The sequence below is a fragment of the Leptodactylus fuscus genome, chromosome 5 (genome assembly GCF_031893055.1).
Source record: "Leptodactylus fuscus isolate aLepFus1 chromosome 5, aLepFus1.hap2, whole genome shotgun sequence".
Taxonomy (NCBI): domain Eukaryota; kingdom Metazoa; phylum Chordata; class Amphibia; order Anura; family Leptodactylidae; genus Leptodactylus; species Leptodactylus fuscus.
Genome location: NC_134269.1, coordinates 38,106,009 through 38,250,187, shown reverse-complemented (window position 1 = coordinate 38,250,187; position 144,179 = coordinate 38,106,009). Strand labels below are relative to the sequence as shown.

Below are 144,179 nucleotides of genomic sequence, written 5' to 3'. Positions count from 1 at the left end.
ACTGCACTCTGGGACTCTGCGCATCCTATAATACCATTATCTGCTCCATCATTGCATCAAGTAGTAATTCCAAACCACGTATGAATGGCCTTATAGGTATATACATGTACAGTTCAGGTTTCTGCGTACAGTTTGTGAGGCTAAAACCAGGTGTTGCTCACAACATTATAAATGATGGGTGCTACTTTTTTTGGCTGCAAAAACCTGAGTGTGTAAATGCACCCTAACAGAAACTAGAAAAAGTTGTGCATATTATTCCAAAAACATCACAATCTTCTGTTAGTCATACACATTACATGGAGACAAAACAATCTATAGAGTGAGGGTGTACCTATAACTGACCGTATTAGTGAGAGCTTGTACCATGGAGTACCAACGTACTCGATCATGGAGCATCCTGCCCCTATCCTATTAGTCAGCTAGTGCGTGTCCATGCTGTGGCAGTGCGAGGAGTGGCTATTCCTACTCTCTAGGCCGTGATTGGACATGTAGGCAAGTGACGCTGGGTAATACTGGGTGACGTCGTGTGGGGTGACTCTTATCAGCTCCTGGAATTCTGTTATTGCTGATCTGGAAGATATGAGAATTTCCCTCTAATGAGTCTATGTACACAGAAATACTGGCTGCCTATCTATCTGCTTATACAGCCTCCAGTGTATTAATATCGCTCTGTAATCCAGCGTCTGATAGTAGGTGACATATCAGCGAACATGTGCAAAGGGCGCCCGAGTTTAAGCATTGTTATGTAGCTGAGGGCTGCAGGAAATCTTCCTTGTAAGTTGAGCAATCTGGAAAAGATGGTCTGACCCGATGCAAAATATGTAGTGGGGACACTGACATGGAGGCCTCAGGCACCTGAACTTACAACATAATCTTAGCCCAGTGATAATAAAGATGGTTTTTTTCCAATGGGATCCACATAAAGGACTCTATCCTTCATGACCTTTTGCCAAGTGATTCCCTGTGCCCAGTGGCTTCACTATATAGCTCCCAATTTATAAAGAATGGAAAAAGGGACAGATTTAGATGTGCAGCGGCATATTTTTTGTCAAGCCGCTCATCTAAAGCGCCCAAACCCACTCAAAGTGTTTCGGACAAAGCAAATGTGTAAAACACTTGTTGCAGTGGCGTAACTAGGAACGGCGGGGCCCCGTGGCGAACTTTTGACATGCCCCCATCCAACCGACACAGACGACCTCAATCGACCCCCTCCTACGCATTCCTGCGTGTTCTATTATCCCCTATAGTGGCCCCTGCACATAGTATTATCCCCCCATAGTGGCCTCTGTACACAATATTGTACCCCAATAGTGGCCCCTGCACACAGTATTATGCCCCAATAGTGTCCCCTGCACACAGTGTTATTCCCCATTGTGGCACCTGCACATAGTATTATCCCCCATAGTGTCCCCTGCACACAGTATTATCCCCCATAGTGTCCCCTGCACATACTATTATCTATATATATAGAATATTATATATCTATATAATAGAATGCGCAGGAATGCGTAGGAGGGGGTCGGTTGAGGTCTTTGACTTCAGTCGGGAGGGGGGGCATGTCAAAGGTTTGCCACAGGGCCCCGCCATTCCTAGTTACGCCACTGAATCCTAGGATTTATATTGTATATTGTTGCTTTGTTGTTGTGCAAGTCTCTGTGCCTGCCCCTCCTGGGCGCTGATTTACATTGCCATTTTCGTTCTGTGACATACCTTGGACTTGCCGTTATTCTGCATTATTGTGTTATTGTTGTTTTGTTTTACTTCTTTGAAAAATTAATAAAAATTTGTTTACACCTAAAAGATAATCCTAAACACATGTGACAACCATAGATGAAGAGAAACTATCATTTTTACCCATTACTTCCCCTCTCTGCTGTGTACAGCCGATATGAGAAAACGTATCACCAAAAATTATCTATTTTTTAAATCAAGTTCCAAAAAAACGTATTTTTTTTTAAAGATTTTTAATTTTTCATGTTGCTGTGTTTCAAAAAAAAAAAAAAAATTTGTCCAATTTTCACTTTGTCCGCTAAAGTCTGCTTTACACTTGCTAATTCTGTAGCGTTCTCGTTGCATCAGTAATGGACAGAATCACAATAGAAGTTCACACCTCTACAGATAACATCCATAGGGACCCGACCAATACAACCCTGTATAATAACATATTCATTTTACTGAATCCCCTACTACTTTTTGCTGTTTGTCATTATCCTTTACCCCAGAGATCAGCAACCTGGCACTCCAGTTGTGAAACTACACTTCCCAGCATGCACGCTTACTCGGCTGTTGTCAGGACTCCCACAGATATGATTAGAACATGCTGGGAGTTGTAGTTTTAAGACAGCTGGATTGTCAAAAGTTGCTGATCCCTGGCAGATAAGATGATAGATTTATACCCATTAACTCCTTCCTCTCCAACCAAAATCAGAACCAACCAATGTGAATACAAAAAAACCTACAAAGTAATTAAACCTCAATGCAGGAAAAGAAAGAATATATCGCTATTAAATGATATCAAGCTATTTTCCTGACTGACGGCGCTGGTCTCAAGGTCAGATACCCGATAAGTACATAATGATTATTGTAGCCGAGTGTAGATATACACAGTAATTACTCAGATGATAAAGTCTAATGGCGTACAATTTACTATAATCTTCAAGGACACTGTACTATTGGGCTGGTGCATCCAATCGCGTCACGTATAGCGCAGTGCACACGTAAATCAATTACATTATGGAATGACCAGGGCTCGACATCCTATCTGTTCCTAACTGTTTAAGGCCGAGGCCATGTATGGCAGATTTTGATGCGGTATTTTGAGCCAAAGCCAGGAGTGGATTCAGCAGAAGGTAGAAATATAAGAATTTCCTAGATATGTCCTATTCCTTTTGTAGCCATTCCTGGCTTTGGATCAAAAAACTGCATTAACGTTACAAACACACAGCTTTTCTGCCATGTGCGGCCTCAGCCTCAGAAAACTGACTGTTTCAACAACCCTAGGAAGGGAATTTGAGTTACTATGGAGAGTCTTCACCAAACCGAAGAGTAGAAAGTACAAAGAGCATCACTTACTCTCTGGACAGTCCAAAGATTCCAATGGGTCTTGTGTAATGCTTCATATCCCCTAGTATGCCTCACAACTCAAGAATAATGTGCACAGTAGCCTATCCTGTTTATTATTATTTTTCGTTTTTGCTTTCATATGTTAATACTTTTTACTCTTTAGTTCTTATCTAAGTGAATAGATGACACATTATAACTGCAAACCATTTTGTTCATATTTTCAGATTTTACAATACACAGTGATGTCACAGTACAGAGATAATACACACAGTGATGTCACAGTACAGGGATAATATACACAGTGATGTCACAGTACAGGGATAATACACACAGTGATGTCACAGTACAGGGATAATACACACAGTGATGTCACAGTACAGGGATAATACACACAGTGATGTCACAGTACAGGTATAATACACACAGTGATGTCATAATACAGAGATAATACACACAGTGATGTCATAATACAGAGATAATACACACAGTGATGTCACAGTACAGGGATAATATACACAGTGATGTCACAGTACAGGGATAATATACACAGTGATGTCACAGTACAGAGATAATACACACAGTGATGTCACAGTACAGGGATAATATACACAGTGATGTCACAGTACAGGGATAATACACACAGTGATGTCATAATACAGAGATAATACACACAGTGATGTCACAGTACAGGGATAATACACACAGTGATGTCACAGTACAGGGATAATACACACAGTGATGTCACAGTACAGGAATAATACACACAGTGATGTCACAGTACAGAGATAATACACACAGTGATGTCATAATACAGAGATAATACACACAGTGATGTCACAGTACAGGGATAATATACACAGTGATGTCACAGTACAGGGATAATATACACAGTGATGTCACAGTACAGAGATAATACACACAGTGATGTCACAGTACAGGGATAATATACACAGTGATGTCACAGTACAGTGATAATACACACAGTGATGTCACAGTACAGGGATAATACACACAGTGATGTCACAGTACAGGGATAATACACACAGTGATGTCACAGTTCAGGGATAATACACACAGTGATGTCACAGTACAGGGATAATATACACAGTGATGTCACAATACAGGGATAATACACACAGTGATGTCACAGTTCAGGGATAATACACACAGTGATGTCACAGTACAGGGATAATACACACAGTGATGTCACAGTACAGAGATAATACACACAGTGATGTCACAGTACAGGGATAATACACACAGTGATGCCACAGTGCAGGGATAATACACACAGTGATGTCACAGTACAGGGATAATACACACAGTGATGTCACAGTACAGGGATAATATACACAGTGATGTCACAGTACAGAGATAATACACACAGTGATGTCACAGTACAGGGATAATATACACAGTGATGTCACAGTACAGGGATAATATACACAGTGATGTCACAGTACAGAGATAATACACACAGTGATGTCACAGTACAGGGATAATATACACAGTGATGTCACAGTACAGGGATAATAAACACAGCAATGTCACAGTACAGAGATAATACACACAGTGATGTCACAGTACAGAGATAATACACACAGTGATGTCATAATACAGAGATAATACACACAGTGATGTCACAGTACAGGGATAATATACACAGTGATGTCACAGTACAGGGATAATATACACAGTGATGTCACAGTACAGAGATAATACACACAGTGATGTCACAGTACAGGGATAATATACACAGTGATGTCACAGTACAGTGATAATACACACAGTGATGTCACAGTACAGGGATAATACACACAGTGATGTCACAGTACAGGGATAATACACACAGTGATGTCACAGTTCAGGGATAATACACACAGTGATGTCACAGTACAGGGATAATACACACAGTGATGTCACAGTACAGAGATAATACACACAGTGATGTCACAGTACAGGGATAATATACACAGTGATGTCACAGTACAGAGATAATACACACAGTGATGTCACAGTACAGGGATAATATACACAGTGATGTCACAGTACAGGGATAATATACACAGTGATGTCACAGTACAGAGATAATACACACAGTGATGTCACAGTACAGGGATAATATACACAGTGATGTCACAGTACAGAGATAATACACACAGTGATGTCACAGTACAGGGATAATACACACAGTGATGTCACAGTACAGTGATAATACACACAGTGATGTCACAGTACAGGGATAATACAGACAGTGATGTCACAGTACAGGATAATACACACAGTGATGTCACAGTACAGTGATAATACACACAGTGATGTCACAGTACAGGGATAATACAGACAGTGATGTCACAGTACAGTGATAATACACACAGTGATGTCACAGTACAGGGATAATACAGACAGTGATGTCACAGTACAGGATAATACACACAGTGATGTCACAGTACAGGGATAATATACACAGTGATGTCACAGTACAGGGATAATATACACAGTGATGTCACAGTACAGAGATAATACACACAGTGATGTCACAGTACAGGGATAATATACACAGTGATGTCACAGTACAGGGATAATACACACAGTGATGTCACAGTACAGAGATAATACACACAGTGATGTCACAGTACAGGGATAATATACACAGTGATGTCACAGTACAGAGATAATACACACAGTGATGTCACAGTACAGAGATAATATACACAGTGATGTCACAGTACAGGGATAATACACACAGTGATGTCACAGTACAGGGATAATACACACAGTGATGTCACAGTACAGAGATAATACACACAGTGATGTCATAATACAGAGATAATACACACAGTGATGTCACAGTACAGGGATAATACACACAGTGATGTCACAGTACAGAGATAATACACACAGTGATGTCACAATACAGAGATAATACACACAGTGATGTCATAATACAGAGATAATACACACAGTGATGTCACAGTACAGGGATAATACACACAGTGATGTCACAGTACATGGATAATACACACAGTGATGTCACAGTACAGGGATAATACACACAGTGATGTCACAGTACAGGGATAATACACACAGTGATGTCACAGTACAGAGATAATACACACAGTGATGTCACAGTACAGGGATAATACACACAGTGATGTCACAGTACCGGGATAATACACACAGTGATGTCATAATACAAAGATAATATACACAGTGATGTCACAGTACAGGGATAATACACACAGTGATGTCATAGTACAGGAATAATACACACAGTGATGTCACAGTACAGGGATAATACACACAGTGATGTCATAATACAAAGATAATATACACAGTGATGTCACAGTACAGGGATAATACACACAGTGATGTCACAGTACAGGGATAATACACACAGTGATGTCACAGTACAGAGATAATAAACACAGTGATGTCATAATACAGAGATAATACACACAGTGATGTCACAGTACAGGGATAATACACACAGTGATGTCACAGTACAGAGATAATACACACAGTGATGTCATAATACAGAGATAATATACACAGTGATGTCACAGTACAGGGATAATACACACAGTGATGTCATAGTACAGGAATAATACACACAGTGATGTCACAGTACAGAGATAATACACACAGTGATGTCATAATACAGAGATAATACACACAGTGATGTCACAGTACAGGAATAATACACACAGTGATGTCACAGTACAGAGATAATACACACAGTGATGTCATAATACAGAGATAATACACACAGTGATGTCACAGTACAGGGATAATATACACAGTGATGTCACAGTACAGGGATAATACACACAGTGATGTCATAATACAGAGATAATACACACAGTGATGTTACAGTACAGAGATAATACACACAGTGATGTCACAGTACAGGGATAATACAGACAGTGATGTCACAGTACAGGATAATACACACAGTTATGTCACAGTACAGAGATAATACACACAGTGATGTCACAGTACAGGGATAATATACACACAGTGATGTCACAGTACAGAGATAATACACACAGTGATGTCACAGTACAGGGATAATATACACAGTGATGTCACAGTACTGAGATAATACACACAGTGATGTCACAGTACAGGGATAATGTACACAGTGATGTCACAGTACAGTGATAATACACACAGTGATGTCACAGTACAGGGATAATACAGACAGTGATGTCACAGTACAGGATAATACACACAGTGATGTCACAGTACAGGGATAATATACACAGTGATGTCACAGTACAGGGATAATATACACAGTGATGTCACAGTACAGAGATAATACACACAGTGATGTCACAGTACAGAGATAATATACACAGTGATGTCACAGTACAGTGATAATGTACACAGTGATGTCACAGTACAGGGATAATATACATAGTGATGTCACAGTACAGTGATAATGTACACAGTGATGTCACAGTACAGAGTGGAAACCTATGTGCAGGTGTGAACCAGGCTATAGCTGTTTGCTGACAGCTTTGTAAAGTGCATGGCCAGTTTACGAGATGAGGAGGCAAGACAACAGGGTATATGGTGGTCTCTACTCCTATAAATGATGTGGGAGAAGTATTGGGCTGGATAAAAAAGGCTTTGAAACCTGTTGGACTATTGTGACTTTTACTATAGCGCTTCTCGACCATAGGAAACCTGTCACATGGGATATGCTGTGCAATATGAAGGCAGCATGTTATAGAGCAGGAGGAGCTGAGCAGACTGATATATAGCACTGTGGGGAAAGATTCAGGATAACCTGTCATTGAAATTTCTACTTTTTCTATACTGAGAAGTCCAGGAGGCGGAGCTATCAGTGATTGACTGCTATCTCTGTATGCACAGTCATAGAGGGGAGGAGCAATTACTAATAGCTCCGCCCACTGGACTTCCCAGCATAGGAAGAGCAGAGATTTCAATGGATAAATGACAGGTTATACTGAATCATTCCCAACAAACCTATATATCAATCTACTTAGCTCTTCCTGCTCTATAACATGATATCTGCAGACTGAAAAATATTTTTGATGTCTTGGGTTCCTTTAATTACACCCCTGGAATTAGGGCAAATACTCTTGTGCTCCTTTATCATTTAGACTTCTTCACATAGTCACTTGGCCACCTCCATGTATGTTATCTAGGCACCGTACACAGTCTTGACGCTTATGTTTCTCATTATCATTTATGGTTTTAGCATTGGGATAAAGTTCTGCTGGTATCTTCTCTGTTATTCTCAGTAAATCTATATTGAGATCGCAGCACTTAGTGGTCAATGTCAAGACTAAGCTGATAATGTGGATGAGACAACAGCTGTATGCTCACAGCAGAAGTATGGGGTACTACAAACATATACCCAAATATTCACATCACCATGCTCAGAGCAATGCTTAGATATCAACCTTATTACTAGATGTTATGTAAAGCTGTCAATGAAATGGACCTGGGTCAAGACACTGCGGACGCTGTGCCCAACTTTCCCTGTGCCTGACTCTTTATAAAACTGTATACTATGTCTAGAATGACTTGTAAGGACTTGTAAGTCTCCATACTGCCTATGTAGGCACACACTCTCCCTGATGTGTACGATTATCCCCTGACCCTGGTTTATAGTCTCTCACTCTGCCAAATCAGTATCCCTGCGCTATGCTGAGGAGGCCCAATAGGCCAAAACAGCGCTGTCCATAGCTGGGAATCTGTTCCTTTTGGAATAGAAATACTAATTGGGCAATTAAATCCGCATCATGATAGTAGGCTTTTTAACTGAGTCGTTCCTGATGTTAAGGATGCTGTCCTCTAGAGTGCGGCATACAGAGGCACTGTTCTCCTAATTCCATCCTGGAGAATAGATTTGCATATTTTTTACCCATAATCCCCAGCGGAGCAGGAATGACTTGTAAGTCTCCGTACGCCTATGTAGGCACACACTCTCCCTGATGTGTACGATTATCCCCTGACCCTAGAATAATACAGCTCATTCTAGTGAGGGAGTCTGTTGGGATTTCTTGTTGACTGTGGTTGTGGCACCAGATATCTGCTAACAGGTTGCTTTTAACGTTGGTGGGAAAACAAAAAAGAAATCTAAGGAAAGCCCCAGACCTTTGGACCACATTACTGTCCTGCCAATGAATTACATCATAGAGAATGGTCACCAGCCCACATAAATAAATATATTTTTTTTAAAAACCAGCACAATTTTCTAAAAAATAAATTAAAAAAATAAAAAGCTAATTATTAATAGCCAGGTATTTGTCAAGGGGAGAAGAACAACAAAATGGCAGACGCAGAAAGTGCATTCAGAAAATATTCAGATACAGGCAAACGCGGTGGTTCAGTGGTTAGCACTGCAGCTTTGCAGCGCTGGAGTCCTGGGTTTGAATCCTGACAGGAAAAACATCTGCAAGGAGTTTGTATGTTTTCCCAGGGTTTGCATGGATTTCCTCCCATTCTACAAAGACATAAAGACAGGAAAAAAAATCGATCTAAAACTCTGCTTATTTTGTACTTAAGTGTCCAGTGGGTGGTCTTACACATCTCTTTGTGCATGGTCACCCAGAGACTGCTGTCAGTCACTGAGTAGGACCGCCCATTGGACTCATAAGGAACAAATTGCAGAGATCAATAAATGCTGAATCCTTTCCCATGAAACTATATATCAGTGCAGTGTTCTCAGCTCCTCCTGCTCTATATCAAGTTGTCCGAACCTCAGACATCATGTTCAGTTTAACAGATCCCTTTAACCGTGGTCATCGGTGGAAATATATCACTGACTTTATACCTGAAGTGAAAAAGGACATGTCAAAAAATTGAGGTATTGCTCCCAACACATCACTTTTCTAGAAAGTTGGCCTGTCTGGGGCTGGGTAAGTGGCAGATCCATAATAGTCCATGCCAGAAACTTGTATAAATGATGGCGCTGACCTTCTCCACCACCCAGCTAGAATAACACGTGCATTACTGATCATCATTAGACTAATAGGACTACATTAGACTTTGCTTTTTTATCTCTTTCTCTCAGTATAACGCCTCTGCCAATATGCTAGCAATTATTAATAAGAATAGCTCATTTATAATGGAGCCATTAGCACAGGCGTGTCCACGTGATGAGAACAGCCATTTGTATTTCATGGCACGTTATCTAAATAATGTCGTGATCCTGGCGAAACGAATCAGCACTGGCAGAGAACGTCTTACCGTCAGACAAGTGGCTATGAAAGAACATCAAGTCTCTGCCAAAACTTAGCATTACAGGCATATTATGGGAATATTTTCTTCCTTATGTTACAATTCAAACCTTATTATTGACTTCTGAGCATTGTAAAAAATCAAATATGACCAGAAAAAAGAAAAAAGATTATACAAAATATTGGTTGCTCATGCAGAGAAATCGTCCAGTACTCTATTGCACCATAAAGGTATTTGTGTTAATTTGAGTGTCCCATCTGTGCCAGTTCTGTCCCCTGTATACGGTCTAGCAGAACAGACCAGCTGATAAGTGTGGGTTCCAGGTGTCAGAATCCCACCGACTTGATCCTGAGGATATGTCATCAGTATCAATAACAGCCAGGGGACTAGACAACCCCTTTAACAAGTACAGTGAGACAGTAGTATCTGTGCCAACATCATTAACAGGTAAAGACAGTGGCAGTATGTGCCAATATCATTAACAGGGAATGACAGTACTATCTGTGCTTACAGCAATAACAATTAGCAACACTGAACCTGTACTATATGTGCCTATATCATTAATAAGTAGAGGCTGTAAACCAGTAATATCTGTGCCGACATCATTAACAGGTAAAGACAGTGACAGTATGTGCCTATATCATTAACAGGGAGTGACAGTACTATCTGTGCTTACATCAACAGAGACAGTGAACCTGTACTATATGTGCCTATATCATTAATAAGTAGAGACTGTGAACCAGTAGTATCTGTGCCGACATCATTAACAGGTAAAGACAGTGACAGTATGTGCCTATATCATTAACAGGGAATGACAGTACTATCTGTGCTTACATCAATAACAATTAGCAACACTGAACCTGTACTATATGTGCCTATATCATTAATAAGTAGAGGCTGTAAACCAGTAATATCTGTGCCGACATCATTAACAGGTAAAGACAGTGACAGTATGTGCCTATATCATTAACAGGGAGTGACAGTACTATCTGTGCTTACATCAACAGAGACAGTGAACCTGTACTATATGTGCCTATATCATTAATAAGTAGAGGAGGTAAACCAGTAGTATCTGTGCCGACATCATTAACAGGTAAAGACAGTGACAGTATGTGCCTATATCATTAACAGGGAGTGACACTACTATCTGTGCTTACATCAATAACAAGTAGAAACTGTGAACCTGTACTATATGTGCCTATATCATTAACAGGCTGACACAGTACTATCTGTGCTTACATCAATAGAAACAGTGTACCTGTACTATATGTGCCTATATCATTAATAAGTAGAGGAGGTAAACCAGTAGTATCTGTGCCGACATCATTAACAGGTAAAGACAGTGACAGCATGTGCCTATATCATTAACAGGGAGTGACAGTACTATCTGTGCTTACATAAATAGAGACAGTGAACCTGTACTATATGTGCTATATCATTCATAACTGGTTCCATGGTATAATGGTTAGCACTCTACACTCTAGATCCAGTGATTTGAGTACAAATCTCAGTGGGACCTGTAATATTTTACTGAATTTCCCCATGGTGGGACTATTAAAGGATTATCTTATAAGTAGAGACTGTAAAACAGCAATATCTGTGCCAACATCATTTACAGATAGAGATGTGGAGACAGTAGTATCTGAGCCTACATTATTAACAGGTAGAGACAGCAAGACTGTAGTAGCTGTGCCTAAAGTTCTGTGCATAAATTAATATTTTGTGTGACCACCATAGAGGTCCTTTATTACTGGGACTGGCTTTACTATTATAATGATGTATTTGGCAAGGCCCATAGTACAGGTAACTATGGGAGAGGACGGAAGACGCAGAGCTACCCAGGGTCGGAACCAGCACAGATTCCCATGGTTTGTCCATAGAACCCAGGAAAAGTGAGTATAGAAACCAACGCTGGAGAACCCCTTTAAAGTGCAATACCAATATGGCAGCTCAGATGGTCCTCACTTTTTTGGCTTATTTGCATCAAAAGTTAGTGATATTTTGCATTTTTACAATTCTTGGTTCATTTTTGAGAAGTTGGTGGGAAATAAGCTGTAGCCAATCTGGGAATCTGATGCATTTAAAAGAAATATATATATATATATATATATATATATATATATATATATATATATATATATTACTTGTTTATTAAAACTGGATACTAAAATATAGGACTTTTTATTTTCTTATTCTAGATTTTTGGATTCTATTATCTATACATGAACATGAGGGTTGCCATCTTTACTCTCGCTTATCCTCTGCTCTCTTCACAGCAGAAGAAGCTTGTGCAGCAGTAGTCTAGACCTGACTCATTGAGGTCTGGGAGAGTATTCTAGACATTCTGTGCAGGGAGAGGAGTAGATAAGATGTGACATTATTTATTGTCTGGAGTGGATGCACTGATGGTTCAGTGGCATTGTATATAGTGGTATTATCTTCTATTGTAAGGTTGACTTGCCTGAGATGTAAGTGAGGTTAATGCTGCAAAGAAAACTCCTACAGAATTGGAAAGTGTCAGTCTACTATTAGGCCAGGGAAATGTGAAATGTAAAATGTAAAAAAATATGTATTAGGATTAAAATATATATGTGTATATATATATATATATATATATATATATATATATATATATATATATATATATATATATATCACAAAAACCTTTCCAGTGATTTTCTGATGACACATTCCCTTTACGTTGTAAAATTTGCTCTAGTGTCAGTCTAGTACAGGGATGGTGTAAGAAGTGGAGTATCATCTCAGGACAAAAGGTAAACTTAAGGAGTTTTCATTAAAAAGTTGAAATATTTTCAGGTTCTTGTTGGGCCGTCTGTTCTATGACTGTATAAGCCATAGTGTTATATCAGCTTTTCTTCTGCTAATAATCACATTACGGCTGCAGCACATTTTACATTCATCTCTCAGGCTGTGAGAATGTACAATAAGGAGCAGTAGTGTGCCCCCTCCTCTATCCACTATTACTGACACTGTTCTGCCATTCTACTAGGAGTAACTGTACAATAACAAACAAATAGTTGAGAAAAGTCCAAATGACCATAATATAAAAGATCCAGGAACACTGGACTACAAATAAAGCCAGGTCCTATTCCTGTCTGGTTTTGCAGCCATGCTTCAGTGGCCCCTCATTCATTGAATAAATGGGGCTGCGAAAGAATGGTAGGTCTGTTGGAGACACATGGATGATATCTGTGTGCCACACGTACACCAGCCACACTGTTAAATCAAACAGTGGCAGATGGCAGCCTGTATACGGTCACTTGCAACGGGCCTAAGATATAAGATTTGCAGAATGTTCAGCCCTTTGCACTGAGTGGTTTACAGATATGTGTGGAGTCTTTGAGGAGAATCAGCCCATCCCTTCTGCATTCTGTGAAAACATCTTGCTTATTTAGTGTATTTATGGACAAATCTTGGCTAGCAACAGGAAGTGAATTGTACATTAGCTAGAAGGGAGTCATCTAATGGCAGGAACTTTAGAGAGGTTTTTCAGGCAGAAAGCAACCACATTTCTAATTTAAGGATATAATATTCTTATGCAAAATCACATGCTCTATGAAATGAGACTGTTTATGAAAGTTTAAAAATGCACCAAATTTCCGAAATATGCGACATTTGATAAATTTGGCATGAAATATGGCAATACAGACTCCAGAAAAGCTGTGTATAGAAAAGTCTTAAGTATTCGTCAATGAAATTGTTAAAAACCCACCTGATGTATGTGTTCTATATACTGTATATAGGTAACTAATATAATCATCTTAGATCTTATATCTTATCTGCAGCCTTGACATCAAGCCTCTCTGGGATCTGATGTTTACATCAGCACGCATTCTCTGATAAGACTGATAGGTTCCTAGTGCTAGTTCGGGTGGTTGGGAGTTGCTGTTCATTGGTGCCTCAGATCATCGGATAAGATAAATAAAGTCCAAGTAGATAATTCTAGGTGATCGTGACCTAGCAGGTTTTATTTATATTTTAACCCTTAAACAAAAATCTAAAACACTGCCAATTTTTTTTTTTCCTAAAAGTCGCCATATTCTGACACCCATAACTTTTTTTTTAATATTTCGGTGTATAGGGACGCATAGGACTTCATATTTTTTTGCGGGTCAGGTTTACTTTATAGTTATACTATATTTTGGGGAATGTTTATTGCTTTGATGACATTTTATTCAAATTTAAACAGTGGTTCGGCAAATTAGTTTTTTCCCCTGCTACGGCGTTCATTATAAGGAAAAAATATTTTTATAAGTTTGTAGACAGATTGTTTTAAGACACATGTAGTGCTGTAACTAAAGTCTTGTGGGCCTGGGTGCAAACTTTTGTCGAGCCCCCTATCCCCACCCTAGAGTGAATTCTTTATAGTAGCGGTTATTTCCCCCCCTAGGCTTATACTCGAGACAATAAGTTTTCCCAGTTTTTTGTGGTAAAATTAGGGGCCTCGGCTTATATTCAGGTCGGCTTATACTCGAGTATATACGGTATAGCTCGTCTTTTGCAGCTACTATGTTTTATACTGCACGGCCAGCCGCAGGGTGCCATTTAGAAGGCGATCCATCCTACTGACTAGTTGTCCTCCATCCCTTCTCTGAACTTTGATCTGGCTATAAAAGATGCATGAAGCCTTTAAGAGGTTAAAATTTGATAAAAATATATTTTTGAAGGAAGTGTCCCCTTTAAGAAAGAACCCAGTGATAAGGTCAGTAAAAGCTGCAAAATAACCAGTGGCCATCAAGATAAATCTCTTATTAGACCATAAACGTGGTGTGATTTGATGTACCATGTGGTTATTATAATGAGAGGACAAACAATAATGCGCCGCATAGCAGTCAAGGTCCATCATTTGCAAATGTAAGGTCAGGCTGACACCACAAAGAAAATCTCGTGTCTTGTAATTTGTGTTCTGGATCTGATACGGCCCCCGATGCTTCATTACTTTATGGCCGTTCTGTGCTAGAGAACTATAAAAGTATAAAAGCTATCATGTCATAATACACACGGATTCCTCAAATGCATCAATCTATTCTGGTATCTCTATCAGAGCATAGTTGGGTACATCTGCCTTTCAGGAGTCTGGAAAAGCTTGGTGCCAAAGACTGAGTCACATTTACTTTTTATGCTTTTCTATTGTAATAGATTTGATGGACGGCGATTTTCAGGGGCAGAAACGAAAATGTATAATTATTGCGCAAGTGTATAGAGTTATAGACTGACTCAAAAAACAATAATGAAACCTGCAAGAAAAAAAGCTGCGTTTCCGCAACGTGGGGCCTCAGCCTAAACCTGCAAGTTATATGATGGATGTACATACGGTGTCATTTTACAATGTGGATTAGCATATCTGCAGCAGTAAAACCTGTTGCACGTTGATCGAGTGTTGAAAACAAAGTTCACACATTGTGAAATCCACATCTAATATCAGAATTTGTGTCATCAATAAATTTTATTAACAAATGTTGGCTCCTTTGTGTGAAATCCTGCATTTTCCACGCTTTCCCTTACCTCTCTATTAAAAGCTATCCCTTCTCCTCATTGTGTGAAATGGGGAGAAAATAAGGGTCACTTCAAACGGTGATAGCTCAGGCACTATAAAACGTAGAAACTTGGTTTTGGTGTCATATGAAAGAAAATAACTCACCTTTCCTATAATACTAAGGATGCAGCTCTTCTGTATGATTTACAGAGAGATCACTGGTTGAAAACACAGTCGGGATTGAGATGTTGATATGCAGCTTCTTTCATATGACACCAAAACCAAGTTTCTATGTTTTATAATGCCTAAAATATAGAAGTGTTTGAAGTGACCCTCCCCCACTCACATTTTCCACAGCCCATACACTGTACACAATGAGAAGCAGAGGACAGCTCTCAATAGAGAAGCAAGGGAAAGAGTGAAAAATTCAGGATTTCACAGAAAGGAGTCATAATGTGTTAATAAAGAATATCACAATTTATTAAGGACACAAATAATGCCAGGAAATCAAAAGTTCTCCAAAAGTTTACACTTTAAAGGGATCCTATCATTTAAACGCAATTTTTTCTGCCTATCATGTAGGAATAGCCTTAAGAAAGGCTAATTTCTCCTACCTTTAGATGTCTTCTCCGCGCCGCCGTTCCGTAGAAATCCTGTTTTTCGCTGGTATGCAAATGAGTTCTCTCGCAGCACTGGGGTGTCCCCAATGCTGCGAGAGAACTTTAGTGTCGCCTCCATATTCTTCAGGAACAGATCTTCTTCCTGGGGTTGGCTTCAAACTTCTAGGACTCGGGCAGCCAACTCCGCATGCCTGCCAGCCACAAGAAAACAGCCGCTTACAATACTGTGTAAGTGGCCATTTTCTTATTGCCAGCAGGCATGCACAGTCGGCTTTGCCCTAGGCCTAGAAGTTTGAAGCCAACCCCAGGAAGAAGATGCAAAGACACGTTCCTGAAAAAGATGGAGGAGGCGCTGGAAAGTTCTCTCGCAGAATTGGGGACGCCCCCAGTGCTGCAAGAGAACTCATTTGTATACCAGCGAAAACCAGGATTGCTACGGAATGGCAGCGCGGAGAAGAAATCTAAAGGTAGGAGAAGAATAGCCTTTCTTAAGGCTATTCCTACATGATAGACAGAAAAAATTGAGTTTAAATGATAGGATCCCTTTAGACCTATGTACACAAGGTTGATGCATCAACTGCGCTATCAGTCACTGACTACAGAGAAACTAAAACGTAAGATCCTGCAGAGTTGCAGTAAGTTTTTCCTTTTTCGGTTTTATTATGCACGTGGCAGATTTGTCTCAGAGATTTCCACTGGATGGGGCATACAAACATCCCTGGGTGTATAAATGATATTTGTGGTAACTAATCTGCCACGTGTGCTATACTCTAACCCGATAAACTGCACAACTCCTTCCTTGTGAGGACTTGAGGACATCTTGGATTAGGACCAATAGACTATATTAGTGAATAGTACACCTGCTGTCGTCTTTATCAGGAAAGGACTGATGTATTTGGCAAGGCAGGCCAAGGACAGCAGAATATAATCTTATCTCTTGGAATCATCCCCATTGCCAGCGGGATAGTACAAGGTGAGAAAGCAAGACTTTAAGCCAGGAGACCAAGATGATCTTAGAAGATAGGACATGGAATAGATAAACAGACCTCCATCTTATCATTACTACCAAGATACCAAGTCTCCAGCCCTAGAAATGGGCAAAGTGTGTCAGAGATCCCGGGAATCACGCGCTTATACCATATTGTCGTCTGGACAGTGTTATATCTATTCCAGTGGTGGCTTGTAAGGCTTCTCTAAGCGCTTTCTTATATTTAACCGCTTCATGACCAGACCCATTCGAGTTTTTTAATTCATGCACTTTTGAAAGATATAACAATTTGTTATTAAAATAATTTGGGGACATTGTCCAGTTTATTCTTGTATGGTTGTTTTTTTTTTAATTATCTCTGTAAATTTCCATTATAACTTATGCTAGAAAACTGGTGTCAGATACAATGGTCTCTTCCCCGCTCTTTCAAAATCTGCAGGTAGCAAACGTGCGCCACAATATCATCCAGAAAACTGGCATAAAGGGACTGATGAATTCCCATAATAGTTCCTCCCATAAGGTCCTAACAGACCTGAGCTTCAGAGAGTCGGATGAGACTCATCTCTAAGAAAGTATAAAGGTTTGCTTTTTAAATACAGATATAGATGGTGTCACTACAGGTCTATATGGGACACTAAACCCCCGGGTCTATAAGGTTCTCAGGGTGGCTTAGTGTTCCATATCGATTTCACGGGTTCCCTTTATACAACCACTGGAAATATAATGATATTACTAATGGGGTAACTCCGCACATCACCTCTACCAGTGATACTATACAATGAGGCGCATATATATGAATTTATTTACATACATTTTGCATAAAAGGTTCTTTACAGAGTGACAACTGAAATCTTCTCAGGTCAGAGAACACAGGGAGGACACCTGCCAGCTCACCGAAGTCCATCAAAACCTCCATAATGGAAAAAGCTCAGGGTCCCATTACAGGAGACTCACTAAGAAGTCCTTTTGAGCACATCCAGCACATTGCTGACGTTACACCATTGCTCAGGATTCGGCTTTCTTCTTGGTGCCCGTTCTCTTTTTGCCTTTTGCGTATTTGAAAGTACGCAGCGGGTTCTGTGTCTTCCGGGCCTGTAAAAGAAGAAGAAAATAGATGGTACTTTATAGAAAATGTAAAACACAAGTCATCTCTGCAGGTTGTAGCCTTAACAACAGGACAGATTGATTTTAGGGAACACCCCATGTAATCCTCATACTTTGTGTGATGCCTGGTAGAGATGAGCGAACACTGTTCGTATCAGCCGATCCGAACAGCACGCACCTATAGAATTGAATGGAAGCACCTGTGACGCTGACTTTGCCGGCGGCCGGCCGGCGTCACAGGTGCTTCCATTCATTTCTATGGGTGCGTGCTGTTCGGATCGGCTGATCCAAACAGTGTTCGCTCATCTCTAACGCCTGGTGCAATACGGACTTAATCACCACCAAAGAGAGAATCCGATAGGGCACAAAGTATCAGTGCTATCCGGAGTGCTCCTTTAAATTAGGTAGTATAGACAATAACATAGAAGTGATATAGTGGGAGTATTTACACCCAGTATACGGATGAATCAACACACACCGCACTTGAGATACTGTTACTCCCAGTCATATGTGCTGCAGATCTGGACTGTCCGTGAAAACTTTCAAGTTACAATGTCCCCAAAACACCAGTGTATGTTGAAAATACTGAAGTCTATTGAAGCCATTGAAATTTAGGAGATTGTTGTATAAAGTCTGCAGCGCCACCTAGTGGTTCAACAATAACATTTTTCAAAAAGCATGGGGGGGGGGGGGGGGGAGTTTATCATGACTAGAATGCCAGGTTTCTGTATGTGATGTAAATGAGGTAACTGCTGCAAAGAAAACTCCCTATAAAGTTAGAAGTGTCTGTCTATTAGGCAAAATAAATAAAAATCAAATATTTTTAACACAAAAATTTGGTTTATAAACAGGCCATTTTCTGGTGATAGATTCTCTAGACCTTGAAAGCATATTGCTATGGTATGCCATCAATGTCTGATCAGAGGGGGTTGGACTACTGTTACCGCTATCAACACAATACAGCAATGGTGGCAAAAAAAAAAAAGGGCCCCTTCAGCTTTTAGTGGATCTGTTCAGCTTCGCTTTTATCATAGGCCATGTTTTAGGCCTATGACTATAGTAAACACACCAAGCTGGCACCAAGTGATTTCCTAGTAAGGGCCCGTTCACATGGTGGAAAGCTTTTCCATCGTGTGAGTTCTCCGTGCGGCTAGTCACAACAAGATGCCGATGCATCGCGCTCCTGATTAGGCCCAGATGAATGGATCTAATCAGGAGGGAGTCTCGAGACGCGGAATCTGCGGGAAGATATAAGGGAGGGTCACCCATTGAAATAAATGGGAGTCATTTTTGCAGGTGGATTTTGAGGCATATTCCGCGTCAAAATCTGCCTGCAGAAAACTCTGTGAACATACTGTAATGCTGCCACGATGGTTAGATTTCTATGCTTTTTATGGCCTATACATTACTTACCGGTAATTCACCCAGCCGCTATACATGGGATGGAGCTCTCTGCTTCCGGCCTTGTATAGTGTATAGGATGGCTGATTAATTCGTGGGCTTAAACACCCAATAACCCCTTTAAGATTTTCTTAACTAAATGTTAACCTATCTTGGGATAGGCGGTCAATAAAAGATTAGCAGGGGTTCAATACCAAGGTTCCCAAGTGATCAGCTTTTTGTAGAGGCTGCTGCACTCATCTGCACTGTACATCTATATAGCGGCTGTGCTTAGTATTGTAACTTAGCCTCTTCACTAGGAAAGGACTGAGCTGTGAACAGGCCATGTGACCAATGAACGCGCCATGACATGGCAGTGTGCTGCCGTTTCAGCCATCGGTCCTTAGTTTGGGACCCCCATGAATCTTCAATAGGTCACCAAATTAAAGGTCCTAAGATACTAAGGCCATATCGCCAGGAGCGAGTGGAGGCCGAGCATAGTAACCATTTATGATTCATGTACATGGAGTGTCCATTGCAGAGCTCTCACCTTTGTGGCGGGTGCTTTGGAGGGACCTGGGTGAATCCTTTTCCTCTTCTTTCTCTTTAGTAAAGGATTTGCAATAGAGCGCAATGAAGGAGGAACTGTAACAAGAAGAAAGAGCAAAGAGTCACCAAAGCCGCTGAGAAGAGGAAGATTACCACTAGACAAAGGCAAAATTAAAGATGGCCATAAATGCAACATTAATGAAGCATAAATGGCCACGGTTCATTTACATGTGCAGATTTTTTCCCCAGTGTGTGGATCAGATTTGTTATAGTCTCCTCCATTTTGCTATATATTAATCCGATTTTACCTGATCAATTCCATGGTAGAATCTAAAGCATATCTGTCCTGTGTTCAAAAGACCATAACAGAAGGGAACGCTACAGATAAGTTACGATCCCTACTACTATACATAGGTGTAGGTGAATACCAGACAAGCAGTAGCTAGCTCACCCTGAATTCTTCATCTGTATTCTCAAAAATCCTTCCATGTTCTGGCATCAGAAAGTAAAACCACAAACAGATGGCAAACACCTCAATACTAAACTGACTGTCGACCACATACAATGGTATTCATTGTCCGCGGCTACTGTTATGGCTGCTGCCAAGCAACACATTTTATGGCCACTTGTCAGTTTTATTGAAATACACAGCAATTGTCTATAGATTACATTCTCTGCATGTGTTAATACCACACAACTTGTGGAAACTTTGCAAATGTCCTCATCTACTCATGCATTTAACCTCTAGTCTTCATGTCAAAGTGCCCATATTTAGGAAAATAAGCATTGGTAGGCCTTATAGCAATACCCACAACTTCTTGCTTCAGAATGGAGCACTGACATCACTAGTTGTGCTTATCTATTGCACCCACATTGATCATGCTAATCTGCCACTTCCCCTATAATGTCACTAAATGGAAGAGATTGTAAAACTTGTTGTTGCTAAAATTGCCATGGTCACAGCCAGGATTGTGGTCACAGCTTAGAGAAGCACTACAGCATAAGGGGCAACACGGTGGCTCAGTGGTTAGCACTGCAGCCTTGCAGCGCTAGAGTCCTAGGTTCAAATCCTGCAAAGGTCAACATCTGCAAGGAGTTGTATGTTCTCCCTGTGTTTGCGTGGGTTTCCTCCAGGTACTCCGGTTTCCTCCCACACATCAAAGACATACTGATAGGGAATGTAGATTGTGAGCCCTATATGGGACAGTGACTGACAATATCTGTAAAGCGCTGCGGAATATGATGGCGCTATATAAGTAAGCATAATAAATAAATAATAAGCATAAAATAAGTTATAGTGGAACAGGAGAGTGACAGGGGTCTGACAAGATATTTGTGATGTGGCCTCTATAAAGGGATGTGGCTTATCTGTTGCAAACGTTGGCAAGTAGGCCTCAGTTTATTTGCCAGTAGATAACTGACCCTGCACATACTTAGATAGTCAGGAACATTTTTTAGATGAGGTTTCACTATTGCAGGGTGAAGGGGTTTGTCATGACGGAGAAGATTGAAATCTCTTGGGTTGTCTTCAAAGTAGGTCTGTAGGGAGAAAAGGGTTAAAAAAAAAAATAGATTAGGAAAGTTAAATATTACACGTCTCTCATATCTACAATATTGCAGAGAAGAATACAAGTTCCTGGGTTATGGGTGTCCGTTATGAAAGCTCTTGAAAAACGGAAGTGGAGCCAAGTAGGTCTCTGCAATTTTCTGCCCATAAGCAATATTTAAAGGCGTTATCCAGCTTATTAAAGTCGATGACATATAAGATCCGCAGTTTTACTGTGGCTAGCACAAGCTGCATTGCTCTCTTGTACTAACGGCCATGGATAGAACTACAAAAGTTGCCCCTTAAAACTTGAACGGGACAAGAGCTGCAGTACTCAGTGCGGCCACTAGTAAAAGTAAAGCCAATGAGCGCCACAGAGTGGGGAGACAGCTTTACAGAGGGTGTCCCAGCAGTCAGACCCCTGCCAGTCTATAATCGACATCCTATCCTATGGATAATAGAGCTTTAGAAAGCTGGATAATCAGCAATTTTTAAAGCAACCAATTTCTGGGAAATTTTGGTGACAACCAATAAGGAGACCATTACTGACATCTAACCACTGTAATGCAGCATTCTCCACGAATTTTGCATTTACTGCTCTCGACAGAGAAACAATGTCCTTACCATTTGTCATGCGGCCTCTATAAAATTGAATAACCCTAAGAGATGGATTTTTGACAAGCTGTCCAAAGGAGTTATAGTCACCTTTATAGCGTTGTCACCACCCACAAGGGAAAAAAAATGGCAGCTTCAAGGCCAAAAGTTCAAGCAGATCCACACACAGCATAGGATATAGAGTCAGTCAAATGTGCAGAATTTCACATATAAACCAATCATTATTGTCAAAGGTTAAAACATCCCACTAGACCCAGGCGGATTGTACTCCCCTGATAAGACACGTGTGCGGTGCCAGCTGCTGCGGAACATTGCAGGGGACAGCCAGAGGTCAGGTTAATTGAGGTGACGGCCTGATGCAGTGTCATGTCATGAGTCAGACAGGACAAAGCTGAGAATTACAGGAAGAATCAGCTGCACCGTGTGAGACGTGTAAGGTTTTCCAAGAAAACCACATATATGGATAATTAAAGGGTATAATTACTTTCTTATAAGAAATACATAGAGATGAGAATTGCTAAAGGGGTATTGCCATCTTAGGTTAAAGGGATTCTATCATTGGATACCTTTTTTTTTTTCTTATTAACACGTAGGAATGGCCTTAAGAAAGGCTATTCTTCTCCTACCTTTAGATGTCTTCTCCGCGCTGCCGTTCGGTAGAAATCCCATTTTTTTTCGGTATGCAAATGAGTTCTCTCGCAGCACTGGAGGCGTCCCCAATGCTTCGAGAGAACTCTCTAGTGACTCCTCCATCTTCTTCTGGAACGGCCTCTCCATGCATTTTTTTCCGTCTTTGGTTTCAAACTTTTAGGCCTTGGGCAGAGACGACTGCGCATGTCTGGGCCACAAGAAAATGGCCGCTTACACCAACTTACAGTGTAAGCAGCCATATTCTTGTGGCCCGGGCATGCGCAGTTGGCTCTGCCCAAGGCCTAAAAGATTGAAACTCAGGACGGAAGAAGACGCGAGGAGAGGCCGTTCCAGAAGAAGATGGAGGAGTCACTAGAGAGTTCTCTCGAAGCATTGGGGACGCCTCCAGTGCTGCGAGAGAACTCATTTGCATACCAAAGAAAACCGGGATTTCTACTGAACAGTGGCGCTGAAAAGACATCTAAAGGTAGGAAAAGAATAGCCTTTCTTAAGGCTATTCCTCCGTGTCATCGAGAAAAAAACAAAAAGGTATCCAATGATAGAATCCCTTTAAGACCACATGTGGCAGAAACGCGGAGGTTGGCCACTGAAGAAATGTCAGTCAAACATTCCCCTGCACGCGGAGGCAGCAATACAGATGGATACGACCTCCCTGTTGTTGCTGGTTTTCACATGCTTGGGCTATATTCTCACTGTTGGGTATGGAGTTATTAGACGTATATTTGATTGAGTTTGAATATTTACTACCTTATTATTTTGTATATACTAATTTATTAGCATTTTTCTATATATACTCAGACATGGTTATCAGTTTATTGGATTATGTATAATCACTTCCACACAAAATTGGGATTGGTGTCTGTGTACTGTCAGGGGGTGGTATCAGGCAGGATCAGACAAGGGATGTGATACTGATCTCTAACAATGTTTCTGAATCACATCCCCTGCCTGACACCGTCCACCTGACATTACAGAGCCTAAATGGCACATCAGGCATCAAGTAGACCTTTGCTTGTTGCTCAGGAATGGTGGGGGCTACAGAGAAAATTCCAACTGTGCTGGAATCCGTAGAGCTGCACCCAACACAAGCTAAGAGCTCCAAGACTGGCATACTATACACAGCACCAGATGCAGATAGCGCCAGTCCCTGTGTAGTGGGTGGATAAAGTTACTGACCACTACACAAGGCACAGAGCAAACTGCTTCATTCTCTGTGCTGTGTTTAGTATGGGCACCAGTAGTGGTCCTGTACAGCTGATTGATGCCACCCCCACCAGGTATCAGATATTTATGGCCTGTCCCAAGAACAGACCATAACATCCATATTCATGGACAACCCCTTTAAACTCTCATTCCCATCCACTGTTGAGTTATTTGGAATCACAGTGCAGACTGTGTTGTGCCTACATGCTTCATATCAATGGGCACATGGGCAGCAAATGGGATGGCTAGAGGCGGTAAGATGTATCAGTATGGCCATAGTTTTTTGCCATTGGCTGAGTCTCACCTTAAGTTTCTCAGAGTTGAGCAGTTCTTCCTTTATCTCCTTCAGACGCGCTTCTTTGATGGATTGCTTAGTTACAGATCTCATTGCATCCTGTGGGATAGTAAACAGATCCTGCGTTTAGAATATGTGACAAGGAAAGCTCCAATATAAGATCGTAGTAGGTAGACTATAGAAGACGACAAAAACCCATAGAAATAAACTTCTTACTTATACAAATGTATCTTCATGTGAAGGAGACGTCACATTCAATAATCCAGTCAGAATTAACCCCTGATGCAAAGGGACCCAATGCAGGCAACTCACATCCCTCTTTGAAGCACTCAAATGCACAAGAGGTTTGTTTTATTTACACTCAACATACCCTACAGCGATAGCGAAATCCTTCCACCTCTTCCATTCGGAATCTGTAGGGGCGCAGCACACACTCCTCAGAGCTTCCTGTAAGATAAGCAAAGTAGTAAACTACAAGTACGCAGATCAGAAACAGCACAGCGTGAAAAACTACTGAGAAACAACACTGAAAATTTATGGCTTGTGCCCTGTCCTACATCCATCAAAACAGATTAATAAAATGAAAATTCTCCTATACTTTTCAATGTCTCGGTCTGTGACTTTCATAGTGATAACATCTGTGTGCTGTCTGTCACTTCACTGACCCATATAATTTAACAGGGCGTCCACTGTTCACAAAACAGACCAAAAATATCTCCATTCTATTATCATGGACTGTTGTTAACAGCAAATGTGTGAACAAGCCTTTCGAGACAAAGGTACTGAAATTAATTTATCTCCTGAAGGGACAAAGTCATCTCTAAGGACAACACCAGGCCGCTATCCTGCAAGTCAATGTCCAACACATTAAAGGGCCCTGAATCATGAACAGGGATATCAGCCAAAATAGAAACACCCATCTATTGGCAGCCATTGCACTTCTTGTCAGTATAAAGTAGGGCACTGAGACGCTAAGAGAGATGCCTCTGATACAGATCTGGGGCTGTAGTTGTTCCCTTTGTGGAGGGTTGGCTTGAGTAGTAATATACAGGTAACATAATAGCAATTGTAACAGAGCCAAGTACCTCCACCTAGAGCCTCTTCAATGTCTTTTAGCAGGGAAACTTCTGTATGTGCAACAAATGTTAGGGCCACACCTGGGTTATTGGCACGTGCCGTCCTGGAATGAAATGGTTAATAAGACAGTCAGTAAATAAGCAAATAAAGCACAATTGCAGGAATTGTAGAGAACTAGCATCAGAACAGAGCACTACATTATACATACCTTCCAGCACGGTGGATATAAGAGTCCACAGACAAGGGGAAATCAAAGTTTAACACCGTAGAAACGTTCTGAAAGTCTATTCCCCGAGAGACGCCATACTCGCTGTCCTGGCCTCTGAAACAACAAATGAGCATAGAAGCAATTGGAACAAGGAATGACAAACCTAATATACAAAGGGGGTTATAAAAGAAAACTTGCTTTAGCCTCCGCAACCCCCATTGCAGAAATAGCACCTCTCTATGGGCCATATCTTGAACTGCACCTCAGCAGATTTTACTTGGATTGTGCATAGACAAGGGCAGGTTTATTTTCTTATGACCTCCACTCAAGTTAATAGATTTGTAAAAGGGTGAATAAAAGGAAACGGAGGTTTAAATACTGTAACAACCATTAAGGATGGGTCACCCGAAAAGACAATATAGACTGAGGTCAGTGGGAGGAATTTACTAACCAATCTATACCAGTTTTCTAGAAGAGATGGGAGTAAATGTGGCACATCTTTGGTCGTTTCTTGTACCAAAGATGCGCCCTGATCCCCCCATTTATAAAAGAGGATGGAGCAGGGCAGAGACCAAGGTGATTGGGGACAGACAAATGTACTATAACTCATACAGTTCCTGTCATTGCAGCGCACTTGAGTGTGCCTGAATTAAGAGGCCACAGGATGTTTTAAAAGAGGTACATCGTACACCAGCCAGGGACATAATACCAGTTTTAATAAATACCCCCCCCCCAGTGCGTTTAGACATGTAAAATAATTTACAGGACTTAGGTTAGGCCTTGTTCATATAAAGCTTATTGCTTCATGCATTTTTTTTTTTAAGGAATACAGTTGTATGGAACAGTATAGTCTGCTGCATTGTTACATATCTTTTTCTCTGCATGATTATGCTGATAGACTCCCTTTAACTTGTAAAGGTTAGAAGGCTTCACATATGGAACAGGCAGAGATAGGATATATTAGTGGTCCCAGCCATCCAAGTAGACCACAAGATCATGGACAACCGAGACACTAGAAGTTCAGCAGGGTTATATGTCAACTAGATGAATGTCAGAGCATCTGTAGAAGCTAAAAGATAACATTAGCGTCATGTCTTACTTCTCCGATTTGCCGCCCTTTTTCTTGCCAGCCTGTTTCTTTCCTTTCACACTTGGTTCAGATAACGCGCGTTCATCCGATGCAATAATATAATCATAGAAGCCCCTGTTAAACTGTGCAATGATGTGACACCTGCAGAATGAAAAGACAAGGTCTCATTGGATCATATATCACAAGGCAACTCCAATTCTGTTACTTTCACTGATTCTATTTACAAAGGTGATTATAGGATTTCAGATTGTTATGAATAATTGGTTCTTATCTACTTTTATTACAGAGAAGACATGATGTTATAAAGTTGCATATGTAAAGTTGATGTTGGGAAAGGGTTAAAAAAACAACAACAAAAGACTAAGCATGTGTGACCATTTTGCCTCCCTAAGGTTCATTATAACAAGGCAATGACTGGCTGAATGAGCATTTGTTGGAGTGCTCAATCTCCATTACTATTCCCCATGAACTCAGGGCAATGATAAGCAACAATCAAGCAAATCCTTGTCTGCTGGGCGGCCGAATGTTTTATGCAGCATATAAGATATGCAATGGGTGGCAGAGTAAGCAGAGGACATGGTAATGACAAGTAACTAAATGACCAACAATTGTATGTGCCCGTCATTAAAGATTATTGTCCTTTATAAAGGGCTTCTAGTGAGGGTCAATCGGTGCTCATTCCGATTAACAACCTGTGTAAAGGGGTAGTTACCAATTACCATAAGCTCTAAAAGATATTGCTTTGCTTGTGGCCACCACAGCCCAAAAAGAAAAGGAATATCTGCCAAACTGTACTTTGATATGCAGCAAGAACATGAAAACCTGAGTCTTTGCAGACAGCCTAAAGTTGTTCATGTCAGGTAACTCCTTAACCTGCTTAGAGCTGTATGACATATAAAGCAGTGCCACTCTTGTCCACAGGTTGTGGCTGGGATTGCAGCTAGGTGCCAGTCAAAGGAATAAAACTGACCCGCAATACTAGACACAACCTATGGACATCAGCTAGTATTGTGGACTTACCGGGAATGCACTGGCAGCTCAGAGTTCAGCACACAGGAGGGGATACTGAACTGCTCCAGGAAGAGCTTGAGCCGATAGCTCCTCTCCACGTCATTTACAAATATGATGGTTTTTCCCCGGATGAGGGTCAGTTTAAGGAGTGTATAAAGCAGAAGAAACTTGTCCTCCTCCTCGCACTGGATGTGATACTGAGTGAGCTGAGAGCTGTCCGGTAACTGAGACTCCTCCAATTTTAAAGTCACCTAAGGAAGAAGAAACATTTGCTATCAAAAAGGTCCCTCATTTAGCAAGCATGTACATAAAAACCATGTAATACTTTATATCCCCTGTAGTGGCGTTACAGGGAAGTGAAACGCTTGTTGTCATATTGCCAAACAGATTAAAACTGATCACAAAGGGTCTTCAGCAATGGACACCCTCTCAGTAGTCTTTCTTCAGGAGATCCTCCAGACAAAACAACTCCTTCAACAATGCAAGGTTATTTTTAAGAGTCTCACCGGATTGTGCAGCACAAGCTCCTTCAAGGTCTGGACATCCTCGTTGAATGTGGCGGACATGAGGTATGACTGGTAGATATTTGGAAGTTGGCTACAAAACATTACAAGAAATAATGTAAAAAAATAATTAAAAATTAGACAGAGAACAAGCATCGATGTAGTATATGTAGGTTTTGCTTTCTTACTGGTGTCACCCATTGGGAAGTCAATGTGTGACCCTTCAAACAGATCTTGTGACATAAGTATGAAATAAACCTAAGATCATCTGCAGACGGCTGTCTCAGAATGACAGCTCTTCATCAGTGTAGAACAGCGCCCTGGGCTGGCTAGGTGAAGCCTTTGCAGGGATTTGGGGATTACTGTTCCTTCTTAGGAATAGCGCCATGTAGGTGTAGGGAATAGCATAGACCACGCAATGCTCCTCTGAGAACAGGTATCTACTCACCATAGCAGGCTTTTCAGATCTTCTTCAAAGCCAAAAGAGAAGATCAGGTCGGCCTCATCCACCACCAAAACCTGGAGGCTCTCTCTTAAGGACAGAGTCTTCTGGTTCATGTGAATCAATACTCGAGAGGGTGTACCAACCACAATATCTGGCTTCTCCATCAGGATTGGTCTAAAGGAGACACATATGGTTAACAAAACAAGACGACCAACTTTGTGATGGCAAACCGTAATTCCAAGCCTACAACCTTACCTCTGAGCAGAAATATCTGCCTGGCCGGAGATGTCTGCAACTCTAATATCTCGTGCACAGTAGGCTGTCAGCTGTCGGATCATTTGCTGAACCTGATGGCCAAGTTCCTTTGTAGGTACAAGGATCAAAACCCGAACGGCCTGTTCAGAGACAGTCTGTGTACAGAAAGTGGGGTAAGTTCACTGCTGAATAATGTTTTATTGTGATACCAAATTTAGGGAGCAGATATTTTCTACCAGCAACAGTCTACATACCATTTTGGACTGCAGAAGGTTCTGTAATATGGGTATGGAGTAGGCTGCAGTTTTACCCGATCCAGTCCTCGCTCGTGCCAGTAAGTCTTTGCCATCCATGCCCAGTGGAATGGCCTTTTCTTGAATCAAAGTTGGCTTTTCCCATCCTAAATCTGCCACGGCCTTTAAGAGAGTACATTGTACTGAGAACAGAAACACTGGAACTACAAGGTAACACACAGCCACTAACTGAAATAATTCCAGAGCATACAGTCTTATATGAATTTCACATCTGCGCTGGAGGACCCAAACAATCATACTGCTGAAACAGCGGTTACAAATGGACACTGGCGGACCCCTTGACTATAATGGGATCTTCCAGTTGTCCGCTGTTTTCAAACTGAAAGTGGCGCATATGTGAACCCAGCTTTGTGGTGTTCCTATGTTATTCCTCTTGGAATTGTATGACAAACTGACAACTATGTGTGAGCATTCCCCTTGTCATTTGGGGCATAACCTCACACAGTAATACAGAGGTCAATCATTACTGATACACATTATTATCAAGCTGGGATTAGTAGTTATTCTAACAGATATCATCAGGCAGCCACACTCAGGAACCAAATACCCAACGCCCAATGAGTGCAACGGACTTTAACAGTAATAAAAGCGATGAACCCATTCTACAAAAATAAAAGACATACTGATAGGAAAAAAATACGTACATTGTGATCTCTATATGGGGCTCACAATCTACATTAAAAAAAAAAAGCGATGAACCCAAACAGAATCTCCTCCATCTCTGTCCGTTCTCATTGGCTCCAATGTAAACAGAAGAAAAAGTCTTGTCTGAAAATTAAAAAACAAAAAAAATGCTTCCTTTTTTTTGTTTGTTTTTTTTAAACATGTGTGAATACAGATGGACACCAGACAGAGGGAGCTCATTCTGCAATTAATGTCTGCTGATCTCTCACACTTTGAGATGAAGAACAATTTTTTATTTCAATTTTTTTGGTATCCCATTGATCAGTTTATTTTTTTTTATTCTACAAAGTTGGGCAAATCTTAATTTTCTAGTGGGTAGTTAATGTAGTTATTTAAATTTTTAACAAATGTTATGGCTCAACATATGCAATGCTACATACACAAATGTGATGTGAACAGAGCTTTAGCACCATGTGTGACTGCTCCACAGCGAGACCACTAGCTCACTAACTTCTTGGACATCTCAAGAAACTTGTTACATTTGAGGCCAACAGGTGGTTTCAGAAGCCACAGTCAATAGTGGTACATAGTCACACGTATCCAAAGCTCTTGCAGGGTGGTCGCATCTCCAGGCAATAAATGCTGCGGGTTATGAAGAAGGACCTGCAGCAATAACCTGGGCATCAGGCCATAAATTATTCTATATGGAAGGTCATACAGTGTATATTGATGTGTATGTATATTATACAATTCTGGATGAGCAAACAAATTTTTTGGAACCGGAATTGTCTGAAACACAGTCCTATCCTGGGGCTGGGGTCTCCTCTGACCCTAGTGTATAAGGTACACTCACCAAGCCTTAGCATCTACCGGTACCTCAGTGACCTGTCTGATGTCACGCACCCTGGGGTCCTCGCTGTAATTGGGCCTCATCGGTGACTCCGGAGAGCGTGACAACAGCCAGTGTCTTGAAGAGGCCTCTAAGAGACCCCTGACCCCATCAAGATACCCAGAAGAGGAGAGGCGCGGTAAGTTTACATTTACTTGCCTCCGTATAATAATTGCACTTCCAGTTCTATTAATAATAACGAATAAACTCGGTCCGAACTTCACAAACATTTGTCACAAGGTTCGCCCATCTCTACATACAGGCAATGCTAATACCAATGCTACTAAACTAAACCCCCCAACACCCCCTGTCATAACTAGAGGGCATGATGGGAGTCAGACTCCACTGAACAACTACTATGCCATGCTCAGTGCCTGCTGGGATTAGTAGTTCCTCTTATAGTGATCAACAGGCTGCCACATGTTTTATAGGAACTTATACCATACAGCCCCACACTCCAGCCCACTATAGTTACATGAGAGTAAGCTCACCTTTAACAGCCGGTGATCCAGCCCCAGCTCATGGAAGCGCACCGTAGCCATACCCACGTGTGTAACGGGGAGGACTGATACCACAGAGACGAGTCTGCCGACTAGCTAGAGCGCCGCCTCACACCATAGAGTGCGTTGTTTCCACAGGAAACCATAGAGTTTTACCAGCTAGTGGCGTATCAGCCGTTCCACGCTACTGCAGCGCCATCGTGTGGTGGATGTATATATGTACGTTCTCTCACATTACATTCAGTATGCAGGAGCCAAGTCTGCTGAAGAAACTTGAAGTCATAAATGTGTGAAATGTAGAAATATACTATAAGTAACTAACAATATATAATCATTTAGTACTAATGTATTGTAATGTGTATATTATGTCTGTTTGTAGAAAATGTTGCCTTGTTAAAGGGATTCTACCATTAAAAACCTTTTTTTTCTAGTTGACACGTCGGAATAGCCTTTCCCTGTCGTCCTCAACAGCGGCACAATGTGGGGTATTTCTGCCCCTGTGTGCTGGTAGGACAGGCGGATATTTAATTAGCCAATCAAATGCGTGGCAGGCCCTATAAGAGGGCACAAGAACCTCCCCTCTGCGTGTTTTTTTCTGTCCTGTGTGGACAGAGGACAGGTGGGAGGACTTGTGTCCTCTTTGAGAAGCTCAGCAGGATCACTCACCTCCTGAGCGGTTGTTTTCTTCTTGTCACCTTCTGTGCCCTGCGGGGAGAAGGTGCTTGTTAGCCATGTGTGGCTACCCCCCTCTATCCCCCCTGCCCCCCCTCTCCTCCGCTTCCCCTGCTCCTTGTGACTTACCTGACATTTTGGTGAGAGTCCGGGGACTCCGCATGCCGCCTCTGGTGGCCGCGCGGACTGCCGGCGGGTGGAACCACACTGTTGTGTATCCTGTTCCCCGCCGGCCGCTGTAAGCGCGCACTTCCGGTTTCGCCGGAAGTATCATAGCGCCATGGCAACGGCCTGGCGCTGGCGGCCGCTCACTCAGGGAAGATTCAGGCCTTATTAAAGGCCGGAAAAGACGGGGAGATGTGGGGGTAAGTGCCCGTGTTAAGGGCCTCTTGGTGGGGGGGGAATGTATATCTTTGCAGACCCCTGATTACAGGGTTAGTTGTCTGGGCAGGTTGCCTCACCTGCTTTGATTGTGGCTCCGCCCACTTCCAGCCGGCCAGAATTAAGAGGCTGGCTGGCCTGGTGTCAGAGACCTTCCTGCAGTATCTGCTGAAGGCGTGCGATTGTGGTGTTCATTGATCTTGAACTCTTTTCCAGTTTGCAAACTTTATTGGGAACCGGCTGTGATGGCCGAGTGGTTAAGGTTTTGGACTCGAAATCCAATGGGGTCTCCCCGCACAGGTTCAGATCCTGTTCACAGCGCCAGCCCGGCTAGCTCAGTCGGTAGAGCATGAGACTCTTAATCTCAAGGTCGTGGGTTCGAGTCGCACGTTGGGCGCCAAGTCACCTCTCTGTCCGGTCTACAGGACCTGGTAAGATTTACCCTTTTTTTAAAAAAGCTGGTATGATGTCATGGTGACAGTGTTGCATGGTCTATTATCTCTCTCTGTAGGATATGTCATCCTCTACTACCCCTCCTGGGGATGGTAGGAGGAAAACCTCTTCCAAGAGGAAACATCTTTCCTGCTTCGATTGCGACACACCGCTCCCTGATGGTAGGTAGCGGCTTGAAAGGTTGTGCCCTGCGGGGTACTACTGGTCCTATAACTTGCCTATTTTCAGGCTATGAGTGGGCCCGTTGTCGCGGGTGCAGAGGTCCTCCACCTGTGGAGCCCTCTCCCAGAGATATGATGGCATGGGTCAAGGAGATGGTGAGTTTGGGCATCGCTTGGGTAAATAGTTTTTCCCTTGCTTGTACTCTCCTTTTTGTTTTGCAGGATGATTCCCTCAAAGGGATCCATTGCACCTTGTCTCAGCTCACCAGGAGACCATGCTCTGAGCTCCGTTCCTCGTCTCTCCCCCCCCCCCCCTTGTAACACCTGCGGGTGGCAGAGGATGATTCCTCCGAGGACAACTCAGTTATTCCAGCAGAACTGCGTTCCATTATGAACAAACGGGCAGGCTGCTGAAGTCCATCCGGTCTACAGTGGGCCGAGATGTTGACGGGGAAGCCTCCACGTCTGCCTCTGGGGGACATATTGCCTTCCATGCGGACGCCACGCTGACCGACCTTATGGTGCAGCAGTGGAAACAGCCAGAGAAAGGACATTCACTTTCCAGGATCTTCAAGTGGGATTCCTGGGGGCCTCCCCCGAAGGTGGATTTGGCCGTAGCAAAGCTGTCCCGCAGAACCTGGTGCCCTTGGAAGATGGTTCAAATCTTCAGGACCCTCTGGATCGTAGGGCGGACTCCGTTCTGAAGAAGGTCTACTCAGCTTCCTCCGCGCAAGCCTCTGTGGCCATAGCCTCCTCTATGGTTGGTGACTTTTTCCGCAACCGCTTAGCCGCCTTGGAGCGGGATATAGACTTGGGCATAGACAGAGATGAGATTCTGGCCTCTATGAAAAGAGTTCATAGGGCTGCAGCTTATTTGGCGGAATCCTCCTGCCATCAATTTAAAATCTCTGCCAAATCCATGGCGTTGTCTACTGCGGCCCGTAGACCCCTTTGGCTAAAGCCTTGGCGGGCAGATTTTGCGTCTAAAGCAGCACTCTGTGCTCTCCCCTTTGAGCCGGGAAGGGTGTCTGGCCAAAGCTTAGACGCCATTATGGAGGGATTAGCTGAAGGTAGGGGAAGGTCCCTACCTCAAGCATCCAGGGGCAGACGTGCTCCCCCTAGAGGCAGAGGTTCTTCCTCTAATTATAGACGCCCTTCCCAACAACGGCGTTTTAGATATCGCCCTAGGGGAGCTGGTCGTGGCGCTTCCAAGGAGGACACCAAGAGGAAGCCTGAGTTTTGACGTGGGGCAGCTCCCTGTGGCCCCCCTTCCTGTGGGAGGACGTCTTTCCTCCTTTTCCAGAGCATGGTTCACCCATATCCAAGACCCATGGGTGTTGAAGATCATACAACATGGGTATCACATCGACTTTCATCTTCCACCTCCAGATCGGTTCGTTTCCACCCGAACTCTTCCACCTTCTCAGCAGGCCAGTCTAGAAGCCTTGGTTGCCGAATATGTTACCAAGGGCGCCCTGGAGAAGGTACCAGCCTCAGACCTCGGTCTGGGAGTCTACTCCCCCGTCTTTCTGGTCCCCAAGTTCACCGGGGGCTGGAGGATGATAATAGATCTGAGGTACCTCAATCGGTTTATCAGGAAGAGGTCATTTCGAATGGAAACCGTGGATTCCGTGGCTGTGTTTCTTCAGCCAGGAGAGGTGATGGTTACCCTCGATTTGAAGGACGCCTATCTACATGTCCCCATTGCTCATTTCCACAGGAAGTTCCTCAGGATTGCCGTCGCTATGGCCGGCCACAGGGAGCACTATCAATTCACAGCTCTGCCATTCGGCATCACATCCGCCCCACTGGTATTCACCAAGGTGATTTCTCCGGTCGCCGCGGCCCTCAGACTTCAGGGTCTTTTCATCGTCCCTTATCTAGACGACTGGCTACTGAAAGCTCAGTCTCCTGCTGCTCTCCTCCAGCAGCTCAACCTTGCCATCAACTTCCTACAGGAGTTAGGATTATCAATTGGGAGAAGTCCGAAATCGTTCCATCCACCTGAAGAAAATTCCTCGGATTTATAGTGGATTCAGAAGCGATGCAGATCTTCCTCTCCAGTCCAAGGAAGGAAAGAATCCAAGCCAGTGCACGATTCCTATTGCGCACTCGGCAGGTAACCATCCGGACCGCCATGAGAGTCCTGGGCCTGATGTCATCCTCGGCCAGGGCGGTGCCTTGGACTTTATGGCATTTGCGTCCCCTGCAGATGGAAGTGTTGAGAACCTGGAACAGGTCTCCACGGGGATTGCACAAGAAGATCTGCCTTTCTCCCGCTACCCGTCTTTCCCTCAGATGGTGGATACACCTGAAAGACGGAAGGTCCACGGCCCCGACAGTGTGGACCCTGTTGACAACAGATGCATCCCAGTGGGGATGGGGAGCCCATTGTCAAGACAAAACTGTACAAGGACGATGGAGATGTCCGGTGCTGGGGTCATCCAATCTCAAGGAACTCAGAGCAGTGTACCTGGCCCTAGTACACTTTGCCCCAGAATTGAAAGGCAAGTCTGTCAAAAACCGGTCAGACAATATGACGGTGGTAGTCTATATAAACAAACAAGGGGGCACCAGGTCACCAACCTTGCTGAGAGAGACGAATCTCATATTTGCCTAGGCGGAGAAGAATCTGGTCCAGTTATCCGCTGTTCATATAAAGGGCTCCCTGAACATAGTAGCGGATCAGCTGAGTCAGGGTATTACCGTATCAGGAGAATGGTCTCTCAATCCAGACGTATTTCAACAGATCGTCCAGAGATGGGGTCTCCCGGAGGTCGATCTTATGGCTACCCGACTCAACGCCAAGGTGGGGACCTTCTGCTCTCTGTACCAGGAGGACAATCCCTTGGCGGTGGATGCCCTGTCCATCCCATGGAGGTTCAGGCTGTTTTACATATTCCCTCCAATTCCAATCATACCGAAGGTATTGATAAAAATAAGACAGGACCAAGCCTCGGGAATAGCCATAATCCCGTTCTGGCCAAAAAGGGCTTGGTTTGCTCAGCTCATACAAATGAGTCAGGGCATATATTGGAGGCTTCCCCCACTCCCAGACCTGGTAACCCAAGGAGAGCTGAGATGCCAGGATCTGAGGAGACTCAACCTGACAGCCTGGAGGTTGACCAGTCCCTATTGAGAAATAGAGGACTGTCACAAGCCGTCTTGAAGACCCTATCCAGCGCCAGAGCAGATTCGACTAACAGGAACTACCGTCGAATAGGTAACATCTTTAATGCCTGGTGTCTGCAGCATCAAGTGGACTCCACCGATCCCCCTACGGAGGTGATCCTGGACTTCCTTCAAGACGGACTAGACAGAGGTCTTGCTGCGGCCACACTCAAGGTACACGTAGCGGCCCTGTCCGCCTATCTGGGGAGGCGTTTGTCTCAGGATCCTTTAGTGAGCACCTTTATTAAAGGGGCAACTAGGCTGAGACCGGTGGTAAACACCCCTGTCCACCAATGGGACCTTATTCCGGTCCTGAACGCCCTATGTGGCCAGCCATTTGAACCTCTGGAAGAGGTCTCCCTCAAGTCGCTAACCGGCAAAATGGCGCTGCTATTGGCAGTCACACCTGCCAAACGCGTTAGTGAACTACAAGCTTTGTCCGCTGAGGAGCCATATACCACCTTTTTCTCTGACCATGTACAGCTTAGGTTCCTCCCTGGGTTTCGTCCCAAGGTGCCATCTGCTGTAAACAGGAACCAACTGATTTCCCTTCCAGTATTTTTTTCCGTTCCCTTCTTCTGCTGAAGAAGAAAGATGGCACAAGCTGGATGTGGTTAGATGCCTGCAGATCTACTTGCAGCGCACTCGCCCCTTTAGGTGGACTGAAAACCTGTTGGTCAGCTACACGGGGAAAAACAAGGGCGCCAAAGCCGCCAAAGCTACAATATCACGGTGGGTTACCGAGACTATTAGAGTCGCCTATACCGCCCAAGGGCTGTCGGCTCCATCTTTCCTTCATGCCCATTCAACCAGGGCAGTGTCCACTTCACGGGCAGAAAGAAGTGCTTTGTCTGTGGACCAAATATATGCAGCTGCCTCTTGGGCATCTGAATCCACCTTCATTCGGCATTACCGCCTGAAGGACCAAGTGGCAGATTCCACTGCCTTTGCCCAGACCAGTTTAAGTTCGGTCATGGGTTTGTCCCACCCATCTTGGGGACCTGCTTGCTATATCCCCACATTGTGCCGCTGTTGAGGACGACAGGGAACGAGTGATTATGAAGATAATCTTGTTTCCCTTAGTCCTAACAGCGGCACAAGATTTCCCACCCTGGGAATCATATCTTATGTATAAAACTGTATATAAATGTAATGGAGGTACTTTTGTATTTACACGCAGAGGGGAGGTTCTTGTGCCCTCTTATAGGGCCTGCCACGCATTTGATTGGCTAATTAAATATCCGCCTGTCCTACCAGCACACAGGGGCAGAAATACCCCACATTGTGCCGCTGTTAGGACTAAGGGAAACAAGATTATCTTCATAATCACTCGTAAGAAAGGCCACTCTTCTCCTACCTTTAGATGTCTTCTCCACGCCACCGTTCGGTTAAAAATCAGTTTTCCGTCAGTATGCAAATGAGTTCTCTCGCAGCACTGGGGGGCGGTCCTCAGCGCTCAAACAGCACTGGGGGCATCCCCAATGCTGCCAGAGAACTCTCTCCAGCGCCACCTCCATCTTAGTCAGCAACAGCCTCTTCATCTTCTTCTTCCGGCGATGAGGGTTACACATGTACAGTCGGCTCTGCCATCAGGCCGCAGGCAGAGCCGAGTGCACATGCTGGCGGCCATTTTTTTGGTGGCCGCTTACGCAAGCATGCGCAATACGCTCTGTACTCCATAAAAATACAGGAGCGTACTGGGTATGCTCACGTTAGTGGCCACAAAAAAAATGGCCGCCGGCATGTGCCTGCAATCCGATGGCAGAGCTGACTGTGACCCCAGCCGGAAGAAGAAGATGAAGAGGCCGTTGCTGATGAAGATGGAGGCGGCGCTGGAGAGAGTTCTCTCGTAGCATTGGGGACGCCCCCAGTGGCGCGAGAGAACTCATTTACATACCGACGAAAAACGGATTTTTAACCTAATGGCGACCTGGAGAAGACATCTAAAGGTCGGAGAAGAGTAGCCTTTCTTAAGGCTATTCCGACGTGTCAACTAGAAAAAAAGTTTTAAATGGTAGAATCCCTTTAAGTTAATATTATAGTAAAAATGTATCAGAATTATTTCAATACTAGCTTTTACCCGCGACTTCGTCTGCGGTGATTTGAGAATTGGGCGGACACAGACGTGTGAAACTGTAAAAGTGCTTGAAAAAGTTTGGTGGGCTAGCAAATGTGATGTGTTGTATTGTGTATGTAGTGATACAGACAATGTGATGTGTTGTATTGTGTATGTCGTGATACAGACAATGTGATGTGTTGTATTGTGTATGTAGTGATACAGACAATGTGATGTGTTGTATTGTGTATGTCGTGATACAGACAATGTGATGTGTTGTATTGTGTATGTCGTGATACAGACAATGTGATGTGTTGTATTGTGTATGTCGTGATACAGACAATGTGATGTGTTGTATTGTGTATGTCGTGATACAGACAATGTGATGTGTTGTATTGTGTATGTCGTGATACAGACAATGTGATGTGTTGTATTGTGTATGTCGTGATACAGACAATGTGATGTGTTGTATTGTGTATGTCGTGATACAGACAATGTGATGTGTTATATTGTGTATGTAGTGATACAGACAATGTGATGTGTTATATTGTGTATGTAGTGATACAGACAATGTGATGTGTTATATTGTGTATGTAGTGATGCACACAATGTGATGTTATATTGTGCATGTAGTGATGCAGACAATGTGATGTGTTATATTGTGTATGTAGTGATACACACAATGTGATGTTATATTGCATACCTCCCAACTTTTGAAGAACCGAAAGAGGGGCAAAATGTGCTGCGCGCGTAGCGCGCCGCGGCAAATTTAGCCCCACCCACTTTTGTGTTGACTCCGCCCACTCGTTAATTTTTCATGTGCCCGCACACAGTATAATCCTCCTACAGTCACCCGTAAATTATATGTCCCCCCTCTATCTCTCCCCCAGTTTCATATACACCCTTCATCTGCCCCCAGATTCATGTCCTCTCCATCTCTGCCCCCAGATTCATGTCCTCTCCATCTCTGCCCCCAGATTCATGTCCCCTCCATCTCTGCCCCCAGATTCATGTCCTCTCCATCTCTGCCCCTAGATTCATGTCCCCCCATCTATGCCCTCAGATTCATGTCCCTCCATCTCTGCCCCCAGATTCATGTCCCCCCATCTATGCCCTCAGATTCATGTCCCCCCATCTCTGCCCCCAGATTCCTGTTCCTCCATCTGTGCCCCCAGATTCCTGTCCCTCCATCTGTGCCCCCAGATTCATGTCCTCTCCATCTCTGCCCCCAGATTCATGTCCTCTCCATCTCTGCCCCCAGATTCATGTCCCCTCCATCTCTGCCCCCAGATTCATGTCCCCTCCATCTCTGCCCCCAGATTCATGTCCTCTCCATCTCTGCCCCCAGATTCATGTCCCCCCATCTATGCCCTCAGATTCATGTCCCCCCATCTCTGCCCCCAGATTCATGTCCCACATCTCTGCCCCCAGATTCCTGTCCCTCCATCTGTGCCCCCAGATTCATGTCCTCTCCATCTCTGCCCCCAGATTCATGTCCTCTCCATCTCTGCCCCCAGATTCATGTCCACTCCATCTCTGCCCCCAGATTCATGTCCCCTCCATCTCTGCCCCCAGATTCATGTCCTCTCCATCTCTGCCCCCAGATTCATGTCCCCCCATCTATGCCCCCAGATTCATGTCCCACATCTCTGCCCCCAGATTCCTGTCCCTCCATCTGTGCCCCCAGATTCATGTCCTCTCCATCTCTGCCCCCAGATTCATGTCCTCTCCATCTCTGCCCCCAGATTCATGTCCACTCCATCTCTGCCCCCAGATTCATGTCCCCTCCATCTCTGCCCCCAGATTCATGTCCTCTCCATCTCTGCCCCCAGATTCATGTCCCCCCATCTATGCCCTCAGATTCATGTCCCCCCATCTCTGCCCCCAGATTCATGTCCCACATCTCTGCCCCCAGATTCCTGTCCCTCCATCTGTGCCCCCAGATTCATGTCCTCTCCATCTCTGCCCCCAGATTCATGTCCCCTCCATCTCTGCCCCCAGATTCATGTCCCCTCCATCTCTGCCCCCAGATTCATGTCCTCTCCATCTCTGCCCCCAGATTCATGTCCCCCCATCTATGCCCTCAGATTCATGTCCCCCCATCTCTGCCCCCAGATTCATGTCCCACATCTCTGCCCCCAGATTCCTGTCCCTCCATCTCTGCCCCCAGATTCATGTCCCCCATCTCTGCCCCCAGATTCATGTCCCTCCATCTCTGCCCCCAGATTCATGTCCCCACATCTCTGCCCCCAGATTCCTGTCCCACATCTCTGCCCCCAGATTCCTGTCCCTCCATCTCTGCCCCCAGATTCATGTCCCCACATCTCTGCCCCCAGATTCATGTCCCTCCATCTCTGCCCCCAAATTCATGTCCTCTCCATCTCTGCCCCCAGATTCATGTCCCCCATCTCTGCCCCCAGATTCATGTCCCCCATCTCTGCCCTCAGATTCATGTCCTCTCCATCTCTGCCCCCAGATTCATGTCCCCCATCTCTGCCCCAATGTCATGCCGTCCTCTCCTTCATCTGCCCCCAGATTCACGTTCCACCTCCACATTAAACTTACCTTCTCCTCCGCTCCCTCGCCGCCTCTCTCGCTGACACATGCGGCTGAAGGAAGGAGCTGACACAGGTCAGCTCCTCGCTTCGCCGCTGCCCGCCTCTCTCCCTGACACACGCGGCTGAAGCTGCTCGCGTGCTCGCTTCGCCGCTGCGTCTCTCTCTCTCGCTGACACATGCGGCTGAAGCGAGGAGCTGACCTGTGTCAGCTCCTCGCTTCGCTGCTGCCGCCGGCTCCTGGCGTGTACATCGCGTCTACAAGCCAGGAGCCGGCGGCAGCAGCGAAGCGAGGAGCTGACACAGGTCAGCTCCTCGCTTCAGCCGCATGTGTCAGCAAGAGAGAGACGCAGCGGCGAAGCGAGCACGCGAGCAGCTTCAGCCGCGTGTGTCAGGGAGAGAGGTGGGCAGCGGCGAAGCGAGGAGCTGACCTGTGTCAGCTCCTTCCTTCAGCCGCATGTGTGTTCAACTCAGATGTGCGTCCTCTGGACGCAGATCTGAGTTGAAATCGGGACATACCTCCCTCCAACCGGGACCACGGGACATGTCACCCAAATCGGGACTGTCCCGCGGAAATCGGGACGGTTGGGAGGTATGATATTGTGTATGTAGTGATACAGACAATGTGATGTGTTATATTGTGTATGTAGTGATACACACAATGTGATCTGTTATATTGTGATGTGAGTGAGTAGAGTGAGGGCTACTCCTGAGGTGACAGTAAGGAGTGTGCAGGCAGGTTGAGGCAGGAAATGCCAGGCAGTGTGTGTGAGTCTATAGCTGGGGCTAGGAGTCCTGCTTTTGTGAGTCTCCTGCTAGGAAGCCATGTTGTTTAGTGGCACCAAAAGTAGCCTGTGACTCAATCCTAAGGGAAAGCTATGTTTGTGGAAAATTGCACGCAAATCCGTCCAGGCGTTTTAGCGTGATTGAGGAACAAACTCCCAAACTCACAAACATCCAAACACACAAACTTTCACACTTATAATATTAGTAGGATAATAATTTGCCCAGAATCTGAAAAGCATTTGCCTCATATGTTTAGAATGGATTTGGGATAAGTTGCAGAACCTCAAGAAGACTATCTTCTTGCTGTCTGTACACACTACTGGCTTCTCACACCAGCATATTGCCAGCCAGACCTCCCTGTCCTTGGCCATTGCCTCAAGTCAGCACCTGAGACTGCTCAGCCACCTTGAGGGACCAGCTACCTAAATTGTGTCCCCTCCCTATGGCAGTGAGCTTGGTGCCCATCCAATGCCCTTACTGCCGTGGGGGCCAACAGTTCTCCTCAAAGACAGCCTAGCACTCCAATTCCACCAAGAAAAAGTAGGGCTCCTCTCTTACCCCCTACTTTTCCACCCCACAAACATTCCCTTCTATTTGCAGACGCCTAACTTACTACTCCTCTTGCTAAGACCCTACAACTCCCTTGTCCCATACTAGAGCCTCTAAAACCTCTCTCACCACCATCTTGGGAAATAGCAAAGGCTCATCACTGTACCATAAAACACCAACAGCAAATCTACCTCTCTGTGCCAAAGAGCTCACCAGAAACCACACCAAAGTCCCAAACATTTCGTGGGGGTTCAGCTGTGGATTCCACCCCAAGTTAGGTCATGGTACTTCTTATTTCAGTGAGGTGAAACAGCAAGAACTGTAAAAAAAAAGTGCGATGTTTCCAAGTGAAATAAATGGGAGATGGATTTGGAAAACACCTCAAGATCAGCATTAAAAAAAAACGAAGTACTTAGTGGTAGAAATGGCTGGCTTTCTTTGAATCCAGCGCTGGAGTCCTGGGTTCGAATCCCGCCAGGAAAAACATCTGCAAGGAGTTTGTATGTTCTCCCTGTGTTTGTGTGAATTTCCTCCCATTCTATAAAGACATACTGATAGGGGAAAATGTACATTGTGATCCCTATATGGGGCTCACTATCTACATTTAAGAAAGAAAATGGCTGGCTTTCACCACAGATTTTCAACCATACTAGACAAGGTTTGCTGGCATTTTTCTGGGAGAACAACACATTGGGCAGCCATGCCCCTTCCTGGCTCGTTGAAGGATGGAAGCACGAAGAATGTGTCGGCCATGCCCTTTTTGTGTGACAGACACATACCGTGTCCGTGTCACACAGAGAACAGCCCAGGCCTGGCAGATTTGCCAGATCTTCTGGGAGGTCTCTCCTTATCATGTGGCCCCAGCCTACAGATGGACTCAAAATCCATTTGTTTAACTCGTAAAACAGACATTGGAGCAAGCAAATTTATTAGGAGGGGCATGTAGTATTTAACTTACTTTATCTGTGTATTAATGTGAAGGTTATAATCATGTAATGTATGAAAAACATTGTTATCCTTAAAAGCTGAATGCTAGATATAGTTGCTTATACTTGAAACTGGTATACTGTTATATGATAAGATGGCACCTGTATCCAAGATGGGTGCAAGAAAAACAAATGCTTGGCTTGCTGCTAGAAGACAGCGCCCCAAGGTTACCACGCAGGACCGGGAGTAGCTGGCCATACATGGCACTGCTTAAACTTTTTCTGTTTGATTGGGTTGTGCCATACCAATCAGGTATGAATATGAAACTTACATTGTTGTTATATCACTTCCGTTCTCCACTATTTAACCCCCGTTGTCTTAAATAAAAGTGTCTCAGTGCACACTCTCTTCACTAAGAGAGGAGTTAATACCAACATTTTGTGTCTGGTATCAATGCCTCGTCACTAGCCCATAGCTCATATCAATTAGGACAATGACAGTTACCCAGGATCATTAGTCAATTAGTCATAAACAAGGCTTTGACCTTATCATTAATAGTAATAAATGCCCCTTTAATACCTCCTGAAACCTCCAGTGCTCAATTTCTCCCAGCCATGCAGCCCGTTACTGGCCTCAGCAGTACACCACTGAGTCCCATTTATAGGCTGCAGTAGCCATACGGTGTCACTGGTGCTGCGTTGCAGCAAAAAAACAGTGGGGAGCAGCAGAGTCTGAGCTCCAGAGTAGAAGGAAATTCAGCAGGCAAATATTGCCCTGTATGATTTGCTCTGACACCCACCAACCACCCTCCCCACGCATTTTTTTTTTCTGCCCTTTAAGGCTGGTCTTACACGACCGTAGTTTTGCACCGCAAATGGTCCGTAATTGCGGGTTCAAAATTGCAGACTATTTACGGTCCCATAATTTTCTATGAGGCCTCTTACACGATCGTAGATTTTGTCAGTGGTGTGGTGCGCCGCAACCGTGGTCCGGACAGTATACCGCATGTCCATAATGGCCGTGCTTTTACGGCACAGCACGGCACGGCACGAAAGGTCCAATAGAAGTCTATGGGCGCGTGCATTTTTGCGGATATACACTGAAAATATATCAGTGTATATCCGCAATTGCGGATATCAACATGTGTGTTTTGTGGTGTGTTTTGTTTTTTGCGGATCCGCATAATACTGATACACGTACGAAGAACGTTGCGGATGCACTTTGCAGATCTCTGCGGAATTAATTTTTAAAGTGAAATTTGTGTTGCAGATCCGCAAATTGCGGACCGCAAAAACCACTACAGTCGTGTAAGACCAGCCTAAGCCTGGGAACCCATGTGGCATAAATGCTGCGGTAAAAACGCAGTGTTTTAAAGTCACTGCAGAGTGGATAGGACGCTAGCGAAACCCATCCACACATTGCAGAAAAATACTCACTTTTCACAGCATATCGCTTATACCTACGGAAATGCTGATGGTTTCCCTATAGATATAATGGAAGTAGAAAGTCCACAGATGGTGCCTGTTGCAGCCTGCTATCTGGGGCCTTAGCCTAAAGGGGTTTTCTATGAGAACAACGCTGACAAACACTAGGGTCTAGGGTGTTGGACTAAACCCCCTCCATTTGATACCGATGATCTTAAAGGTGTCATCCAGTCTCTAAGATTGTTGGCCTATTTGAAGACTTGGGACTACAATAACAGGCACAGCCACGACCAAATGGACAGAGCTGTGTCTGATAAACACTGAAGGGGATGCAACAATTACTGCAGTGCTGCGGGGCCCAATTATCAATTGCTAGCCAGACCCCGACTGATCTGATATAGATGGGATGGATTATTATAGGGACAAGCTGTCAATATCAAAGTCTCGTAAAATCCTTTTAAATTATATGTTCGTCCCCGTGCTGTTTGCTCCTGCCCTATAAAAACAAAAAACCTACACCAATAGGTAAATTGACTTCCTATAAAATTTTCCAAGTGGATTGTGTACAGCGCTATAGAATAGGGTGCCACTATATAATTAACAGGCAATAAGCTCTTTCTACACAGACTAGGCATGCACTCCTACTGACTGTTTCCATTCCACACTCCGTGGGCCTCATACTACTTCCACACTGTTGATGACACAACGCTCCCATAGACATGGAAATATTATCTTTTATTACAATTCAGAATAGTCACAACTGAAACTTTATTCCTTTTAATCCCCAAGTTATAAAATAAAATATATTAAAGACATCATCTTGGAAGATGAGACAAACAGGACAAGTATGGGGGCGAAGTGTTAGTGCCGATCAGTGCTCTGAAGCTGCAGCAGTAGGGATTACACTTGCTAGGGATTACAATTTTTTTACAAACCCCCATGGAGATGCGTAGAACAGTCACAGAAATTTCTGTACAAAATCTATACAGTGCATATGTGTCTACCTAGTGGTAAACCCTAAATTTTGCGCAGGTATTTACTTTTCCTTCACTTCAAATGCATGAATCCATGATATCCAGTAGTAACATTATTCATAAACATGGTATACACTCCTCTAGGGGGCAGCATCCTGACAACAGTGACGTTTTTGAGTTAAGTTTGCCTCATATTACGAGTGGGCGGAGTCACATCCTTTAGAAGCGTATGGGGACATCTACTATCTGACCAGACATGTCCCTTCTCTGCAGCCATGACTCCTGAAAATCGGAACTCTTCTTGTTTCTAGCCCGAAACATCATACAGCAGTGCTATCCAATATCTATATATTTTTGTCTGCCGGTTATCAATGCTGACTCTCCCATTATAACGTATAAATCAGTCTAAAGGAACCCATCCAAACCTGCTGATATTACTGGGACTGGGATACTTATGTATAAGGGGCCTCATGACCTGAAGAATGATCCAGGTTGATAGATAAGTAGTCCGACAGTGACTTACTCCTCCTCTCACTATTCAGAACACATGCACACTTGGCCAAGCTGAGCATGCATGTGTAGGGGAGATTGCAAGGAATAGCTGAACAAGCATTCCACCAACATTTGTCATTTACACAGTCAGTACTATTGTGTCTAGACGGTCAGCATGGTGTGATAAATGGCGTACGTCACTAGGTCTTAAGGGAACTTGTCCTAGCAAAGATTCACTTCAACATTCAAAGCTTCATCCTACACTTATAGAATGGATGAAGACTGCAGAAGGTGGCGCGCACCTCATACACACAGCTATATAAGGTGCATTACCCACTGCCAATTTTGTACCAGGCCAGTGTAGAAAGACTAATAAAAGCTGGCACTCGATTGTCATAGTACATACCCTATACTTACATACACCCAGTAACAAGTCTTCAATGAAAACTTTTTCTATATGCAGACATTGCAAGTCTATATTAAGGGGGTTGTCCCGAAATAAATACTTATCCACCCACAAGATAGGTGTGGGTCTCATTGATCACCTTTCTATTCCTGGTATATGGGACCGACAGGGCGTGCCTAGGCAACCATCTCTCCATTCAAATAAGGGACATGGACCTCCATTTTGAGGATCAGGGACACCCCCAACCACCCAACGCGTGGGTAGGTACTGATTCTGAGACGACCGCTAAAATGGGGCATAAATTTACCACCCCCTGCCATATACAGTAAGCTGCAATATATCAACAGATATACAGTTCTATATCAAGCTGTCTATTAGAGTCTACATCTTTAGCAGCCATTAATCCATGTGTGTATTCAGGGGTCATCACCCAGCTTTACCAGACTCCTAATAACTAATCTAGTTATAATCTATTAATCTAGTTAGGATAACTTATCAATATCAAACCGGTGGGGGGTCTGACATCCACTGCGTCAATGCAGTTTCTTCACTTCTTGTGTCCTACGTTATACAGTGATTGTGTTTGGTATTGCAACTCAGTCCCATTCATTTGAATGGGACTGAGCGGCATCCAGACCACGTGACGTCACAGACCTGCAAAGTGAAAGCAGAGCTCATATGAGCGCCACAACCACATCAAAAACCTCTCCCAAATCTATCCAAAGGATAGGTCCTGAAGACTCCTTTAAGAAACTTTGACCCACAGACCTGCAATTCAAGAGTCTGGAAAAGCTACATGACCGCTGATTAGGAAGCCCTAATGGCGTCCATATTGGTTATTACCTAGCTCTTTCAAAAACAGATATCTACTTAGTGTTTTCCAACAACTTGAGGGAAGAGGACAATGCAGGGGCATATACTTACCTAAAAGGTGTTCATTTTGGAAGATGTTTTTCCAGTCTTATAAGCCAATGTTCTAGAAAATTAAAGTGATTTCCTCACAAACTACAGTGATCTTCTATTCACAGGATGGGGATAGACTTGTCTGATCGATGGAGATCCACCCCAGTGATCACAAGAACAGCGGTCCCAGACCCCCATGTGTAACCATGCGTACGTCATTCACACGGAGAACTGGGCAATCCCTATCCTTGTGATCATAGATGGTCTTACAGGCCTGACTCCCAACCATCGGACACTTAGAACCCATTCCTATAAGAATAAGAGCTATTATTGAGGAAAAACCCTTTAAGTACCTCATAAATTTAAGATATGGAACCTCACAATTTTATGGCTCCATTCACTTTACTGCAAAAACAGAAAATATATCAGGTTTGTTTACCAAAAAAATGCCATACCCATCCCAAAATGTAATGGCTGCCAGCAGATACGTTATCCAGAGATGACAGCAGGCAGGACCTGAGTGATTGTAGTGTGAACCCACCAAACTTATAGAAAGGCAAGGCCTAGGTGTGTTGGGCAGGAGGGCAGAAAGGGAACATAAAGTGGCAACCATTTGTTTTTGTCCATATGTGTGGGGTATACAGTATAGAGAGCTGGGCTTGGAGGTAGACGTTTCACACTAGTTTCTTGGCCTCGAAGAAGCTCTTAAGGTGTCTCATTTGCCATATGCCTGTGAGGATAAGGATAAGAGTCTGAGCGATGGACCACCACAGGACACGCTGGTTTGTGCTCTCGCTGGTTAGTCGGAATCGTTCCTCCCGATACTGCAACACAAATAAATGAATCAGTAAAAATGTTATATATAATATAATACTTATATATACCACACACACTCATAGTGTGATCATGACCATCCAATCTAAGACCCAGAATTTTTTTTATTTATTTTTTTCAAACTAATTTTTATTGAGTTTTACAGAATTTTAACTACAAACAGCATTATCTTTTAATACACTATAATAGAAGAGAATACTCCCTTTACTTTCAGCAATTTACTACAAATGTTTATCAAGGGGACAAGACAGAAGATCCAGTGATGATTGTGGGATTGAGGTAAATGGGCACCAGCGTATTTAACTCCATTCAGATTTCAGCACCTAGACTGTTCGGACAATCAGATTAACTCCCAATTTCTACATTTTCAAACACATACTAAAGACACATCTTATCAGACAGGCCTATCACAATTTCTAACGTAAACCCTTCCGTACTATAATTAGAATCCCCAAAATGTAACCCTCCTCTGTCCCCGCTCCCACATTACCCCACATGATATGAGGCCTTAATAAGTTTGTATAATGTCAGTATCCTCTATTACAAAAGTGTCTGACCACTGTATAAGCAATGCCGCCCCTCCTACCTCTTGTGTCACCCCCTCTACCTCATAGATTGTAAGCTCTTGCGAGCAGGGCCCTCAGTCCCATTGTGTGAAATGACGTTCTTTGTTATGTATCTTTCTGTCTGTATTTGAACCCTACAAATTGTACAGCGCTGCGGAATATGTTGGCGCTATAGAAATAAAATTTATTATTATTCTCCTTTCAGTATATTCCTTATATAGCGTCAATATAGGGTATCGCATTCTACATTCCCTATCAGTAAATCTTTCAAATGTGTGGGTAGAAAAAGGAGTGCTCGGAGGAAACTCACACAAACACAGGGAGAACATACAACCATGTCCTTGTGACTGAGCCACTCTACTGTCCATTAGTGACACAGAGAACTGTTTTTGAAGGGATTGTCCCATCAGATTAAAAACTCCTTTCCTTATGCTTCACAGAAAAGGGTCCCTCGCTCAGGATCTCTGTCTGTAACCTATACCAAAATGCAACCTTTTATATGGCCAGAGAGTACGTCCCCAGGGCTGACAGCAGATCACCAGAGTTAAAGAAACTGGACAGATTTAAAGGGATTCTACCATTAAAATCAAAGTTTTTGTCGATCACACGTAGGAATAGCCTTAAGGCTAAGGCCCCACAGGCCGTAATCGTAGCTCTAAAGTGCTGAGGGAAGAACCGCTGCGTGAACGCATTGCAGTTCTTCCTGCAGCGCTTTGAAGAGAAAGTTCACAGAGTTTTCATCCGCGAACTTTCTCTTACCATTATATCTACAGGAAAGCCGCCAGCGTTTCCGTAGATATAATTGACATGCTGCGATTTTCAAAACCGCAATGGTTTTGGAAATTGCAGCGTGTCCGCGCTGTGATTTCTTCCGCAAAGTGGGGATGGGATTCGCATGAATCCCATCCACTTTGCAAGTACTGTATAATGTCGCGATTTTTCCCGCAGCGTTTCCGGCCCATGGGGCCCCGGCCTTAGGAAGACTATTCTTTTCCTACCTTTAGATGTTTTCTTCGCGCCACTGTTCGGTACAAATCCCGGTTTTCGTCAGTAAGTAAGCGGCCATTTTCTTGTGGCCTCTGGGCATGCACAGTCAGCTCTGCCTGAGGCCTAGAAGTTTGACCCCCAGTGCCAGAAGAAGACGCACAGAGAGGCCATTCCAGATGAAGATGGAGGCGTTGCTGGAGATTTCTCTTGCAGCATTGGGGACCACCCTCAGTGCTGCGAGAGAACTTGTTTGAATGCCGAAGAAAACCTGCGTTTGTACAAAACGGCGGCACGGAGAAGACATCTAAAGGTAGGAGAAGAATAGCCTTAATTAAGGCTATTCCTACATGTGATCGAGAAAAAAATTTGATTTTAATGGTAGAATCCCTTTAAAGGGGTATTCCAGTCTAAAACATTTACCTCCTGCCCAGTGGATATGTAATAAATGTTAAAGGGCATTTCCGGACCCCAGACAAAGACTAGTACAGGTCAGGGTTTTTCATACTCATCTCTACTTTGCCCTGCTGTCCCAGCAACAGCATCTTGGTTCTTGGCCCAGGTTTTTGTTTCCAGGGGTCCGGCAATGACATCAATTGCCCTTGATGTGATCACTGCAGGCAATAACTGGCCTCAGTGGCCACATGGGCTAGTGTAGAGTGCCAGAACTGAAGATCAGCACAGAGATCTGCTACTGGGCAAGACAGATGAATGGGTCTTCTTTTTATATTTTAACCTGTTCCCTGCCCGCTGCTAACTTGGAGGTAGACAGCTGAACTCATCTGATTTTATTGTGCATGCACGACTGCTGCTCCCTTCAGCCTCCTCGATGCAGCACTTATGTGATTGGGGGAGGATGTGGGAACTAACTATGCTATTCTAGCAACCAATGTGCGATCTATTAGATTGTGATAAACACAGGTATTATTCATAGACTACTGTACAAGTAATGGAGTTAAGTAGAAAGCTCCTCATCTTACCCTCTGATAGTTCTGTTCCTTCTGGATTTGTTCCACCTGATCCAAGAGCTGTCTGACTCGAAGCTGTAATTCTGTTAGCTTGTCCTTCGCTGCAATCTCTGGGTAGTTGTTGGTGTGTTCTCCAATCTGGATGTCCAAATGAACTCTCTAAAAACAGGAAGCAAGTCAAGTTTTACCCAGGTCAGATACCCAAGGAGCTGTACCATCAAATTACCAATAAAATAAAAAAAAAAGTTCCGCACAGAAATATCACAATTACCTACAGGTTCAGAATATGGGTCCGGGCAATTCATTCTAGTGAGGCTTTGTTAGCCATACAGAATCTGCTGTATCCTCAGTGAATGAAGAAGGGATATCATTTAGGCTGGGCATAGACTTTCTGCTTCTCAGAGAAAACAAAACTCAGAAAAGCAGCATTTATAACAGTAAGAAGAGAGAGGAGAGAGGAAAAAGCATTAGATACAGTAAGCCCCTCACCACTCCATGCTGCTCCCATCCCCACCAAGGACAGCTATAAGAATGACAGTTCAGTACAGAGCTGCACTGAGTGGTGAGGGGCTTATCCGCACTCTGCTTGGAGTCTGTACCAGGACATCTAACTTTTAGGAAGCCTTCACACGGAGTTACTGTGTTTACTGATATTAAAAACACGTTCAGAATGAGCGCATAAAAAGCAGCTCCCATTGACTTGAATGGGAGCCGGCATACGTGCGCTCCCCATTGAAATCAATGGGAGGATTCTTTCCCTAATACTTTTAATGTGATACGCGCGTAATACATTGAAAGCAATAGGGTAAAAAGCCTCCCATTGATTTCAATGGGGAGCGCACGTATGCTGGCTCCCATTCAAGTCAATGGGAGCTGCTTTTTACGCGCTCATTCTGAACATGTTTTTACGATCAGAATAAGCACAGCGTTACATCGTGTGAAGGCTCCCTTACTGTTATAACTGCTGCTGATCATGTTCGGCTTTCTCTCCAAGAAGCAAAAAGTCTATGCTAGAATCCAGAAGCAAGTATTCAATTCCCCTGCACCACCGCCACAGGATAGCTGCAGAATTACATAATACCTACTGAACCCAATAAATTGTCTGAACTAGCTCCAATTTTAAAGGAGTTTTTCATGATGAGACAACCCCTTTAAAAATGAAGCTTTCAGACAGAGATTCCCTCTTTGTTGGCAATTACATCTGCATAATAATAATAATTTTATGAAGAGTGTGGGCTCACCAGCTTGCCTCCAGCAAAAAGAGACATTCTAGTAGAATTGGAGTGCAGACAGATCTGGTGCTCTCCGGGGGTGTGAGACGTAAAGATAAATCTGCCTTCTGAGCCGTACTGCCTGGAGAGGATGACCTAAAGAGACAGGAAAAACAAGAGTCGCTAATGTTAAAAGGGTTGAAAAGGATTAGAAAAACATGGCTGCTGTCTTCCAGAAACCCAGAATTGCAGATCAGCGCCTCTGAAGTGAATTGGGCAGATCAGCAATACCACACACAACCTGTGGACAGGACAAGGTACTGGGATTAGGTTATAGCTCAATTTTGTGCTGACTCTTTTAAGACTCCTTTAATGCAAATTGCATGGTGTAACTGGCAGAACCAGAGTCAATTGGGATTGTCAGACACCGCTCGATCTGGCACTTCATTATTTTCCATTTCCTACTTCTCTGATTTTCCAGAAAACCAGAAATGAATCCAGCCTACAAGATGGTGGAAAAAACAGTCTCGCTTTACCTTGCTATCTGGGTCTTTCACCTCAACATGCATGCCCAGACCTGGTGTAGAGGGCAGGAAAGATTCGGCTTGTTTGTCCCATAGCTGAGTCTTGTAGTTTCCTGAAATTAAAAAAACAAAAATAACCCCACGGCCTTATACATGACCAAATCAACTGCAAGTAAATCAGACTTCACAAGGTATCCTACATTAGAATGGCATGGGACAGTTCACACAGACATGTTTGGTTCCAAACATTTGGGAGTATATAGCCTTCTGCGTGTAAGGATTTTAAACAGATAAGAGGATTACACCTTCTCTTTAATACTTTCTCACTCCTGATTTAGTTAAAGGAAACTCTTAGAAAAACAGCACAATGTGAACAAGGACTTTTAGATTTTGATTGTCTGTGTCTACATCTGTTTGCAGCAGATTCTGTTGCAGAAAAAAAGTCTTATGGAAGAAACAGGGGTAGAGTTTGGGGATCCCCCCCCCATTCATGGCCACATTTTGTAGCACATTCCAAACAGTAGAGACTTATGATTATTTTGATCTCCCTAATACACAGGGATGATATGCACACAGTGATGTCACATTGCAGGGACGATGCACACCGTGATGCCACAACAATTCAATAGTGCACTGCAGTGATGACACCGCACAGGGATCAGGCGCCCAGTGATGTCACCGCACAGGGATCAGGCGCCCAGTGATGTCACCGCACAGGGATCAGGCGCCCAATGATGTCACCGCACAGGGATCACGCGCCCAGTGATGTCACCGCACAGGGATCAGGCGCCCAGTGATGACACCGCACAGGGATCAGGCGCCCAGTGATGTCACCGCACAGGGATCACGCGCCCAGTGATGTCACCGCACAGGGATCAGGCGCCCAGTGATGTCACCGCACAGGGATCAGGCGCCCAGTGATGTCACCGCACAGGGATCAGGCACCCAGTGATGTCACCGCACAGGGATCAGGCGCCCAGTGATGTCACCGCACAGGGATCAGGCGCCCAGTGATGTCACCGCACAGGGATCAGGCGCCCAGTGATGTCACCGCACAGGGATCAGGCGCCCAGTGATGACACCGCACAGGGATCAGGCGCCCAGTGATGACACCGCACAGGGATCAGGCGCCCAGTGATGACACCGCACAGGGATCAGGCGCCCAGTGATGACACCGCACAGGGATCAGGCGCCCAGTGATGACACCGCACAGGGATCAGGCGCCCAGTGATGACACCGCGCAGGGATCAGGCGCCCAGTGATGACACCGCGCAGGGATCAGGCGCCCAGTGATGACACCGCGCAGGGATCAGGCGCCCAGTGATGTCACCGCACAGGGATCAGGCGCCCAGTGATGTCACCGCGCAGGGATCAGGCGCCCAGTGATGTCACCGCGCAGGGATCAGGCGCCCAGTGATGTCACCGCGCAGGGATCAGGCGCCCAGTGATGTCACCGCGCAGGGATCAGGCGCCCAGTGATGTCACCGCGCAGGGATCAGGCGCCCAGTGATGTCACCGCGCAGGGATCAGGCGCCCAGTGATGTCACCGCGCAGGGATCAGGCGCCCAGTGATGTCACCGCGCAGGGATCAGGCGCCCAGTGATGACACCGCGCAGGGATCAGGCGCCTAGTGATGTCACCGCGCAGGGATCAGGCGCCCAGTGATGTCACCGCGCAGGGATCAGGCGCCCAGTGATGTCACCGCGCAGGGATCAGGCGCCCAGTGATGTCACCGCACAGGGATCAGGCGCCCAGTGATGTCACCGCGCAGGGATCAGGCACCCAGTGATGTCACCGCGCAGGGATCAGGCGCCCAGTGATGTCACCGCGCAGGGATCAGGCGCCCAGTGATGTCACCGCGCAGGGATCAGGCGCCCAGTGATGTCACCGCGCAGGGATCAGGCGCCCAGTGATGTCACCGCGCAGGGATCAGGCGCCCAGTGATGTCACCGCGCAGGGATCAGGCGCCCAGTGATGTCACCGCGCAGGGATCAGGCGCCCAGTGATGTCACCGCGCAGGGATCAGGCGCCCAGTGATGTCACCGCGCAGGGATCATCCATACTATAAGGCTGCAATCATTTATCCCCATTCCTAGGTATCACTGACTGCTCCCTATATATCTATTATTCTGCCTATTTCTCTCTGTTATCTGCCAGGTGTATCTGGGATTAGATTTAGGTGTTGCCATTTTTGTCATGCACTAACTACTTTATACCACAAGCCCCGTACTGACAATCCCCTATAGATGATATACCCGACACATTATTATAGGTGTGCTGCCCCTTTAATTTCAAGCCAAACAACTTTTTAACCCCGTTTCCACGGAAACAACATCCCAAACACACGGCGCGTCACCCAATGCTGTTACTTTACGATATTCAGGTTGCCATAGCAACATAGTGACTCATTAACCCTGTGTGCCCCAGCGCGGAGCTGCACCTGCCGCTCTCACCTATCACCATGGTCTCATCCGGGATCTCCTCAATGAAGCAGCGCTTCTCCGTCTCCCCGATGTGAAAATACAGGCCCCGGGACAGGCCGAGGTGCAGCAACAGCACAAGCAGGGCAAGTGGTCCGTGTCTGAGGGAGCCACAGCCCGGGGCGAGGGGAGACATGACTGACAGGACAGCTAGTACACAGGTGTGCGCTCACAGCGGGCTCCTGCGTGTCACGCCTCCATCCGGAAAGTAATAGTGATTACTGATTGGCTCCATGCTGCCCAGAGGCGGGGCTAAACCGTACTCAGAGCGAGGCTTGGCCCGGAAAACTGCAACGTCACCACTGGCTAGAAGAGTACGTCATCCTACAGCGGCCATATTGGTATCCTGGTGGCCGTGACGTCACTGGCAGCAGCCATTGTTTATTATTGGGCATTTTGGTTGTAATTATAAAAAATACAATAATTGTTATACAAAGTCTAATGTCACAACTGTCCTCAGGGCTTCTTTCATTAATTTTGCTGCTGAAAATGCTGACACTTGAAGCTGCTGGGCCCCAGTGCAGAATCTGTAATGGGGCCTCTAGGTACCTTGCGCCTTTTACAATAGTGGAATAGTATATTTGGCTAAGAGCCCCTCATGGGGTGTTCTTTTTCTCCTGCCTGAATGTAGGAGTCACTAATGGTGGACAGTGCTCTCATTCACGTCAATGGGAGCACCAGACATAGCTGAAGTACAGCACCTGGCTATCTCTGGCATTCTTGAGATCAATGGGAATCTCAGCGATCAGGCCCCAGTCGATCAGTTATTTATCCTCTATCCTAATGTTTCGCAAAGTGTGCTCCACGGAGCGCGAACCATCTGCAGGTGCTCCACGATATGGCGATAATAAATGGTTAACAAGAAAAAATACCGCATATACTCGAGTATAAGCCACATTTTTCAGCCCAGTTTTTGTGCTGAAAAAGCCCCCTTCGGCTTATACTCGATTTTATACAATTTTTTTTTTTTTTTAGGAGGGGGGTCTATGACCAGCCACAATATTAATGTATAGAATGTCCCATAAAATAGTGCAAAAAAAAAAAAAAGTTGTAAATCCCTCCTTTCCCTAGAATACATACAAAACTAGAAAATGACTGTGACACACTTACACATTATGCAAACCAGGACCAATCCACCCAATTCAATATCCAGAATAGGGGGTAAAGAAATAGATCCGCGCTTACCCTCAGAAGATCTTTATTCAAGCCTTAAAACACAGTACACAACGCGTTTCGGAACTCAGTCGTCCCTTTTTCAAGTGTCCATTTAGTCAGAGCTGACTAAATGGACACTTGAAAAAGGGACGACTGAGTTCCGAAACGCGTTGTGTACTGTGTTTTAAGGCTTGAATAAAGATCTTCTGAGGGTAAGCGCGGATCTATTTCTTTACCCCCTATTCTGGATATTGAATTGGGTGGATTGGTCCTGGTTTGCAAAATATTACGTTTTTATACGGTGATCCTGCTGCTACTGGATCCCTCTCTACATTGTCTTTTGTATGGTAATATCTACACCATATCAAAGGTGATTACTGATTTGTCTCTTTGCTTTGAGCTTTTAGCTTTAAGGGATAATGCACTAGGTGCCGCGCGGTGCTTCTCTATTTTTTCTAGACACATACACATTAGGTATCCCTGTGTTTGACAGTGCCTGGTCTACTGAATATAGAGGATCTGCAGTGCTCCTGTTCCATCGGGAAGGGGTTAATAGTAGCACTGCAGATACCCTATATTCAGCCAGGCTGAATTCCAAGTGGGGGGAAGAAAAAACAGTCCTAAAGCTCAGGGAAGAGGCAGACAGACAACCAAAACACCCCCTCCCCTTCCCCAGCACCGAGATACTACTGCACCCAAAAACTCCGACCATTTTATTTTTTGAAATTTTCCAGTGGCTGCTGCATTTCCCCCCCCTCTCGGCTTATACTCGAGTCAATAAGTTTTCCCAGTTTTTTGTGGTAAAATTAGGGGTCTCGGCTTATATTCGGGTCGGCTTATACTCGAGTATATATGATAGATAAATGTGAAGGGTTTCAAAATTAAAATACTGATTCACATGCACTCTTAATATTCTACCGGCACGGCACTACGGTCCGTTTGGCGAATATACAAAGCCGGCAGAGTAACTATTCACGGTTGGACGGCACTTCCAAACTGGTCTCAGACCGCCCTTTTCAGCTTAATATGCCGGTTTCGTATATTCACCGAACAAACTGTACCTACAGACGGAAGTGCTTTAGTCATCTTTCACACTCGTATTGTGCAGTCACTCGATCCTTGCTGTGTCAGTTTAGTTGGCGCAGTATTTGTAGCTATTTGCCATGTGTTATTCGAAAAACATTCCTAATTTGGTTGTTCATCAATGGATTGCTGGTTGAAGACTGGATCCTTCAGACAAGCAGTTAATACCACTGACACAGACCCTCTAGTAGGAGCAGCGGCTTCAACATCCAACAGGTATGTTCAAATAGTATGTTAAAAAGTTAAAATATGGATGTTGTGATTATCCAGAAGCAGATTTGGGTGATACGACTTTTCAATTGCAGTGTTGAAGAAATTACTGATGTTGAAATAATTCGACAGGCTGAAGAGTTTGTGGAAGAGTTAGTGACGCCAAATGTGCCAGAAGTGTTCATCGAACTACCTAGTACAAGTTCTTCTTCTGTGAATATCAGATCCACAGGAAAAAGATCAGTAAATGGAAATGCCAGGATTCCTACTTGGAAATTGGATTCGCTGAGACCAGTGACAACAAACCAACAGTTAAGTTCCTTATTTTTTAACTGCGAATGAAAAAGAAAAAATTTTGAATAAAGTGAACAGAAAATGTAATATCTAATATCAATTCGTTAGAAATCCCCACCCCCATTAATATAAATCGTTATCTTTGGCACCTATGTAGGTTTTAGGTAAAATATGTTAAAGGGGCTCTATCAGTGAAATTATGTTGATAGAGCCCCACATATGCGTGAATAGCCTTTAAAAAGTCTATTCAGGCACCGCTAATGTTATATTATACTACCCCCACCCCCGTTTTAAAATAAAACCCTAAAAAAGAATATGTTAAACTTATCTATCGTGCACGGTGGGCGGGCATTCAGGTCCGACGTCATCTTCAGCCACGCCTCCTCTTCCAGCGATGTCTTCGGGTCCTGTCTTCCTCCGGCGCTCACGAACTGCCATTGATAAAAAATGGCGCAGGTGCATGCGCAGTAGCATGCTTCTACTACTACTGCTGCTACTGTGCATACACGCGTGCCACAAAACTTTGTTTCCACTATTATTACGGCTGTTGCTACTACAATATGACTGAATGTTAATGTATTGAATAACATAATGATAATATAAAGCAGCTATAGATACATACCAATAAGAAAAGTCCTCTTATGTAGGATTGGGATACATGGCGATTTTGGCTGCAACTCCCATCACAGGTCCAAAGTTACTTAATGTAAGTGAAAGGAGTTGCATAGTGGCTTCTAGTTGCAAAGAGATTATACACTGCTGGATTTTTTTGCGACTAGAAGACATAACATCCTCAGAGTCGCAGTTAGTTACGTAAGTAAAGGAGCCGCAGGGTGACACAGTGATCTTTGGTGAGAGTCGTGGGCATAGTTGCCATGTAGTGCAGTGCCATTATTTTTTTAATCTTTGATTTTTTTAACTGGACACAAAGTCCGGCATGTCCAACTTTATGTCCGGCTAAAAAAAAAACGTTTTCCCCGCGGACAGGCAGAAGATGCACACAGGCGGTCACCTTTTCAAACCCATTCAAGTGAATGGGTTTGAAAACTGACCGCTGGGTTTCCATCTCCTGTCCAGTTTTGCGGGCAGAAGACGGAAACTGGCCGGATTGGCTAAACCGGAGACAAAGGTGCAGATGTGAACCTGCCCTCATCCTGAGTCTGGTGAGACAATATTGCTCCTGTTTTGTTTGTGTGGCTGGAAGTAAGCCACACGTATATTCAAGTTATCTGTTCTGTTTAGCTAGTGGCTCAGACGAGCAGGTATTTATTTTGTTTTTGCCTGAAAAAGAGGACCTTTCATGCATTTGGGTACAGGAAGTTCTATATACCGCTGGAAAGCCGACTGCGCTGAATTCAGCGCACTGTCGGCTTTCCCGATCTGTGCCCTGGGTGAAGAGCTAGCGGTGCCAGTACCGTAGCTCTTCATCGTCAGAAGGGCATTTCTGACACTCTGTCAGGAACGTCCTTCTGCACAGCAGCGCCTATAGCGATTTACTGTGTGAGCGGGAAGGAACACCTCCTCCCCTCCTGATAGTACTTTTCCATAGTACTGGGGGGGTGGGGGGGCGTTCCTCTCCGCTCACACAGCACAGCGCTATAGGTGCTGCTGTGCAGAAGGACGTTCCTGACAGACAGGGATAATACACACAGTGATGTCACAGTACAGAGATAATACACACAGTGATGTCATAGTACAGGGATAATACACACAGTGATGTCACAGTACAGGGATAATACGCACAGTGATGTCACAGTACAGGGATAATACGCACAGTGATGTCACAGTACAGGGATAATACACACAGTGATGTCACAGTACAGGGATAATACACACAGTGATGTCACAGTACAGAGATAATACACACAGTGATGTCACAGTACAAGGATAATAAACACAAAGATGTCACAGTACAGGGATTATACGCACAGTGATGTCACAGTACAGGGATTATACGCACAGTGATGTCACAGTACAGGGATAATACTCACAGTGATGTCACAGTACAGGGATAATACACACAGTGATGTCACAGTACAGAGATAATACACACAGTGATGTCACAGTACAGGGATAATACGCACAGTGATGTCACAGTACAGGGATAATACGCACAGTGATGTCACAGTACAGGGATAATACGCACAGTGATGTCACAGTACAGGGATAATACGCACAGTGATGTCACAGTACAGGGATAATACACACAGTGATGTCACAGTACAGGGATAATACACACAGTGATGTCACAGTACAGGGATAATATACACAGTGATGTCACAGTACAGGGATAATACACACAGAGATGTCACAGTGCAGGATAATACACACAGTGATGTCACAGTACAGGGATAATACTCACAGTGATGTCACAGTACAGGGATAATACACACAGTGATGTCACAGTACAGGGATAATACGCACAGTGATGTCACAGTACAGGGATAATACGCACAGTGATGTCACAGTACAGAGATAATACGCACAGTGATGTCACAGTACAGAGATAATACACACAGTGATGTCACAGTAAAGGGATAATACACACAGTGATGTCACAGTACAGGGATAATACACACAGTGATGTCACAGTACAGGGATAATACACACAATGATGTCACAGTACAGGGATAATACACACAGTGATGTCACAGTACAGGGATAATACACACAGTGATGTCACAGTACAGGGATAATACACACAGTGATGTCACAGTACAGGGATAATACACACAGTGATGTCACAGTCCAGGGATAATACACACAATGATGTCACAGTACAGAGATAATACACACAGTGATGTCACAGTACAGGGATAATACACACAGTGATGTCACAGTACAGGGATAATACACACAGTGATGTCACAGTACAGGGATAATACACACAGTGATGTCACAGTACAGGGATAATACACACAGTGATGTCACAGTACAGGGATAATACACACAGTGATGTCACAGTACAGAGATAATACACAAAGTGATGTCACAGTACAGGGATAATACACACAGTGATGTCACAGTACAGGGATAATACACACAGTGATGTCACAGTACAGGGATAATACACACAGTGATGTCACAGTACAGGGATAATACACACAGTGATGTCACAGTACAGGGATAATACACACAGTGATGTCACAGTACAGGGATAATACACACAGTGATGTCACAGTACAGGGATAATACGCACAGTGATGTCACAGTACAGGGATAATACGCACAGTGATGTCACAGTACAGGGATAATACACACAGTGATGTCACAGTACAGGGATAATACACACAGTGATGTCACAGTACAGGGATATTACGCACAGTGATGTCACAGTACAGGGATTATACGCACAGTGATGTCACAGTACAGGGATAATACACACAGTGATGTCACAGTACAGGGATAATACACACAGTGATGTCACAGTACAGGGATAATACACACAATGATGTCACAGTACAGGGATAATACACACAGTGATGTCACAGTACAGGGATAATACACACAGTGATGTCACAGTACAGGGATAATACACACAGTGATGTCACAGTACAGGGATAATACACACAGTGATGTCACAGTACAGGGATAATACACACAGTGATGTCACAGTACAGAGATAATACACACAGTGATGTCACAGTACAGGGATAATACGCACAGTGATGTCACAGTACAGGGATAATACGCACAGTGATGTCACAGTACAGGGATAATACGCACAGTGATGTCACAGTACAGGGATAATACACACAGTGATGTCACAGTATAGGGATAATACACACAGTGATGTCACAGTACAGGGATAATATACACAGTGATGTCACAGTACAGGGATAATACACACAGAGATGTCACAGTGCAGGATAATACACACAGTGATGTCACAGTACAGGGATAATACTCACAGTGATGTCACAGTACAGGGATAATACACACAGTGATGTCACAGTACAGGGATAATACGCACAGTGATGTCACAGTACAGGGATAATACGCACAGTGATGTCACAGTACAGAGATAATACGCACAGTGATGTCACAGTACAGAGATAATACACACAGTGATGTCACAGTAAAGGGATAATACACACAGTGATGTCACAGTACAGGGATAATACACACAGTGATGTCACAGTACAGGGATAATACACACAATGATGTCACAGTACAGGGATAATACACACAGTGATGTCACAGTACAGGGATAATACACACAGTGATGTCACAGTACAGGGATAATACACACAGTGATGTCACAGTCCAGGGATAATACACACAATGATGTCACAGTACAGAGATAATACACACAGTGATGTCACAGTACAGGGATAATACACACAGTGATGTCACAGTACAGAGATAATACACACAGTGATGTCACAGTACAGGGATAATACACACAGTGATGTCACAGTACAGGGATAATACACACAGTGATGTCACAGTACAGGGATAATATACACAGTGATGTCACAGTACAGGGATAATACGCACAGTGATGTCACAGTACAGGGATAATACGCACAGTGATGTCACAGTACAGGGATAATACACACAGTGATGTCACAGTACAGGGATAATACACACAGTGATGTCACAGTACAGGGATATTACGCACAGTGATGTCACAGTACAGGGATTATACGCACAGTGATGTCACAGTACAGGGATAATACACACAGTGATGTCACAGTACAGGGATAATACACACAGTGATGTCACAGTACAGGGATAATACACACAATGATGTCACAGTACAGGGATAATACACACAGTGATGTCACAGTACAGGGATAATACACACAGTGATGTCACAGTACAGGGATAATACACACAGTGATGTCACAGTACAGGGATAATACACACAGTGATGTCACAGTACAGGAGATAATGCTCACTATGACATCACATTTAAAGGGGCTCTATCAGCAAAATTATGCTAATAGAACACCACATATGCGTGTATAGCCTTTAAAAAGGCTATTCAGGCACCGTAAATGTTATATTAAATCCCGGTCCCGTTTTTAAATAAAATCATTAAAACATATTTGCAAATCTTACCGAACGTGCACCATAGGCGGGGATAAATGATGCGACGTCAGCTTCGGGCACGCCTGCCTCTTCTGTCTTCTTGTAGTAACGCCCTCTGGTTCCATGTCTTCTTCCGGCTTCTTCTCTTCAAATCCCACGACTGCGTTGTAGCGCTTATCTCCGGAGGAAAGCGCTACTACTCAGGCGAGGGATTTGAAGAGAAGAAGCCGGAAGACACGGAACCAGAGGGCGTTACTACAAGAAGACAGAAGAGGCAGGTGTGCCCGAAGCTGATGTCGCATCGTTTATCCCCGCCCATGGTGCACGTTCGGTAAGATTTGCAAATATGTTTTAATGCTTTTATTTAAAAACGGGACTGGGGGTTAATATAACATTAAGGGCCAGTTCACATGTGAACCGTCCGCGCGGGTTTTGACACAGAGAGACGCGGCGAGCCGCGTGTCTCTCTGGTCAAAACCCACCTGCCGTGACCATCGTGGTCGCGGCTTTCCCCTCCTATGTCGGCTCAAATGAATGAGCCAACACAGGAGGGTGCTGCCGCTAGGCGGAAGCTGTGGTCCAGCGCGCCACGGTTTCCGCCTGAAGATAGGACATGTCGCTTCTTTTCTCCGCTAGCAGCAGCCCGCCGCTAGCGGAAAAAACAACCCCGGCGGTCTGCATAGACCACCATTGTAAAGGGGCAGATTTTGAAGTGAAATCCGCTGTCAAAATCCACCCCTTTGCCCACGTGTGAACGAGCCCTTACAAGCCCCTTTTAAAGGCTATTCACGCATATGTGGGGCTCTATTAGCATAATTTTGCTGATAGAGCCCCTTTAATACAACTACCTGTCTCTCTCTCTCCCCCTCACCCCTCTCTTCTAAGTGCTCCCAGTTTTCCTTAAATATCGGGATTTTTTTTCCCATAAATTCTTTATTTAGAACAAACCAAAATATACAAACAACAAAACAAGACCCTCAAAACAAAAGTAGAAACAGAACCAAATGTATCAACTAACAACATTACAGGCCAAATCAGTATACACATTGCAAGTAAAAACCACATTCAACCAGATGAAGATGAAGAAAGAAAAAAAACAAGCAAACTGGAGGGGAGGTCGTACAGGGGTCAATAAGCAACCATGGCTCCAAACGTGGGAACAATGTCACCAGCACAGCCTCAACCCACCAGATCTCGGTAGGATCGAGTACACTGGAAGAGAATCCATGGCGTCCAAATCTCCATAAAGGTGTCACGCACGTTCCTCAGGGACGCAGTAAGGTCTTCCATACACTGGATGTCATCCACCTTACAGACCCAGTGTCAGAGAGAAGGCGGGCGAGACGATTCCAGGCGAGCGCCGGAATATAAGCCCTAGCGGTGTTGATCATGTATCGCAGGGCAAATCTGTGAGGGAGGTCTGAGAGGTGGAGCATGAAGAGGGCCGGCGTACAGGGTACAGGAATCTGAAGGATCTGAACAATCAATTTATGAACGCCATCCCAAAAGTCTCTCAGCGCAGAGCAGCTCCAGAAAATGTGCAAAAGTGTCCCCTCCTCCGTGCCACAGTGCCAGCAGACTGGAGAGGAGGGCAGGAAGAACCTGTGCAATTTAGATGGTACATGGTACCACCTAGTGACGATCTTATAATTTGCCTCCTGGTATTTGCAAGCAATCAAACTCTTGTGGGAAAACTACAAAATTCTAGCACACTGCAAGTCTGAAAGAGATAGATTCAAGTCCGCCTCCCATTTGGATAGGACAATATCGGGATAAGTTATTGTTAGGAGGGTCAAGGAATTGTGTGTATGTGTGAGTTTATGTAGAAGATCCATATTGGGTGATGGAATTTAGGCTGTCTGAGAAGGAGAATTGTTATTCTGACATGGACAAAGAGCTTCTAAGATTACACACTGAGATAAATCAGCTTAAAGACAGGATTGCATCTACTGATCCAGTGATTGCAAAGTTAAATGATGAACTTGCAGATAGGTCTCCATTGATATCTAACATGCAAAACATCATTAACCATTTTTCACAAATGGTACCAGCCTTCTCTTCTCTGAAGTGAAGGCCAGAAACCAAAGAAATTTTGCCCTCTGAAGGGCAAAAAGGGGGGAATAGAGTGAGTGATAGATCAAATGTCCCAAATTTTGATCTTACTCAGAAACCTAAATGCAAAAGGTTGCTTTCTGATATGTTAAAAACATGCAAAAACAAGATTGTCAAGAGTGTATCTCTAGCAAAGGAACAGTGTAGAAGATCTAGAGAGAACCATTCATACACTGTTGACAGTCCAAAGCCAAACATAAAATGTATTAGGTGTTTTGCATGTGCAAGCTTTGGCCATATTGCTAAGTAGTGCAAGTTTCTGAGTACTGAAATACAGAGGAAACATTGCTCTGCAGTGGCGTAACTACCGCCATAGCAGTGGAGGCGGCTGCCACAGGGCCCGGGACATTGGGGGCCCGGTGACAGCCGCTACCGCTGCTATCATTATACTCGGGGGTCTTTGCAGACCCCCGACTATAATGACCGGCGGACCGGGAGAGGTAAGGGAACATAAAAAACATGTTACTTACCTCTCCACGATCCTGCCTGACGTCCTTTCCGACGTCTCTGACGTCACATGAACCCGGCCTGCGTCCCGGGTCATGTGACGTCAGACGTCATTAAACAAGGACGGCAGAGGAAAGGCAGCGGAGAAGACCGCGTAGGAGCCGGGGGACAGGTAAGTAGCAGTAGTTTTTTATGTTTTTCTCCCCCCTGGGTCTCCGATTATTATACTCTGGGGTCTGAAAAGACCCCATAGTATAATAATTGTTTATGGGTGTCCACTATGGTGGATAATACTGAGTGCAGGGGCCACTATGGGGGATAATACTGTGTGCAGGGGCCACTATGGGGGATAATACTGTGTGCAGGGGCCACTATGGTGGATAATACTGTGTGCAGGGGCCACTATGGGGGATAATACTGTGTGCAGGGGCCACTATGGGGGATAATACTGTGTGCAGGGGCCCCTATGGGGGATAATATTGTGTGCAGGGCCACTATGGGGTATAATACTGTGTGCAGGGGCCACTATGAGGGATAATACTGTGTGCAGGGGCCACTATGGGACATAATACTGAGTGCAGGGGCCACTATGGGGCATAATACTGTGTGCAGGGGCCACTATGAGGGATAATACTGTGTTAAGGGGCCACTATGGGGCATAATACTGTGTTAAGGGGCCACTATGGGACATAATACTGTGTGCAGGGGCCCCTATGGGGGATAATACTGTGTGTAGGGGCCACTATGGTGGATAATAGTGTGTGCAGGGGCCACTATGGGGCATAATACTGTGTGGAGGGGCCATTATGAGGCATAATAGAACGCGCAGAAATGCGTAGGAGGGGTCGGTCGAGGTCTTCGGCGCCGGTATCGGGGGGGGGGGGGGGCCATGTCAAAAGTTTGCCACGGGGCCCCGCCATTCCTAGTTACGCCACTGTTGCTCTGTTAAATTTGTTAAATGTGGTACTTTTGGGCATATTGCAAGGAATTGGCACTGCACCAGTATCTTTAAAGTGTCTAACAATTTTGGAACAGAGGTTGGGCCTTCAGCATATGGTGGATTTGGTCACATAAAATATGGCCATAAAAGGTTATCTTCCCAGTCTCATTTGTGCCACCATGTGCTGAGGAGTCAAAAAGACCATGTCAAAAAGACAATGTTGCTGTATAAGCCCCACATATGCGTGAATAGCCTTTATAAAGGCCATTCAGGCACCGCTAATCTTATTTTAAACCCCCAGCCCGTTTTAAAATAAAACTATAAAAACATATATGTAAATCATACCTGAACGCGCACCGACGTCATCTTCTGGCACGCCTACCTCTTCTTTCTTCTTCTTTCGGGGACGCCCTCCGGTCCTGGCTCTTCCCCGGCTTCATCTTTATCTTCCGGCGGTTCAAATACGATTTGTTGAAATCTGGCGCGTGCGTGTTACTGCGCACACTCCGGCGGCACGGCCATTGAGAAAAATGGCGCCAGCGTGTGTGCAGTAGCTCTGGAGGGAGCGCTACTGCACACGCGCCGGATTTGAACCACCGGAAGAAGATAAAAATGAAGCCAGGGAAGAGCCAGGACCGGACGGCGTTGCCAAAAGAAGAGGTAGGCGTGCCAGAAGATGACATTGTATCGTGCACAACCGCCCCCATGCATGCAAAGGTATGATTTACATATATGTTTTTATAGTTTTATTTTAGAACGGGACGGGGGTTTTAAAATAAGATTAGCGGTGCCTGAATAGCCTTTATAAAGGCTATTCACACATATGTGGGGCTCATACAGCAAAATTTTGCTGATAGAGCCCCTTTAAGGTGGATATATCATCCCCCACACCTGGATAGAACTGGTATGCCCACCACATCTCACATTGTTGTGAGATTCCTGTACTCACCCAGGAGGGATGAATACGGGTGCGGACGGGGGTCATATAACCCCCAGTAACAATAAGGCTTGCTTTACTAGTTCTTTTATGTACCAGAAGAAGAAAGACCAGATGTTGTGTTGGGAGGTGGGATAGAATACACTGTGAACTGATCACTATCTAATGCTTTCATGTATGAGAGCAAAGACTTGGGGAGGTGCCTGGGGGCAAACCATAAAAGTCAGGATAAAAAGGTCAACTTTCCTTATCTGGGAATATACAAAGAATAAACATCACAGCACAGGCACATAGAAAAAGGTCATTGTGTAAACTATGACATCACAGCCTATAAAGTAATTATAATGATGTCACTTGCAGGCATCATGGTGTCCCAGTAGAGGAGCCGCAAAATAGCGTCGCGTATATGGTCCCGGCTCCCATTGAAATCAATGGGAGCGTATACGGCCCGCAAAAGTACCCGCGGCGTCTACGTGCCAAATTACGAGCCAAAAGACATCGTGTGAACCCAGCCATAAGCTTTTAGCTCTGCTAAGGAGATTTACTAGCCGTAAACCATTCTGTCTTTTTCCTCCTATAACCCTCTAAAATATATTTTTTATATTTATATTTTTTTTTTTTGTATTTTGGATGCATTTAACACCCTACTAGAAATAAAGGGCACTATTACATGGTAGAAGTTCATACCAGAAAGGGAGCTATTGATACTAAGTGGCTCCCTGCCCTGTTAGGGCCCCTTCACACGGCGTAAGCGCGCCGCTCATTTAGACATGTATACACGTGTCCGAGCACGGTGCTTCAAAACAGAGCCCATTGATTTCAATGGGAAGCGCGCATATATGCCGATATAGCACTTACGCCGTGTGAAGGGGCCCTTAGACTGAGTAGAGGTCCTCAATGGCGGGCCCTATATTATAACATCCATATCCCCTAAGAGAAGGGGTTGTCCTAGTGAGACAACAATATTTGTGCTCTCTAGGGATTATTCCTACGTGCTGTGTGCTCTGGTTGGCTCTGTCTTTTGTATGAATGAGTAGCAGCGCTCTTTGACCCTGTGTGGCTGGCACTTAACACGTGTTTATTGCACGACCTCTGGCTAACTGTCATTTTGAACCTTTTGTTCTCATAGATCGTCTCTTATCTATCAAGGACACACAAGTATTACATATGGTAAATGTCCATATGAAAAATCCTACAGCAAAAGTCTACAGTAATGCAAAAATTCTCAGTATTTTACTAAATGTATTGTATAGAACAGTTCACCAGTATTTCCAGGGATACATGGGACACAGTACAATATGCAACTTCAACCAACAACCAGCCCTTTCCAAAGTTATGGACCAATAGATACAGTACTGGAGGAGCGATACTGTGCAGTGTCCATATATACAGTACTGGAGAAGTGAGAAGTGATACTGTGCAGTGCCTATACATACAGTACAGGGAAAGTGATACTGTGCAGTGCCCATATATACAGTACAGGAGAAGTGATACTGTGCAGTGTATATATATATATATATATATATATATATATATATATATATATTACAGGAGAAGTGATGCTGTGCAGTGTCCATATATACAGTACAGAAGTGATGCTGTGCAGTGTGCATATATACAGTACAGAAGTGATGCTGTGCAGTGTGCATATATACAGTACAGGAGAAGTGATACTGTGCAGTGCCCAAATCCTGGACAACCCTTTTAAGATAAATAACTCATAAAGCTCACAGTATAATGTCCCATAGTGGCCCCCATACAGTATATATGTTCACATAACATAATATCCAATATTGGCCCTTCCACACAGTATAATGTCCGACAGTGTCCTCAATACAGTGTAATGTTCCATGACAGCCCCTCCATATAACATAATATCCAATATTTGACCCTCCACACAGTATTATGTCCCACAGTAGCCCCTCCACAAAATATAGTATCCCATAGTGGCCCTTCCACACAATGCAATGACCCTAGTGGCACCTATGTTGTTCATTAAACATTTTTTCCTAAGAATTGGGATCAGGATTATGCTGGCATGACCACTGAGGCCAGTGGCGTAACTAGGAATGGCGGGGCCCCGTGGCAAACTTTTGACATGCCCTCCCCCCCCCCCCCCCCGAAGACCTCGGCCGACCCCCTTCTACGCATTCCTACGCGTTCTATTATGCCCCATAGTGGCCCCTGCACACAGTATTATCCCCCATAGTGGCCCCTGCACACACGATTATCCCCCATAGTGGCCCCTGCACACAGTATTATCCCCCATAGTGGCCCCTGCACACAGTATTATCCCACATAGTGGCCCCTGCACACAGTATTATCCCCCATAGTGACCCCTGCACACAGTATTATCCCCCATAGTGGCCCCTGCACACAGTATTATCCCACATAGTGGCCCCTGCACACAGTATTAGGGTGCATTCACACAATGTATTTTGGCTCGTAATCTGGCACGTCTACGCCGCGGGAGCTTTTGCGGGCCGTATACGCTCCCATTGATTTCAATGGGAGCCGGGATCGTACACGCGGCGCTATTTTGCAGCCGTGATTTTACGGCCGCAAAATAGCGCTGCATATACGATCCCGGTTCCCATTGAAATCAATGGGAGGGTATACGGCCCGCAAAAGCTCCCGCGGCTTAGACATGCCAGATTACGAGCCAAAATATATTGTGTGAATGCACCCTTATCCCCCATAGTGGCCCCTGCACACAGTATTATCCCACATAGTGGCCCCTGCACACAGTATTATCCCCCATAGTGGCCCCTGCACACAGTATTATAGCCCATAGTGGACACCCATAAACAATTATTATACTCTGGGGTCTTTTCAGACCCCAGAGTATAATAATCGGAGACCCGGGGGAGTAAAAACATAAAAAAACACTGTTTCTTACCTGTCCCCCGGCCCTACGCTGTCTTCTCTGCTGCCGTTCTTCTGCTATGATTTCGGATGTCACATGACCCGGGACGCAGGCCTGGTTCATGTGACGTCAGAAAGGACGTCAGGAAGGAGGCCTGGCAGGATCGTGGAGAGGTAAGTAACAGTGTTTTTTATATTTCTTACCTCTCCCAGTCTGCCAATCATTATACTCAGGGGTCCGAAAAGACCCCCGAGTATAATGATAGCAGCGGTAGTGGCTGTCACTGGGCCCCTAATGTCCCGGGCCCTGTGGCAGCTGCCTCCGCTGCTATGGCGGTAGTTATACCACTGACTGAGGTCCAATTACACTCCTCAGCTGTCTATGACGTCATTCAAAAGTCCCAAAGATCCCTGACGGAGCCGAATAGTGGTGAGTAACACTGTTAGTTTAAAGAGGACCTTTCACCATATCCGGGCACAGGCAGTTCTATATACTGCCAGAAAGCTGACAGTGCGCTGAATTCAGCGCACTGTCGGCTTTCCCGATCTGTGCCCGGTGTGAAGAGCTTACGGCCCGGTACCGTAGCTCTTCTATGGTCAGAAGGGCGTTTCTGACCATTAGCCAGAGACGTCCTTCTGCCTCGCGGCGCCAATCGCGCTGTGCTGTGGAGCCGGGAGGAACGCTCCCTCCCTCTGCTCACACAGCTTGTCCGTAGACTAGCATTATCAGGAGAGGGAGGGGGCGTTCCTCCCGGCTCCACAGCACAGCGCGATAGGCGCCGCGAGGCAGAAGGACGTCTCTGGCTAATGGTCAGAAACGCCCTTCTGACTGTAAAGCGCTACGGTACCGGGACCGATAGCGCTTTACACTGGGCACGGATCGGGAAAGCCGACAGTGCGCTGAATTCAGCGCACTGTCAGCTTTCTGGCAGTATATAACACTGCCTGTGCCCAGATATGGTGAAAGGTCCTCTTTAATCACCTCCCCTGGGCCTCTGCTCCTTATACTTTGGGGTGTAAAGAGACCCCAGAGTATAATAATAGCAAGTCCGTTTTGGATGTGGTCGAAATGAAACTGCTGGGTAAATCTTGCGAGGTTTGTTCAACAAATACTCTAGATGTAAGCGGCCGAAATGCAAGAGGTTAAGCGCCGGCCGCTAACATTATTATTTATTTATTTATTATGCTTACTTGTATAGCGCCATCATATTCTGCAGCGCTTTACAGATATTGTCAGTCACTGTCTCATACAGGGCTCACAATCTACATTCCCTATCAGTATGTCTTTGGTGTGTGGAAGGAAACCAGAGTACCCGGAGGAAACCCACACAAACACAGGGAGAACATACAAACTCCTTGCAGATGTTGCCATTGGCAGGATTTGAACCTAGGACCTAACATGCATTTTAATGTATTCGCCTAACACTACTTCTTATCGATCCTCAATGCTGCCCGTGGCCGCCGTATCTTCTCCCTTCAACCTCAAGGTTCCGTCCAGACACTATTCAGCATCCACGACATGATATAGGATGCACGGGGTCCCCTGGAGGGCTGAAGGAGAAGCAGAGCCAGCCTTTGGCAGGTGAGGCTATAAGTAAGCAAATACTGGCCATTACCTGCTTGAGTAATTCAGCAAGTAAAAGCGTATTAAAAAAAAAAAAGCAGCAGGGGCCCAACCAGGAAAACCTTTAAAGGGATACTATTATTAAAATGCTATTTTTTCTGACTAACTCGTAAGAATAGCCTTAAGAAAGGCTATTCTTCTTCTACCTTTAGATGTCTTCTCTGCGCTTCCATTCGGTAGAAATCCCGGTTTTCTTCGGTATGCAAATGAGTTCTCTCGCAGCACTGGGGGCGGTCCCCAGCACTCAATCAGCTCTGGGGACATCCCCAATGCTGCAAGAGAAATCTCCAGCGCTGCGTCCATCTTTGTCTGGAAAGGCCTCTCCCCGCGTCTTCATCCGGTGCTGGGGTCAAATTCTACACATGCGCAATCGGCTCTACCATCGGGTCTCAGCAGAGCCGACTGCACATGCCCGTGGCCATTTTTTTGTGGCCCGCTTACACTCTGTACTCCGTTGAACTACAGGAGCGTACAGCGCATGCGCAGTACGCTTTCTTAAGCGGCCACCAAAAAAAAGGCAGTGGACATGTGCAGTCAGAAAATGTGCAGTCCTATGTGTTAGTCAGAAAAAATAGCATTTTAATGATAGGATCCCTTTAAATAATGTGTTAATACCCTGCCCTATGTGTTATGAAACTGGTGAAAATTATTCTGGTAGCCTAAACAATAAGAAAGGGCCAATAAACCACCATGTGCAGGGAAATGCTAGAAAAGTGGCTGGCCATTAAAGGGTTAACGTTACATCACTGGTCAGCAGCCAATGGGATCGCATGACATGAATCTGAAAAAAAACAACTGTCAGTTGTCCTCAGTATATTACAGGACAACGCCGAGTGAAGACGCCGGTAAGATCTGACATCCCATCATCTGATAGGACTGACACTAAATTATTTCCCATGAGGCCTCATTCACATTATCAGGATTTCAGCACTTTAAATATGGCACATGAGATAAGTCAAATCTTCCAAAATGACAGTTGCAGCCACCACTAGGGGGAGCTAGATCTAATGTATTTCTACAGGTCTCTTTCTCTTTCCAATGAACAGTTTGGGATTTAGTGAGCTCCCCTAGTGGCTGGTGCAGTAAACCACAATGTAAACACTTAGTGCTTGTCTGGGGGCCACTGGGGAGCCGGATACTATTTGGGGGAAAGTAAGGGAGCATGGTGATGGTAAAAGAAGAATTTTCATATGTGCTGTGTGGGGTGGTTGGGTGGGAAGCATAGGGCAGCATAGCTTTGAGGACGTGTTCACATGGTGCAATTTTACAACTGAAACAAATAAACAACTTATAACGTATAAATTCAAGGACTGCTGTAATAGCTTCATAAAAATGATTGTCTTTTGGTAAAATAGTGTTTGGTAGGGGTGCCCAAAGAAATGGGGTTTTTTTTTTACAGGGTGCCCCAAGTCTAAGAAGGTAGGAAAACACTGGTTTAGACATTGAACAGATACAACAGTTTGCAGTACGCTGTTATGCTCCCCCTAGTGGTGGCTGCAGGCGGCTAGAATTTATAGTTTTATTCTGTGGCATTTCAGGGGATTTGGACCTCTGTGTGGGATAAACTGTCTGACTGTTATAAAGCTATATTGAAAAATTAAAGAGGTAACACCCCTAGGATAGTATATCAGTGTCTATATCACAGGGGACGAAATCTGGATGTACACTCACTATAAGGACATGGGGAAAGCTGAAGTGTTTGAGTCTTTATCACATCTGTGAATGTTTTTGGGTTTACAGATATTGCTACGTATTCTACAGTTATGGACCGCAGAGCTATGCAGGTCAGTATCTTTATTATATCCTGATCTCTTGTCCTATTGTCCTCTGCTGCGTCCCTGATAAGTGACACTTACTGTATTCTCTTCTCCATAGCACATCTACCGCCGCCAGGAGAGCCAGTATGGACTGACACCCTTCTTAAGTGAGTATTTTTAGCCCCATAATCTCATTGATAATACAGAATTTTTTGTTCATTTATATGCTTTGTATGCCCATCCTATACTCCAGCATCTGATACTCTAGCACTTAGTAGGTTACATTAATAAGGGATTGATGGTAGTAACATAAAGGTCACTGTATAGCTTATGACTGATCCCATTATCTGGTTTTGTTCTCTCTTTAGCTCATCTCATTTGATTCGGGGTCCTCGGACTGATCGCCTTTTCCCGGGGTCAAGAAGGAATTTTCCCCCTGTGACACGAATTGGCCGACTGTGTCCAGAGGTTTTCGCCTTCTTCTGGATCAACAGCTTTAGGATTAGGGATCTAGTTATAGTTATAGCAATGTATTCATATATTTATTAGTAATAACTAATACATAATTTTATTAATAATCTAAATAATAATAATAATAATTAGGTTAATAGGTAATATATTTAGCATATTCTTAATAGATTTCAGCAGGTTTGATCCGGGGTCTTCGGACTGATCGCCTTTTCCCGGGGTCAAGAAGCAATTTTCCCCCTGTGACACGAATTGGCCGAATGTGTCCAGGGGTTTTCACCTTCTTCTGGATCAACAGCTATAGGAATAGGGATCTAGTTTAGCGTTATAGTTGAATTAGGAATAGGGATATAGGTAAAAGGTATTTCCAAAATTAATTGTTAGAAATAATTACTTATTATTATAATTATGCCTCGTCTCCTTTATTTCTCTAGTAACAACACTTTGGCATTCAGATATCCACATATATGTAATGTAATAATCCTCAGTCTCTAGGGGCAGCATATTATGGGGGCAAGTCCTTATAGTTTATGGGTCTGCTGTATACAGTATATGAGGGTCTCGCTACTCCCCACCTTCCTGCAGTGATGGATGGGATGTTCTGTATGTAGATATATGGTCGCCAGCCATCAATCACCCCTAAGAGGGGCAGGAAAGCAGAGAAGGGAGTGTTCTCCTCATGTATATACCAGACTCATAAACTAGTGGTACTCATTCATCACTTCTATCCATTGACCACCACAATATATTTGTGACATTTTGGCTAATAGGAGATTGGGCTTGTCCCCATACTGTGCTGTGTAAGGCAGTATAGGCCTAGACCCGCTTTCAAGTTCCTAATAAAACCCTTTAGTCCACAATTCTGCACTCACTTCATCATATATGTATCTAGTGGCCAGAGCTGTGTTCTTTTCATACAGAGCTCCATATATCCTACATAGTTATACAGGGACATGATACAATTCTGGTACCTGCAGCCATGTCATGATGGAAACAGCTGAACTCTGAACTCAGCCGTCTCCATCAATCCTAGACAATGACTGGAGCTGCAGGACACCAGCTGGACCGCATCCGAAATTCACAGCCCACTCTATAGGTTCAGTACCTCTGTTGTAATGATTCTTGGGGTCCCTGCCATAATGTGTGTCTGGAGTGTTCACAGCGGAACATAGCCTGGATTAAAATTCATATGGACATTACATGGCGGTTTTATATGAAATATGCATATTGCCTAAAATGGAAAAAAGATTTAGGGGTAACTCTGGAATAATGGCCGATTACCCACTGCTACCTCACAACTCCCCCACCTGGGTCATGCGCATTCCTGAACACAGTATTATTCCCCATAGTTGCCCCTGCACACAGTATTATGTCCCATAGTGTCCCCTGCACACAGTATTATGCCCCATAGTGGCCCCTGCACACAGTATTATGTCCCATAGTGGCCCCTGCACACAGTATTATGTCCCATAGTGGCCCCTGCACACAGTATTATGCCCCATAGTGGCCCCTGCACACAGTATTATGTCCCATAGTGGCCCCTGCACACATTATTATGTCCCATAGTGGCCCCTGCACACAGTATTATGTCCCATAGTGGCCCCTGCACACAGTATTATGTCCCATAGTGGCCCCTGCACACAGTATTATGTCCCATAGTGGCCCCTGCACACAGTATTATGTCCCATAGTGGCCCCTGCACACAGTATTATGTCCCATAGTGGCCCCTGCACACAGTATTATGTCCCATAGTGGCCCCTGCACACAGTATTATGTCCCATAGTGGCCCCTGCACAGTATTATGTCCCATAGTGGCCCCTGCACACAGTATTATGTCCCATAGTGGCTCCTGCACACAGTATTATGTCCTATAGTGTCCCCTGCACACAGTATTATGTCCCATAGTGGCTCCTGCACACAGTATTATGCCCCATAGTGGCCCCTGCACACAGTATTATGCCCCATAGTGGCCCCTGCACACAGTATTATGTCCCATAGTGGCTCCTGCACACAGTATTATGCCCTATAGTGTCCCCTGCACACAGTATTATGTCCCATAGTGGCTCCTGCACACAGTATTATGCCCTACAGTGTCCCCTGCACACAGTATTATGCCCCATAGTGGCCCCTACATACAGTATTATGCCCCATAGTGGCCCCTGCACACAGTATTATTCCCCATAGTGTCCCCTGCACACAGTATTATGCCCATAGTGGCCCCTGCACACAGTATTATGTCCCATAGTGGCCCCTGCACACAGTATTATGTCCCATAGTGGCCCCTGCACACAGTATTATGTCCCATAGTGGCCCCTGCACACAGTATTATGTCCCATAGTGGCCCCTGCACACAGTATTATGTCCCATAGTGGCCCCTGCACACAGTATTATGCCCCATAGTGGCCCCTGCACACAGTATTATGCCCCATAGTGGCCCCTGCACACAGTATTATGTCCCATAGTGGCTCCTGCACACAGTATTATGCCCTATAGTGTCCCCTGCACACAGTATTATGTCCCATAGTGGCTCCTGCACACAGTATTATGCCCTACAGTGTCCCCTGCACACAGTATTATGCCCCATAGTGGCCCCTACATACAGTATTATGCCCCATAGTGGCCCCTGCACACAGTATTATTCCCCATAGTGTCCCCTGCACACAGTATTATGCCCATAGTGGCCCCTGCACACAGTATTATGTCCCATAGTGGCCCCTGCACACAGTATTATGCCCCATAGTGGCCCCTGCACACAGTATTATGTCCCATAGTGGCTCCTGCACACAGTATTATGCCCTATAGTGTCCCCTGCACACAGTATTATGTCCCATAGTGGCTCAAGCACACAGTATTATGCCCTACAGTGTCCCCTGCACACAGTATTATGCCCCATAGTGGCCCCTGCACACAGTATTATGTCCCATAGTGGCCCCTGCACACAGTATTATGCCCCATAGTGGCCCCTGCACACAGTATTATGCTCCATAGTGGTCCCTGCACACAGTATTATGTCCCATAGTGGCCCCTGCACACAGTATTATGCCCCATAGTGGCCCCTGCACACAGTATTATGCTCCATAGTGGCCCCTGCACACAGTATTATGTCCCATAGTGGCTCCTGCACACAGTATTGTGCCCTATAGTGTCCCCTGCACACAGTATTATGTCCCATAGTGGCTCCTGCACACAGTATTATGCCCTACAGTGTCCCCTGCACACAGTATTATGCCCCATAGTGGCCCTTACATACAGTATTATGCCCCATAGTGGCCCCTGCACACAGTATTATTCCCCATAGTGTCCCCTGCACACAGTATTATGCCCATAGTGGCCCCTGCACACAGTATTATGTCCCATAGTGGCCCCTGCACACAGTATTATACCCCACAGTGGCCCCTGCACACAGTATTATGCCCTACAGTGTCCCCTGCACACAGTATTATGCCCCATAGTGGCCCCTACATACAGTATTATGCCCCATAGTGGCCCCTGCACACAGTATTATTCCCCATAGTGTCCCCTGCACACAGTATTATGCCCATAGTGGCCCCTGCACACAGTATTATGTCCCATAGTGGCCCCTGCACACAGTATTATACCCCATAGTGGCTCCTGCACACAGTATTATGCCCCATAGTGGCCCCTACATACAGTATTATGCCCCATAGTGGCCCCTGCACACAGTATTATTCCCCATAGTGTCCCCTGCACACAGTATTATGCCCCATAGTGGCCCCTGCACACAGTATTATGCCCCATAGTGTCCCCTGCACACAGTACTATGCCCCATAGTGGCCCCTTGCACACAGTATTATGCCCCATAGTGGCCCCTACACACAGTATTATGTCCCATAGTGTCCCCTGCACACAGTACTATGCCCCATAGTGTCCCCTGCACACAGTACTATGCCCCATAGTGGCCTCTTGCACACAGTATTATGCCCCATAGTGGCCCCTACACACAGTATTATGTCCCATAGTGTCCCCTGCACACAGTACTATGCCCCATAGTGGCCCCTGCACACAGTATTATGCCCCATAGTGGCCCCTTGCACACAGTATTATGCCCCATAGTGTCCCCTGCACACAGTACTATGCCCCATAGTGGCCCCTTGCACACAGTATTATGCCCCATAGTGGCCCCTTGCACACAGTATTATGCCCCATAGTGGCCCCTGCACACAGTATTATGTCCCATAGTGGCTCCTGCACATAGTAATATACCCATAGTGGCCATTGCACACAGTATCGTGAATTTATGCCCCATTATGGCCACCCATGAACAATTATTATACTCTGGGGTCTTTTCAGTCCCCATCGGAGACCCAGGACAAGGGGAAGATACAAAAAAAATGTTGGCTTATGTGACAGTATTTAGTCCTGGTATAGCAGTCAGCGGGTGATGTGACAGTATTTAATCCTAGTATAGCGGTCTTATTTGATAACTATATATATATATATAAATATTTTTTAATGTATAGAGAAGGGCATGTGCCTTGTTGCTTTAGCACCTGATCTTTAAAGATAAGGCACAGAAGCAACTCGTTTGCCTAGGCAAAAAAACAAATTTACAAACAACCACTTAAAAAACATTAAGAACATCCCTGTAAGTACCAGCAATGCGGCACATTGAATTAAAAGAATGTGACTATGTTGTATGTACAAGTGGGGCCCCACTTTTAATTTTGCCCAGGGCCCCACTTTGTCTAAAACCGGCCCTGCCAATAGGCAACCAAGCATCATAAGAAAGGATAATTGTAAGAGGATGCAGATTACATAATAATATTTTCATGTATTTTCTATGGGCCCCAGTACGGGGTGATCACTAGAGTGGTGGTCCCAAGCACTATAGTGGTAGTCCATGGAGCAAACAAGTTGTATGCAGGACGTTCAGACTCATCCTCATGGACTCTTTACTTTTACCAGGGCTCAGCAATTAAATGTACTTTGAAGAGCTGACAGAAAACTCAAGTAGCTATCAATCATGGTGAGGAGAAGGAAGGAGTGAGGAACACAGACTAATGTCACAGCATGACCACTGCAGCTAGATAGCAGAGGTGGTCTGTAACTGAGGCAGCAAGCTGTGAATACTGAGGAGTCATAATGAGCAGTGTCTGAGAACTGGAGTAAAAAGAATAAAGCAATGTATTGGGTAAAACACATAAGATAAGTTAAGTTCCAATATGATCCTGGAAATGGGAGGAGAGCGCAAGAAATACTTAGATGGGAAAACCCCTTTAAGTATTGCTAACTAGACCTTTAGGAAATGGCAGTAATATCAAACATGCTTAAAGAGGACCTTTCACCACCTGGGGCACATGCGGTGTAATACACTGCTAGAAAGCCGACAGTACGCGGAATTCAGCGCACTACTGGGTTTCAAGTTCTGTGCCCCCGGTTCTGACAGTCAGTCAGGAGCGCCCTTACTCACGGTAGCGTCTATAGCGCTGTACTGTGAGAGGGGGCGTTGCTTACCACCTAGCGATGACGCGTTCCTCCCTGCTCTCACAGTACAGTGCAATAGACGCTACTGTGAGAAAGGGCTTTCCTGACTATCAGAAACGCCCTTCTGACCTTCAGGGTCCACTAGTGTCAACAAGTAACAATTTATTTTACGCGGACAGGGTTTTCACATGCAGACCCGAAGGACGGAAACCAAATGCTAGAGTGAACCTATCCTCATACAGAATACTACATATAGAACAGCCTGCCCAGCAAGTCACTGCATATATTTCAACTTTTCATGAAAACGCAGGTATCCTTTAAAATGATATACAAAATTTGCTTAAAATGGGCTTATAGACCCAAAATAGATGTAGATACAAAACCATTTATAACACAGTGCAATCTTTGCTACACAGGATATCAAAAGGTTAATGCAGGTCCTGCCATTGTGATGAGAAGGTTAACAGGTTATTCAGAGATGTCCCAAATATACAAGGCAGTATAGACTGACACTAGAGACCTTCTCATCGTACTGCTATTACTTTACCTAGGTTTTTGATAACAACTCAGCAGTCATCATGACGTTCATGGCGTGTCACCCATAGGGGGTGTGAGCAAAGATGTCCAATCATAAGATAATGGCGATGTCTCTGCTCTGCATAATGTGAACTCAGCACATTGGCTGCTTCTAGTGCTGAAGTCCCTATTTACCCAAGGGATTGGGATCCTGCTTTAAACAATGTATGTCCTTTATCAACAAACCTGAAGTATTTGTCCGCCATGGTGTGAAGCCAGCGTCATGACATATTCTTCTACAAATCCAAATGTTCTAACCATATTTACCTGAGATGATGATGAAAGAAATACTAGGATTGAAAAAAAAACATTTATCTTCAGTCATCATCAGCGTCATGAAGTTTGTCTCGGGCCAAGCAGGTACCTTGAAAATAAAGTACTGGGTAAATATAGCCATCGCCCTTCAGTGTCCCTGACACCAAAAAATAAGGGCACACAAGTATCCAGTCTATTCACATTATACAATAGTGGGAACATAAAACAAGATACAACACAACAAATGTGTCCCAGATTCTCGCCTCTATGTAGGTAAACGACATGGTTGATGGATCCTGAAAATGGAGAGCAGGTCGCGGACCTGGGAAACATTTTTAAAGATGACTATGAGCCTTCACACGGAGTAAACGCGCGTGTATTTTTGCAAAATACACGTGTAAAAATACACGTGTAAAAATACGCCTGTAAAATATCATTGAAATCAATGGGAGTCTTATTTTTACATGTGTATTTTGCAAAAATACACACGCGTTTACTCTGTGTGAAGGCTCCCTAAGGGTGCATTCACACTACTGATACGCTGACTGATTCTGAACGTTAAAACACGGTCAGAATCAGCTCGTATAAAGCAGATCCCATTCATTTCAATGGGAGCTGGCATACGAGCGCTCCGCATTGAAATGAATGGGCTGCTTTTTACTGTACGAGCGCTCACATTGAAGTGAATGGGAAGCACCGGCGTGTACGGCTCAGATTGAGCCGAGTGCCGGGCCCCTTCACACGGCGAGCCGTACACGTGAGTGTTTCCCATTCACTTCAATGGGAGCGCTCGTAGAGTAAAAAGCAGCCCATTCATTTCAATGGGGAGCGCTCGTATGCTGGCTCCCATTGAAATGAATGGGATCTGCTTTATACACGCTGATTCTGAACGTGTTTTAATGTTCAGAATCAGGCAGCGTGTCAGTAGTGTGAATGCACCCTTAGACTTTATTTTTTGGGTTTATTTTATTTGCAGCCTCTAGGTTGCTGCATTTAAGATAACAAGCTGAACCCCTGCGTGTCATAGGTGGTCAAAGGAAAAAGGAATGTTTGCATTTAAAATCTATGATTCTGAATGCTTTTCATGGCTCCCACACAGTATAATGACTCCCTTTTTATGCCCCTCCAGGGACAGTATATCAGCCCTTTGTTATGCCTCCCACATGGTATATGACCCCCTTTTTATGGCCCCACACAGTTTATGACCTCCTTTTATACCTATAAGCCACTACCTACTGCGTTATTTCAATAGGTATCAGGCAATCATTTTTACTCACCCGTCCATGCAGCTGTACAGGCCGCCCTCCACTGTCGTCTCCAAGGTGTCTGTAGCTGATACTGAAGATACCAGGATGCTACACGTAGCGTACTGGCATTTTTCAGCGTTGTGACGTAAGTGCAACGCTGCCTACAGGCTGTCCTGCACAGGAGCATGGACAGGTGAGTACAAAATTATCATCCACTACATTTTGCAATAACATAATAAGGATGGGTTCACACTTGCGTCCGGTCTCCGCTTTATAGGTTTCCGTCTAGTGCCTGAGAAACTGGACAAGAGATGGAAACCGGCAGTCAGTGTCCGCCCATGAGCGTCTGGTCTCCACGGCAAAGTCCTGCATGTCCGACGTTGTGTCTGGTTAAAAAAAAAAATGGTTACGCCTTGGAGACCAGAAGACGCTCATGGGTGGACACTTTGCAAACCCATTCAAATTAATGGGTTTGAAAAGTGACTGCTGGTTTCCGTCTCCTGTCCAGTTTCTTGGGCAGAAGACGGAAACCTGCAAAGCGGAGACCGGGCAAAGGTGTGAACCCGCTGTAAGCTGCAGCCGAATGAAAAAAAAAATGCTGTCCCCTGTTTATTTCATGAGGCGGTCTGAGGCAAGATGCGCCCTTGGTGGGAGCTATTAGATGGGTCACTATACTGTGTGCACCATTTGAGGGGTCTAATAATTCAGGGCACAGTCATCCTCCGTTATAGCCTTTTATTGTTTGTGTTAACCTTGAATGTCGTCAAATTCATTTATTTATTTGCTGCATTTTTGTGGTAAAATCTCCACAGAAACCAGGGTGTGTACAGGATAAATATACCCTGTAGCCAGCAATGCAGTATGGGTTCCTCTGAGGTACCAAATGTAAATTTGCATACTTTATAGGCCTTGCTTTCTATAAGTTTTGTATGTATTTTACATGTAAATGTATGGGAAAAACCTCCAGTCTGTTTTCTGTATTGTAGAATAAATCCACATTCAACTTTGGCAGGCCGTTCACATTACATGGACAGCTATCAATTTCCATAAGGGCTTATTCACATGGACCGATGAAAAAATGTCCGCGTCCATCTGTTCAAGTCCACGGGGCTTATTCCCATGGCTATGAATAGCGGCCAATTTTGAAACAGCCATCACACGATCATTGAACCCATGTAGATCAATGCATCTATTCACATGGCTCTCGCTATGTCTCTAATGCGCATGCATATGATTTAGTCTGACATTACAATCAGAAGGGCCCGGCAGAGGTGTAACTACTCAAAAAGGAGGCAGAATAATAAGTGATAAATAATAAATTTACATATCTGGAGGAGATAACAAAAACTGAGTTCATAAGGTAACCCATGAGCGAGTTATTTAGAATTTGTTGGCTTCCCCACATTGCATCTAGTGGGACTGCTGGTTTGAGGGGGTAACACTTGCTGACAGGTTCACTTTAATTAAAATACTCCCCCCATCTGGCAATTTAGCTGTTAATGTTGGAATTGTTCGTACAATCTCAGTCTAGTGTGTATGGACTGTGATTTTGACGAAACATCAGTAGGGTATATCATGATTTGCTGATCTCAAGAACAGAGGGGATAAGGCCCTTTTATTATTTACTCTGGTTAGCACAGCGCCACTCTCATCTCATGGCGGTGATCAGAACTGCAGCATGGCCCCTTTCTTGTTGATAGGGCTGGTGTGATGGTTTACAGATCTAGCTCCGACGCCACAAACAGTACATGACAGCGTATCCTGTCACTATGCTACCGCTTGCTTTGGCGGGAGAAACATTTTTTTTTTAACTCGTTTTATTGAAGGAAATGTAACCAAAACAAACAGAATAATCAGGGAAATACATGCACAGAATAACAAAAATAAGCAAAGAAAAAATACACAAACAGATCTGCCACATCACCAGCCCACCCCTGCCCAGCACATTCCAAGACAAGGAAAGGTACAAAAATAGGCAAAAGACTCTAACGCCAACATGCATATATTACTCTACCAGAAGGGGAGCCACATATCCAGTCGGCAGATGCCCTCCCTCAAGGTTCAAAAGAATCTATAGCTGAACGCAGTGAGGGGGCAGAATACTGGGTAGCCGGGGAAGCACACCACGCTCCCCAAACTTTAGTAAACTTCTGAGGACAGCCCCTGCCTTTATATTTAATTTGGTTGAAGGGGAGGATTGAATTAATCAGTCTCCGTCATTGAGACACTGACGGAGACCGGGGGGCCATCCACCGTAAGGTGCGGGAAAAACATTTTAATTCAATTTATTTAACCCCTTCCCGACATGCGCCGTAATAGTACGGCGCATGTCGGGTCTGTAACTATGGCGACCGCCCGGGAGCCGGGCGGCCGCCATAGCCGCGGGGTGTCTACTGCTTTAAGCAGTAGACAACCGGCTCTAATGCCTCCGATCGGTCCCCGGACCGATCGGAGGCATTAACCCCTCCGGCGCTGCGGTCAAAGGCGCAGGAGGCGCCATTTTCCCGGCGGCGCATGGGCGCCGCCATTTTGGCCGGGATCGCCGGCTCCTGGAGCATGCTCCAGGGCTGACGTCCCGTTGCCATGACAGCCGGGAGCCTTGTACAGGCTCCCAGGCTTGTCTGCAAATCCTCTCTTTTGCAGGCTGGTCTAAAGAAAGGATGCTTTTTTGCAATGCATTGCAATGCATTAGCATTGTAATGCATTGCATTAGTGATCAGACCCCCTGGGGTTCAACACCCCTAGGGGGTCTAATAAATGCAAAAAAAAAATAAAAAAAAAAAAGTTAAAAAAATATAAAAAGAATTAAAAGTTCAAATCACCCCCCTTTCCCTAGAACACATATAAAAGTAGTTAAAAACTGTGAAACATATACATGTTAGGTATCCCCGCGTCCGAAATCGCCCGCTCTACAAATCTATAAAAATATTTTTCCTGTTCGGTAAACGCCGTAGCGGGAAAAATAGTCGAAACTGCCAAACCGCCATTTTTTCACTGTTTTGATTCTGATAAAAACTTGAATAAAAAGTGATCAAAGCAATAACATTTCCCGAAAATGGTAGAACTAAAAAGTACACCCGACCCCGCAAAAAAAGACGCCCTATGCATCCCCGTACACTTACGTATAAAAAAGTTACGGCCGTCGGAATATGGCGACTTTTAGAAAAAATTTTTTTTAACAGTTTTGGAATTTTTTTTAGGGGTCAAAATGTAAATAAAACCATATAAATTTGGTATCCCTGGAACCGTACCGAAACACAGAATACAGAGGACATGTCATTTTGGTTGCACAGTGAACGCCGTAAAACCAAAGCCCGTAAGAAAGTCGCAGAAATGCATTTTTTCTTCAAATCCACCCCATTCTGAATTTTTTTCCTGCTTCCCAGTACATTATATAGAATAATTAATGGTGGCATCATGAAGAAAAATTTGTCCCGCAAAAATTAAGACCTCATATGGCTCTGGGAGCGGAGAAATAAAAAAGTTATGGGGTTTAGAAGGAGGGGAGTCAAAAACGAAAAACGAAAATCAAAAAATGCCATCGGCGGGAAGGGGTTAAAGGGGCTCTATCATTGGGAAAAGTCATTTTTAGCTAAGCACATGCTTGCATAGCCTTTAGAAATGCTATTCCACACCTACCTTTAGTATGTAAATCGCCTCAGTAGTTTTTGAATGAGCCCATTTTTATTTATATGCTAATTAGCCTCTTGGTGCACCCTGAAAGTGTCTGTGTCTGCTATTCTCTGTGTGTGTGAGAACAGTGAGGCTGCTGCTGATAACTCATCTCTCTGCTCTCATACACATAGAGAATAGCAGAGACTGCACACAGACACTTCCGGGTGCACGCTGGATTAGTAGAGATGAGCAAACATCTCTAGGGCGCACGCACGCTCCCATAGAAATGAATGGAAGCACCTGTGACGCCGGCCGGCCGCCAGCAAAGTCAGCGTCATAGGTGCTTCCATTCATTTCTATGGGAGCGTGCTGTTCGGATCGGCTGATCCAAACAGTGTTCGCTCATCTCTACTAATTAGCATATGAGTAAAAACTGGCTCATTCAAAAACTACTGAGGTGATTTACATACAAAAGGTAGGTGTGGAACAGCCTTTCTAAATGCTATGCATGTGTGTGCTTAGCTAAAAATAACTTTTCCCAATGATAGAGTCCCTTTAAAAAAAAACAAAAAAAAAACAAAAAAAAAACCCCATTAATGACTAAGCGTAATACAAGCATAGATGGAGGGGCCTTTGTGCTGAGCAGGCGCTCTGTTTCCCGGGAGGCTGACAGATAATGGATGAGAAAAGTACAACTATGGAAAACTAGTGAGAGCGGACACGTAACACAATGTGCATTCCTACAAGACACTGGGCCTTGTCACAAGGTTTCCATTTATATCCAGTTGCTATCACCTTTCATTTGACCTAGTAATGTATTCTTCTGTACAAGCTTTATTGACAAGTTTTTCACAGTAACTAAAATACTAAGTAAAATTACCAATGGCTACACTAATATAAATGAAAAACTTTATATGACACTTTTTTTTTTCTATAAGATAATGGCATAGTACTGACTGCCAGGACCCTCGATTTGCAGCTCCTTTACAGGTTTTCTATGGACAGTGGCTTGGAAAATTGCCCAAGGAAGTTCTCAAGGGGTAATAATATTACAAGTCTTAGGTTGTTACATATTATGGCATGGACCTGCATGGACTTCATTCCCGCCTTGGTGTCCACATGCAATGCTATTTTTCCCATCACTTATGTATCACATGGCAGAATTTAGTGCCGAATTCGGTCTATTGGGAGGCTTTTTTTGGGTGTGATTTTGAGGCGGATTCAGCATCAAAAATCAGCCTCAAAAAACTCTGTGTGCACTGACCCTAAAGTTGAATTTTTCAGTTAGGAAAAATTCCACCATGTGAACTTACTGCTTTAACGGATCCAACATATCTTTGCAATTAAAGGGGCTCTATCAGCAAAATCATGCTGATAGAGCCCTACATATGCGTGAATAGCCTTTAAAAAGGCTATTCAGACACCGTAAATGTTATATTAAACTACCCCCCAGTTTTAAAATAATACCCTAAAACAGAATGTGATAAACTTACCGAATGTGTACGATGGGCGGGCATTCAGGGTGCGCCGTCTTCTTCATCCATGCCTCCTCTTCCTCTGATGTCCTTGGGTCCCGTCTTCCTCCAGCGCTCGCGAACTGACATTGCTTAAAAAAAAGGCCTCGGCGCAGTAAAGAACTTAAAGACCAGTGGATACATTTATTATTTTAATATTTCCAGCCTGTTTCTGTTCTCGGGTTGTGGTGTTTAGACAATTTTTGATGTCACACATAGAAAAATAAAATGTTTTTGAGCAGCTGCTGAATAATGCGAAAACAAGAACATTGTTAGAGACAGGAATAACAAGAACCTAAACATTTCAGTCCTGAAGCGCATAGGTGTTGATTTTGACCATGCCAAAGATAACCTCACAAGTGGGACAAACCACCTTTACTTTTTTCATACACACACGACATTAAGGGAGCCTGGGGCAAAAATCATGATACATCAACCAGACTCTGTTACCAGCCTTACTTTGTGTTTTGTCTAGAGCCAGCCACCGACCTTGTGTGGCTCCTCAGTGAGGGACCAGCCACCCAGGCCATGTTAACTCCTGGTAGTAGTCTGAACCTATCTCAGTATTCAGGCCACCCTTTCTCTCATCCAAGACCAAGATCCAAGTTGAAGCCCCTGATTCTGCCTTACATATAATGACTTGACCTACTGCTATAGTCATAGTAGGTAAAATAAAAACACTTGATAGAAAACCAAATTAAAATCTTACACAGGTAACTCCCACTTGTAGTCGCTAAGCCCTTCCCTTATGTTTTATACCCCTGTTTGCCACTCATTGCACACAACTAATTATATCCCTTGAAACACCCTTCTCCTAAATTGGCCCATGTTAACATCTTCCATTGACGTCTCCACCCCAACCAGTCTTTCCAGTTCCATCTTGTTCAGACCAACAACCCAACTGAGGCTAGGTTCACACTTGTGCTGAGCTCTCTGTCAGTCAGGTCTGCCAGGGGACCCGAACAACAGAGGGCCCATCTACTAAAACAGCAGTTACCCATAGGCACCCATGGACCCTATAAACTAATGGGGTCTGCTGGGTGTCCGTTGGGTTTCCACGATTTTTATACTGAAAATAGTGGCGAGAAAAGTCCTCCGTGCAAGACTTTTTTCTCCACCAATTTTCGGCAGAATCTGCGGCAGAGTCTCCTACAGAGACTTCGATGCAGATGTGACCCTAGCCTAAATTTCCAAACACATATTCCAGTTTAAGCTATATCCTACCATATTCAGCCTCAGGCTCATACAAACATTTTTTGGAGAATCGCAATGGCTCTCCTTACAACTTATTCTGAATTCACAGTATTCATTGCTTTTTACCAACGTCTGCCCCCTCCTGCACACCTACCAACCCAATACTTTTATTCAAATTTCACCCTGAAACTTGACTACCCTGTCCCCTACTGTTGTTCCATAGGTGTGCTCGCTACCAGAAGCATAACTTTAAAGCTCCTGGGCCTAGTGTGAAATTTGTACTGGGGCCCCATTCCTACCTTTTGCCATTTGGAATTGTGGAACATTTAGTGGTTTATGTGGCATGTTTCACATTATTTCTGCAACAAATCTGCTGCATGTGAATTGAGCCTTAAAGGGGTTGTCACAAGGATCCTATCTATACTGTTTGTTAATGTGGATGTAAGACTTTTCCTAAATACACTGCTTCAGCAAAACTGCTTTGTTTGTCCACTATCTTACTTTATTCAATTCTTTGTGGCCACAGCCCTGACTTAGCTGCTCATGAGTCAAGTGATGTATCTGCTGCTCTCAGGGGGGAGGGAGGAGGGGCTAAGTGCAGGGAGCGAGCCTGTGTATCTAGCTATTCCTGTGTCTGCACCACGTGACATAGCTTCCTGCTATCAGATAGAGGAGAGGAGCTGCTTGCATTTCTTCTGTTCTCCCAGTTATCAGGCTAGCTAATTCAATTGTGTTCATTATGGCAGAGACAGGCAGTCTCTGTATGTAACACAGAATGGAGTTGCTGCTGCCTGTACTTCATAGTCCAATATGGGTGGGCGGAGCTACACACAAATTTTGGGGTGGAGCTAAACGGCAGGTTGCATGTGAAACCCCGCCCACCAAATGATGCAAGAAACCAGGAAGAAAGAAGATTTTACAGCAGTAAAGACTGATGAGTATGTGAGGTGGGAATTCCCCTTTAAGTAAGAAAGGTCTCCTTCACTCTGCAACCGAAGCCTACGCAATATACGCAGAACGGCCTTACAGGCACCTTGGTTTGTAACCTTACAACTTCCTTATTTTGGCAACACTATTGCGGGCCCGTCACTGGCACTCCGGAGAGTCTGATGAAGGTCTATCCTGACCGAAAACGTTTACGTATCTCTACTGTTGACAATAAACGGTGCTTTGATTGCATTGAAACGTGTGAGGTCCATATTTTACTGGTGATAAGGGGTGGGACCCTAACCTCACCCCATCGGGACAACAGCTGCATCCCTACCTCAAAAGTCTCCTAAAGTTCCTGGAGCTTTTCAGACAATTACAACAGGGTTAGGCCATGTTAGCCCATGGGAAAAATCGCAGCATATTAAAGTAACTACAAAGTGGATGGGATTCTTGCGAATTCCATGCCCACATTGCAGTAAAAACCGCAGCACGGACACACTGCGACTTCCAAAACTGGCGCAGTTTTGGAAATCACAGCATGTCAATTATATCTACAGAAATGCAGGCGTATTCCCCGTAGATATAATTGTAACAGAAAGTCTGCTGAGGAAAACTCCATAAACTTTCTGTTTAAAGCGTTGCGGGAAGAACCGCGATGCATTGATGCAGCACTTTACAGCTGTGAGTCGTTCCATGGGGCCTTAGCCTTAAAGTCACAAGAACACTCAATTTGATATCACTATAAATGAAATCTCACAGTGCGTACGCTGTTTGCATACATATTTTTCATTTTTTTAAATTTTTTAATAAAGACCAATGTTTTATGCTAGGTTCACACTTGTCCATAGTGTTAGTCCACTACCAAATCATTTAAAAACAAGAAACCGATTGGTCCAAAAACTAATTCCAGTGGATACCTGAATCCTTCTTTTTAGACGGATTAGTCAATAGGTGTTCATCAAAAAAACTGCCTGTTTGCATCCGATTTTGACAGATCAGTTTTTTTTCTCTACTTCATTCTGAGAACGTGCAGAGGGAGAAACGGATTGCAAAATGGACACAAACATTACTTTATGTTGGTAATCCGTATGAGTCCCCCTTCCATAGACCTCAATGTTAAAGGGATCCAATCATTGGAATCACATTTTTTCTCCCTAACACATAGGCCTTGGGCAGAGCCGACCGTGCATGCCTAGAAGTTTGAAACGCAGGACGGAAGAAGACACGACAGAGAGGCGTTCCAGGCGAAGATAGAGGCATCGCTGGAGAGTTCTCTCGCAGTATTGGGGATGCCCCCCCGTGCTGTTTGAGTGCTGGGGTCCGCCTCCAGTGGTGCGAAAGAACTCATCTGTATAAAGAAGAAAAACAGGATTTCTACTGAACGGCATCTAAAGGTAGGAGAAGAATAGCCTTTCTTATGGCTATTCCTACATGTTAGGTAGAAAAAATGGGATTACAACGATTGGTTCCCTTTAAAAAAAAAAAAAAGATGATGCTAGGTTCATACCATGCCGAGTCCGGCGCTTTATGCTCTCCTTGGCAAAACCGTTTTTTTAAAACCAGACACAGAGTACTGCATGTCCGACTCTGAGTCCGGTTTAAAAAAAACGGTTTCGCCGCGGAAAGCATAAAACACTCACCGGCGCTCTCGGCCGGACACCTTTCAAATGAATGGGTATGAAAGATGCCAGCAGGTTTCCGTCTCCTGCCCTGTTTTGTGCAGGAAACGGAATCCTGCAGAACGGACTACCAGGCGCAGATGTGAACAAGCCCTTAGTTGCTGTCTGTCTGGTATCCTCATTTTTTGGATGGAGAAAAAGTATTTGCAACTCCAGCTAGGTTCACAACTGAGCCTGATGTATGTTTGGGGATTCCATTTCTCATTCCTACAAACATGACTTTTCTCTTCACATTTTCGGCGGAAACCCAGCGGACCTCATTATAGGGTAAAGGCATTTTTAAGAGGATTAGGATTCCGTTTGTGGGGTCCGCTACAGAATCCTGAATGCAAGTGCGAACTTAGCTTCCGACTTTTTTCTCTGCCCAAAAGAGCGGATATCAGATGGAAATGCTCCAAACGTACGCCTGCGGATTGTTTTTACAAGCCATTGAAATGAATCGGTTTTCAAAATCAGTTTTTGAGGATTTTGAGACGATTTAACAAACTGATTTTGCGTCGAGAGACAAATGCAGATGTGAACCCGGCCTTATTCTTTTCCAGCAAGGTTCTGTCCATACGTTAGGGTCACAACAGAGGCGGTCGGCTAAAACTGTGGTCAGGACATCTGGAACCTGGTGGACCCCAATGACTATAATAGAATAAAGGAGGAATTTTTCATGGCAGACACTGCAAATGTGAACGTAGCCTTAGTTGTACTCTTTGGTTAACCCTTTATGTCACATACAAATATAAAATAACAAACATGTTTTGGAGCAGTTGCTCAGTAATGAGAAAACAAGAACATTTCCAAGGACAGGAATAACTAGGACTTACACATTTCAGCCCTGGAGCACACAGGTGCTGCCCATGCCAAAAATAACCTCACAAGTCTCCTCCAACAGGTTTCTTGTTTTGTTGGTTTTTTAAATAAAGCTTTATTTATTTGAACGAAAAAAAAAAAGAAGTAATGAGGCGTGGAAATGTGCGTAATGCTGCATGGGCGTGGGCTTGTACGTAATATTCGGCAGGGCGGGTAGTTTTGGTCTGTGGCCGCGCCCTCCAGCTCTCCTTGCCATTCGTCGGGCGGGAGCCGGACGGAGCGGACGGTAGTGGCTTCATTCTGCAAGCCGAGGTGAGACGGGCCTGCTATGGAGGGATCAGTAATACAATACTACAATAGGCAGGGGGTTGCCGGGGAGATGACGTCAATGGCGGGGATTCGGGCGACTGCTTGATAAAACTCCCAGCCGGTGTTATTCAGGCGGAGAACCAATCACAAGAATCGTTATTGCCCGGGCGTTGATACAGCGACACCCGTTGGTTGAGAGAGCGGCCAGTGGGAGGGGCCTGTACTGCAGAAGAGTGGGGTTTGTGTGTCCAAGGCTGCAGCGAGGTCAAGTTAGGTGGGCCTGTGCAAGCATGCTTTCTAGGTCGTTACTTTAGGAGTCACTTTGTGCCTTTCTAGGAGACGCAGGAGTGGTTGGTCGCTATTCAGATGGCTGCCTATACGGTCTGGCCTTTCTAGAAAGGCAAATTGGAACTTCAAGGCTCACATGATAGTTTCACAAGAGAGGTCTACCCCTCCCAAATAACTCGTGCTTGTTTCATGGAAATGTGCAGGGCTGCATGGTGCTGTGTCATGTCACTGTGACCTCTTATTAACTTATAATACAAGAAGTTTTAAGTAGGACTGCAGCATTGCAAAAGTTGTGTTGAGTAGCTGGTAACCCTGTGACCTGGGCCTATTGGTGTGACCTAGCCACAGTTGCCCTATATGGGTCCAATATAGCCGCTACCACTACTGCTACTGTGTGCCCATAAACATGGGTGGTGTTACACAAGTCATGTAAATCTAAGTTTGTTAACTTACAATAGTGGACCCATCATAAATCTATGAACAGATCTGCCGATCTGATGGAATGGGAAGACCAAAACTTTGTGTGAACAGAGTCTAACACACCCTGTCCGAACAACTAGTATTTTTAACCAACATCCTTTTATTTCCTATATGATGAGGGATAAGTACAGCGATCACAAAAACGTAGGAATCTAAGACCAGGTTCAGATCTGCGTTTGGGTTACAGTTCGGGGAGTCTGCTTGGGGACCCCCTGAATGGAAACCTATACACAAAAAAAAGTAGTTACCTAAGGAAACCAGTGAACCCCGTAAACTATAATGGGGTCCATGTGGTTTCCGAAGGAAACATTGTGGAGAGAAAAGTCCTTCAAGCGCCATTCTTCTCTCCGCATGTTTTGTGCAGAAACCACATGGACTCCATCATAGTCTATGGGGTCTGCTTGGGGAACGGAAACGTGAACACAGATGGGGCTAAGGACTTCGGGCCTAAGTCATCTGGCGAGTTCACAAGTACGCTCAATGCTCTATTCACCTCTATGGACTGATGGCGATTAGTGTAGTACAGTGTCAGTCCGATAGAAGTGTATGGAATAGTCATGCATGTCTACTGCTCTCAATTCAGACAAGGGACTTGGTCCCCCATACTTATAATCACTGGGGGGTCTTAGCTATGGGACTACCAGTCATCAAAGAGTTAACCCCCTATCCACATGATTGGTAAGAAGTATTGTTAGTGGAAGAACACCTTTAGGCTAAGGCTATGCTTGTCAGGTCTGCGTTAAATGTCCCATAGTTGCGTGAGGTTTTTGCCGTGACTTTCAGCCACGATTCCCAGGTTACTGGCATTCAACCTTTACAATGCAAACGTAGTGCAAGACACTTTGCACTGTGGGTTTGTTTCTTGGATGGGATTTCTCTCAATCTCATTCAATACATTGCTACCGACCTAATCTGCTGTGTGCAATGTGTTTCTCTGATTGCTTAGGAATATAAAAACATGACTTTCTTCCAAAAACAGCAACACATCTTTTAATAGGTTGGGAATAGAGCTGCGCTGTCATACCACACACAACCTATGGATACGGGTGTGGCGCTGTTTATACAAGGCACATACATTGTAAATGTCACCATACATTATGCATTTGGGAGACGAAGAACCTGTCTTTGGGGAGGGAGATAAAGGTTCTGTGGTATAAAAATATACCTAATGATATGTAAATATATCCAGAAATATGACACACTTTCCTACGCAAGATATGTAGTGTACTTTCCTGTTGAGAAGGTATTGCAATGTACTGGACACAGGAAAGTATTCACATGCAACTTGCAGACCTCCCAATTCAGTGATGTCATCATACACCCCTCCTTGGACGTGAGTGCTACGTCAGTGTGCCCTGCTGTTCCATACAGATCCTATTAGAAGTTCCCTGCTCAGCATACTTCACGTCATATTTCACTAATCCTCTAGTGCACCAGTCAGGAAACGTTACCACCACCAGGGCAAGATCAAAGAGTCGTGTTAGACACTTCCGTCCTAAATATCCAGTGGACTGAGTATATAACCTTGTAAAAACCACAGTCTGATCTCAGGAGGACCTTGTCTCACCTTGACTGTACTGGTGATACTTGTCCTGCATGTACTTTGTAGGACGTCTTTAATTGACAGTGTCCTCCTATGGGAAGTCTGATGTGCACACAGAAGAGCTTCCCCATGATCAGATATGCTTCTGATATTCAGCAACTTCTGTATTTGAACGTCCTACTAGCAGATGTCCTGCCCACAGCATGAATTTAGCTGCGGTATGGCTCCCATAGATTCAGTGGTGCCTTGTAGCAGATCCACACTTACCTGAAGCCATGTAATGGCCATGTGTATTATTGAATTAGCCGACCATCTAAATTGTGTGGGTATTCCAGACAGCCTGATGAAGGCTTGCACATGTTGAGTTTAAACTTCCTGACCCTTAAAGAGAGATCTCTGCCGGGGCATCGGTGACAACTGCTGACCTCTATCTACTATGTACAGCCAATCTTAATGTGACTTAGGCCTCATACACAAGGAGGCGATCTGGGCTGGAACATCCGATTCAGACATTGGCTGGATTTCCTGGCTCTAGCTCAGACGCTGTGACCTGTTACGTCATAGATTGCGGTCATGTCTCCTGACTGAGTTTGAGCTGAGAAATACGCCATTGTACCAAACCAGATTTCTCCGTTTGCATAGGGCAGTAAAAGCTTCTTCATACCAATGTATCTTTAGTCAGTCGCTGTTTCCAGCGGACGTAAACATTTCATGGGATCCTTCCCCAGTCCCAAATATGTCGCAAGTATATAAGATAAGATAATCCTTTAATAGTCCCACGGTGGGGAAATTTCAGTATGTTACAGCAGCATAGTAATACAGATACAGGATAATACACAGTAATATATTACAGACGTAGACACACATAAGCTGAGAAGAGAAGATATACTAGGAGTCCATAGCAGCTAGGGAACAGAAGAAGGAAGACTTCATAGTCATAATCATTAGTTCTCTGTGCGGAGTGATATTCGCTTGGTCTGATGTAGATTATACAGCCTGGTCGCGGTTGGAAGGAAGGACTTGCGATAGTGCTCCTTCTCACACTTGGGGTGAAGCAGACGGTCACTTACAGGGCTGCCAAGTGCCATCAAGGTCTCATACATGGGGTGGGATTTGTTCTCCCGCATGGAGGTCACCACGGACAGTATCCTTCTGTCACCCACCACCTGTACTGGGTCCAGGGGGCTCCCCAGGACAGAGCTGGCCCTCCTGATCAGCCTGTCATTGAGTTAAGTTTCTACACCAGTCTTAGTAATTCAGGGGCATCTCGCAATAGTGGGGGAGTTCATTAAGAACTTAGGCACAGGGGCAACACGGTGGCTCAGTGTCACTGCAGCCTTGCAGCGCTGGAGTCCTGGGTTCCAATCCCGCCATGAACAACATCTGCAAGGAGTTTGTATGTTCTCCCTGTGTTTGCGTGGATTTCCTCCCATTCTACAAAGACACACAGATAGGAAAAAAAAAGTACATTGTGATCCCTAAATGGGGCTCACTATCTACATTATAAAAAAAACACTTAGGCACATAGCGGGAGATCCTTAGCACCAGAAATGGATGTAACGTATAGATCGCACTAGTTTTATGGTGTGACTTGCAGTAAATTTGTCAGGCCAAGGTGTTACATGGCCCATCTTGCTCTCCACCTGCTTTGCACTCTTTCATATAAAGTGTGGTAGGGGGTGTAGAAGTAACTGTGGTCTGGCTTTAGTACAAATAAATGAATATGCACCACATCTATGCCAGAAAATGGTTTAGTAAATGCCCCCCATTATTACCCAGTGCTCTGAGAGTATACAGCTATCTACATCATCTAGTCACTTTCTATTCTATACTCTGTCAGGAAAACCATTCACAAGGACTCTGTTCACACTGGCTTCCTTTTTACAGGAGCCAAGACAGATCCACTTTGCAATGACTCTTGATACATAGTTGTGCACTTGTAGCAGGTGTAAACTCTGTAGTGCAGGTGTAAACTTTGTAGTTTCAACACATTGCACTGGATAAAAGTATCCATTCCAGTGTAATGGTATCCCATATGCTTATAGTATCCTCACTCCAAGCGCTATATACGTCAGGCCCTTCAGCTTGATGGCACGTTGTTGTCACAGCTGCATGTGTCACTTTCTTGAAGAAGGTGGCAGTGGGCTCCTTGTAAGGGCTGGGTAAAGCTGGGCCAGACTGGTTTGTACAGGGATCTCCAGGAATGTTTGGTTACAATGAGTAGTTGTTCTCCATACTTTGGATTTAGGTTTGTCTATCATTAGATATGATGCTTTTTATAGATATAATGAATAGGGATCTAATGCTACATAAGCTGACGTGTGTGTAAAGATAGAAGTATGCGTGTAATGCTGCGCCTGAAAACAAGCCTGCGGAAACTACTTGTCCTTTAGTATAGTGCCAACCAAAATGGCTGCCATGTAGTTAAGTGTGTCGGGCACTGGGCTGAGGGGCGCCCAAGAGCTATAGTGAATGGAAATCCCTAATTTCATAAACTGGATGGGGTTGTTTATGACCACCATTAGTCACAGGCCTATGACCTTTGATCATGGACATCCACACGTTACTACGGTAGTGAAAAGAATGAGTGTATATGACTTATGTATATTTTTGTACATTTGGCAGCAGTGCTGCTTGTCCTTGCACAGGGGTGTTCAATATTCTGCCTCTCAATTTATTACCCAAACCTCCAGCTCGTGGCTTTTTCATTTCAGGATAGCCACAAGAAAAATAAGTTTTCCGTGTTTTATAACCGTCACTGCTTCCGCCATTTTTGAACGAGTGCTAACTTTTTAACTTAAAGGGGTATTGGGTTATCAGGCAGGGACACCACATGTATCAGAAGATATCCCGGCCACAATAAGGACATCATGGCTGATTTTCTTACCTTAGAAAGGTCCTGCATTCATAGTCTTATCCACTGGCAACCGATCAATACAACAGACTGTGACCACAAGCTATCGAGAGAAAAATCTTTAAAACTCTTCAAAATGTTTATATTTTAATTATCTACAAATTAAAAAATGGTTCTGTACATGGGAATACCCCTTTAAGTCTCAAAGTTTATGATGATAATATAGGAATACAAAAACCATATTGCAGTCCTTAGGAGCCAGTAAAGGAAATCTATTGTCTGAACCTGATCTTGGAGGCCATTGGCAGTCACAGTTCAATGTCTCGGAGTTATGGTGCGTGCCGCCTACATGAATATGAAGTAGTCATAGTTTCCGCACTGCCCTTGTATCCAGGGTTTCATTTATAGTAATCTTTTATAGAAGTCTACCACGCCTTGTTCATCAGGTATTATTCCACTACAAAGAATCCAGCACAGGCCTGGTTTATGCCCTTCAGTCTTGTGTGTGTCCTTTGCTGAAGGTCGGGACTACGCTCCCTGGACCAGCACAACTAGTCCTAGACCTGTTAAACTTCCAGATATGTATCAGTTAAGACTGGTTTTACCTATAGAATGTGACATCACTGTTCCAAGACTCTGCACGGGATGGCATATAGATGACTTTGCATTAATAAAGTCAAAAGCCAGGGGGACAATTGTAGGACCTGTAATGGTGACCCTATTGGTTGTCATTCAGCTCTTCTCTAAAGCAGATGGCATCCACTTAAGTGGATTAACTCGTTCATGAAGTTGGTAAAAAAGACATCTTGCCCCGGCGGAGTCGATCGTGATGACTGTGAGAGATAACTTGGGAATGTTTTTTATTGACTTGTTTTTTTTATAAGAGTCAGGAGATGGAAGGAAACACGGAAGGAATCTAAAATGTGCTGACTGGTGTCTGATGTGGCTAAACCAGATCTGAAGGAGCCCATCAGTCAGCAGTTTACTCCTGGTGCAGATGACGGGACTATAGTCAAGCATACCCAGTCCAGACCACAGAGAGTAGGGATTATACACGGAATAACTAGGGCATGGTAGAAAAATAAATTGCAATGAATTCTTTTAGGTTGAACTCCAATAGATAGATTTGATTTGTCTCGACTTGGCCGAGCCAACCTTGTGTATATATGGTTGGGGTCGGGAGAAATAACCGCAGTGTGGCTGCTGTAAATTCAGCCTAGTTTTTCCACACAAGATAAGGAATGCCATGCTAGTGATTTATCCCACTCTACCTATTGAATCAGATATACATATCTATGGGGCAACCTGTTAAAATAACTTTTTAGTAAGGCTCAGTTCATATCTGTGTTTGGGTTTCCGTTCGGGAAATCTGCTTGGGGACCCCTCCAAACAGAAACCTATATGCATAGAAAAACAGTTACCTGGGAAAACACGTGGACCCCATAGATTGTAATGGGGTCCGTGTGGTCGTTCGGTTTCCGCATCAAACATGCGGAGAGAAAAATGCTGCTTGTAGGACTTTTCTCTCCACATGTATCCTGCAGATACCACATATACCCCATTATAGTCTGTGGGGTCCGCATGTTTTCCCAGGTAACCGCTTTTCTATGCGTTTAGGTTTCCATTCGGGGGCTCCCCATGCAGACTCCCCAAACACAGATGTGATCTGGGCTTAAGTAGTTTTGTCTACTGATCCTCAAGTCACGTAGCAGTGGAATCCGCGACCAGATCGAGCTTTGTAGCGCACTGAAAAAAGTCCATCATCCTTTCCCTTTGAAAATAATGGGAGGCAGATTTGGGCTGGATTTTGGAGCTGAGTTTTACCATTAATGCCCTACACAGACTCATTCATTTCATTAAAGGCGTTGTCCAGCCACAGCAAGTTAACCCCTGTCTACATCTCGGCTATTTCCAACGGTCATCATACAAATGAATGGAGCAGGTGTGCTCTCTGTCCTGCCGCTCCATTCTAAATTGGGTGTAAAGCTCCCCAATTCTTGACATCAGTGGGACAGATCATCACGTTACCCCATACCTTGTAGATGGAGGGTATCTTGCTTTAGCTGGATAACCCCTTTTATTGATGCGAGGTCACAAAACGGACAAGAACGGGACCAGTCTTGAGTTTTGCCCGCAACCCTATGATAATACATGGATGTGCATGGGGCCATAGAAAATAATGGGTAAATGTAGTAGCTGTTACAAATGCAGCTCGAAGACTGTCGTGTGCAAAGACGACTGCCGCTGTGTTAGAGTCAACTATGACGTCAGGCCAGAAATTATTTTGGCTGTAAAATGCAGCTTTTTTTTTTTAGCACCAGCTATTACTTACATTGATTGATGTGAGAGCTAAGGTTTGCTGCACAGGTCAGATAGATCTTATGGGCAGTCTTGCAGAAAATTACTTCCGATTCCACCTTCAACCAACATTTGTCAAGTTAATTACTTTTTTGTCTTTTCAGCTTAAAATAAAATCATACACAATAGGAATTGTCTGATAGCGACATTCTCATGCAAGCTGGCTGTACACATGAGATGAATGGCCATGATGCGGCCGTCTAGTCAATGACAGGGTCACTCATACGAATGATGCCATTGCAAATGACATTTGTGGTCACTTAATGGCAGATTATTGTCCCAAATGGTCAAAGATTTAAAGTGTGTGGCCCAATTGATAGGTGGCCTTGCCATAGACCTTTGTCTGTGCATATTTAACCTCCATTATGGTTTTGAAGAAAATCTTCACTTTTTCCATTGGTGCATATATAGCAAATCCCTAATATGACCTTATTAGCAGAAGATTTTTATAATAGGACTACTGGAAACGTTAGCCCTATCATTCTACATAGAGTATCTGTAATACAACCTCCAATAGCTACAGTCACATCGACACAATGCAGAATTCATAGCCATGTCATCTATAGGTAGCTACTGAGCAAGTCTGACCTATGAAGAGCCCTGCAGTGTGACTAGGGAGGAGAGAAGCTGAGTCCTGTGGTATATAGGGTTATATGATAGAGGGAGAGAAGCTGAGCCCTGTGATATATAGGATTATATGATCGAGAAGAGAAGCTGAGCTCTGTGATCTATAGGATTATATGATAGAGAAGAGAAGCTGAGCTCTGCAATATATAGGTTATATGATAGAGGGAGAGAAGCTGAGCTCTGTGATAGATAGGGTTATATAATAGAGGAGAGAAGCTGAGCTCTGTGGGATATATATGATAGGGGAGAGTAGCTGAGCTGTGTGATATATAGGGTTATATGATAGAGGAGAGAAGCTGAGCTCTGATATATAGGTTATATGATAGAGGAGAGAAGCTGAGCTCTGTGATGTATAGGGTTATATGATAGAGGGAGAGAAGCTGAGCTCTGTGATGTATAGGGTTATATGATAGAGGGAGAGAAGCTGAGCTCTGTGATGTATAGGTTATATGATAGAGGGAGAGAAGCTGAGCTCTGTGATATATAGGATTATATGATAGAGGAGAGAAGCTGAGCTCTGTGATATATAGGGTTATATGATAGAGGAGAGAAGCTGAGCTCTGTGATATATAGGGTTATATGATAAGAGAGAAGCTGAGCTCTGTGATATATAGGGTTATATGATAGAAGAGAGAAGCTGAGCTCTGATATATAGGGTTATATGATAGAGGAGAGAAGCTGAGCTCTGTGATATATAGGGTTATATGATAGAGGAGAGAAGCTGAGCTCTGTGGGATATATATGATAGGGGAGAGTAGCTGAGCTGTGTGATATATAGGGTTATATGATAGAGGAGAGAAGCTGAGCTCTGTGGGATATATATGATAGGGGAGAGTAGCTGAGCTGTGTGATATATAGGGTTATATGATAGAGGAGAGAAGCTGAGCTCTGTGATATATAGGTTATATGATAGAGGGAGAGAAGCTGAGCTCTGTGATATATAGGTTATATGATAGAGGAGAGAAGCTGAGCTCTGTGATATATAGGTTATATGATAGAGGGAGAGAAGCTGAGCTGTGTGATATATAAGGTTATATGATAGAGGAGAGAAGCTGAGCTCTGTGATATATAGGGTTATATAATAGAGGAGAGAAGCTGAGCTCTGTGATGTATAGGGTTATATGATAGAGGGAGAGAAGCTGAGCTCTGTGATGTATAGGTTATATGATAGAGGGAGAGAAGCTGAGCTCTGTGATATATAGGATTATATGATAGAGGAGAGAAGCTGAGCTCTGTGATATATAGGATAGAGGAGAGAAGCTGAGCTCTGTGATATATAGGGTTATATGATAGAAGAGAGAAGCTGAGCTCTGTGATATATAGGGTTATATGATAGAGGAGAGAAGCTGATCTCTGTGATATATAGGATTATATGCTAGAGGAGAGAAGCTGAGCTCTGTGATATATAGGGTTATATGGTAGAGGAGAGAAGCTGATCTCTGTGATATATAGGATTATATGCTAGAGGAGAGAAGCTGAGCTCTGTGATATATAGGGTTATATGAGAGAGGAGAGAAGCTGAGCTCTGTGATATATAGGATTATATGCTAGAGGAGAGAAGCTGAGCTCTGTGATATATAGGGTTATATGATAGAGGAGAGAAGCTGAGCTCTGTGACATATAGGGTTATATGATAGAGGAGAGAAGCTGAGCTCTGTGATATATAGGGTTATATGGTAGAGGAGAGAAGCTGAGCTCTGTGATATATAGGGTTATATGATAGCGGAGAGAAGCTGAGCTCTGTGACATATAGGGTTATATGATAGAGGAGAGAAGCTGAGCTCTGTGATATATAGGGTTATATGGTAGAGGAGAGAAGCTGAGCTCTGTGATATATAGGTTATATGCTAGAGGAGAGAAGCTGAGCTCTGTGATATATAGGGTTAAATGATAGCGGAGAGAAGCTGAGCTCTGTGATATATAGGGTTATATGGTAGAGGAGAGAAGCTGAGCTCTGTGATATATAGGGTTATATGATAGCGGAGAGAAGCTGAGCTCTGTGACATATAGGGTTATATGATAGAGGAGAGAAGCTGAGCTCTGTGATATATAGGGTTATATGGTAGAGGAGAGAAGCTGAGCTCTGTGATATATAGGTTATATGCTAGAGGAGAGAAGCTGAGCTCTGTGATATATAGGGTTAAATGATAGCGGAGAGAAGCTGAGCTCTGTGATATATAGGGTTATATGATAGCGGGAGAGAAGGAGAGCTCTGTGCTATGTAATATTTTTTATGATTCCCGGTTATCATAGTGTTGTCAATGACGGAGCATTTGCTTTTTCATTGGGTGATCGGTTGCTTTGGGCAGGACATAAGTTGCTGGTAGGACAGTGCTCTGTGTAATAGGGTCTGTAATGGCAGCAAGACATTATAGTGGAACGACCAATTTAGCAAGGCCGGTGTAGAATGAGAACCGATCGGCACATTTTGTACCCCATCAGCGCTCTTTAGAAGATCTTCTAGTCGAATTCCTTTCCTACTAATATAATACCAATAGCTGTAAATGGCGGCCAGTGTTCTGTCAGCCCTTGTGTATCTCCGCTGGCTCCATGGTATTCAGAATATTCAGTGCTGCACAGTTTATGACTTCTTATCTAGGGAAATGATGATCTCTGGGGATTTATTGTTTGCACAGTCCTGGTACATATTTCATAACGCTGTATCAACCAGGTCTCATGACTGCTGCCCGGGTATAATCTTACAGATTTGATGCTTTGGGTAGATAACCGGGCTACTTTGCATTCCTGGCTACCTTGCGGTGACTTTACATTTAGCGTAGATCTAGTTCCTCTGTTACATAAGCTCAGTTCTACTGTGACATTGCTGCGTGCGGAAGTTTCACAGCTGACTCTCATATGACCTGGTGACAATATCCTCACTTACTGCTTCTTTACACTGTGGGGAAGTTAGCTCGGTAGCAGCAATGGTTCGAACCAATATCCGGTGCAAACAGCTTTATGGACCCAACCAGTTAGAGAAAGAGACACAATATCTGGTGTAAAAAGGTTTATTTGGAAAAACAGCAAAATAAATAAACCTTCACTTCAGGTACAGAATAAGGCAAATACAATACAGCAAAAAAAAAAGTCGAACAAAATCCTGCTCGTCCGAGCACTAACTAAACAGTAATAAACTAACTATACGTTTGGCTTAATACCAACCACACAAACAAACAAAATAGCACAGTACTGTCTCACCAGACTCTCAGTATTTCAGGACAGACCCAAGCGCCTCCTCTCGTTCCCAGGATCTGCCCTGAAGTGCAGGCTCCTCCAGCCTTTTATGGCCCAGTAACGAACCTAAGACCCGCACCTGGGCTGAGGCCTACACAAGACCCGCCCTGGACTAAATATATTTCAGAAACCTGGGGGAGATGTACCAGGACTCCAACACTCTGCCTGTCACCTTCCCACAACACCAAGACTGTGTTAACTCCGGCGATTGTTTTGTAGAAGTGCGCCTTTGTGCTTAATGTGCTGGTCTTTGAGGTTCTGCAGCAGAGGTTTAGACTATGGAATTTGGCACTGATTTTTAAAACAGATTCCCCCTGAAAATTGGTGCTAAATTCCAGCCGGAGTACTTGGCTCAAGACACCCTGCGGATTAGGCCCTACTTATCTGAGGCATCAAGACACGGTCAAGGGCCGGAAAGTGAAGAGGAATTTGCAGTGAAGTCCACCTCAAATTCTGCGATGTGAACAGGCGATCCTTATCCTTACTGTACTGGATAAAGGTGATCATACACAGCCAAACCCATTGGTTTTGGTGGAATTTCATCTTTCCTGATCCTTTGTTCTCAAGGTTCATAAGCTGCTGCCAAAAGTGTTACTCCCGCCTGTTCTCTAGACGTTACCCACTGGCTTTCGGCACCTTCTATGGTGCATTTCTCTAGGCTAGAGTGTTCATACTGGTCCAACTAGACCAACCTTTAGAAGGCTATGACGTATCTTACTTGAATACCTCCAAATATTTGATATGTCTGGCACTGACTTGTACATTCCATGTAGCCTCCATTACAGTTCAGACGATGCTGAAGTTTTGTAGTTTCATCCAGTACTGGATGGTCAGTGACAGACTCCAGTATAAACCAAAAATCTAGTACCTCCTGCTTTGTGACTACTGCATCGACCATTGTTCATTACTCCTTTTGTATAAAGTGCTGTGCACAGTGTTGGCGAGCACCACGACTAGAGCTCACACATCGCCGTGCCCTGGATAAATCGGACCGGTAAAGGACTTAGGATTTGTGATTGTTCTCACAATGTGATACGGGTTTGTACGTTGACTATATCCACTAACTTACCTCTCCTCTTCTCTCCTAGGTTCTGGTAATTGGTCTCCCCTCCCCCCAAGGACACAACCATGTATAGCTTAAGGACTTGTGCTGCTAAACTTAGGCCATTGACGGCCTCTCAGACTGTTCGATCACTCAAACACAGTCGGCCTGTGGCCCCAAGGACGTTTCAGCCAGTCAGGTGCCTTTGTACACCTGTGTCCGCAGAGCCTTTTCTTAATGGGACTAGTACTAATTATGTGGAGGAAATGTACTATGCATGGCTGGAGAACCCTAAGAGTGTCCACAAGGTAAGGATGGAGCCGGGCGGTCTTAGGATTGCTCTCTGCTTACAACAATAAGCCTGGGAATATGGGAAAAGCAGAAATATTCACGATGGATGGATGGAACTAAGACGCAGGAGGAGGAGAATGTATTTTCTGCACCGATGGGAGGGCACCGCATGGTATCTGAATGGAAATCTGGAATATAACTGTTGCTTTTATCACCCCTTACATCTGATATATATATATATATAATGTTGTCATGCAAAGAAAGGCCTTCAAGGTTGTTGCCTCCTTACGTAAGAGGAACGCACGTCGAGGCTGGAAGCCATTTGTTAGGAACACACATGCAGCCTCCTCCACTGAAGCGATGTGAAGTGTTCCCTGTAATTTTCTTATGTTTGTATGTCGCTCTTGGTGACAATAGGGATGTCTCCATGGGACCATTGCTGTTCATTAAGCTTCTTCTTTTCCTACTAAGGTGACAATAGATACTTAACCTATTCACTTTACTAAGGCCTCATGTGCAGTGTACGGTTCAGAAAAATGTCAAGAATAACACAGATTGGTATCCATGGCTTTCGCTGACCCATACATTGAAAATGAATTGAAAGAGCCGCAGGTATGGACGGGTATAGGACCTGCTCCATGTTTTGTGGCTCTTTAGTTTGGCGTGGACCCACAGCCGTAAAAACTATGCCCAAAAACCTGTGCCCATTGAAATGTATCGGTCCGTACTTTTAGTCGCAATTGCTGAGATAAAGTACAGTCGTATGCTTGAAGCCTAAGACTGCCGCACGCTGCACTTTTTTCAGGGGTGGTTAGGCAAACATTTAAGGCCGGGTTCACACAGGAGTTTTTTGGACCGCATTTTGACGCAGTGACCGCCTCAGAATCCGGTACAAAAAAACGGCTAGCCGCGACTGAATGCCAGTGGAGTGCATACAGTGCAGCGGCATTTCGCTCCGGGTTAGGCCCAAATGAATGGGCCTAGTTGGGGGGGGGGGGGGGGGGGGTGTCACGAGGTGGATGTCCGTGGCTGAATCCGCCTGAAGAAAGGGCATGTCGCTTCTTTTTTTCCGGGAGCGGGAACAAAAAAGGAAATGACCGACTCCCATTGAATTCAATGGGAGGCGGTTTTATTGAGCCGGATTTTGACGTGGATTCTGTGTCAAAATCTGGCCCCAAAAAACCCTGTGTGAACCCAGCTTAAGATAATTGACCTCTATGTTGAGCCTATGGGAAGTACATTGAGGATGCATCTATGACAGGGGTCAGCAACCTTCAGCACTCCAGCTTTTGAGAAATGACAAATCCCAGCATGCTCCATTCACTTCTGTGGGCATTCTAAGACCAGCAGAGACAGTATGCATGATGGGAGCTGTAGTATCACAACACCTGGAGTGATGAAGGTTACAGATCTTTGTGCTACTCCTGAGGGCGGGTTCACACCTCCGCTTTGTGGGTTTTCGTCTTCTGCCTGAGAAACTGGACAGGAGACGGAAACCGGCAGTCAGTGTCCGCCCGTGAGCGTCTTCTGGTCTCCACAGCAAAACTTTTTTTTTTTTTTAACCAGACACTAAGCCCTGCATGTCTAACTTTGTGTCTAGTTAACAAAACCGGTTTCACCATGGAGAAGCAGAAGATGTTCACGGGTGGACACTTTGCAAACCCATTCAAATGAATGGGTTTGAAACGCGACTGCCGGTTTCCGTCTCCTGTCCAGTTTCTCGGGCAGAAGACGGAAACCTGCAAAGTGGAGACCGGACACAGATGTGACCCTGCCCTTAGATGTATTTTCACTATGTACATTGAGGTAATTTCTGACGCAATGGTTGTCCAACCATGACCATAAGTAGGACAGAGGAGGCAATGCTTACGGCACACTAAACGTGCTTATTACAGTAGTAATTGCTAGTTTTATGAAACAGATGTTTCATGGATGAATAACTTTTGGTTTTATATTATAAACTGGGAAAGATTCCCCGGTCACGAGGAGGAAAGTAAAGGGATTTTCTGCATGAAATAGTGCTTATCGTGCCAGATCTCCCTTCTCTTCCTGGACAACTGTGACACAAGTTTAATGACACATACAGTCCTATGAAAAAGTTTGGGCACCCCTATTAATCTTAATCATTTTTAGTTCTAAATATTTTGGTGTTTGCAACAGCCATTTCAGTTTGATATATCTAATAACTGATGGACACAGTAATATTTCAGGATTGAAATGAGGTTTATTGTACTAACAGAAAATGCGCAATATGCATTAAACCAAAATTTGACCGGTGCAAAAGTATGGGCACCCTTATCATTTTATTGATTTGAATACTCCTAACTACTTTTTACTGATTTACTGAAGCACAAAATTGGTTTTGTAACCTCAGTGAGCTTTGAACTTCATAGCCAGGTGTATCCAATCATGAGAAAAGGTATTTAAGGTGGCCAATTGCAAGTTGTTCTACTATTTGAATCTCCTCTGAAGAGTGGCATCATGGGCTACTCAAAACAACTCTCAAATGATCTGAAAACAAAGATTGTTCAACATAGTTGTTCAGCGGAAGGATACAAAAAGCTGTCTCAGAGATTTAACCTGTCAGTTTCCACTGTGAGGAACATAGTAAGGAAATGGAAGACCACAGGGACAGTTCTTGTTAAGCCCAGAAGTGGCAGGCCAAGAAAAATATCAGAAAGGCAGAGAAGAAGAATGGTGAGAACAGTCAAGGACAATCCACAGACCACCTCCAAAGAGCTGCAGCATCATCTTGCTGCAGATGGTGTCACTGTGCATCGGTCAACAATACAGCGCACTTTGCACAAGGAGAAGCTGTATGGGAGAGTGATGAGAAAGAAGCCGTTTCTGCACGTACGCCACAAATAGAGTTGCCTGAGGTATGAAAAAGCACATTTGGGCAAGGCAGCTTCATTTTGGAAACAAAAATTGAGTTGTTTGGTTATAAAAAAAAAAGGCGTTATGCATGGCGTCCAAAAAGAAACAGCATTCCAAGAAAAACACATGCTACCCACTGTAAAATTTGGTGGAGGTTCCATCATGCTTTGGGGCTGTGTGGCCAATGCCAGCATCGGGAATCTTGTTAAAGTTGAGAGTCGCATGGATTCCACTCAGTATCAGCAGATTCTTGAGAATAATGTTCAAGAATCAGTGACGAAGTTGAAGTTACGCCGGGGATGGATATTTCAGCAAGACAATGATCCAAAACACCGCTCCAAATCCTCAGGCATTCATGCAGAGGAACAATTACAATGTTCTGGAATGGCCATCCCAGTCCCCAGACCTGAATATCATTGAACATCTGTGGGATGATTTGAAGCGGGCTGTCCATGCTCGGCGACCATCTAACTTAACTGAACTTGAATTGTTTGTCCAAAATACCTTTATCCAGGATCCAGGAACTGATTAAAAGCTACAGGAAGCGACTAGAGGCTGTTATCTTTGCAAAAGGAGGATGTACTAAATATTAATGTCACTTTTCTGTTGAGGTGCCCATACTTTTGCACCGGTCAAATTTTGGTTTAATGCATATTGCACATTTTCTGTTAGTACAATAAACCTCATTTCAATCCTGAAATATTACTGTGTCCATCAGTTATTAGATATATCAAACTGAAATGGCTGTTGCAAATACCAAAATATTTAGAACTAAAAATGATTAAGATTAATAGGGGTGCCCAAACTTTTTCATAGGACTGTAAGTACCCTTAAAGGGGAACTCCACGTTTGTGTGTCCTGAAATTCTGTGCAGGGCATGGAGGTAACAGTCTCTCCTTTTTTTCCCCTATATTGCCAATAACAGTTTTATATGCCATATTTAAAAAAAGAAATGTTCTGCCAAATTTATTAAAAGAGCTGTGCCTCTTAACAAATTTGGCGACTGTTTTCATGCGAGAAAGTGAAATTACAGCTGATGTGTTTGCATGCCAAGATTCAGGACTTCTTAGTACATCTGACTAAGAGATGTAGGTCACCCCTCTTAGAAATAAGACGTGGTGGGTCATAAAGTGAAATTAAGAGGATGGGAACCTCTAAATTATAACAGAAAGTTAAAGGCTTATTTATAGAGATGAGCGAATAGCATTTGAAACTAGAGTTTCGAATACCTCGCTCCAGTAGGAATGCATGGGAGCGGCCGTACAGCAAGGGGTTAAGTGCCGGCAGCTAACATGCATTCCTATGGAGCGAGGTATTCGAATCATCTCTAGTTATTTCTTATGATAAGTTGGGGTCTGACCAATGGAATCCTCACCAATCCTGAGAATGGGGGTGTTTTTCCACTATCTGCCCACAAGCAGGCAGAATGTATTTATGCCAGTGTTGGATGGGCACATTTGCACTCCTATTAAAGACTCGTTCACATCTGTTCCAGGGAGTCCGTTCTGCAGGTTTCCGTTTCCTGCACGAAACAGGGCAGCGCTGGTGAGCGTTTTATGCTCTCCGCGACCAAACTGTTTTTTTTTAAAATCGGACATGCAGTACTCTGTCCGGTTTAAAAAAAACGGTTTCGCCGCAGAGAACTCAAAATGCTCACCGGCGCTCACGGCCAGACTCGGCATGACAGGTTTCCGTCTTCTGCATGCAGAAGACGGAAACCTGAGAACGGAGTCCGGGCGCTGGTGTGAACCCAGCGTAACTTTAATGGGCACCCTGGAGATAGCACCCCTTACATTTATTATTCCTGTCCTAAACATAAGCACATGAACCATGTGAATGATTGAGTGCACTATGTCTCTGTATGTCTGTATGTATGTCTCTGTCCACCTGTATAGATAGATAGATATACATCTATTATGCTATTTGTCGTCGCCCCCCCCCCCATCCACCTCCATGCTCCATTACAATTCTCATCATTCCGCCAGTGGGTGAGCGTAATGGAGACGGCACGGCTCAACCTCTTTTGGCTTGCAAATATGAGGTGTGGGGGTTTGCCTGTCAGAAACTATGCAAACAAGACAAAATGCAAAGAACAGGGTGAGGGCAGTCTGGCTAGATGTAGAACTAGCTATACACATTATGTATCAGATGGCCGTAATAAATAATCCCATGGTCGGGGGTCAGTTTAGTTGTCTGTACAGGTTGGCTGATACTATATTATTTTTGGTTGTCGCAAAATGACATTTGCAATATTTTTGTGGCCGTGATTGCCAACCAAAAATATCTAATGTGTGTGGCCAGCTTAAAGGGGTTGTCCAAGATCAAAGAGTATTTGATGACTTATCGACAGGACAGGTCATCAGTATCTGATCAGTAAAAGTCTTATTCCTTTGCTCCGCACATTGAGTAGGCACGTATAGTCAGACTGGCGGCGTTGCCTTGTTACACTGATCACCCGATCGCCATTGTTTGCCACCTATGACCCTATATAATGTGTTTGCATGACTATAGGTGACTAGGTTATTGGCCTTAAGGTAGAAGAGCAATTGCTGATCAATGACTAGCCCAAGGTTGCACGTTCTTGTGATATATGTAGGTAGAAAGGCCTTATCCGCTGTCACGTCCCTTATCTTTCTATGCAAAAACCTCCTGTAGTTCTCAAGGCTTGAACTGGTTTAGACAAGCTGAAACGCACGGAGCCTGACTTCGCATTGTCGGACATGACATATATTTGTTTAACCTTCAAGGACAGGGCGTCCATTAAGACATGGAGAAATCTACAGTGTGCCAGCACTCACATAGTGGAGCCTGGACCGGTGTGTGACACAATGTGTATTGTAACCTATGCCATATTGTAATCTGCCCCTGTATTAGTAACTATAAGACATATTGCCGGGGACACTGCCTTCGAGACACTGGAAGACAATTGCGCTATTGTATTCCAATGTGAATGAGTCCTTAGTAGAGTGTGGCATGTGGATCTCTGCTGAACTTTGGTACACATACTAACAAGATATTAATAGAGACTATAATGGATTACACACCATATCAACCATGTCAAGATCAGGGCTCTCAGCCAGAGAACCAAGCCACAGATCGATGACCGGATTGGCAACAAAAATCAATTCTTTTTGGTAACTGGTGCCAAGTAGTTGTACCGATCCCATCAGGGCTAATGGCTTCCATCTCACTTGTTACTAACCTACACAAAATAGCTAATATCACTACAACAAAGTAAATGGCAGCCATCTGTACAAAGGTACATGGAGTCCCTACAGCTCTGTACTTTGTGCACTTCTGTGTCAGGCATCTTTGAGGTCATCCAGAGCCGGAATAGAGCCATGTGTCACATTCATTTAATTGCCCTTCTTAAAGGGAGTGTGTCACCATAACTCAGTGTATCAGCCAGCAGATCGATAGGTTAGGGTCACCAGAAACAAACAGTGTCTTCCCCTTTGCGAATCGCTTCCCCTGTTACTGAGATGTCACTGTTTCCGCTAATATGCAGATGAGCGCTTTGGAGCAACGAGAGCCTTGTCGTTGCTCCAAAGAAGTAAGCGGCAACTCCCTCATTGCCGGAAAGAGATCCTTTACATATTGACCAAAATGGCGATATGTCAGCAACAGAGGCTGTGATTCATGAGGAGAAAACATTGTTTGAGTCAGGTGACCCTAACCTATCTATGGCTGATATACTCGGTTATGGTGACACTCTCCCTTTAAGAAAGGCAGTTACCAGTTAAATCCAATGGGGCTGGATTATGGTGACAAACACCCTTTAAAAAGTATTAAAAAAAAAATATTAGAGAGCACTTTGTCCTTCCTCTGGGCTCACTAAAACCTCTGCTAAGTCATGTCTGTACAGTATGGCTACCGTGACAGCTCCAATAGACCCCACCCCGCTAGTATATGTAGACCTTTATTAATGCAGAAGATGCCAGGCCCCGGTCTGTACTATACAGTATCATTTGTTGGTGCAGGCCCCGTGCGTGCATTAAGCTAAGAGCCACCCTGTTACCATGCAGGCCGGTTCTTGCTGGAATAAATAGCGCGTCATCCGGACTGGCGAGGTGCCAGCGAGCAAAAGGAAAGCCACTTGGAAAAGAGGTTGGGCCAGTTCATTACCATGCAGCCATTAACCCCTTGTTCTGACTTGCTCCTTTTTTGTACAGTTTTTCTTGCAGTTTCCCTCGCTGATAACTATTTCATTGCTGGGTTTGGACCTTTCTAGTTATAAGCACATGTCAGCTTTATATTAATATTCACCATGTAATTTGTAACGCCTCCCTTGTAACCATCAAGGATGACAGCGATGATCACCCTTTCTTTATGCTCTCAAGAGCGGCTGCCCTTGGTCTCAGTGGCCACTGCAGAGGAGGCGCTTGGCTGGTCATGGTTTCCCTGGCTAATTGGACTACTTACTGAGGGCAGGACCCAGAAGGGTTGTCAATGATAAGACACCCCTTAGGCTCTGTTCACATCTGCATTACAGTCTCCATTAATAACCAAGTGCTGTACCGATCAACTTGAGGTATTGGTAAGGTATCGCTTTGACAGGGAAAAGGCTCTGTATGCTGAATTGTTTTTTATGTGTAATATGATCGAATCTGCGATGAAGCTTCCAATGCAGATGTGAACACAGCCCTAGTAATTATCTATTTGTATGGGAAATAATTTTTCCGGTTCCTAATGGGGAATATGTTTAGTAAAGCAGGGATAGGTACACAATTATATTATTCAGTATTCTGGATGAGACACGGGCCCGGGCTACACGGCAACTTTTTCACTCATGTTACTGAATGACTTTGCATTGCAACCATCACAAAAACATTAAGTAATATTTGATTTTTTTGTGACTCCATTCATTAACATCGGTGAAAGAATCAAAAGCCGTCACAGGCAAAGTCAACATGAAGCCCTAGCCGTAATTTGGAGGCCTTCTTGGTTGTCTTTCACCTTTCCCAGAACTGAATAAATATGTGTAGGGAGGAAAATGTGTTATATACTGTCATGGTGAGCTAATACATTAGTGACGTGCTAAAAAGTCTTTGCAGAGGGAATAGGAACTTGCTAAGTACATAGAGGACATTGTATCCTAAAATCACTTAGTAAAGCTGAATAGTTCCACCATACAAGCGAACGTTCTTCTCCTTTAGCCTCTCCTATTCCATAGTCTGGGACCGTATGCATATACCCAGGACCACTTTTCTTTGTAGGCCGAGTTTTTAGTATTAGGTTGTTCCATATCTCAGTTTATCACCAGCAGTGAGACGGTTAAAATAAGTGTTCTCCGGTAATTCGGCTGACTTTAATTAGGCTTGTCTTATGTTGTCCAGCTCGTAGCCTCTCCCTTACACTTTCTTGTGACCAAGATTCTTAAAATAGTGTCGACAACTGAGGGTGGGGACCGGAGGGAATTCACCCTTTACTTGACCTCTGGTCTTTTGCTTGACATTGTATTGGGTTTAGGTATTACAGTCCTATGAAAAAGTTTGGGCACCCCTATTAATCTTAATCATTTTTAGTTCTAAATATTTTGGTGTTTATAACAGCCATTTCAGTTTGATATATCTAATAACTGATGGACACAGTAATATTTCAGGATTGAAATGAGGTTTATTGTACTAACAGAAAATGCGCAATATGCATTAAACCAAAATTTGACCGGTGCAAAAGTATGGGCACCTCAACAGAAAAGTGACATTAATATTTAGTACATCCTCCTTTTGCAAAGATAACAGCCTCTAGTCGCTTCCTGTAGCTTTTAATCAGTTCCTGGATCCTGGATAAAGGTATTTTGGACAAACAATTCAAGTTCAGTTAAGTTTGATGGTCGCCGAGCATGGACAGCCCGCTTCTAATCATCCCACAGATGTTCAATGATATTCAGGTCTGGGGACTGGGATGGCCATTCCAGAACATTGTAATTGTTCCTCTGCATGAATGCCTGAGGATTTGGAGCGGTGTTTTGGATCATTGTCTTGCTGAAATATCCATCCCCGGCGTAACTTCAACTTCGTCACTGATTCTTGAACATTATTCTCAAGAATCTGCTGATACTGAGTGGAATCCATGCGACCCTCAACTTTAACAAGATTCCCGATGCTGGCATTGGCCACACAGCCCCAAAGCATGATGGAACCTCCACCAAATTTTACAGTGGGTAGCATGTGTTTTTCTTGGAATGCTGTTTCTTTTTGGACGCCATGCATAACGCCTTTTTTTTATAACCAAACAACTCAATTTTTGTTTCCAAAATGAAGCTGCCTTGTCCAAATGTGCTTTTTCATACCTCAGGCAACTCTATTTGTGGCGTACGTGCAGAAACGGCTTCTTTCTCATCACTCTCCCATACAGCTTCTATTTGTGCAAAGTGCGCTGTATAGTTGACCGATGCACAGTGACACCATCTGCAGCAAGATGATGCTGCAGCTCTTTGGAGGTGGTCTGTGGATTGTCCTTGACTGTTCTCACCATTCTTCTTCTCTGCCTTTCTGATATTTTTCTTTGCCTGCCACTTCTGGGCTTAACAAGAACTGTCCCTGTGGTCTTCCATTTCCTTACTATGTTCCTCACAGTGGAAACTGACAGGTTAAATCTCTGAGACAACTTTTTGTATCCTTCCGCTGAACAACTATGTTGAACAATCTTTGTTTTCAGATCATTTGAGAGTTGTTTTGAGTAGCCCATGATGCCACTCTTCAGAGGAGATTCAAATAGTAGAACAACTTGCAATTGGCCACCTTAAATACCTTTTCTCATGATTGGATACACCTGGCTATGAAGTTCAAAGCTCACTGAGGTTACAAAACCAATTTTGTGCTTCAGTAAATCAGTAAAAAGTAGTTAGGAGTATTCAAATCAATAAAATGATAAGGGTGCCCATACTTTTGCACCGGTCAAATTTTGGTTTAATGCATATTGCGCATTTTCTGTTAGTACAATAAACCTCATTTCAATCCTGAAATATTACTGTGTCCATCAGTTATTAGATATATCAAACTGAAATGGCTGTTGCAAACACCAAAATATTTAGAACAAAAAATGATTAAGATTAATAGGGGTGCCCAAATTTTTTCATAGGACTGTATTTATGGATAGTCAGCAGTAAGTGAATGTTGGCACTTATGTCATATACAGATTAATGATCCAGCCCCACCAAACTACCCCAGTATCGCACTCGAACCAAAACATACCTGGGATACAAGCTATGTTAAGACCTTCTACAGCGCTGCCATATTGTTGGCCTTGAAAATCGGCTTTTGTAGTCCCATATCAAAGGCAATACGGGGAAAACTAAAGCAGCATTAGAGTCCTGGCCATATGTGGCGTAGTCACAGCGGGCTCCGCCAGCAGCTAACCTGCTGCTGTATACAGTAGCAATGTAGAGGATAGGATTAAGGCTACATGCACAAACTTGAACATGTGGCACATGGATGTTATCCATGTACCGTCCATGACCTCTATGGTCCCAGAATCAAAGCTAACAGGAATTGGGCCTGTCCTACATCCTCAAGACCCCCCCACACGGACCCATGATAATACACGATCGCGTGTATGAGGCCATAAGAAAAGAATATGTCAGTGTGATCATGTGCATGGGGGCTTAAACAAATCCTATCCATACATTGCTGATTAAACCGGTCTTGAACCCTTCACAGCAGGTCAGTTTCTTGCTCCAGATTTGGCGCAGTTTTCAACCTTTTGCCATACAAAAGTTAAAAATTGCAGGGGTAAAATCTGCAGGTCTTAAGCCTGTACTATGCAGTACACAAAAGCTGCCAACTGGTATATCTGTAGCCGTATAGCACATTCTGGTGCAGATTTATTATTATTATTATTATTATTATTATTACTCTTACTATTATTGTTGTTTATTTATATAGCACCATTAATTCCATGGTGCTGTATATTATTATATTAATTCCATGGTGCTGTACATTATTATATTAATTCCATGGTGCTTCACATTTGGGGGTTACATACAATACACAGAATGTACAGGTAGATATAATACTAACAATGACCGACTGGCACAGTGGGGTAGAGGGCCCTGCCCGCGAGGGCTTACAATCTATGGGGGAAGGGGGTAGAGACAGAAGTAGAGGGGGAGACTGTACAGATGGCAGTGCGGTGATAGTGTTATTGGAGGTTGTAGGCCTTCCTGAATAGGTGAGTCTTCAGGGCCTTCTTGAAGCCTGTGATTGTGGGGATCAGTCTTATGTGTCTTGGTAAGGAGTTCCAGAGTATGGGGGATGCACGGGATGGTTGTGTGAGGAGCGGATGAGAGCAGAGCGGAGTAGGAGGTCATTGGAGGATCTGAGGTTACGTGTGGGCAGGTAGCGGGAGATTAGGTCAGAGATATATGGAGGGGACAGGTTGTGGATGGCTTTGTATGTTAGCGTTAGTAGCTTGAACTCAATTCGCTGGGCTATAGGTAGGCAGTGGAGGGATTGGCAGAGGGGAGCAGCCGATGAAGATCGGGGGTGAGGTGGATTAAGCGAGCAGCGCAGTTTAAGGTGGACTGGAGGGGGGCGAGGGTGTTTGCTGGGAGTCCATGGAAAAGGGTGTTGCAGTAGTCTAAGCGGGAGATTATGAGGGCCTGGACGAGCATCTTAGTGGTTTCAGGGGTGAGGAAGGAGCGGATTCGGTGGATGTTCTTGAGCTGGAGGTGTTGAGGGTTTGAACGTGTGACTTGAAGGATAGGTCAGAGTCCAGGGTTACCCCAAGAAATCGTGCCTGTGGGACAGGGAAAAGTGGGGTTCTGTTAACTTTGATAGATGGGTCAGGTGGAGGGGCCATTTGTTTGTAAATTTCACAAAATTTTTTTTAAAAAGCGCCTCCCTCTAGAGCCTCCAGGGCAACAAATCTGGCCCATTGATGGCGTCTCATCCCAGCTTGTGGTTGCTTGCAGTACTGAAACAAAAACATTCAGGACCTATGGTTCCACTGGTAATCCACAGCAAATATATACGCTTTTAGGGAATTCGTTCCCTAATGTAGAAGACAAAGAGGAACCCTGGAGACATGTTTGCTGTACAGAGTTGTCAGTAATGCACAAGTTACCTCAGGAAGTATTTGCACATTACTTGTGTCCATAGTAAAAAGCTGTTTTGGATTAGCTGGTATTTTGGCTCTCCGGGGAAGTTACGTCATACATACACTAGGACTTCGTGTTCCCAAACAGATCAGGAAATAGTATTTTGCTGACAGTTTCGCCTGCAGACAAAGTCCTGTCTCGGCAATGTCTCCAGAGTTCCCTCTTTCTGCTGAATTTACAGAAAATGGAGTTTCTATCTATTGGTATTGACCAGTTTGGAAATGTTGTAGTGCACTATGGCCGACATGTGACCAGAACCACAGAACTCTGGATGGGCTGTGTGTACTCGTGAATTGTAGGGCGATACATCTGTCCCATGGGATATCCTGACTATGCCAATGGTCTGCAAAAATTCAGTAGATCATTACAAAACGGTGTAGTATTCTCTGCACTTTGACATCAGTTTGTGAAGGAGCTGGTCACACGGGGTTAAAGTTCGCCTCCTGCACAAGTTTTATCAAAGGTTTGCGCAGTTTAGAAACCCAGCGTTCATGTATCCTATTGGGGGTTCTGAGTTAACAGGAGGGTCCTCATCTCTGGGTTAGATAGTAGAGTGGGTACAAAGAGCTGTCTGGACAGGTATATATTTGCATGAGCACTGCGGTATAATGGTGGCGTTACAGGGAAAACGAACACTTAGACCTGCTTCACATGGGGGGGCTTGGTCTGTGAATTACAGACCAGATGTCCCCTGTATTTCCCAGAACAAACCCTGAGCCTGGATCTTGACTCTCAGCATTATAGACGTCATTGTCCCTGCTTCACTATAGCTATTCTGTCCCCATACTGAAAAGGTGAATACATTTTGGGACAGTAGAGTCAACAATGGCAAGAAGAGATTCCTAGCACCATAGATAAATATGGTGCTGAGAGTCTGGGTGCAGGAAATACTGCCGACATCTGGTCCATATCTTTGGCTAAGGTTGGGGCACTATATGATCTGCTTGACCCTTGAATGTCTTAAATGGAGGACGCCACCTTGTATAACAAACAATGACTTAGTATATGAATACTGCCTCCCTAGACTATAAGACTCCTCGTCACATCTGTACACTGACTTTAGATGAAAAAGGATGGCGCGACTGCTGTATCTGCCATAAGTTGTAGCCAACAAGCGACCTCATAGATTTTTAGTGGAGTGTTAGGTTTTTCCTTGAGGTGTCTGTGCCCATGACCACTGACCATAGTGGTGGACATAGCCTAAATTATGCTTGCATATTTCATATTCCAGGGTTTTTCCATTTGCTTCTGTGAAAACAGATGAGTACGTAAATGTTTGAGCTGGGATACTCCTTTAGGTTCCCTCTCAATGGATTTCACATGGAGCCTTTGCATAAGGAAGAACCTGCACAGATATGTGTTCTCCACAGGTGCCGCCATGTTATCGACAAGGAAGTGGAAACTGTACCCCTGACATAGTGGTAGGGTATTTATACCAGGACCTCTTGTTTTTGGAGATTAGGGAGCTCCTCTCTTTTCTTTAAAGGGTACCTCCACTGATAATAATACGACCTGTGCACGATACTTGTTGGGCGTTCTTGGCAACTTGTACTGCACACTTGGGTATTTGTGTCAGAGGGTAGGAAGAGTATCAGCACTTATATAGAATTGGTTGTCAGACTTCCAACACCTCTAGTTCAGAGGAGGCTTTTTAGCATTTGCATATCTGTTGGTCCCTGTGCACTTACAAGTTGTCCTTTCCTCTCTTTCTGCAGTCATGGGACATCTTCTTCCGAAACGCCAATGCCGGAGCACTCCCTGGAACAGCTTACCAGAGCCCTCCACAACTGGGTGGCAGCCTGTCTGCCGTCACCCAAGCACAGTCACTAGTGCAGGCACAGCCAAATATAGGGAAGCTGGTGGAAGATCATCTTGCTGTGCAGTCCCTCATTCGGGCATATCAGGTATGTTCTTTCCTAGCCCCCTATTCACCTCCATCTTCCTCCCTGATAACGTACAGAGTAATCTGTTTTATAAGTCCTTATACAGGTAATTGGTTTATACCCAGCTATAGCTCCAGTGTATATTCAGCCCAATACTATTCCAGTACGGGTGGAGAGCAGTGTTAGGGTATGTTCACACGGAGGAATTTGGGCTTCTTTTTTCAGCATGTTGATGAAAGAGGCATCTTGATATTGACACAGATTCCTCGCCTGGATCCGGTGAGCTGGAAGGATCTCTCAAGTTCCTGTGTGTGACCTTACAGTGGTCTGTGGCTTCTATGCCTGCATAACACTATAAATTGACATATACTTGAGGTCTAAACCATCTTATGAATTTGGGTACCATGACTCCCATTGTATAGTAGAAACCAAGTGGAAGCCCCAAAGAGAAGGTAAAAGCACCTCTCTCCAAAACATAGAACCTGCATAGCCCTGATTCTCTTCCACTTCGCAGCAGCTAACACCCAGCTTCTACTATAAGACGGGTGTATGGGTCCCATACTTATGTGAAAAGTAGATGTTAGACCCCCACTTTAGCTGTTAGGTCTATAGCATATCCTATGGATATGTTGTCAGACTACTCCTGTACCCTGTTGTCAGAATACCCCTGAGTTTGTGTATTTAATTTCCTAACTGAGCTTATCTGTAGCCATTTTGTCTCTTGCCTAGATGAAATGGATGTGTAAGTATCGTTCTCCATCTTGTTTTAATGCACTTGTTAGTGGGATAGTTGTAAAGGCCGCAGCAGAAGAGTGTGGGCAGACACTAGAACACCGGGGTAAAATTGGCTTAAAAACAATTGCAAAAAATTCTTTCTGCCCGACAACCACCGACAAAGGGGTTATTACCCAGCTTTCCTAGACTCCTAAACCCGATCTCTGTCTGGGTAGCCATATTGGGACAGAGGAAGTCTAGGTAAATTTGCCATTTGGGACACAACTCTAATATGTTTTCTTCGAGGAGGAAATAGTCTTTAACCACAGCATGAAACCTCTTCCGGCTTTGTATGTTGCTGAGGGAGTCATTTCTATTCTCATATTGGTTAAATGGTGACTGCTTACGGGGGTGGGGGAGGTGTCATTAACCAGTTTGTGTCATTGCTTCTAGGTAAGGGGTCACCACATTGCTCAACTTGACCCCCTTGGAATTAACACTGTTAATTTTGATGAGGCTCCGGTAAATTTCGGTCAGCCGTATGCCGGTGAGGATTCTGTACCAAACTTGTTGTAATTTTGATTTTTGCTTTTCCTCCTCTTTTCTCCTCTTTTCTGTGTTTGTTATTTTATGTGGTGCCTTTTCTTCTTCCCACCCTCTTTCCATTACTCCACAACCACCTCGGTCCCTTACTCCTCTTCATCCATGCTTTCTCTTTTACTGTTCTCTTCTACTCGGCACCTTTTCCTCTATGTAGATCCGTGGGCACCATGTTGCCCAGCTTGACCCACTGGGCATTTTGGATGCAGATTTGGATTCCTGTGTACCAGAAGACATTGTCACATCCTCAGACAAACTCGGTGAGGGCCAGTAGCTCTGGTAGATCAGTCACAGCTTATTGCCCCTTCTCACCCCCCAAGATGTTTGTTTGTCCCCTGCTCGGTGATATGTAGGTGCAGAGCTCACAACTTACAGCTTCTCTACAGACATAGCAGGACGTCTCACGGGGGTTCTTAATCCAGTGCCATTGCCTTGTATGAAGGACCTACTAACTACCCTAAATAATCATCAAAAATAAAGCTACCACTATACGGAGCCTCTGTTGCCAGCCTTGGCAGATTTAAGGAAAAGTATGGCACTCCATTCAGTCCTGTTCTTTACGTGAAAGTGAGAGAAACCATGGCCGAAACTGATGGACCACATTATAACTCAAATGGGTCACCAGTCCGGTCTTATCCATCATAAAGGACCAGGCAGAGTGTTGAGGCTGAACGGAGGCAACATTGGCCTAAAATCTACTTTACCAATGACAGTGCTTATCACCCACCCATGGGATAGGGAATAAGTATCCAATCACTGGACCCCCAGTGTTAACAAGAATGGGGGTCCCCAAGTCCTTGTGTTAATGGAGTAGTCTTGTGCAGGCGTGGCCACCATTCGATTCACTTCTGTGGGACTGAATGGACAAGCCAAGTACAGGGATTTCTTTGTCAGTCCAAAATGGGACATTAAGAGCCCCCTTTCTGATGATTGCTGAGGGTTCCAGCAGCCGGACACCCAATGATCCAACACTTATCCCTTATCCTGTGCATAAGGGATTTTTCACCATCCAAAGATGGTCTTAGAGGATCTCATCTGTTCTGCCCTAAGAATAAGAAGCTGTTAGTTGGAGCTCTGCGTGTAGACGGTAATAACCAATTATTAGACTATAAAAGCTTGTGCTGCTCTCACACCAGAAATTACTAACATAGATTAGTACAACTAGTAACCACTGACTAACCACACGTGGCATGCTCTGGGTGTGTGCGAGGATCAGGCTGGGGGCGCGATTGCTTGGGGTATGGTGCATGTGGTGGGCATGTGTACGTTTTGGTTATGGATTGATCTGTGTACTTCTTAACATGTAAGTATTTTGAGATTTTTATCTTCTAGGTAAATATATCGAGTCTGAATATTTTATATATCATTGTAATGGATACAGTTTGTTTCCCCCTCTTTCTACTAAGTGGCATCCATAGTCACTTGGTCCGATTGTATGCGGTGTACCACGGTGTTGTATTCCCAATGTAGTGAAATATGTTTTGTCGCCTGGATTTGCTCAAGTTACCATTAAAGAGGCAGATCGCGAAAAAATAATGGAGTGAGATGTACTTGACAGAAGTGCTTTAGAGAAATAGAAAATGGATCTCTATATGATAAACATTACGTGTATATATATATATATATATATATATATATATATATATATATATATATATATATGTGCTTATGGCTACATGCGCTGTCTCCAGGTCATTAAAAACGGCACAAATGGTATGTTTGTCTCATCCGTGGTTTTCGCTGATGACGGAGCTGAAAATACGGACAAGTATAGGACCTGCGCCATATTTTTCTCAATTCAACCTGGACACAGAGCCACAAAAACTACAGCTGTGTGTATGGGCTCATTGAAATGTATGAGTCCGTATTTTTATCTTCAGTTGTGGGCTAAGATGAATAAATGGGATCTTTAATTGATCTACCTATTCTCTCTATACATAGCTTGCTGCAAAGATAGATTTTAGAATGGTACCAGTTCACTTTTTGTAAATCAGTCCTATTGTGTACGGCCTAAATCATCTAGTCACAGACCACCCTTTTAATATCTAAGGGTGCATGCACACTGAGTAACGCCGGGCGTGTATGAGAGCCGTACACGCCGGCATTACAGCAGACTGCCGAACACTTCCCATTCACTTCAATGGGAGCGCTCGTAACAGCGGCGTTTACGAGCGCTCCCATTGAAGTGAATGGGAAGTGCTCGGCAGCCCTGCTGTAACGCCGGCGTGTACGGCTCTCATACACGCCCGGCGTTACGTAGTGTGCATGCACCCTAAATCACCAGCCAAGAGCTGGAAATTTTCATCAATGGGGTGTATTATGGTGGCCACTCCGATGGCAGCCCATGTAATATATGGAAAGTTCAAATCCGCCAGAAAGTGAGCCAAGGCTTGTTAATAGCTGTCCGCCTGGTTCTAACGGGACTCCACTCCGGGTTTCTTTTGGATAATCCCTTAAGGTAGCATTCCCTCCAAAATGTTATTCCCTGGCTTGTTGTATGATGTAAATTTTATCAAGCCCAAGTTGTCCCTGACTGACATCATATTCCAGATCCACGAAAACCTGAAATCTCTTATTGGATGGGAGGGAGAAGAGAAGTCTAAAGCATAGCTTTTGTTTTAGTCTGTTATTAATAAACTAAAATAAAAATCATGTTTTTGATAAATATTCTCCATCCAAAGAGATGATCAGGGCTCTAGAGCTGGTTAGTAGTTCTGCCCCAGCGTCCTATGTGTGGACAGGGCATCACTTTTTCTATTCACTCCTATGAATGTTCTCCTCATTGAGAGTCTCATAGAAGTGAACAAAAAAAAAAATCTGACTCCATGTCCCCACAGAAATGCTGTGTTATGTAGACCCGGTTCATATCCATGATTACAAACAGAAACCTATAAGCATTAAAGGGGCTCTATCATTGGAATAACGTGTTTTTTGATATTCATATGCCTGAATAGCCTTTAAAAAGGCTGCTATTCTTTTTTATAAGACCCCGTCCCTCCCCCACCACCTGTTTTTATTGCATACTGGTAAAAACGATATGTAAATGAGCCTGTCCGTGCACCCTGGGCGTTCCTCCAAGCCTATGTGCACCCCCCTGCGTCGTACCTTCAAACCGCCCCCTCTGCAGTATATGCTCAAAGTTATTCCTCCTCCTCTCTTTGTGTAACCCCGCCTCCAGCGTCTCTCATATCGCTGCTGTACATTGAAATGTCGGGCATACACAGTAGCGCTACTGCACCATCCCCGAGCGCCATTCTCTTATGCGCTTTCTTCCACTGTCAACAAGAAAATGGCGCTCAGGCATGTGCAGTAGAGGTCAGAAGGGAGCGTTACTGCGCATGCCCCGACATTTCAATGTACAGCAGCGATATGAGAGACGCTGGAGGCGGTTTTACACGGAGAGAGGAGGAGGACTAACTTTGAACATAAGCTGCAGAGGAGGCGGTTTGAAGGTATGATGCAGGCGGGTGCACGCAGGCTTGGGGGAACGCCCAGGGTGCACGGACACGCTCATTTACATATCAGTTTTACCGACTGGTATGTAATAAAAACAGGGTGGGGGGGTCTTTTAAAAAATGAGTAGCAGCACCTGAATAGCCCTTTTTCAGGCATATAAATATAAAAAACCACGTTATTCCAATGATAGATCCCCTTTAAAAAGCGGTTACCTAAAGCAAACCTGCGGACCCCATACACTATAATGAGGTCCGTGTGGTTTCTGCACGAAACATGCAGAGAGAAAAGTGCTGCTTCCAGGACTTTTCTCTCCACATGTTTTGTGCGAAACCACACGGACCCCATTATGCGATCCGCCGATTTCCCAGGTAACCGCTTTTTAATGCACATAAGTTTCCATTCAGGGGGTCACCAAGCGGATTTCCTAAATGGAAACCCGAATGCAGATGTGAACCAGGCCTTATTGCTGATCACATGACACAGCTGAGGACCAGAAGGGAGCAAGTAACTCCTAAATACAGTCACCTGTAAAAGTATTACTTTCAGTACAGTTTACACAATGTAATATTTGTAACAGATCAGGGAGTAAAATATTGTGGGAGATTTTGTCCAAGACTAAGTAAACCTTTGAGATGGTAGTTGTGGAAAACATTTGGATGCATTCAGAATCAGAATGTAGAGGGACATATAGGACTATACACATAGGGACATATACACATAGGGACATATAGGACACGTCTTTGGGCCTCCGCTCCATCACGGCCAAGTCTACCGTCCATAGTTCATTATACAAAACCAATAGTTTACAGCATTGATGGGAAAGCCGGGATCACCAAATCCTATCTGTCTGATGCAGGGGATGTACCCCAAACTGAAGCACCATAGGATCCCCCAACTTAGATATAAGGCCGCTTGTAGTGTTACCTGTCATCATGGAGATCGGTGGTGGTGTTTGGAGATTTAGCGATCCTGGTATCTCTGCTTCTTGCTAAGTGATATACTGACTAGAACAAGATACACAGACAACACCCAATGTCCCGGGGCCGCAGTAGTTTTTGTGATCTCCAGTCACTAGCATTTATTCAGAGGTCATATATAGATATACAGATATACGTAGTAGAGATATATATAGAGTCAAAGCAGTGGTTGCAAAAAGTAAGTGCTTCTAGGAAAAATCCCTCTATAATGCCGGATGTATGAAATCCATGACAACAAACCCTTGGTATGAAATGGATGGCACGTAGAACTGCAGAGATGTTAGTATTACGGCTACCTCCTGTTGTACTGCTGACCGCGTCCTCCACTAATACTATAAATGTGGTGGCGGGGGATGCGATTGGTTGCTAAGCAACCGTACAGCGACAAAAGGCATTTTTCCGGCAGGTGACAAAATCGGCAGTGTACCAGGAGGCGCCCTGTAAGCCGCAGTGCCCCATTACTACTGTAAGGAGCTCTCGTCCTGCTATCTTCTATATCACAATACAGCATATATTGAGTTGTTTAGGTTAGACGTCATAAAGCTCTGTGCATTGGACCTAAATGTGGCGCCTGTGCACATCATTACAATAGGTACCTGCAGCTGAGGTTGCGGGTGCTTCATGTATATGTAGGGCTGTAGGCCGTCCGCTCACGGGGAATGGCTGCCAGTGGTGCTTGTTTAATGCAGTCCTGGACGACAATCCCTCATCTGAGAGTCTACACATGGGTAAGCAGTGCGTCAGTCACTGATACTATAGTCTGATATAATCTGTATCTATAGCCATGTTAAATCAGCTCATAGGCCATAATAATAGAGTCTTATCCTTGCTAGTCGTTCATGATGTGTCCCGATGACTTGGATCTCTATGGCTGAGCTGTATAAAAGGTGTTTGGGTCATATTATGGATTTCTTTCCTGCTAGGATGGCTCTGGACAATATGGTGCATGTAAATAGTGGGCTCAGACCACCGCTCATCTCTATTAAGAACCAGTAGGATATGACTTGTAGGGCTCTGTGCGCACAACTCTCGTATAGGCTGCGTTACACGTCAAACATATCCACAGGCCTTTGATCACCTGCTATATATTATTTTCTTTTTTCAATCTATGGCACTGTATGCCTATTGTAGCCTCTGCCGGGGGTATACATTGGGAGCGTGTGCACAGAGCCTTATTTTTGTCTTCCAGTCCTGTGTGTGAAGTGTGACATAAGGCTGTCTTCCAATGGGATAAGTAAGAAGCTGTTCCCATAGATCTCTGCAGATCTATGCGCGTCTCTGGTTATTCCACCGCAGTGTGCGTATTACAGGACGGGACTATGGCCGCACGCTGGAAGCTATTACATGCCTGAGTGCTTGTGTTCTTTTCTCTCCCCATTACGTTGCAGAGATGGCTTGCAGCTTGTATGAGCCCCTTTGTGTGCTATGAGATTTTATATTTAAAGATTCCTCTCTTTTCCCCATGCTGCGCTCCTCCTCTTTTTAACCCCCAACCCCCTTGTGCTGCACTCTCCTAACACACTCAGACCTGTCAGCATTCCTGGATCGGCTTCGAGTTCTCACAGTGGGAGGTACGCAAAATATCCTTTATTTAACAGCCCTCCCCGCCACCTTCTCCTCTTCATACCTTCTCCACTCCCTCTCCTCCTCCCAAGCACATGTTTTTGTTATAGAAGTCCTACCTGTACCCACAGCAGTTGTCATATGGCTTCACATAGGGCTGCATAAAGGACGCTAGGGGTAATAACCTAATATGTTATAAACCGGATGACTCTCCTTACAGGCATAGGACAGGGAAATTGGATTCCCCGCCATTGCTGTAGCAGGGGTGGTTGCGATATGCAATGTTATGAGGGCTCCATTCACAGAGTACAGGCTGCTGTATAAAGTGGCTGTAGTCTGTAAGTCATTGTTTCTAGATAATGTGTATGTCAGTGAGGTGTATGCTGGGAAGTGCCTGCTGCAGGGTACTGTGTGTAAGGTTATGTTCACACTGTGTTTTATAATCTGTGGAAATTCTATATAGGTGCAGGATGACGTGTTGGACATCAGTCTCAGTCCATCTGTAACTAAATCAGCAGTGAGCCTAGAAGTGTCAAACTCTCGGACTAGCCGACCCCCATGCTCAATTTCAAGATGCCCAATCCCTTGCTCTGGTGTGAAGTTAGAATTAATGCTAGGTTCACATCTGCACCCGGGGTCCTTTGTTCTGGTCTGGCAGAGGACACACGAACTACTAAAACTGCGGCCACTGAGTGTCCGTTGTTGTAAACTGAAAAAGTCGGGCTTGCAACACTTTCGTCAGATGATCTTCATTAGTCAATGTGACGGGGTTTCCGGTGCAGATGTGAACCCAGCCTAATGGAGTCTGGCCATGGCTGTGTAAGGTGTATGCTCGGGGTTGCGATGTGGTACACTGCAGTATTCTATACAAGTTATTATATATAAGACGGTATCTTGACGGTGAGTGACGTGGACCAGGATTATTGTAATATTTACCACAAACTAATGGAAGGAAATTGTCTCATTGAGTTGGGACAGTGCATGAAACCGTGCCAAACCCTACTTGTATGGGGGTTTCATACAAAGTGAACTTTGTGGGCGTCAGAGCCGAGCCGTCCTAGGTGAGCTCTGTAGGAAGAACATTATAAATGGAGCGTGAATACAACACATCACCTCTTCTTATTTCCAGGGATTGCATAGTTTACCGTTTGTGTTTTTGTTTTTTAATGTTACCTCTGAACATTTTTGTCAGAGCTTATACTGGGCCTTATTTAGATGAGGCGGCCCGTGATCAGCGTCCTTCTGTCTGTATCTTAGCCTAGCCAATGGAAGGGAAGGTGGTCGCGTTACAGCTCGCAAGTATCCAAACCTGATGCGACTGTCATTTCACGATTGCAGCAACTTGCATGGGGAATAAATATTTGATAATTCTGCTTTGTTGTGTGTACAGGGCCTTAACACAGGGGTTAAAAAACACTAGTCCCTGTGTCTTGTCCTACATGGGGCCATAAAAAATAATGGGCCAATGTGCTTGCCATTAAATCATGGCTAACCCTGACAAAGCACGTGTATGGAGCCTAAGAGGCCATTCACATCATGTTTTTAGCACCTGTTAAAAAAAAAAAAAAATCCATCCATTTTCATAGTCAGTATTAAAAATAAGATGCCAAAAAAAAAAAAAAAGGATAAAAATTCTAATTTTTTTTTTTTTTTTTTTTTTTTGCATCTCTTTCAATCATTCGTCAAACTACAACTTTCATTCTATGGGAGTTCTAAGAAGAGCTGAGCAAGTATGCATGCTGGGAGTTGTAGTTTTACAATAGCTGGAGTGTAGAGATGAGCGGGTACTATTCGATGGAATACCTCAGCGCCATAGGTATTTGTGTAATCGGGCGTACACCAAGTGGTTAAGCGCGTCGAATACTCGATGCGTTTAACCCCCTGGTATTCACCCGATTACACAAATACCTATGGCGCCGAGGTATTCCATCGAATAGTACCCGCTCATCTCTACTGGAGTGTTAAAAGTTGTTGGTCCATGCTAAATGGATGCTAAAAACATCTAGGGGATTGTACTGGGTTGGAAAGACATGGCTGTTACATTCCCCAAACAGCACTTCACCTGTTTACTTCAATGAAGCTTAGCTGCAGTACTTGGTACAGCCAGTTGTGGTGCTGTTTTTGGAAAAAAGGAGCCATGTTCATCTTATTCTGCAGGACCTATTTAGGTTTTCAGGGTCACTGAATATACAATATATACAACTGAGGAGTTAGGTGCTATAAACTGATTTTCTTGTGTTGTAGCGGTATTGCGGCACATTAATAGCACTTAGTGGCGGTTTAGTACAAGTGTGTATGAAACTAGTCAATATGCTGATTCTATTCTCTAATCCGACTGTAAATGAAATGAAGGTACTCTCAGGACACATGTAGATTAATGTCTCTCTTCTACCCCCCACCTACCATTCTGCTTGTCCCCCTTCATCTGCTTTCTGTCCCGGTCACTGCCACTATTATGTGCTGTCATCTCTGTCCTGTAAATCTCAATCAACCACATTTGCAATGATACCATATTGCTTTCTATAACAACTGTGTTTGATGGTCTCTCCACTCTCCTATCCCCTTTCCGGGTTGTCTCTTCTCCTGTCCTGTCCGTTCCATCTTCCTCTTCTTTCCACTCAATCATTAACACTTTCACTCCCTTTCTGTACTGCTCATTGCATGGCTGGCTGCAATGCGTTTCTCCTTCTGTAACGCTACCTTCGTCTGTCTGTCTCTGATCGCCGCCCTCCACAGGGTTTTACGGGCTACAGGAATCCGACCTGGACAAAGTCTTCCATTTGCCAACCACTACATTTATCGGAGGGAATGAGACCGCGCTGACCCTTCGAGAGATCATTAAAAGACTGGAGGTGAGGGGTGACAACCTGCTGAATATGTTATTGAAGCCCCTGCAGTAAAGGCGCATTGTGCTCGCTCTTCTGGGCTTTGTCTTTTTTTTTTCCTGCTTCGCTCCATCTGTTGTTTCCGTGTACAGGTGTCCTACTGCCAGGCCATTGGCGTTGAGTTCATGTTCATCAATGACTTGGAGCAATGTCAGTGGATTCGGCAGAAGTTTGAGACCCCGGGAGTTATGCAGTTCACCAATGAGGAGAAACGTACTTTGCTTGCAAGATTGGTTAGATCTACCAGGTGCGGCCATTGATTCTTTAGATAAGTCTATGATGTTCTTTTGCATTTGAGTCACGCTATAGTCAATAATGGCAAATTATGAAAGTGGTTTTATGGCCCCAAATTGAACTTTCATACTTATGACCTATCCACGGGAAACCAGGGGCTTCTAGTGAACGGCGGCATGTGCAGTCCTCAAGCTCAGGGAAGGGGCAGACAGACAACCAAAACACCCCCTCCCCTTCCCCAGCATCTACTGCACCCAAAAACTCTGACCATTTTAATTTTTTACATTTTCCAGTAGCTGCTGCATTTCCCCCCCCCTAGGCTTATACTCAAGTCAATAAGTTTTTACAGTTTTTTGTGGTAAAATTAGGGGGGTCGGCTTATATTCGGGTCGGCTTATACTCGAGTATATACGGTATACCTGAAGAAGAGGCCTAGAGCCTCGAAAGCTTGTAATCTGTCACCATTATTAGTTAGCCATTAAAAAAAGGTATCAACTACTTAAGACTCAAGTTTTTTTGTTTTGTTTTTTGTTTTTTTTTTATATTTCCCTCTCACTGGACACAGTGGTAAGCCAATTCATGAAGGAATTTGGAATGGCCTCTAAGGCCTCATGTACATGACTATGTGCACTGTCAGTGTGCTGTGTTTTTCATGGCTAGCACACTGACCTATTAATTTCTATGGCCTCATATTCACGACTGTATTTTCACAATATTATGTATGTGGCCATGAACAGGACTCATGACAGTTCTTATTCCTGTCTGTTTTGCGGCCCATGCTTACTGTCCTCAATGAATGGGGCTGTGGAGACGTGGGTGGCACACGGATGTCATCCATATGCAATTCAATCATGGCTGGGGAATTCAACAAACTCTTTTGCATGTCACCTAAATCAGCTCCACATTTCTCCCTAAGCGAAGTTCCAACCACTATACAGACTGAGTATAGTAGTATAGTACTCAGTAGTTATATCTACAAATACCGTACCCACCACAGGGCAGATGACCTGAATTAGCTGCATTATAAGATTCTACGCTTATCTACAAGAGCTCTTAGAGGACAGCCCCTTTTAGGTCACATTAACGTCATCTTTTTGGGACCCCTCCCTGCCTATGTATGCCTGTTAAGGCCTCTTGCACATGACCAAGTGTGCAGGCCGAGGCTCTCCTGATGGATAGGTCTGATGCTCCGTTCCGATGCTTATAGAGCCGGTCTTACCCTTCTCTGCGGCATCGAAATCTAAACTCCATTGAGTCAACGGGACGGGTACATTCTGCTATAAAATCACACACCTTGGTCGTGTGCATGTCGCTTTACAGAGCCGCTCGGCCAACTTCTGCTTTTATGAGACAGTCCTTGTAATGTCATTATAGCGTGACTTGGATGGATGAAAAATTTCCTTTTTCACTATGGTTATATTTGTCAGTGTATTACCAATTATTACAATGAATCTAATCTCACTTCTAGATTTGAGGAGTTCCTCCATCGTAAGTGGTCCTCTGAGAAGCGTTTTGGATTGGAGGGATGTGAAGTATTGATTCCAGCCCTGAAGACCATCATTGATAAATCCAGTGAGAACGGTGTGGACTATGTCATTATGGGGATGCCACACAGGTAGCCAGCATTGTATTACTCTATTCTATATATACGTCTTTGTTACGTCGTCTTGCCACATTGACAAGATCTGATCATTGTTTATACCCGGACTGTTCTACAGAGGTCGTCTTAATGTCCTGGCCAACGTGATCCGAAAAGAGCTGGAGCAGATTTTCTGCCAGTTTGACTCTAAGCTGGAAGCTGCAGATGAGGTAAGTTTTTTTTTTTTGTTATTTTTGGCCAGCTATCATGATAACCAATGAGGATACTCAATGATGGGGCTATATGGGGCTCACAATCTACATAGAAAAAAGGATACTCAATGATTTTGCCCTTCCTCCTTCTTCAGGGTTCTGGAGACGTGAAGTACCATTTAGGAATGTATCACAGGCGGATAAACAGGGTAACTGACAGGAACATCACCATGTCATTGGTCGCCAACCCTTCCCATCTTGAGGCTGCCGACCCTGTTGTCCAGGGCAAAACCAAAGCAGAACAGTTCTACGGTGGGGATAATGAGGGCAAGAAGGTAATAAGATGGAGCTGGATGGTTCATAAGGGGCACAACTTAATTTGGCTCATTGATTTAACACCTTTGCTCTCTTTGTTATCTCAGGTAATGTCTCTCCTCATCCATGGAGATGCTGCATTTGCCGGTCAAGGGATAGTGTATGAGACTTTCCACTTGAGTGATCTGCCATCATACACTACACATGGCACTGTCCACGTAGTGGTCAACAACCAGGTATGTCACTTATATGTGAAGTATATGCAAAAATTGTGTATTCTTAAAGTGTGTCTAACTTAAAGAATTTTTTAATTCATGAACGAATAGCAGGTTGTGGTAACAATATATCCCTTGGATAGGTCATTGTTGCAGGTCTGATTCCCAAGACCCCCAACTATCAGCTTGTACAAGAGACTGCCTTGTTTGGAAGAACATTAAAGTCTCTTACCTGGGAAAACAAGTGCTGTAGGTTGTATAGTGGCTGTAATTGATTTTGCAGCTCAGCCCCTTTCACTTGAATGGGGCTGAGCTGCTCACAGGTCATGTTCAAGTGTGAGCGCCTCTGTCACTTCAAACAGTTGATATTCCATTTGTGACCTCAGGATAATTGAATCATTCCCTTCCTTGACTGTATCCTTATCTCTCTGCATTCACTGATCCCCCCCCCCATATACAGAAAGCCCAGTTTACAATGAAATCTATGGAGAGGGATGAGGAAAACAAAAAAGACAGAGTACAGAGAGAGACATAAGACTGTCTACAACATCCAGTGTGTCCTTTCAACAGAGCTGGATAACAGTTCCCCTGATAATCCTGCTTTGTTGTGAGGGAACTGTCACTGTATAGTGCAGAGGGGTTTCATACAGTATGTCTGTGCTGTCAGCAGTTGTTATACTCCTCTCGCCTTCCCTCTCCATAGACTTCTATTACTTGCAGCTTAAAGCTAAACACACATCTGTGTACAGGTTTTATCTGGTACAGAAGGAGGGGAAGCAAGTGATTTCCTAAAAATAAAGTCTTATTTTTTTATTTTATTTTTTTTTAAAGTTATGGGTGGTTTTGCTTAAAGGAGTTGTCCAGGTATTGGACAAATCATTCCTCCGACTTTCTGTTGTCCACCGCCACTGTCCATTTGAGTGCACAACGTTCCTTCATCGCCAGATGTCCTGCACCAACCATGGAAGCTGAGGCTGATTAGTGGCCTCAGCAACCTGGGAAAGGACCTGGTGACATATGAATGATGTCACTGTGGGTCCTTACCAGCCACCACTGATGCCAGTGGTCATGTGCAGTGCAGGACTTCTAACCGTGAAGGTACGGTAAAAGGACAGCAGTGAAGTACAGATGAGTATGTTTTGGTTTTTTTAATGTTGCACCTTCCCTAGCCTCCTCTGTGATTTGTCCAATTCCTGGACAACCCCTTTTAAAGAAACTAATCAAAGTTAATTGATCCTGCAGAGGAAGGCTTTGTATAGATGTGATGCAGGCTTCTTCCACTTAACTACGGACTACAATGAATATAGTGTTGTAGCGGGGATATTATATAGGGTGCATAGAATATTTAGGGTGGGTTATATTCTAAGGAAAACTTTCAACTATTAATTTTTATTCAAATTCCCTAAATTTGAGATTTTTTATTTTTGTATCAGATTGGTTTCACCACTGATCCTCGTATGGCCCGCTCTTCCCCGTACCCGACTGACGTGGCTAGGGTTGTCAACGCTCCAATCTTCCACGTCAACGCCGATGACCCCGAGGCTGTCATGTACGTGTGCAACGTGGCTGCAGAATGGAGGAGCACCTTCCACAAAGATGTGGTTGTGGATCTGGTAAGTGGCCGCTTTCACTGCTCGTCCCTCCCCAGGGAGGGATAATCTCATATCATGGAAACAGAACGTGACATTATATGTCAGACGTGTTCTACGGTGTCTGGTTACTAATGTCAGTATTACAATGTTAATGATTGTGTGTTTTATCTTAGTAACGTGAGTCATGTACTGCTTGTATATCGCTTGTTCTTTAACCTTTCTGTTCTTGAACAAGAAACAATGCATTTCTAAGAAACCTGAGGGCGTTCCCATTCCGTCACCCCAACACAACCATGATCGACTGTTTCCAGTCCCATAATGCAGTTTTATGACAGATATCAGCTCTCATAGTGGTTGCGTCAGAGATTTAGATTCAGAATTAGGACCAGTTTTTGGTGGAGTCAGAGTTGGTAAAAAATTACTAAGTCCTGAAATTCCACACCAAATTCCTCACCATTTTCCTCCGTGTCAATGGACCCTTAGAGGATTTTTACTACTTCTGAGTGACCACGGCTTGAAGGAATCGAGAAGTAGAGGAGTTGGAGTCAGAGGTTCGGCCTACCAACTCCCCGGCCCTGCATTGCAGTGGCAGATGTGTCCTGCAATCCAGTGCCCCATATCATTATTCAGGAAGGTTTGATGATGACCCTTTTCAGTTTCCATATAACCACGTCCAGGTATAACGAAAAAATATTTCTGATTGCAAGAAATTGCCGAGCAGAGTAGGCCTCTGACTAAATACATACACGTAGATGAAGGGCAACCAGACCTGATAATGTAATGTGTATGGCAGGTGTCCAGACTTTCCTAGACAGCACATAGTTGGATTCAGGGCAGTGGAGTCGAAGCCAAAAATAAAATTCCAACTTTAGTGTCAAAATAATTGAATTGCTAATTATAGTGATGCAAATATTGCTTCTTTATTGATGGTGGGTATACTGGATCATCCTATTAAATGCATCTTTTCCTCTATAGGTCTGCTACCGCCGTAATGGGCACAACGAGATGGATGAGCCTATGTTCACCCAGCCACTGATGTACAAGCAGATCCGTAAACAGAAGGCAGTACTACAGAAGTACGCAGAGACCCTCATATCACAAGGAGTGGTCAATCAGCCGGAGTATGAGGTATGCAGTCCACAAGATACATCCAGGAGCTGTGTGCTGGGTCTTGTAGTTCTTGCATTAACCTGTGAATGTGCATTGTAGGAGGAAATAGCCAAGTATGACAGAATCTGCGAAGAGGCACTTACGCGCTCAAAAGATGAGAAAATCCTTCACATCAAGCACTGGCTGGACTCCCCATGGCCAGGTATGTGAGCAGTTTCATGCTTGTCCATATATGCAGCATGCCCTATTACAGTACACTGACATTATTGAATTTAGTTATAGTGGCATACAAGGCAATGATCGGGGGTTTAGGCGCATGTTTGGCACAAGAATGGGCCTTATGCACCAAACATGTGTCTCAATATCATACCTCTATACCAGTTTTCGGCCTTAGGGAGAATATTGAATTTACCCCAATGGTTTAAGTGATTAAAGTGGTTGACCTGCATACAACCTTTTTATGTAGATTGTGAGCCCCATATCACAATGTACATTTTTTTTCTCCTCTCAGTATGTCTTTGTAGAATGGGAGGAAATCCAGGCAAACACGGGGCGAACATACAAACTCCTTGCAGATGGTGTTCCTGCCAGGATTGGAACCCAGGACTCCAGCGCTGCAAGGCTGCAGTGCTAATCACTGAGCCACCGTGTTGCCCCCCTGTCTGCATACAACCTTTGTGACTACTGAGGGGAATCCCTCTCTATTCAAAGTGTAAAGTTCTGATGTAAAGAGCCAAGTACAGCGCTCAGCTACTCGTCAGTCCCATAAATTTGCACAATTGTCATTTCGTATTCATGGGCCCGGTCCTTTAACTCCCATTAAAACTGGGAGATGTAATATTACCTTTCTCCTACAGGGGTCGCCCTTTCATTTAAATAAGCCTTTTGTGCCGGATTCTAATTACATTTGCTGTCGTACAGGTTTCTTCACCCTGGATGGACAGCCCCGCAGTATGTCTTGCCCCTCAACTGGCCTCAGCGAAGATGAGTTATCTCATATAGGAAGTGTGGCCAGCTCAGTCCCTGTGGAGGACTTCACTATCCATGGAGGTAAAGTGTTTTTTTCCTCTGTTCAGGGCCATTTATCTATGTATACCTATTGCGCTTACACACGAACTTCTTGCCTTACCCAGGTCTTAGCCGCATACTGAAGGCCCGAGGAGAGATGGTGAGGGGCAGGACTGTTGACTGGGCATTGGCTGAGTATATGGCATTTGGATCACTCCTAAAGGAAGGCATCCATATTCGTCTGAGTGGACAAGATGTGGAGAGAGGAACGTTCAGGTATTGTCACAATGTGTCATTGAAAATAGGACTAGGTTGCTAGATCTGGATCCCCTAAACACTGAGGTGCGTTACATGGCCTGTTGACCTTAAGTTGTCTCTATAAATGGAAAACCCCAATATTAAAGGGGTGTATGGTCATCACAGAGGGCATCCACCACTTATGATCCCTCTAATGCTAACATGTAGCTACCTTCTCTCTGACAGACTACCACATAACACAAGATCCTTACCGCGGTATGTACTGGAAGCCAAATATGTCACGGGAAGATATTCCCCTATCAAAATTGTCTGCGACGAGACAGTTCCTTTAATTCTCTTCATAGATCCTTTCCATTGTCTGTGCTACACCTTTAATGCTAGATGTCATTGTACAGGAATGTTATAGATCTTGTCTTTCTCTCTCAGCCACCGTCACCATGTGTTACATGACCAAAATGTGGACAAAAGAACTTGCATCCCTATGAACCATCTGTGGCCCAACCAAGCTCCATATACCGTGTGCAACAGCTCACTGTCTGAGTACGGAGTGCTGGGTAAGTCTGTACTGTAATACATTGACCATATAATGCCATCATCATATAGGTCGTAGGATTTAATAGTTGATTCTGTGTGTCTCTGACGTCTGGGTCCTCGGATCAGTGGCAGGGACTAGTAACAGTAACATATATGTCGCAGTATCAGGGCTGGTCCTAAGATGCACCACCTTCTTGCCACTTTTTAAGATACTAAGTGTTGTAGGGATCAAGGTAGGGATGTGTTGACCCATCAGGTTTACTTTAACTCACAGCATGTTATAGCTGGGATGATTTAGGAAAACCTGCACTCGCAGGGGGTTGGACCCGATGGCCCTTGAGGTCCCTTCCAACTCTACCATAAGAAAATAAGAAAGAAAGAAAAATAACTGAAATCTCCTGGTACATAGGAAATCCCAAGATATGCCAGAATTATTAAAGTGATCCTATCATTGGATACTCTTTTTTTTTTTCTGACTAACACGTAGGAATAGCCTTAAGAAAGGCTATTCTTCTCCTACCGCTATTCAGTAGAAATCCGGGTTTTCTTCTTTATGCAAATGAGTTCTCTCGCAGCACTGGGGGCGTCCCCAATGCTGCGAGAGAACTCTCCAGCGCCGCCTCCATCTTCTTATGGAACGCCTTCTCCTTATGTCTTCTTCCGTCCTGGGTTTCAATCTTCTAGGCCTCGGGCAGGGGCCACAAGAAAATGTCTGCTTACTCAGCTGTGTAAGCGGCCATTTTCTTGTGGCCACTTACACAGCTTACTGAGTTAGGAGAAGAACAGCATCTCTTAAGGCTATTCCTACGTGCTAGTCAGAAAAAAAGGGTATCCAATGATAGGATTCTTTTAAGAAACTGGAGCTTCTTAGTAATTCTGGTACGTATTGTGCCGGGGGGAAGGGGGGGGGATTCATTAAGACTGGTTTAGGAGTAATACATTCTCTTCAGTGTATTGCATTGTCCTGATATTTATTGATCCTACTGACGTCAGATTATACTTTGTGTCTCTTTCAGGATTTGAACTTGGGTTCGCAATGGCCAGCCCCAATGCACTGGTCCTCTGGGAGGCCCAATTTGGAGATTTCCACAACACAGCTCAGTGTATCATTGATCAGTTCATCTGCCCTGGGCAGGCTAAGTGGGTACGACAGAATGGAATAGTCCTGTTGCTACCCCATGGCATGGAGGGCATGGTAAGAACGCCTATTTGTAGTGTGCATGGTACAGATCAGAATCTAATGTGTGTAACTGTTATCATGGCCTATTGTATGTAACGTATATAAATCTGTTTTTGTACTTTAGGGTCCTGAACATTCCTCTGCAAGACCTGAACGCTTCCTGCAGATGTGCAATGATGACCCCGATGTGTGGCCTGTAAGTTTTGCAGATTTTCTATATAACTTTGTATGTTACACTACAGATTTGTTAAATGGATTTCAGCGCTGAAATCTTCATCCTGTGGATTGAATCTGTGTCAGTAAGTGGTCTGTCACTTACTGCAATGGAAACCAGGGCAGGCAGCTGTATGCATGTGAAATAGAGCGAATCCTTGGATCATATCGAACTGCAAATCTGTTGCAGAAACCATAGGGGGAGCCTTGGATTTCTGCTGGGGATTAGATGTGGGACATTTCTACCCTCCAAGTCATGTAAACATAATATAGGGATATTGATTTTGAATAGGATGCTGTCTGACCTGTAGTATCCAGTTGGTATTGTACAGATATCTGTATTACATGACAAGTGATGTCCGGGACACCTTATATTAGTGCTAGGTGGAAGTCATGTAATATTTTGAGGTATAGTGTTGGGCAGAGAAACCCCTAACTGACTGTACCCATCCTTATCGATACATGTAGAATCTGATCTTGATTTCTTCCTTGTTTCTTTCTCAACAGAAAGCTTCTGAAGACTTTGCTGTCCGTCAGCTTTATGATTGTAACTGGATCGTTGTCAATTGCTCCACTCCAGCCAACTACTTCCACGTGCTCCGCAGACAGATCCTGCTCCCGTTCCGTAAACCGGTGCGTATGGTTTTGGAATCCTCTATTACAAATATTCATCGGTATATTCTAAGCCTTTACAACATTGGCGCCTGTCCGATTAACCCGATTACCCGATTAACCCCTCCCGCAGTTACAAGCCACCGCAGAGGGCTGCTGATTTCGCCAAACTATGTATTATCTAGTTGCCATTTTATTTAACTGGCCGCCATGTAACGCCGTAAACATTTTTTTTAATTCTTCTCTTGCATTGTATTTCATTATTGTTCACTATTGTGCTTGGATTTACGTTACATTGTTGTCTTACAGCTAATCATCTTCACTCCAAAGTCCCTCCTTCGTCATCCTGAAGCCAGGTCAAGTTTCGATGACATGCTGGCAGGTAAAAGAGGTCATTCTACTTATTAAAGGGATTGTCTATATAATCAAATTCTATTTAATGTCCAAAAACTAATGAAAAGGCATAGTCTCCTGTTCCCAGTCACTTCTTTCCTGATGACGCTTGTTGCCCTGCTGGTCTCTGCTTCCTACGGCAGTGCTGACCCAACATCCAAGATCTCTGCCTATTCTGAAAAGCCTGTTGTATATATCAACGTGATGTCCTCTTTATTCTTTTTTTTATAACTCAAATTTTTATTGAAAATTTTTTTAAACAATAAGAAAAGAAAAAACAATTACAAGTTACAAGGCGAACACCCGCCCTGCGAACAGAAAAAGCACACAGTGCAACACAAAATACAATCAGAAGAATAAAATAAAAAAATAAAAAAAAAATAAAAAAAAAATTAAAGACAAAGAAAGCAACATAGAAAAAAAAAAAAAAAAAGAAAAAGGAAAAAAAGGGGGGGGGAGGGAGGGGTTAGTGGGACAGATGAGTGGGGGAGAGGACTAAATGTGGGGGGTGAAAGGGTAGGTAGGGGTGAGTGTGAGCAGTCAGGAAACCAGTGAGAGCGCTCGCCAGGTCATCCATACCACAGCCAGTTGGGAAGGGCTCGGGAGCAACCACTGGTCAAATACCTGAGACGAACAACAAGAGTATCAATCAGAGGAGGGGTCAGAGCCCAGAAGCGTCCGGTACTCTGCAGACTGTTGAAACCTGAACCAGTAGAACCAGGTTTTGATGTACGCCTCAGTCGTGCCATGCAGGAAAGACGTGAGATTTTCCATGCGCATTATCTTGTTGACCTTCGAAATCCAGAGGGAGAGAGGAGGAGGATCCACTCGTTTCCAAAAAAGGGGGATACAAGCCCGGGCAGCGAGGATCAGGAATCTAAGTAGGGAACGCTTAAAGACCTTTACAGAAGACTCACAATGATTAAGGAGGAACAGGGCAGGGCCCAAATGGTGAGAAGTTTCAGTAAGCTGGAGGGTTATCCGCTTGACCCCCTCCCAGAAGGACGAAAGGGCAGGACAGGACCAAAAAATGTGTAGCAGCGTGCCTTCCTCGTCGCCACAGCGCCAACATAATGGGGAGACCTGAGGAAACATAGCATGGAGTCTCGTAGGAACCCTATACCATCGGGACAAGATTTTGTAGCTGGCCTCCTGGTGGCGAGAGCTGATGAAAGCAGTATGAGAAAGGCGAAAAATGCGCCTACGCTGTTCCTGAGAGAGGGAAAGGGATAAGTCAGATTCCCATTTCAACAAGAACGGCGGAACAAAGTCCTCCGGAGGTTCAACCAGGATCCGGTAAGTGAGCGAGAGGGAGTGGCGAAGGGGGCCAGCACCAACAAAAATCTTCTCCAAGGGGGTAGGTTCGACGCGGAACTCTGCAGGAGCAGGGAGAGAATGTAAAAAGTGACGAAGTTGCATCCCCCGCCAAGCATCCAAAGGGGGCAGCTCGGGAGGGGCCTGGGAATTCAGAAGTGTAGTCCATCCCCCAGCGTCCTGGAAGTGACAGGCACGGAAAATCCCATGACGGCGCCAATTACGAAAAACTCGGTCAAACATTCCAGGTGGAAAGGCAGGATTGCCCAGCACTGGGAAAAGAGCGGAATCCTTAGGGAGGAGAGTGGAGCGAACAAGGCCCCTGGAGCAAATCCGAAGCGTGGGACCAAGGGTAGGGTGAGAAAAGAGAGATGACAATAAGGAGGAGTCCAGCCATGGGGCAACCTGCAAAGGGATCGGAGAGAATGCCTGTTCGATGTAGACCCAAGGTTTAGAAACAGCATGCCTACACCAGTCCACGACACGAGTCAGGTGGGTAGCCAAGTAATAGGACTTCAGGTCCGGAAGCGATAAACCACCGCAACTCTTGGGACGAAAGAGAAAAGCCTTGCTCACTCGGGCGGGTCTGCCCGACCAGATGAACTTCAATTGGACGGAAGTGAGGGATCTAAGAAAAGACAGAGGGATGTGAATGGGAAGCGCCTGCATCAAGTAGAGAAGACGAGGGAGAATGTTCATTTTAAAAATCGCGCATCTCCCGAACCAAGTAAAGGCTCCAGCGGACCATCGAGTACAATCAGCCCTGATAGACGCCAGAAGTGGGGGGAAGTTGCAACGAAAGAGATCTTTCGGGTCCGGAGTAAGATAAACCCCCAAATATTTGAGAGAAGTGGGGGCCCAATGAAAAGGGAAAGATTGACTCAAGGAGGTGGCCGCCGAGGAGGAAAGGGTCACATTAAGGGCTTCTGATTTCGAAAAGTTGATTTTAAAATTCGAAAGGGTCGTGTCCTCTTTATTCTTAGTCTGTGTTTACATAGTATTTTTCTGTATGTGTCTTTATGTGTGAAATGCCCCCCAAACAGCAACCCATTAGTTCAATTCCAAAAATGTTTACAAATGTCAAATTTGTCTTGGCGGTATTGGAGGTGCCATAAATGCCTGATTGGTGCGGTTCCCAACTTTAGTGGCCCTCATTTTTTATTTGAGGCCCCTGCACCCCTCCATACACTTCCATGGACTTCCCTTTCTGTCTATGGGAATTGGAGGAAGTCACTGGACTGCCCTTCTGACAATAATTGACGATCCCAGTGGTAGAACCTGTACCTGTGCAGGGTTCATGGAATATCCTGTGTATATACTACCAGAAATGCAGTGAGATATCCGATGTATTCCATATAATAGCTGATATAACGTTACACTATAACGGATACAATTTCCCATTGTCTTATTCCAGGTACACACTTTGAAAGAGTTATCCCAGATGTTGGGCCCGCATCCCAGAATCCTACTGGAGTGAAGCGTCTGATATTCTGCACAGGGAAAGTGTACTACGACCTGACCAAAGAACGCAGCACCCGAGAAATGGAATCTGATGTGGCCATCACCCGTGTGGAGCAGGTACGAGAGCGTCCTATACGTATACATTTATGGCGAGCAGTTAGAGTCTAGTTTATTGTGCCAGCAAGTGTGACTGAAACCATGTGTCTTTCTCTCATGTCTGCAGCTGTCTCCATTCCCATTTGACCTCATTGAGAACGAAGTGAACAAGTACCCCAATGCAGAGATCGTTTGGTGCCAAGAGGAACACAAGAACCAGGGTTATTACGATTACGTGAAGCCAAGATTACGCACCACAATACACCGCACTAAACCTGTCTGGTGAGTAGGGACCACGTCTCTCCACGTTGTATTATAACACTGGCTTCTTGGCAGAGGTTGTAATTCTAACGTCTTCCCTTTCTGTGCTCCAGGTACGCTGGCCGAGACCCCGCAGCAGCTCCAGCCACCGGCAACAAGAAAACCCACATGACAGAACTGAAGCGATTCCTGGATACCGCTTTCAATCTGAATGCATACAAGGGCCTCTCTTAGACCAGCACACGTGTCCTCCCTCCTTCTGCACTCCCCATATCCCCTCCATACACTCACCTCTGTGTCTTCTGCTTTTTACCTGGCCAGAGGAAAGTTACACACGGCAGCTCCATTGCTGCCATACAACCACTCACCATTAAAATGGTTTTCATGGGGCAAAACCAACAGGAGTTTAGTTTCTTACAAAGGGAGAGAACCTGAAAGTGCGGCTGAATATATATTATGTGTATATGAATGTGATCTGTACAGGGGGCGCTGTTTTCATTATTTAAAGATGAGGACTATGGAATCCGTACTGTGTATTACCCATGTTTTACTCCTGGCAGTTGTATGGAGTCCCTCAGACCGGGGACCCGATTCGGGCAGTCATGCAATATTTTTTAAAGTCATGTTTTATATAAGTAAATACGTTTTATCCCCCCATCTGTAGTAAGCCCCTTGTCATCTGGTATCCATTCAGCTTCTTATGTTACACAACTGAGGTTCTACACTAACCTGCATCACCCCAATCCATACCCCTGGGTTATGTCTGAAGTGGGGGTGTCCGACCTGGATATGATAATGTGGGCGCTACCCTCAGACATCCATGAGGGCATGACTGCAAGTGAGGTTAAAGGGACCCTCTCAGGCCAATTTGGGGGGGGGGGGGGGGGTGTTAGTGTCCTAAATAGCTTTGTTATAAGACTGCCGTGGCCACATTAAAACAAAAGCTTTTACTTACCTAGAGAGGAATCCTCTTGAGTCTTATAAGTCTCATCTTTGGTGCTGGTGCCTGTGCAGTTGTTCAGGGCAGGCGGGGATGTGCTCCTTGGCTTCACTGCGCATGCGCTCAGGGTCAGGCACATGCCCATTGAAACCGAGGAGTATTGCTTTTTTTCCTTTTACAACAGACACTAGACCACAGATCCCATATTATCCTGACCGTTTACCTTTAATGGAGAGGCCCAGTAAAACATGATTGATTTCACCTAGAAACAGCGCCACACTTCTCCATGGATTGTTCTGGTATTGCAGCTTGGCTGAGCTGCCACACAACCTATCTACAGGTCTGGCTCATGCTTTTCAATCCTGTCCAATCCCTTTAATGCTCTACAACGTGAAGACACGGCCTTGTCAACCTACTTAAAATGTAACATATCATCCAGAAGCCAAAGTATTACAAGGAGGGCAGGGGAATATTCTGCCAGTGCACACGGAGAAGGAATCTGTATATTTTACTTTCTCATGATAGTAATCTGAAGGGAAGTGTTCGTGTTGTCGTAGGTGTTAATGCGCTCTCTGGAGAGACTGACATGACAGCTTGTATAGTGAACCACTTATTGTATACAACACTACATCAGGTATCAGATACAAGCTGGGGATTCTAGAGACGGCAGCCGATTACTCATACAGCTTTTATAGGTTTTATTATTTGTATTTAGGAAGGATGGAAGAGGGTTTTATTATATTCCCATCTGTCTTCTCCCTTAAAGGAGAACTACTAAGGTATATATATATCTAAGGGGAGCACAGATGGTATACATGGGGATGCATTGCTATATCGGACACAGGTCATGGACAGAGTGCCGAAGTTTCTCCTTTTTTCTTATCCTGGACAACCCCTTTAAAACAGGGATATTTCTATGTCATGTTATCAGTATTTAGCCATCACTGAGAAAATTTTGGTCTCTCCGAGTTAGGGGACATCATGGCCGCCGGTCAGATTTGCTTCTTACACTTTTTTGCCTGTTCTAAAAAGTGAATTCTGGATTCTAATTGATTACTATCATGCCCAATGCCCCCTTAATTTGCAGTGGACAGGAAGTGTTATCTTAGGGATACCGGTAGAGAAGTTGACACAGTTGTTCTTCAGGTACAGAGATGAGAGATTTAGACCTCGCGCACACGAAAAACGGATGCAGCGGTCTATTTTCATTCATTGGTTTTTAACCTCCATTTGTGTTTTAACATCCAAATAATGGACCTATAGACAAAAATAGGACACATCCGATTTTTTTAATAGACATTATTCACAGTCCATTAAAAAACCTACTTGTGCATGTGCCTATGGTCTTGCAATGTCCCAAAAACGAAAATAAAGACACAAGTATATGAGGCCTTACAGGGTTTTTTCAGATATGGAGTCAAATGAGCATTAAGATTTTAGCGTTTCTCCTTTACGGCCATGGCAGCCATTGCCTAACCTTTAAGCTATACGCATGACTGTAATAAACCTCCGTTACTCATCCTGTCCCGAGCCGCCCTAACATTCAAGCTTGTGTTTTTTGCAGAGTCTTTGCAAATAAACAGGAAACACAAATATAGCAAAATTACCCGGCATCCCTTGGTAAACGTCAAAGCTTCGTTTTCCTCAGTGGGGCGAAGACGTTCATTCAGTTGGATTGAAACCATTAACCCCTTGTAGTTGCATGTGCCAAATTCTGACACACAGCGGAGAGTGAGAAGGGCAGTGGTTATGTTTTCGTGGAACCAAATGGGGGAAAATATCATGAAGAGGCCTCCGACACAAAGCGATCTTATTTATTTTGTTAAAATAAAAAAAAAATATGTATACAGACAGTGTCATGGGAAATCTTTAACCAGTATTTATATGGTACGTTCTCAGAACAGTCAGAAAGGTGTTTAAAGAAAGTTTGGGCACCCTTCTAAAGTCAACGTCCACTTACCAGATGTCTAAAAAGATTAATTGTATCATAATATCTATAGTAGTCGGAGCTCTTCTTTTCTTATACTGACATTCAGACCCCTTGCATAGATGAAGTCCAATGGTAATATTTTCACTGCCTTCTGTCACCACTAGAGGGAGCCTACTGCATAATGTTATACATATTACATGGAGTCTGTCCGCACACAATACTGTATATGCTGTTTATAACCTATTCACAGTATCTTGCAGAGCATTTTCGGAGTCCGCGACTCCATAATAAAAAAAACCGCTTGCAAATCCCTGCGAGGTACTGTGTGTAGGTT

The 144,179-nt window shown here is 44.3% G+C and overlaps 3 protein-coding genes and 1 non-coding gene across 5 annotated transcripts; 2 read left to right on the top strand and 2 right to left on the bottom strand.

The window, feature by feature from the left end:
• Positions 1-18,175: 18,175 nt before the first annotated feature.
• DDX56 (DEAD-box helicase 56) lies at positions 18,176-31,717 on the bottom strand. The gene is made up of 14 exons (XM_075272977.1): positions 31,637-31,717; positions 29,573-29,734; positions 29,319-29,473; positions 29,067-29,237; positions 28,622-28,712; positions 28,125-28,366; positions 27,114-27,245; positions 26,015-26,128; positions 25,815-25,909; positions 25,100-25,176; positions 24,739-24,828; positions 21,853-21,958; positions 20,421-20,515; positions 18,176-18,478 (listed from the first exon to the last, which is right to left on the bottom strand). Exons 1-14 carry the CDS (start codon positions 31,685-31,687, stop codon positions 18,392-18,394), a joined length of 1,668 nt encoding a protein of 555 aa, XP_075129078.1. The 5' UTR covers positions 31,688-31,717; the 3' UTR covers positions 18,176-18,391.
• Positions 31,718-32,937: 1,220 nt separating this feature from the next.
• Positions 32,938-33,019, top strand: TRNAS-CGA (transfer RNA serine (anticodon CGA)). Its single transcript has one exon. It is a non-coding gene; the product is annotated as a tRNA-Ser (tRNA).
• A 12,468-nt stretch (positions 33,020-45,487) lies between these two features.
• On the bottom strand, positions 45,488-55,314 carry TMED4 (transmembrane p24 trafficking protein 4). The gene is made up of 5 exons (XM_075272945.1): positions 55,096-55,314; positions 52,655-52,755; positions 52,149-52,274; positions 50,920-51,066; positions 45,488-48,379 (listed from the first exon to the last, which is right to left on the bottom strand). The coding sequence occupies exons 1-5, from the start codon at positions 55,256-55,258 to the stop codon at positions 48,230-48,232; spliced, it is 687 nt and encodes a 228-aa protein (XP_075129046.1). The 5' UTR covers positions 55,259-55,314; the 3' UTR covers positions 45,488-48,229.
• Positions 55,315-91,562: 36,248 nt separating this feature from the next.
• OGDH (oxoglutarate dehydrogenase) lies at positions 91,563-143,764 on the top strand. 2 transcript variants are annotated; one of them, XM_075272949.1, is made up of 24 exons: positions 91,563-91,619; positions 104,089-104,350; positions 118,026-118,214; positions 119,665-119,767; positions 125,467-125,511; positions 128,240-128,355; positions 128,481-128,635; positions 130,091-130,237; positions 130,341-130,431; positions 130,569-130,748; positions 130,836-130,964; positions 132,377-132,556; positions 133,511-133,663; positions 133,745-133,847; positions 134,567-134,695; positions 134,779-134,929; positions 135,338-135,465; positions 136,462-136,640; positions 136,750-136,821; positions 137,346-137,471; positions 137,760-137,832; positions 140,572-140,735; positions 140,842-140,996; positions 141,089-143,764. In XM_075272949.1, the coding sequence occupies exons 2-24, from the start codon at positions 104,129-104,131 to the stop codon at positions 141,207-141,209; spliced, it is 3,111 nt and encodes a 1,036-aa protein (XP_075129050.1). In that variant the 5' UTR covers positions 91,563-91,619; positions 104,089-104,128; the 3' UTR covers positions 141,210-143,764. The 2 variants fall into 2 exon arrangements, with proteins under 2 accessions (XP_075129050.1, XP_075129051.1); XM_075272950.1 differs by lacking the exon at positions 125,467-125,511.
• The last annotated feature ends 415 nt before the right edge of the window (positions 143,765-144,179 follow it).

Bases quoted from the DNA above. Each gene is read 5' to 3' on its own strand.
- DDX56 (XM_075272977.1), bottom strand. From the start codon at position 31,687: ATGGCTACGGTGCGCTTCCATGAGCTGGGGCTGGATCACCGGCTGTTA. The intron at 26,129-27,113 runs GTAAGACATGAC...TTGTTGTTTCAG, and splicing joins AAGGGCGGCAAATCGGAGAA to AGGCCAGGACAGCGAGTATG. The intron at 24,829-25,099 runs GTATGTTGAGTG...ACTATCCCACAG, and splicing joins GATTTCGCTATCGCTGTAGG to GATGCAATGAGATCTGTAAC.
- TMED4 (XM_075272945.1), bottom strand. From the start codon at position 55,258: ATGTCTCCCCTCGCCCCGGGCTGTGGCTCCCTCAGACACGGACCACTT. The intron at 52,756-55,095 runs GTGAGAGCGGCA...TTTTAATTTCAG, and splicing joins GGATGAGACCATGGTGATAG to GAAACTACAAGACTCAGCTA. The intron at 48,380-50,919 runs GTAAGATGAGGA...TTTGTGTTGCAG, and splicing joins AGGAACAGAACTATCAGAGG to TATCGGGAGGAACGATTCCG.
- OGDH (XM_075272949.1), top strand. From the start codon at position 104,129: ATGTATAGCTTAAGGACTTGTGCTGCTAAACTTAGGCCATTGACGGCC. The intron at 133,664-133,744 runs GTATGCAGTCCA...TGTGCATTGTAG, and splicing joins TCAATCAGCCGGAGTATGAG to GAGGAAATAGCCAAGTATGA. The intron at 137,833-140,571 runs GTAAAAGAGGTC...GTCTTATTCCAG, and splicing joins TTTCGATGACATGCTGGCAG to GTACACACTTTGAAAGAGTT.